General features: G+C 42.3%; 2 protein-coding genes across 3 annotated transcripts; both read right to left on the minus strand.

Annotated features, from left to right (window-relative positions):
* Positions 1-19,866: 19,866 nt before the first annotated feature.
* TCAIM (T cell activation inhibitor, mitochondrial) lies at positions 19,867-46,932 on the minus strand. 2 transcript variants are annotated; one of them, XM_066631264.1, is made up of 11 exons: positions 46,754-46,932; positions 40,522-40,589; positions 38,322-38,457; positions 37,461-37,614; positions 35,643-35,700; positions 34,614-34,736; positions 33,023-33,120; positions 29,890-29,981; positions 23,966-24,198; positions 22,844-22,975; positions 19,867-22,030 (listed from the first exon to the last, which is right to left on the minus strand). In XM_066631264.1, exons 2-11 carry the CDS (start codon positions 40,548-40,550, stop codon positions 21,805-21,807), a joined length of 1,281 nt encoding a protein of 426 aa, XP_066487361.1. In that variant the 5' UTR covers positions 40,551-40,589; positions 46,754-46,932; the 3' UTR covers positions 19,867-21,804. The 2 variants fall into 2 exon arrangements, with proteins under 2 accessions (XP_066487361.1, XP_066487360.1); XM_066631263.1 differs by having other exon boundaries at positions 35,643-35,895.
* An 8,236-nt stretch (positions 46,933-55,168) lies between these two features.
* On the minus strand, positions 55,169-96,210 carry TOPAZ1 (testis and ovary specific TOPAZ 1). The gene is made up of 20 exons (XM_066629157.1): positions 95,061-96,210; positions 91,727-94,133; positions 89,325-89,392; positions 87,904-88,031; positions 86,486-86,553; positions 81,363-81,472; positions 79,439-79,524; positions 76,454-76,573; positions 73,803-73,866; positions 71,663-71,814; positions 70,854-70,946; positions 69,564-69,670; positions 66,324-66,390; positions 64,393-64,567; positions 61,503-61,603; positions 59,398-59,563; positions 58,056-58,220; positions 57,291-57,494; positions 56,296-56,479; positions 55,169-55,382 (listed from the first exon to the last, which is right to left on the minus strand). Exons 1-20 carry the CDS (start codon positions 96,208-96,210, stop codon positions 55,169-55,171), a joined length of 5,829 nt encoding a protein of 1,942 aa, XP_066485254.1.
* Between the last annotated feature and the right edge of the window lie 47,969 nt (positions 96,211-144,179).

Consider the following 144,179-nt stretch of genomic DNA (forward strand, 5'->3'; position numbering starts at 1 on the left):
TTCCTAGAAAATACAACTCTTTGCCCAGCTAGTATTCACATTGCAATTTAAAGTGCTATATAGTATGTGGTTGTGCAAATGACAGAATTGCCCATGACGTCACCAATGACACATTTTTGTCATCCCACATCTCCAGGCTGTTGTTAACCTAATTATTTTTAGAGGGGAAAGCTTTTTAAATGCTTAAGAAAATTATTTCATCTAATGTTAATGGAGCTGGACAGCACAGGTATTATAATGTTATCACTATGATTATCATTACATTAATAGCCTGCTTGGCCATGCTGTAGAAAATGGCCTTTGATTGGCCGATCATGGAACAGGGTGTGTGTGTGTGTGCAATTTTACTACATGTCAAATCAATTTGCAAAAGGCAAAATGGAATTAGATAGTAGACTTGCAGAAGAGTTTGCTTTGGGGAAAAAAGTGAGGAATTAAAGAACAGTATTTTACCGCATGACTGACAAATTGCCTTATAATAACTGATTTTGGCATGATCCATGATCAATAATGTGGAAGCATTACTACAGAGTGGTGAGAATGCATCATGAAACACAGACTGAACCTGTATATATTTTTTAATCCTTCCATGAAGCTAATAGCAGCTTGGGGGGGGGGGGGATTCAGATAAGGGAAACAGCATTAAAGGAGTTAACCCCTTTCCACCTGCACCTATTCTCTCAGTTTAGCAGCCCCACATGGCTGCTTTGAAGGGAAAAGTTCCCACATTAACTCCTGATCAAGGATTTCCTTTATTAGGTCATGCTGACTGAACTAAGGAATGGCCCAAATATGATAAGGGTTATAAGCCATTGGAAGAGGTGTTTGCTTCCAGTGAGAAAGACACCAGTGTTTCCGGTGTCTTACTGAAAACAATGGGCTTATTTCTGACTAAGGTAAATAACAGTTTTCAAACATCAATAGCTATTGGTAGCTAGAAAATTTGAGACTTGAGAAGCTTGCATTCAAAGATGTCCTCAGCCACGAACTCACTGGGTGTACAGTATTTTGAAAAGTCACCATCTTTCAGAATCAGTTTCCCTATCAAGAAAATGGAGCAATATACCTCAGGGAGTTCTGAGGATAAAAGTCATTAGGAATGTTGCCTACCTTAAGGGTGAGTTTGGAGTTTACTGTAAAGTAAAGATATCTGCATTAAACAAACTTGTTCATTCAGCTTCTAGAATGATAAGCCTTAAAGTTGATCTTCGATTCCTCTACCTCTATTTGGGAATATCACATGATACAACCCTTCCTGAATTGCACTACTTCAAAGAGCTTGGGGTGTGTGTGTAAGTAAGAAAGTTAATGCTCCCTTACCACAATAAGCCTGTGCCCTGTGGAAAGCTAATGCAGCAGGAGAAGGATTGTAATCTTGCCTTGTTTTTGATGTGCTAGTAGTTTATACACAGATGAGTTTTTAATGAAGTGAGAGACCTTTAAAACCTGCAATCACTCACCTGATGTGGTATGGTCCAGGAAGTGTTGCACCACATGATAGTTCTGAAGTTCTGATTTTTCCCTTTGTTCACTGCCTATAACAGTGAACCAGGATATTCTGTGTTGTTCCAGATTATTTTAGGGCAAAATAAGATGATTCTATGCCCCTCTTAGCTAATTGACATTATAATGGCTTTTTCAGATTTACTATAGTCCTATAAAACATATATACTCTATTTTCCCCCTTCTTATTTTGTTTCCCTATCCCGTTACTATCCTATAGTCACACAGTTCAGGGAATATAGCCAGAAACGGGTTCTAAATTTATAGCCTGTGAATTAGATGTTGTAATATTGATGTGACATGAGATCTGCTTCAGGAACCACACTATCTGCGTTGGATGTCAGGGCTAAGAGCCTTTACTGCCTTCTGTCAACACTCTAGCAGTGAGCAAGGAAGTAATATTGGCTGCCAGTGATGTGATCTTTTCGCTGACATTTTAAATCAAAGCTGCTGTCGGCAGTGGGGGAAAGATCTCCTGACACCATTTTGATTTTTTTTTTAAAGAATAAAGGCATTCATATCTCCAGCATTAGTTTGACTTCTTCTGCTATCCTTCTGCTATCCTGCTATCCAGTAAAGTTCCTTCATGTTAAATAGCCCTCTGACATTGTGCCTATTGCAATCATGAGTACAGGCTTAATATGCCTAAATTAGTGGGCATATCTAACCCCATTTGTTGTTCTGATTTTATATTGTGGAATAACTGGCAGTTTGGCTGGGTGCTTTTCTCTCCCTCCATGCCCCCCTCCCAGTTTTACCTTGGAAGGAAGAAATTAGCAGCCTAATCCTATCCTTCCACCACCCCTTGCTGGTGTAGCCACACCGAAAAGATGCACACTATATCCAGCAAAAGGGGGGGGGCAGAGTGGGAGGTTTCATAAGCCTCCCACCTTGCAATGGGTCTCCTTGAACCTGCGCCAGCGAGGAGTAATAATGGGATGGAGGAATGAGATATTTCAACCTCAATTTTATTCCCATGCCCTTATCAAATAGTGCATCTAAATCTTTTCCCACAAACATAATTTTTGCCTACTATTGCCTTCTAAGCCAATAGTTCCCAAACTTTTAGAGGCCCTAGAACAGTGGCTTCCAAACTGGTCGGTCACAACTCACCAGGGGAACTGGAAGCAGGTCATTTCCCCTTACAGGGAGTGGCCCAGCAAGGATGGCAGTGATGGCACTGCAGTGATCACAGTATTGCCGAACCCAAGGAGCTTCCTAAAGTACCTGGGAGGGGTAGCCACTCATAACCCACTTCTGGGTTTGTGATCACAAACCCAGAAGCAGGTCAAGGAGCCTTTCTGAGCAGTGGGGAGGCCTACAGAGGAGTCTGCAAGCCTCACAAATACTTACAGTGTTCCCAACTTCTGAGGCTGATGCCTGATTTATAAATGCTAAAGGGTGTGGTGATAATGGTGATTGGGAACTGCTGATCTAAGCCACGCTTGGAAGTCAGCCCTAGCCCGCTTTTCACTTGACATGTTCCCTAAGCACAAAGGTATTCACCAATCAGGAAATGTGCAGGACCACATTGATTGCACATATTGTAAAGAAGTGAGGGATTTTTGGCTTCTGTCACTGTGGTATGTTTTTAAGGCTGCCCAGACATATGTTGGATAGCAACATGCATTAGCAGGAGGACTGACACAAGCTGTGTTCACTACAGTTAGCTTTTTACTAGCCCTGACTTCACGCTGTGCCTTTAATGTCAGCTTCATCTGCAGCCATTAGTAGCACATGACTTTTCTCCATGGCAGGAGACTCTTCATTGTTGATTTCATTAAAGGTTCCAGAGCAAACAAAGCTTTACAGAAAATGTATGGAGAATACCTTTAAGATTTGCTCACAAAGAGGTAGATTTGGCCTTTATGGTACAATCCTATGCTGAAGTTGTGCCTGCATCATTGCTACATCAAAGCAACGCCAGCACACTATCTGTCATATCCTAATCCCATCTAGCACAAAGCGAGAGGGGGAAACAAGAACCTAGGCTATTCCATGCTGGCACAAACTTCCACCCACTAATGCTGCCAGCATCCGTGGCAATGTTGACACAGCCCACCAATCGGGGAGTGAAGGGTGATATCATTATAGTGTCAGTGTGATGTCAGCCTAATGCCGGCACAAAGTTGGCCTGATGTCAGCCTGACATTAGTGTACCAGCAGCCTGATGTGCAAGGAGCTAAACACTGCATCTACCCAGTCCCAGCTCCAGCAGCCAGAGAAGCATTGCCAGGGAGAACCAAGCAGAGGGTGGGGGCAGGTGCAAGTCCAATGTGCAGCCAACCATTGTCAATACTGGGCCCTCTGCCACCTGGGGCCAGGACTGCAGAATGCCACCCCCCTCACATCCAGGGGCCTCCTCCAGCCCTCTGAAGGTCTTCTGAGGCCTCTGGAAGGCCTTAAAACATCACTTCTGGTTTGAAAACTGGAAGTGAGGTTTAAAGGCCCTCCAGGGGAGGCGCACACAAAGCCTTGCCCTCCGAAGGCTTTCAAATAGGGTGAGGAAGGGGATGGCGTGTGAGGAAGGCACCACTGCAGGAATGGCATGCGGGGACATTTGCCCCCTTGATCTTCCTAGGTATGCCAGTGCCCTCTCAGGAATGAGTAACAAAGCAATAGTTGTTGCTGCCTTCCATGAGGAGATGCCCCAATGACACCCCCTGCACAAACACAAACAGATCCTGCCAGGGGAGGAATGGAGGTGAGCCACAAGAGGAATTTCAGCAGCATTCAGGCAAGCCAGGGTGCTGATATCCTACTGTGCAAAGATGCAGCCTGGGAGCCCAGGGTGATCAGATACAATGGAGGACAGAGTGCCTATTCCTTTAATCATTGTACAGAAGAGAGAATTTTGGCAGGTGCAGCTCAATAAGGAAGGGCTTTAAAAGCTGCACCTGCCCAAATTCCCTCTTCTATACAATGGTCAAAGGTACAGGCACTCTGTATCAGGTCACTCTGTGGGAGCCAGAAAAGGCAGGTGTTTGTCATAACCAAAAGCACACTCCCTTTCTGCATAACTGGCCAGAAATATTCATGGCAGGGACAGAAGAAGGGTTGGAGGTAGGTCTTGAATCCACACTTGTTGAATCCATCCAAGCTGTTTTCCAGCCATGCAACCACAGCAGGAGACAGGTAAAGAGCACCTCATGGGGCATTGAGCATCCTGCAGCACCAAGAATGGGCATACCTGGTGGAGTGATTGTAGCACAATGACCAATCAGAGGGAGAACTGCATAGGCTAATCATTGGCTTTCTTGTAACACAGGCTTCCTATTGCTGCAATCCTCCAATTTAGCCACACTTTTAACCACCCATGCCCTTTGCTAACAATAGCCCTGATTAGTAGCCCGGATGTAGCTGTCATTTTGCTCCCCCCCCCCCACATCTGTGTGCCTTATGCATAATAGCAGCAGAGGACAAACAACTCATGATCAACAAGGAGCTCCCTTCACCACTCATAGGATTCCAGGAGTCAGAGGGTGGGAATGCAGCAGACCCTGAAACCTGGGACCAGAGATGCCTCCCTCCCTTGCAGAGTTCCACTCTGAGGCCAGCTGTGGTAAGAACCACCTATGGTAGGAAGAAGGGGACCCAAAACAACAACAAGCATGATCAGGTCAAAATTAGTATTTAGTTCACTGTATTTTCTTAAGTTTGCAAAGCCACAGGGGCCTGCCTGGAACAAATAGGTCAGCAACCTCACAGAGGAACACTTTGGATCACACTTCAGACAGCCTGTATACTTTTGATAACAATGTGCCCATGTGGTCTGCATGACTGGCCACCTGTGTCTTCTTTGCCTGTTGGACAGCTGCCTGTGGAGAGCAAAGAGACACAGAACAAAGAGGGTGTAGCAAGAATTTGACAGCAACATCAGAAATACCTAATCTCTGGATTGGACTTCATACTTAGTGTTTGTGAAAGAGACTGGTGCCACCTGGACAGGCATGTAGCACAGGGGCTTGGAGAGTTACTGTTCCTTCTCCTGTTCTGCCTCATGGGCAGGAGGTCTGGTCTAGAGGGTAGAGCCTCCATTTGCCTGAAGATAATATCCACAGGTCGCCAGTTTGAGGACACCAGCAGCTCCCTGAATGGATGAGAATGGCGAGACCTTGAAGCAGCTGACAAGCTGAGTGATTCCACCTGCTCTTGGTGTGAGCAAGAAGCGTCTTGGCTGCCCTTCATGTGAGAGATGGAGCTGCTTGTCAGCCTGCCTGGGAGAACCTGAGGCCAGAAGTGAGACCAAACCAGGAAGATCCATTCTGAAATGTTGTTGGTTCTTGAAAGAGAGAACCTCTATGATTGTAAAAATCCCCTTGAGGGATTTAGAAACACCTGCCTATGTAAACCGCCTTGAATAAAGTCAGAGGAGTAAGCTGATGACCAGAAAGGCAGTATATAAATGCCTAGTTGTTGTTGTTATTATCTATGTGGGATGCATTGTTCTGGCTCCCCCTTTTGGGGTGATGGGATGGAGGTCCCACTTGACTGTTTGTGTGTGTGTGGTGTTGTCCTGGGATAGAGTTTCTATATTTGGAATGCTAACTAGACAAGTATTCACAAAGTATGTTGTCATATATGTTGTGAGAGGCAACAAATAGTTTGAGCACAGTGCTCTTTCTCTACAGTTCCAGTGTGTATGTGTCTGCCCTAAGCATGGATGACATGTGGCCAGAGAGGTCTAGCTCTGTGCTGCGCACTCTGTCATCTATTCTTCCTGGCAGGGGTTGGTGTGCTGTGATTGGCTGTGAAATGCAGTCTGTATCCTGTAGTAAATATAGAATGCACAAGCACTAGGTTTTGAATGCCTTGGCAAACGTGGCAATAGCAGAACACATTCTGCGCCTGCGCGGCAAGAGCAAACTCTTGGCCTTGGTGATGACTCTGAACCCAGTGCTGTGAACAACAGAATCATATCTCAGGAATGTGTATTGTGGTTAAGCTAGAACTAGCTAGTAGGCAGCCAGTATAATCTTATTAACCTTTAATAACCCTTAATGTTGTAATAGTATTGTGTCATGTTTTTAAGCTTCAATAAAGGCTGAGCGGGCTAGCCGGGAGGAGCGCATTCTCTCTCGTTCTCCCAGCGTTCTGCTTCGAGCTCTCCTGCCAGCATTATACCCTTTGAATCGATGACTGCCATCTCATCCTTGCTCTGATTCCTTGCTATTTCAGTTCCTACTAACCCTTCAGTGCATCTGCTTTCTGTACTCCCAGCAAGCCACCAGGCCCTAGGCCTTGTGGGCTTCCCAAGCAGCATCCAAACTGCGACATCTTTCAGTGCGCTGCACTCCCAACAAGCACAAAGCCATAACAAGCCTTGGGTGCTTCCCAATGCAGCATCTTGCACTGCTACAGTATTCTATGCCTGTTGGAAAGTGGATGGGATGGTGGGAGTGTTCATCAGAGATTTAGTAGATGTGCTAGTGTGGGAAGCATGTCAGAGTGGCATTGCACCAGTGTCCATGGCACATGCATTGGTGCAACTGGAGCTACAGTGGTGAAATGGTTATTGCACTGGCATTGCTGTCATTGTGCTGTTGTCCACGAACATATACCACATCCTTTGCTGCTTGGACTGGCATTTCAGTAGTATTGGACTGCACCCTTAGTTGCAGCAAGAAAATTGGAGAACGGGTCCTACTTGGTCTGCCCAAGCAGAAATGACTTATTTTTATTCTAAGATGGATAGTAAAGGCATAACATGACTCTTCTGAATGTCCTAGCCATTGTGGGTGGTGCTATTGTGATAAATTAATGCCTAGACTGACACTCTTCTTTTAGGGTATTACTGGTAAATATGGTGTTCTTTTTGATAGCCTCTAAGAAGAAGGCCCTTATACAAAATTGGTTGCACTGATAATAAAACAATGTACTTTCCCTCTATTAAAAGGAGAAATACAAACCTGGTTTGTGGCAACTGCATCCTGGCAGAGACAAATATAGGAGGTTTTATATGCAGCCCTGCAGCTGTTCCAACCAACCGAGAATTGAACCATCTCTGCCCACCCACTGAAAGTGATCGGATATCCTCAGGAAGGAGAGGCTGGTTTGGCATGCTAATTTTTGGAATAGGACAAGGATAAACTGGCTTTCCATCCTCCCTCCCTTCTATCCTTACGCCACCAGCTCAGAGAAAAATAATCAGGGCCATTGTACACTAAACAACATTTCTCTGCAAAGAGCGTGCTGAGAAAAGCTGAATTATTCAAATGAGCTTTTGGCCCACTTCTATCCCACCTCTGCACTGGCAGAGCAGCAGAGAGAGAGCAGGGGAAGGGCAGGTGTGGGCGGATCAGGCCCGGGAGGGGGGTGGGATTGGCAGCAGCAGCAGTGTACACCATATCCTAGCCCCCATTCTGGGTCAGATCCATCAACATGAGGCAATGTGGACTTGCACCAGAAATTTAGCAGGTAAAGGTCCAAATTGTCCAACTGAAGCAGCTGGGGCTTACCCCAGTGCAAGGGGCGAATGTCACCTTACCTCAAAGTGCTCACCAGCATCCCAACAACCCCCACAGGATGCAGTGGAGCCCACTCTGGTGCCACTGCATTGGTGTGGGGGAGGTTGGATAGGATTGGGCTGTTTAATTTGCCTAATGTATAGTTGATTTGCTTTGTTTTGCATTATGTATTCTAGTTTTTGGTCAAAGAAGAAGATAAACAAGACCTGCATACAGCATGAATCTCTGCACTCTGACCCTGATCTTTTCATGCCCCCCTCCCCCCAGTTTCTAAGATCTCATTAGGCATTGTCCACAGACTTTGAAACCTCCCCTTAAAGGCCAGAAAATTTACTTAAAATCAATGGTGATGGTGGTGGGCAGTCTTGGAGGCCTCCTCAAAGTAAGGGAACATTGGTTCTCTCAACTTGGGGCTGCATTGTGACTGCATTGTCATTGGAAAGTTGGATAGGTTTGGGCCCTGAATCTTGGATTTTCTGAGTGTAAAGGATGTACTCTTCCACTGAGCCATAGCCCCACCAATAAGAGAGACCGACCTGTTTCCCATATGATGTGGGGCTGCCATCTTGGGCAGGCATATTCACAGACTACCAATGCATGCCTGGTAATCTAGAAAATTAGTAAGTATTTCCTTCGCAAAGCAAATACATTCTGCACATGCTCTAGGACACTGTCATTTGGTCTTAACACACAAACTATGCCACCAACCTTTGCACGCCATGGTGGACATGGCATAATCAAAGATGCCAGATACTTGCAATTGAAAGTTTACAACCCTGGTCACACCCTTAGTTAAGCTCACTCCCCTTGGCAGAGGCTGTCCAGCTTATCTCAAGAAATGGGGACACTTATATTATGGACTGACACTCCTTCCAAGTCATGTCTGCTTTGCTTCTATCCTTCCTGCTTGAGAAATCATCTGTGGCACCTTCTGGCCACACATTACGAGTGGTCATTCATTCCAGCCTCAAAAAGAATCAGTAGCTCAAATACATTAGCTGCATTAGGGCTGACAGCTTCTCTCTCACATTTAATCCACAAATGCTAAAAAGCAGAAATTTAAGGTTCACAATGGTCGATCTTCTTGACGTCTAGTTGCCATAGCAACTGCTGTGTCCCATATCTCAGAACTCCATTTGTAAATCCATAGTTCTCTCCTGGTTAATCTCTCTCCACACAGTGAAGTTTGTGGAAGGTAGACAGAGAAATAATTGGATGAGAACATGATGTGAAATTCTGGTGACGACTCAGTTCACATTTTGAGATGGGTTAACATCGAAATTCAAACGTATCTGCCAGGATTGGAATATGTAATGAAGGCATTGCTGGGAAGAATTTCAAGAGCCAAAGGATGTAGGGTGGGTGTATAGAACATTAACTGAAATACCTCATCATGTTGAGCAAATAGTTCATTGGTAAGCACAGCAGTATGCGCGGGGGGGGGGGGGAAGGTGTATTCCAGGATATGTAGGTTTTAATGCTAGAAGGACAATTGCCATTATACAGGCCTTCTGTAGAGAATAACATTGGCAACTGACCTAGGACCACATGAATGAATGCAACCATGTGTCTGTTTAGCGATTTTACCATTTTCTTTTATAATCAAATCATTCCCACCTGCCCTAAAATGAAACTTAGCAGAGTGATCCTATGCATGATTACTCAGAAGTAAGTCCCTCTGAGTTCAGTGGGGCTTACTCCCTAGTAACTGTGTTTAGAATTGCAGTTTGAAGTAGGTTTAATTGCATTTGCTTCCATTCATCCCTTCTGGTTGGGGGGCTGGTTGTGTTCAGGGCCTCTGAGAGGAATTTTATCAGGGGGTACAAAGTTTCTTTTGGGCCCCTTTGCGAAGGGGGAGGGGTGAAACGGAGTGGCGGAGGGTGGTGTCGGGTGAGCGGAATAGGGGCAAGGAGGGGCAAAGCAGGGTGAGGGGAGGGTAGAGACAGCTGGAAAAGTCTTTGGAGGCCAGGTCTACCCACCCATGTGGCATCAGTAGTGCCCCCAGCATCCCCAGTCATGGTAGTGCTCCCAGCATCCCATACGGGCAACAAGTCTGAATAGATAGGAAAATTTCAGATCCCAGGAAATTGCTGGGTCCCCTCCTTTGGCTCTTGGGCCCCCCTTTTGACCCTGGGCCTGGGTACAAATTACCCCCTTTACCCCCCCCCCCCAGGCCCTGGTTGTGTTAATCTGGTGCAGCAAAAACAACAGAGAATCTTCAAGATCAACGACTTGATATCAGCGTGAGCTTTTGTGGACTATGGTCCACTTCATCAGCTGCATGGTGTAATTCTCTGTTCCATACACACTCACTCTCACCAGTAAAGAGACAAAGGAATAAGCAGTGATATCAAATGACCTTGAAATGCAAAAGGTATCGATGATAACTCTATGTAACATCTTGTAATAATAAAATTGTGAGTTTCTTGAAGTAGGGATCTGTCACTGTTGCTTAGTGATGTGTCATGCACAGTGATATCACCACAAACAAATGCACAGGTCTCAACATTTGTCTCTTTTCACCAAAATATCACAGCTCTTCACCAGATCTGAGAAGAGGAGGGATAGGAAGGGATCATGTGGTCCTGGGAAGGTTCAGACCACATTCCTGACACAGCAAGCCACAGTTTGTCATCTGAACTGGCCCACTGTTTCAACCTAGCCTGCCTCACAGGGTTTTTGTGAGAATAAAAGGGACATCCAGCCATCAATGTCTTTTGAGCTTTTTGGAGAAAGGATGGGATATAAATATGAATGATAATGGTCATTTTAATATAGTTCATTATTGGAATACATTATCCAAATTTTTTTTCGTTTGCATGCTATGTTTTAGCTTGCACAATTTATTCATGATCAAGGGAAGTGATAAACTTCCTCCTCCAACCAACAGAAACCTTGGTGAGTACTTCACGGCTCCTGAGGTTTCAGCAGGCTCTGTCCCTGCACTTTGTAGCCAGAAGGGCTAGAATCATGGTGCACACACAACCCTGACTTTTACATTCCCTCCTGCATAGCTTTATTCCCATGTTCCAATATCTTGTTGATGTACACACCTTAGTACCATGTTGAGAAATGGGAGGATGCCAATTTTCAAAAGTCATATACTGAAATGAGTTCTAATCATTCTCACTGAATTTTAGGAGTCTAGAGTTAAGCTGGTCTTGTTTACCACCCTTTAGATGACACTTAAATAACTGCGGCAATAAACATTGGACATTTTTACTCATTTTGATATGGTCTTCTTGCATGAAATACAGGGACTATGTCCTTGAGGACAGCCTTCCACCCATGTCTGCCTCCTGAAATCATCCAGGGAGCCCTCCTGCAAGTCCTACTGCTACCTGAGGTGGTGACATCTGGGATGGCCTTCCTTGTGGTAATGGCCACTCGGTGGACTGGTAGCATAGGTAGAGAGGTGGCAAAATGGCAGGTGTGGCAATGTGCTGTGTAAGTAGCCCCTCCCACTCACCATCGGAGGCATTCTGGGCAGCGATGGCAATGTGCAGCTGCTCACTGAACCAAGTTGTGTCTCTTGTGTGTTGCCGTTGCTGCCTGGAATGGCTCAGACGGTGAATGGGACGGCTTACACAGCGCATTGCAAAGCCTTTGCTGTTTGCTATGTTGCCCCTCCTCTAGCTATGCTACTGCTGTGGACCCCGCCATGTAAATGCAGGCAGTGTCCTCTCTACTAACTTTTGATAGGACCTTAAAACATGGTTTCAGGAGGCTTTTGCTGAGTTCTGTCTTGTTCTCTGTGTTACTCCCCCCCTTGTAACTGATAACAGGTTTCAAATTTATCACCAGTTTTTGTTTTCATATTATTGTTGTGCGCCATGTGGGGGTCCTTGTGGAGAAAAGCAGGGTATCGTGTTTAAAAATAGAAACGCGGAATAAGTATTATCTGCTTCCGATAATTTGGAAAGTGTGTGTTTCAAACATGGTGCTCCCAGTTTCCAACACTGTGTGACAAATGTTGCTACCAGCATCGGATGACAGAAGGAAATTCACAAGGGTTGCTGTTGGCTCTGAGGAACACTGTGGGGAGAGAGCTGTTGCTTCCTGTGTGCCCTCTGGGATCAAGGAGGCCAGTTATCTGAGAAATGTGTTATTTTGTTTCTGTGTTCTCATTCACGATTATTGTTTGTCATCACTGTGTTTTATTTGCCTGTACAAGGGTTGGGAGTGGTGGTGGTTCCCAAATCTAGAGATAAACTACGCGTCTATTACAGTCAGGGGACAGGCCTTGCAGGGGTGGTGTTACCTTTGACCTCTACAATATCTGATGTCCCTTTGTTACTGGGAAAGGAATGTAACCCTGTAACCCCTGCAACATTCATGGGTGACAAAAGAGTTACTCAGGGAACCAGTGAAATGGTGCCGGCATCTAGGTTAATGTTGCCTAGCAACTGCCAAAAAATGCAAAGTTTACTCCATGTCAGGTTTGACATTGGCAGAACCGTCATCCCTGGTCTCATGTCTTTACAAAGGTTAGTACAGAAAAAATGTATGGTATAGCCTAGTATTGTGGTTCCACCATATACCTGAAATAACAAGTGATAACCTTTGTAGCTGAACACCCATGAACGCAAAAACAGAATTGTAAGCAGAAACTGGAGGAGTGACTTCAGCAGTTGGGTTGCATTTTTCTTGGGGTGGAGGCAGGCCCAGACCTGCTGTAATAATTCTCCCTTGTAACAACATCACCAGACTGTTGTTGGGATTCTCTTGGCGGCCCAGTAAGTTTTGGGGACATGCAGATAGAATGCACAAAAGTGGTCGTAACTACTTTGAGCAATCACTTCACTGGAAAACTCCTATTGCGATCATTACTTTAGTTACAGTTGGTTGCCTTCTTGTTGATTCTCTTCACTCCCAGGAGCATTCAACTGTTTTGTCTGGGAAGTGAAAAAGGAGCATCATACAAATTATGGGATTTCAGAAGCATCTATTGCTAAACAGTAAGTCCCATTGACTTCTGTGGTAGTTAATCTCACATAATGTGGTTCAGAGTGTCAGAGGAATGACAAGATGGGGGAACTCATTACACAGGCCTACAAAATTGAGGGTCAGAAAAGTTTTACCCAAACTTTATGGTGGTTTGATATGAATTTGGAGTGCCGATTCAAAAAACGACTAGTTTTGGAGATATAGTATAGCCTCATTAGTGAATGGTTCAAGCAGCTTCCTCATGAGGAAGCTATGGTGTAGCTGCTTGAACCATTCACTAAAGAGGCTATGCCGTGTCTCCAAAACTAGATGTGATAGCGCAAAACAGATGCCATTTTTGGAATCAGCACCCCAAATATACCCAGGAATTGGTGTAATGTTTAAGAAAGCAAAATGTGTGGTGGCCTGTGTTATCAGTTGGGAAGTGAATATGCTCTGAAACTAGGCTGTGAAGTACATGCTACTTTCATGATCTGTCAGGAGTTTTGTTATTCCATAATTTGGGTGGGGAACAGCTTGGATCTTGGTCTCAGTGTATTGCAGTGATTTTTATCTGGTATGCTGTAGCTTTGGTGTGCCACAAAAGGTCCACAGGTATGCTGAGGGAGTTTGGAGCACAGTGTTGAAAAATGTTGAAAAACTCTTCCAGGTTCTGTGGCTCTGATTCTAGGGCAACTGTCTGTAGGAATTGTCTGTCCCTCTTCCAGTTTTGTTAGACCATTTGCTACTATAGACAGTTGCCCTAGAAACAGAACCACAGAATCCAGAAGAGTCTCCCAGACGCTGGAAGTGACATCACAAGAAGTGCAAAGATCATAGAGGTCAGTGTACCATGAGAAAATGTTGTAAATTGCTCATGTATTGCAGAGAAAGATACTTTATTCAACTGGACTATTCCACTCCTTTACTTGCCTCCTCTATTTGCCTGTGTTGTATCTACCTAGTGATATTATTATGGTCATTTAAACTTTGGAGAATCTTGAAAAAGTAGAAACTTTGGCAAAGGGCTGCTCCCAACCCCCTGCTTTCATGCATGTACTAATGAAGAGCTTTTTGTAATGTGAAGTCAGCTGTCAGTCATTCTGCTTGTATTTAGAATGTCTGATTCCTGGCATCTTAAATTTAAGGTTTTGCAATCAAACCTTGTAGATGAAGCCTAGTTTACAAACTTAAGACACAAATTTACCATTAGCATGGTAATATAAAGCATTGTACAGGTCCAGTCTATTTATACACAGATTTTTTTATACATGGATTTGACTCAACAGGAATGGCCACTGCAAATGAGACGGAATGTGCTGATCCCAGGAGAAGGGGGAAAATGCCTCCCTTTAAAATCAGTTTAAAAAACTGAACAGTCCTTTAACAATAGCCTCCTTAATGAGAGAGAGAGGGCAGCTGGCTGACCATCAATCCTTCTCTCTCCAGTGGAGAGCATGTGAAAGCTCCCCCCTGAGCATGTGAAAGAAAGGTGATCACTTTGCATTGGTGAAGGGAGGGGCTGAGTGAAGCGTTTGAAGGAGACAATGGATGGATTGTCTTCTTAATGACTCTTATATTACATCACAAAGGTCAGCAAGGCTGTTTTTAAATCACTGGAGCAAAGAAACTTTGTTTTTTAAATTGATTTGCTTTTTGAGCAAATTAATTGATTTTTGCCATCCATGTGAGTGCTTTGGAACGGAACCCATGCAAATAATGAGGCTCAACCTGTAGTGGTTTTTATTTGATCATATTGTTAGGCTATAATACAAATGGAAATACCTGCACACTATCATTTTATTGAATTTATTTTCCTATTAGATTGGCTGGTGGAGACAGAGAGGCAGGGTCTACTACCACTCCATGATCTGTTCAGAAAGCACTGGGCTGGATTCAGTCTCCACCCTGCATAGTTGCATTTATATATCACCATTGCTCTAAGGAGCTTGGGACAGCATACATGATACTCCCATTTTATCCTCACAACAAGCTTGTGAGGTAGGTTTAGCTAACAGATTAGCCCAAGGTCACCCACAGAGCTTCTCAGCTGAGTAGAGATTTGAACTTGTATCCTATTTTGACACTTGAATGCTCCATCACATTGGCTGTACAGGGCAAATGACAGATGATGCTTGGTTTATTGAACTACACTGGGAAGTCCAACCCAGGAATTGCCCAATCAGGAAAATGGTCATGCAGTCCCACTTTTATACATATATTGCCTTTGATTGGATTAAATGTTTATAAAGTTGTTCCAGGAAAGAAATAAGCCTATGCTGCTAATGGCTCAAGCCGGAGTTTTATGTAATTAATCCCTCCCTCCCAGCTGGTTATGTGTGAAAATGATGATTATCAAAGGTTTCAAATTAAGCACGGAAGTACAACTGCAGGCTTACAATCCGACAGTCCGTGAAACTGTCTCCCACATCCGGCTCTTGTGGTTTGGGCTGCAGCAATTATGGCTTTGTTGATTGATGCAACAGCCTGAGCCATTTATAAAGGACACTTTATAATTAGGGGTTTTGTGTCCCCACCCCCCGTTTATTATTTTTAAATGAGGAGCCAAGAGCAGCAGGCAGGAAGTAAAGATGGGGCAAGGGGGATAGAAAGCCAGTCCAAGACAGACAATCAATGATAATGATCAGCTCCGGAGCACTCCAGGGCCATGGATTTGCTCTCTCTCTCCAAAGGGCAGCTGCTGGAGGCCCAGGGAAGGAAAACCAAGTTGGTAGAGAAAAGCAGTGCTGGAATATAGCTGAGGTCGTGACACTTGACCTTTCCATTCCTTTTCCTCTTTGAAACCTGACTCTCTCTATTTTTAGGCACATGGCTGGGGGAGGAGCAAGGAAGCCAGGGCAGCTGACCCTGGCACGCTAGGATCTCTCAAATTTTCTAGCCCACTGTAACCCCATTGTTAATGAGGAACTATGAGTAGCAGCACTCCTTGAAACAAGCTCCAGCTGCATCAGAAATCACAGTGTAGAGGCGTAGGTTGGCTTGCAAGAGCTGCTTTTTGTCTCTCAAATACTCTCTAGCTTAAAAAAATTTTTTATCAGTCATCAATATATAGGCCTTTTAATTATTAACAGTATTTATTAATAATACTGTTATTATTATATTATAATTATATTATAATTATATTATATATATAATAAATTATTATATTATATTATTATATTACTATTATATTATTTTATTATATTAATAATTATTATTTATATTATTATATGATTAGTTATTATATTATTATACTATTATACTGTTATTATTATACTGTTAATTATATTAATTATTTATTAATAATAATATGTGTTCTGATCCTGAGCTTGCCCATCCTCACACCCCTTCAAGGTAGGCCACTTCAATTCTCAGTTCACAGCATCTTAGGTTTTCAACTAGGTAGATATAACTTTAGTGCCATGGATTAATAACCCAGTTCTATATGCAACTACGTTGAATTGTTCAATTGATATTGATAGCACATACATCCAAGTAAGTTTGTTTTAACAGACCACCAAGTATACCACCTCAAAACCATAGACACGAGTGCTTAAGTGTATAGAATACAAAATATGCATGTTTTAACTTTGTTTATACATCTGACAGCTTTCAGAACATATAGGAATCTGCACATGCACCAGACAATTTAAAATTTAAGTAGGCTACCTCAAAATGCCTGGTGCAGGTCTCTTGTGGGCTCCCTGAGGCATCTGATGGGCCACAATGAGATACAGGAAACTGGACTAGATGGGCCTTTAAGCCTGATCCAGTGGGGCTCTTCCTGTCTTCTAAAAACTGACCCCTAGAACCCAAAAGATTTTACACCTGTATTAAACTTTTTGCATTCAAATAGGAAGATAATTTATCTGCACCCACTCTCTCCCCGATAAGATAAAGTAGATAGGACAAATTTATGGAAGACAGGTCTATTAATGGCCACCAGTCCTGACAACTATGCACCACCTCTGAATGGCAGTTGCACAGGAGCAATAGCAGGAGGGAAGGTGGCCTTTCTCCCCTGCTTGTGGGCTTCCCAGAGGTAGCTTATGGGCCACTGTTAGAAACAGCTTGTTGGTCTAGATGGGCCTTTAGCCTCATCCAGCAGGGCTTTTCTTACATTCTTATGCATGGGCAAACTTTATTGAAAGCAAACTAGAGTTATGGACAACCACTTCTACTGGCTGCCTAGCAACAAGCTGCTGGGAATGCCTATCAATTCTCCGTTTATAATAATCTGAGACAGACCCAGTTTTTGTTTTCCCTGGGGAGTGTCTCCCGTCTCAGCTCTATAATACATGCTGTATAGCTACAAATTCAGCATGCATTTGGAAAATGTTGCCTAGAAATACTTTTCATTCTGTTTGCTTACTGTCTATGAACTGCACTCTCACTTTTTAAATCATGTAATACAGGTGGCCCTTTAAGAACATAAGAACAGCCCCACTGGATCAGGCCATAGGCCCATGTAGTCCAGCTTCCTGTATCTCACAGCGGCCCACCAAATGCCCCAGGGAGCGCACCAGATAACAAGAGACCTCATCCTGGTGCCCTCCCCTGCATCTGGCATTCTGACATAACCCATTTCTAAAATCAGGAGGTTGCGCATACACATCATGGCTTGTACCCCATAATGGATTTTTCCTCCAGAAACTTGTCCAATCCCCTTTTAAAGGTGTCTAGGCTAGACGCCATCACCACATCCTGTGGCAAGGAGTTCCACAGACTGACCACACGCTGAGTAAAGAAATATTTTCTTTTGTCTGTCCTAACCCGCCCAACACTCAATTTTAGTGGATGTCCCCTGGTTCTGGTATGTGAGAGTGTAAAGAGCATCTCCCTATCCACTCTGTCCATCCCCTGCATAATTTTGTATGTCTCAATCATGTCCCCCCTCAGGTGTCTCTTTTCTAGGCTGAAGAGGCCCAAACGCCGTAGCCTTTCCTCATAAGGAAGGTGCCCCAGCCCAGAAATCATCTTAGTCGCTCTCTTTTGCACCTTTTCCATTTCCACTATGTCTTTTTTGAGATGCGGCGACCAGAACTGGACACAATACTCCAGGTGTGGCCTTACCATCGATTTGTACAACGGCATTATAATACTAGCCGTTTTGTTCTCAATACCCTTCCTAATGATCCCAAGCATAGAATTGGCCTTCTTCACTGCCGCCGCACATTGGGTCGACACTTTCATCGACCTGTCACTTTAACCTGCACTGGACGGCCCTATCTGACCTCCCAGCCATATCTGAAAGATTTTCTGAGGCCCAGAAAGGCCACATGCACAAAAACCAAGTGTCTTTCTGACACCTCTGCGCCTTAGAACGCCTCCTGGAGGTGTTGGAAAGGCACTTCCAGTTGTGTTCACCTGCAGTTTCTATTTGTGGGTTTTGGTACCCATGGGGGTGGTGGTCAGGGAAGGATCCCCATGGATACCAAGGGCCAATTGTACATCTTAAATCCCAACCTCAAGAGATGTTTATTCACTTAAAAATACAAGAAACCTTAACAGCCAAGATGGTGTAGGGGTTGAGGAATTAGACCTAGAAGACCCTGGTTCAAATCTCCACTCAGCCGTAAAGATTCTTAGTGACTTGGCCAAGGTCGCCTATCTCTCAGCCTCTCCTACCTCACAGGGTTGTTGCAAGTACAAAAGGGGAGAAGGAACCATGTACAACATCCCTGAGTGCTTTAGAGGAAGGGTGGTTTATAAATGCAAAAAATAAAACCACCACCAAGAACCTTGACAGCTTTTGGCTCAAGTAAATATGGCACAGACTAACAAGCGTAAGGAAAAATAATGCTGGTTTGTATCCTCTCTGCTGCCCTCTAGTGTGTTATCAGTATGCACGTCAAAAACAATTCAATGATGATAATCCTGAGGAGTTGAATAATTCCTAAAGCAGTTTTCAGTGTACAAAAACTTCTTCCCAGAAGATGGAACTGTAACTGGAGCCAAGGAAGTCAGATACTGGTTGTCTTCAGTATTCAGACATTGTTCTCTTCTTGAAATGGAAGTGTAGAATGAAAGTGGAGTCTTTACTTGTGAATCTTTTTTCTCCAGCTGAACACTACTCCAGCCTTGGCCCCAGCTCAGGTTTTCAGAATTCTTTTGGAAAGCCTGTTCCCTACTGGCAAGGCCAAAGGCAATGCAGGGCAGTGCTTAAGCTCAACAGCAAGAGCAGGTTGGGAATCTAGTTGGGTTTCCTTTAACCTGTGAATTTATATGATCCTTCTTTATGTTCTAGGGCATGAACAAAATAATGGTTAAGTTATAACATGCACTTTACAAAGACAGGTAGAATGACAGACATATATTGTAGTCTGTCAGATGCCCATCACATGTAGCACATGCCCATCACACACAGAGCAAACGGGATTTAATAACATTTGTGTAGCACTATTAGCGTACAAAGCATTTGACATGCAGTCATGACAACAACCTTGTTAAGTATCCTTATACCCATGGTACAGCTGGGGCTGAGGAGTGGCTTGCCTAAGGTCACCTTGTGAGTTCAGGGCAGAGGTGAGATCTGAACCAAGAAAGTTTCAATTTACAGCTCAGTGTCCTAGCAACTGCACCACATCAGCGTTCCCTGATGTACTTCAGCATACTGTCAATGGTTGGTAGGTGACACAGTACAGACCTTTAACAAACTGCATTTATTAAGACAGCTCTCTAATAAAGACACATAGCATTAGATTAAAATACCTATCGGTCTTTATAGAGCTCTATTTTTTGCTCAGTCACCAAAAGTATTACTTTTCCACCAGCTGTTTTGAGGCTCATGTTCTTTGAAGTATACAGAAGATGACACTGGAAATTGTGGGACTCCCAAAGCTCACCCATTCCTGTCCATTTGGATCCATCAGCTGACATTTATGCATAGCTTTAAGTGACACAAAATAGGTCAGCTTATGAAAATAAGACCTGAAAATTCATCAAGCCATAAAGAATGCAAGTGGTCACACAATCTTAGGACTTGGGTTTTATTTTTGAAAAACACCGACATCTCCTCATGAGCAATTTAAAAATATTGAACAAGGACCATAGAACTTTCACACTATTCATATCTAGCAGCCAGAAAAAATATACCTAAGGGTTTGGGGAATTATCCTACGAGGATTTGAGTGCACCATCAATTTCCAATGAATTCACTGGGACCTGAGGTGCTCTACCATTTGCAGAGTTCTAATGCCCCTTTCATTTACAGATTTTATCCCATTTTTACATTTTAATATGCACATGAGCACACACCCCTTTTCTAAAAAATCCAGTTAAGTTCAAATTTAAAAGAAAAGTTTCAGACCTAGAGTTTGCCCCAGAGATGTTCAGTGCAATACAGCTTGACCGTATTTTTACAGCAAATAGATCTGCACCAATGAATTTCCACTTCAGTTCTTTTATTTCAACGTACTGATAAAGCGAAACATATCATGATCTTTCCAAAACAGTTCTCTCCATCTTCCCTTCATGCTAATGAAATCATTAGCGCTGTTTCTGTGAGCGGATGACCTATATCTGTCTCTCTGAAGACAAGGGCATATCCTCATGGTGTTTCATTCAGGGACTCAATCCCTGTAGTTCACAGGCATCACAGATTTCAGGTGAACTGGTCCCCCCACCCGTCTAGAAAACTGCAGCCTGCACAAATGGCTTCTTGCTGATAGAACAAAGGTGGCCAACCAGAAAAGGGAGTAGGAGGACTGCCTATTCCAGAAAGACACCCTACACTTCTGGCTAGGTTTCTACAGCACCCAGTCATATGCAGAGGCACCTCCAAGGTGGTCATAATCTACACTTCTGCTGAAATAAGCTGCAAGTTTCCACCAATGCACCTGCAAAAAACCACAAATTGGCTCCTTAGTTTAAATAATAACCGCTTACAAATCATGTGCAGAATAAAGATTCCAGCACTTTTGTAAATCTACCAAAAATATATATATTGAAGTGCAAGTTCTAATGGATACCATTTTTCAATAGACATTTATAAAAGCTTAAACAAGCTGTAGAACTTCTGCAAAATAAATACTCTTACCATAATATTTTATGTACAGATACACAACATTGGCAACACCACATGGCCTCAAATATTTGTTCTCCAGTGCGCACAGTCCAACTTTTTCAGGGCCAAGACCGCCAGTGCCCGAGACAGTGCATCAAACTCTGCAGTCTTCACCCTCCATGGTGCCTTTTTGTGTCAAATGCTGCTGCTGCCTTTTTACCCAGTGGCAGATAAGCTGCTGCTTCTGCAACTCCTCCAAACACCTGGGTATGAAAAAGAGGGGAACTGAACACAAGAGAAAGCGTGAAGGAAAGGACAGTGGCAGGCTAAAACATCTACACTGTCTCCTCACCTTCACATTGTTCCCCTCTTCAGACCCAGGGAGTGGGAGGAGGGAAACAGTGCGCATCTGTCCGATCTATGACCTGAGGCAACTGCCTCAGCAGTTCTCACAGTGGTCTGGTTCTGAACTTTATTAAGCAAATATGCACCCCAGATTACCTTCAATCGCCAGTTTCGGTTTGGAGAATGCTTCTCTCAGCAGAGTTTTTACTATATTAAAATCTATACCAGTAAGTTTATGAAAATTGTGGAGTATATCAATCACAATTTTGTATATATGACACTTGCATGCTTTTGTGCAGTTTCATACATTTTGTATAGCTCATTCCCCAACAGATCCTTTCATCAATATCTTCATTTTGTATGGAACCCATTTAGTCTTTTGTAAGACTAAACAAATTGTCTCAGAAATAGTTTGCAGCTTTTGAACAGCAGTTAAAAACAAAGGAACTTCTTGGGTTGCATGCAAGATTGCCACAAAAATGTACCATTCAATAATTTACTCTCAGCAGTGTTAATGTTTCCTTATACAAAATATAAAATTTGTCATGAGACATGCTCTCAGCTTTTCCAGTTCCAGGGGATACAGAGGTCTCCATCCTGCAGCACAGAATAGAAGTGGGAAATGCAGAGATGCATGCCTTGCAGGGATGGCAGAGACTCCTCCAACAGTTTATTGCACGAATGTATCATCTGCACGCTGGAAACACTGGGCTCCTTGTAGAGCCGCTGAAGAGAAAGTTTCTCAGCAGAAGTCTTGATCAGCTCCTTTTCTAGCACCTTTGACCTGAAATAGAAAACACATCCCCACCCCCCAAAGTCAAACAAATAGGTTTCCAGAGTAGGTTTTTGCATTTTCCCATCTTCTAGCTTCCTTTCTCCCCAATTACAAACCTTCTGTTCAGTGGGTTAATATATAGTCATCTGAATATATTTTTATTATGTGTAAACTGCCTTCTGACTTTCCTTTGGTTGAACAGTCACATACAGTAAACAATTACTACTGGCACACAAGGTGACAGCACCAGATTGACAGGGCGGGGGGGGCAACTTTCAGGGCAAAACCCTGCACCGGGCCTGCCTCCAGTACCAAGGATTCAAGATTCAACCTGGCTGGATGGACTCAACCCCAAATCATTCCCCCTCACTTTCTGTCTGTCCCACCCAGCACCTTCTTTTGAGGTAAGCACCATTAAGCTTTGTTCAGTTAGAAAACAGGGTACACATTTTTTTCAAACACCTACCACTTCCAATTTAATTAGTAAGGCAACAAAGGTTTGTTAGGGTTGACCAGTACAGAAGCTGGGTCAGAAACTAGCCCTCTCATTCTCTTTGGGGAGGTGGCATTTTACCCCAAAGAATCTGGATTTTAACTTATGAAGCCAAGCATGGTGCAAGCAGGCCACAAGGGAATTTTACACTTCCGTGAAGTAAAATGCTTTTGAAGCATGTTAGTAATTTTAATTTTTTTTAGCTGAAGTTTACGTCTATAAATTCTTTGAAGAGAGCCATCTCCTTCACAATAATCTCCTTGAGAACCTCACGTGATGTCTGGCACAGAATGGAACACAAGCAGCTGCGTGTTTTAAAAAGCACTTACTCTTCCTTCCTTTTCAATTTTTCTCTTGCTTGTTGTGCTTTGGCAATGATAAACCACTGGAGGGTTGCTGGATCACACACTGTTGGGATGATAAAGTGTCCGAGTTCATGCAGGTTTGGCGCATACCTGTCACTGCAATAAAAGGAGATGATGCACTGAAGGTCAGTGCAAGCCAGCTGATCTCACTTCTTGCACTAAAAGACATGGCATAATGTAATATTCATAAATATAGGACAAATTCAACCCACAAAACAGGAGAAGTTTTGTATGTTCCAGGAATGGAAGAATATCCAGATTACAGACCATTTGAATAATACTGTGATGCAGGGAAGAAGAATTTTCAAAAGCAGGGTTACAATGCATTAGGATCAGGAGTTGCTTTGAAACAACAATGAGGCTTCCATGAAGCACAACATGAACTAGGATCCATGAAGTTCTTAAGTTAGAACTGCAGCTTAGCTATGAATGCAATAAGTGCTGTGGGCACCATGTGTCTGTCCTCAGCTTCCACCTGTAAAAATGGAAATAATGTTGGTGTTTCTTCTTCTTCTTCTTCTTCTTCTTCTTCTTCTTCTTCTTCTTCTTCACAGTATTTATATACCGCTTTTCAACAGAAAGTTCACAAAGCGGTTTACAGAGAAAAATCAAATGACTAATGGCTCCCTGTCCCAAAAGGGCTCACAATCTAAAAGGATGCAAAAGAACACCAGCAAACAGCCACTAGAAAAGACAGTGCTGGGGTGAGGAGGGCCAGTTACTTGCATGAGAGTTGTAAGGATTACTGAAATGATGCATATGAAGTACTCCAAGTACTTAGCAAAAGCACTATAGCTGAAATCTACCCTCCCACCTCGAACATTTGAGCAGAAAGCACATGTATGTATGCATGCATAAAGCTGCCTTCCCATGGCTGCCTCTCCAAGGGAGGCCTGGAGGCCTCCTGACTCAGAAAGGGCATTTTTCAGGAGGAGGTGGCTGATGCTGAAAGGAGAGGAAGATAAAAAACCCCTTTGAGCGAAACGTTGCTCATTTGATTGTAGCAAAAATTACTTATAAATGCAATCAACTGTAGTAAAAAGAAGATCTATCCAAGGAACAGAGCTTATTTTTACAGACACTCACCTCTCCAGAATCATTTGCAATCCTCGCAGACTATGAGGGTGAAACGAAAGCCTGCTGTTACGTACTCTGTTATAAAAACCATCGAGAACAGAATAATACTCTTCAAGCATCAGCATTGGCTGCAGATCTTCCATGTAAGTTATCTGTATGCCTCCTAAGAGATGGCTTATGCGGTCCTCCAAAAGCAGCCCTTTTCTTTGAAGTGTGGCATAACTTGGCAATCTCTCAAAAACCTGCACAAATTAAAATACTTGACATAATAAAGAACAAATTCCTCCAAAACACTTTTTTTGAAACAATATCAACATTGAGACATTTTTGCATTCTTTGCTATTGAGATCTTAATGAAAAAAAGTTTTACAGTACTTAAGTACAGGTTGAGTCTTCAGTACAGTTATTCTTTTCATTTTCACTTCCCTGAAGTAAAATGCTTCATTTTACTGGAGGGTTTCATTCCCAGAACTCACATGGATGGCAAAAATTGCATAAAAGCAAATCCATTTAAAAAACAATGTCCCTTTGTAGGTTATTTAAAAACAGTTGACGTTGCTGACCTTTGTGATGTAAGACAGTCATTAGGCAGACAATCCATCAGTCAGTCTCTTTCCAGGCACTTAGAAAGGCTTCACTCTGAGCCAGCGACCCCTCCCTTCACCCAGAGCAGTGATTATCTTCTTTCATGTGCTCAGGTTACTTGCCTTGGAGTGAATCTGTTCTAAGTGCCTGGAGAGAGAATGATTTTTTTAAATTTATTTTTTATTATTTTCCAAAATAAAAGCAAACAAATATAAACAAACACAAACTCAATACACAACACACAAACAAAAACAAACAAACAAAAACACACTGTTGGAGGGTGCAGGCAATCATATATCAATATATCTAATTAATCAATACATATCTTCTAATCTTGTTCTTCTTCTAGCTTAGCCTCTTAATATCATTTATCATATATCTTGTATAATATATCATGTATACAATATATTCATCTAAATGCCCTCTCTTATACATCTACAACTTCATTTTCAACCAAGCATAAAATGATCTCCATTGCTCTATCTGTGTCGGTTTACGCTGTTGAGCCAAAGTCTCTGTAAGCCTATCCATTTCCGCCACATTCATTATTTTCTCTATTAATTCATCTTTCGTTGGAATTTTAATAACTTTCCAGTATCTAGCATATAAAATCCTTATAGCAGTTAATATCATAAAAACTAAATACAAACCATTTTCTTTATCTATAACTTTATTAAATAATATTTCTTTATCCATAATATCTAAGATAATATTAAGCAAATAACTTTTGCAATTAAAGGAAGTCTTTCGTTTTTGAGGTGAATTTAAGGCATTTATGTTGACAGAGTAAATACTCCATCCTGCCTTAACCATCATGTTTCTTTTTACTATTCACCTTCTCTTTTTGTCTTCTTCTTGTTGCTATCAGTGAGTGCCTCCTTGCCCCTCTAGTTTCTTCCTTCTCTGATTCCTCAATTGTCTCTGAATCATCTGATTTCTTCCAGCTCCATTTCTACACTTTCTAGTTCTTTTCTTCTCAATTCCTCTTCCTCATTTTCTTCATTTCTTGTCTCACCTTTCATCACTGTACTAAAAAAACTTTCTGCTTTCATTGTTGAATTTATATCTCTGTGACTGGAATTGAAAAAAACATACCTTCCGGGAGAAGCCATCTATACAGTATTTGCTTTCCTCCTAAAAATTTTACTAGCTCATCATATTCTTTTCTCTTCTTTCTCACTCTCCATGGGACATGTCTCAGAATTTTCACTTTGCTACCCTCCACCATCCATTCCTTTTCCTGTGAGATCTTCAGTATTTTATCTCTGTAAAAAGTTCTGATGAATTTCACATGGATTTATCTTGGTAGTTCATGTTTTCTTAGATAGAAAGTGCTCACTCTTCTCGCTGAATCCAGATCCATGGGTATCTCCTCTGTTGGCGTGTCGATCCACTCTGATATTAAATCACCAATCAGACGTCCTGTATCTTTCCCTTTCTGTTCTGGTACATTTTGTATTCTTACCACTCGAGCTGCACTCTCCATCTGAATTTCCATTAAAGTTGCCTCTCCATCATATTGGTTTTGTTTTATCTCCAATATTCTAGATTGATCTTTTGTTGTCTTTTTTTTCTAATCTTTTGTGTATTCTCATCTGCTTGGTCTTTAACGGCTTTCAGCTGCACACTAAGATCTAGTTGTGTAGTTAAAACATCCAGACTAGCTTGAACCTGCAAAAATGGATTTGTGTGCTGCTGTCCCATCATCACTAATTTTTCTATATTGTCTTGTAATGTCTGCTTCCAATCTTTCCCTTTCGGTTCCTTTTGTGTTAGTTTTCCCAAGCTTGACTCCAGGGCGGGGGAGCCCCTAACTTTCGCTCCTTTTCCTGTCATCCTTTTTCTTCCTTCTTATATCTTCTTTTCTGTAAAACTCAAGTATCTGTTATCACATATATCACTATCAGTTACCCATACATCACATCATCAAAAAAAATTCAACACCCATAAAAACCAACACAGGGAAATTTTAAATCAAATAAACCTTTGCCTTGCAATGTTTTTTTTTAACACCACTAGATGTCCTCAGGGTATGGATGATCCTTACTTCACTTGTCAAGTCCTGTTCTTATCCTTGCAATGTCTCCACTAGATGTCCCGGATGTTCTATTCTTCTTATTCTGTTATCTTGGTTCTATTGCTTATGTTTGTTGCTATATCAACCACATTCTGTTCCAAGAGATAGTTGGAGGAATTCAAAACAATGAAACCGCTTTTGCAAAACAAAGAAATGCAGATCTCCAGCTCTCTCCCCAGGCACTCCAAGATCTCCACAGGAAAACAAACTGAACATTTCAAAGCAAAGTTTATATTCCAAAATGATTAATTTGTAATCCAATGAGTTTTAGATTTGTAAAGTAATTATGCTCTCATATTTCCATAACAAGCTCTGCAGGTCTCCTCCAAAGCTTCTTCTCACACAAGCAAACAAATGAGTGGAGAAAGCCTCCCCCCTCTTCCCAGAGGGGGAAAACCTGCCCCTCCTTCTTCTTCTCAGAGAGAGAATGATTGATGGATTGTCAGATAGCTACCCTCTCTCGATTAATGAGGCTATTGTTAACAACTCTGTTCCTTTAACTGAAAGGGCCCTTCTTGAGATAAAAACACATGTACAAATCTGTGGATAGTTAGGCATACCTGTATACGGGCATATGTTTCAGTTACTCAAATGTTCTTATCGTATTATCATAAATGTTCTTATCGTATCGTCGTATTTGCCATGCAACTTTCGATATCTGCTTTCATTTTTATATCTATATCTTTTTCTATTTATATCTATTTATATCTATTTCTAATTTTTGGAGTTTGTATGTGTTAATTTTTTGCGTTATTAAATAAAAATTTAAAAGAGAGAGAGATGGGTGTATGGATATCATCATAATTTCTACTGTATATTGCAACTGCTCACATCTACAACATAGTAATCATGCATTAAATAGTATTAATGAGTGGAAAAAAAACGAGTGGAAAAAAGTCAAAATGTGGCTGATAAAGATTCTGGTTCACTCTTAACTACAGGCAAGAGACAGAGAGCCAGCAATTGGATCATGTAGTTTCTTTCATATAAGTGTGCAAATCTATCTTCACCAGAGTAAAGGGCTACATCAACTTTAACTACAGTTGCATTTAACAGAATTTTAAACTACTATATTATTTAATGCTGTATGTAAACTCTGGTTCAACAGGAATCATGACAAAGGTGATGCCAACATATCCCTTATGGCATGTTGGGATGGGATTATGTGAATCACTGGTCTACTCTTGATTGATAACTACTGTAGATACTCACCTATAAGAGGAGAAATTTCTGCCAATAAATCAACTGTAAATCACCTCCTCACATTATATGCAAGTCACTCAGGGTTGAGAGCAAGAAGATAATGCAGAGATAGAGGGCTATGAGTCTCCAAGACAACGAGGCTGCAAAGCTACAGCCAAAGTTAACCTCTTCACTCCTCCTGAGAAAAACGAAAGCCAGGGCTCAAGGCTTCCATTTAAATCAAGCAAGTCTCATACTCTTGGCAGGATTACATCCAACCTTTCTGCACCCTTGTTCCATTTTGCAAATGTTTGGCAAAGGTCTGGTTTTTAAGACACCAGGATGTAGTTCTCATTTCCATCTGAAACAAAAGTCCCAAGCTACAATTCAATTCACCATTACTTAAGAATAACACCCATGGAAAGCAATGGGTTTACTTCTGAGTAAATCAGTTTTGCAATTTTGTTGCTGCACTTGCTTATGCTCATTCCTTGTTGCTTGTCTCTTGTTATGGAAGATCAGAAAATCATTCCATGTTTTGACAGCTGTTTGACAGCTCTGGGAAGGGCAGGGCTGGCTCCACAGCTGTAATCAATCAAGACCAATGGAGACCTGGTTGGACACCTGAGCTTCATTTGACCTTGATGGGACTTTGAATGGACATGGACTGAAGGGATGGCTCACCTGAGCCTAATTTGGATTTAACAAGGGACATACAAGGATAAAAGGCAGCTTCAAAAGGAGCAAGGCTACCTGACCAGACAGAGCTACCTGACCCAGACCTACAGGAGAAGGGGACTGCCAGGACACAGAAGACACTGCTGGAGGACACAGAAGAGAGGATTGCCAGGACCCTGCTGGAGGAGACACTCTGCTGGAGAGGAGGGACTCTGCTGCAGAAGACTGGATTGGGAAGACTGGACTGTGCTTTGGAGATTAGACCATGGACTTGTACTGGACTTTGGACCGTGGACTTTGGACGTTTATCCACTGAGTTAAGTGGAGTTTTGGGGAGGGAAAGCCTCTGGACAAGAGGACTTGCAGGGAGTGTATGTGTTTGTAGTAATAAATTCTTGTTAATTGCTCAACTGATAAGGAGTTCTGTTCATTTCTTTGCACACCACAGCTGTTGTTCTTGGAAAAGGAGGGTGTTAATTAGCCAAAAAGTGGGCATTAGAAGGGAGGTGGAATATTTGGACGGGACAAATTGGCATTGTCGGCAGGATAGGGAGAATTTGGGCAAGACATCTCTCTTCTGTGAATTGAATTGCACATTCCCATGAATGTGTTGTATGTTAAATGTAGAGCCTCTGGCTTAACACACCAGGCACCTTAAAGAAGAATTTGATTAATGGTTCTACCCAGTATATTGTTTACAGTGCACTTACTCTGATAGTGTTTACAAAAAGGCTGTGAAGACCAGAATTAAAAAAGTTAATGAATAAAAATGTATTGTATGGTCTCTTACTATATTTTTAATTAATTAGGGATTGTACAGTTCTTAGGTAACAATTACTGGTAGGTTATTTTTGGGAGCTGGCCTTGGGTAAAGTTAGACAAAATTAGAGTCAGGCACCCCCTAAGTTTAACCCACGAGTTATTCAAGTGTCATACAAAATTCCATGATTTTTGGCTCAAAACATGCCTTCATCTGTGAGATTGATTTATAGGCGAGTATTTATGGTAGTATTCAGCTGAAGCCAGAGTTCTGTTCTGGCCCAATGTATTAGGACTCGTATTAAGGCTTTCATACTTCCATTCATATTTTTAATTTCTCATTATTGCTTAATTCACTATATTCTACGTTTGGAACAAATAGCTTTATAGACGCTCTAGCCCAGGACTGTGTTCGTAATCACATACATATATAATGCTGCGAATTCCACCTTCTAGCAGCAAGGTGAATTGCGTTTAAGAAATCATTGTAAGGTTTTGACAATGTTTACATAACACATGCAAATTAAGTTCACAGCAAACTATCAATGCTAACTTTTGCATGCTTAGTTTGAGGATTTGTTTTTGCTTCACAAATACGGAAACATATATTGCAACAACATATTAAAAAATCCTCCTAGGCACTAGTTCTTACTTTGGTCCAGTGGTGGTGGACATCCATCGTTCCTAGCATAATGTAGCCTGTTGCACTCATACCTGAACGGTCTGTAAATATCACTGTGTGTCCTGTTGGAAAAGAGGGGGAGGTTTAAACCACTATTCAGAGTTATTTTGTTAAGTCATTTCCCAACACTGGGAGTTTACAGATTCCCAAATGCATATTAAATATGCTCTGCTGGTGGTTGAGGCCCTCTTGATGCCTTATTTTCACATATGAAAGTGAGCCAAATTGTCTAAACCAAAGTAATGTCAAATGGTACTTCCGATCATCATAACGGGATGTGTGGAGAAAGGCAGTCTTGTAGGTATAGATGACTTGAGCCATTTAGGGTTTTATAGATCAAGCCCTGCACCCCAAATTGTGCCCAGAAGGAAAACAGGAAACTACCTTAGATACTCGCCTATAGTATGTAAAATTTTTGCCAAGTAATTTTGCCAATTATCACTTCGCCTTATCTCCAGGTCAATCAGAGGGCAGAGCCTTACGACTCTGGACAGTTTCCTTTCTTGCTCAAGAGGATCATTAGAAGCAATGCAGAGACTAGTTTCTATAGTAACTTTGCTGGGAAATTCCAGCCAAAGTTAACCTTTGATTCTCCTCTATTCCATTTTGCGAATGCTGTTGCAGCCTGGTTCTGTTTTAGCAGAGATCTGTTGTTTTTTTTCCAACACCAGGATGGGATCCTCCTTTCCATTTGGAGCATAGTCCCAGGCTACAATTCAATGCACCATTACTTAAGAATAACACCCATGGAAAGCAGTGGGTCTGCTTTGAGTAAAAAGGGTTGCAAATATATGCAGCTGCATCTCTCTGCTGTGAATTGAATTGCATACTCCCAGTTATGGGTTGTATGTTGTCTGTAGAGCTTCTGGCTTAACACACCAAACACCTTAAAAGTGGATTTGATTCATGGATCTCCTGCACTGGTTCCCAACCTTTTTCACTTGCGTATCCCTTGGCAGCCCATTTCCATAAATTGTACCCTTCATACTGTATTAGCAAAATGTTTGTAAATAATACAAGCCCTCATCTCCTCTATATGAAAGCCCAGACTTCATGTATTTATCACAATGTTCTCTTTTTATCTGTTTGAGGAACAGAAGACTCTGCCTTTGCACTGTTTTCCAGCAGAAGTGTGCTGAGAAATTCTGGGTGATTGATCACTTGTATGTTTCAGCTTTTTTACTGTGCTGGTTTTCAATCATTGGTTCATAGATGAATTGATTACCAAAAACTAGCTATTGGTGGGGCTTTCACAGCCAACTAGCTACCTTCCTTGCTGGCCCTACAAAGCATTCTGGAGCATGACCTGCCTTTCCCTGCCAGTATGCCATTCTTTTTCAAGTACCCCTAAAGGTCCTGTTGAGTGCCCCTGGGGGTACATGAACTCCAGGTTGGGAACCAGTGTTTTACTGGTATGTAGTTTACAGTGCACTGTGGTATTTATGTGCATAGGTGCTGGGCTTTGAGATACCTTGGCATATTTGACGACAACAACACAGCAGAGCACACTCTGCTTCTGCGCAGAGCCCACTCTGCCATCAGCCTTGAAACATGCTGAGTGTCTAAAGCCCAGTGCAATGGTATTTTGGAGAAGCGCCTCTTATCAATGTTGTGGTTAGCTAGAAAGCCGGCTAGTCACAGCCGGTTCCCTAGCAGTGTAATCTTTGTAACCTTCAGTAACCCTCGTTGTATTGCAGGGTATTGCGACACATGTTTAAGAATGAATAAAGCTTGCAGAAAGCGGGTGAGGAACTCAGATCTGTTCCAGCTTCAAGCCTCCCTGCATCAACCCTCTGAATGTCTGCCGTTTCTCATTCATTTGCTCTGATTCCATGCTCTATCAGCTCCTGCTTATAGTCTCAACTTTCTCAGTGCACTCTGCACTCCCACCAGGCAACAAGGTCCAAGCCTTGTGTGCTTCCCAAGCAGCATTGCGCTGCTACAGTGCACTTACTCTGAGAGTGTTTACAAAAAGGAGGTGAAGACCAGAATTTTAAAAAGAATAAAAATGTATCTTATGATCTTTTACTATTTTTTTTTTAATAAATTAGAGACTGTACAGTTCTTAAGTAACAATTAGTGGTAGGCTATTTTTCAGCCGATGCCTGCGTTGGCTCGGTCATGTCGTGAGAATGGATGATGGCCGGATCCCAAAGGATCTCCTCTATGGAGAACTCGTGCAAGGAAAGCGCCCTACAGGTAGACCACAGCTGCGATACAAGGACATCTGCAAGAGGGATCTGAAGGCCTTAGGGATGGACCTCAACAAGTGGGAAACCCTGGCCTCTGAGCGGCCAGCTTGGAGGCAGGCTGTGCAGCATGGCCTTTCCCAGTTTGAAGAGACACTTTGCCAACAGTCTGAGGCTAAGAGGCAAAGAAGGAAGGCCCATAGCCAGGGAGACAGACCAGGGACAGACTGCACTTGCTCCTGGTGTGGAAGGGATTGTCACTCCCGGATTGGCCTTTTCAGCCACACTAGACGCTGTGCCAGAACCACCTTTCAGAGCGCGATACCATAGTCTTTCGAGACTGAAGGTTGCCAATACAAAAAATTATTCAGGATCTGGCCTCCAGTAAAATCAGTCAAAACTATAGTCAGACACCCCCCTAAGTTTAACCCCCAACTTATCTGAGGGTCATAGAAAATTCCACAATTTTTTGTTCGAAACCTGTACTCGACTTATCTGTGAGATCGGCTTATAGGCGAGTGTCTGCGGTGCGTGAGAATGCCAGATCAGTGCCAGTATATTTTGCTCCAACTTCAAGTTTTTAACTATAGCAGATAAATTCTGATAGCAATCTTCTACAAAGAACATTCCTGGTATAGTATACTAGTGACTGAGCTGCAAATCAGGACTGCTGTGGTTTTATCTTGCTTCTGCCATGAGCTCAACAGATGACCTTAAGTAAAGAAGTCCCTCTCAGCCTCAGCTTCCCAGTAAAATATGGGAATAATCATACTTTACAAGAATGCAGTAAAGATTACAAAATACACGAGAAGTGCTATGAACAACCAAAAAGCGATACACAAATGCCATGTATTATTAATACGAAAATAATCTGCTGCCAAACTGGATAAATGAAGAGCAATAGAAGAATGTACCTTTTGCATTCCTTAGTGCTTCTGGGCTCTGTTGAGCTAACCGACTTAGACTATGTAGCTGGCTACACCGATGAGCAATACCCCAGCTCCTCTGCCATCTATGACAAGACATGAGGATTTTCATTCCTTTACAACTGCATAGCATCGTAGGCACACAAAACAGCAGAGATGGTAATGAAGAGCACTTCAACAGATAAGTAGTGTGAAATGACATCATATATGTTATACTGTATAGGAATTATACAATTCCTATAAAAACTGGCTGCTGTGCACAACAGTCGCATATGAGAAGTTTCTGTACATTTGACAGTTAAAAATGTGTTCTTACAAGCAGCTACAGCATCTGATGTACCAAGCAAAATGTGTAGTAATTGCACAAGATGTTTACAAGTATGCAAGTGCAAGTAATCCACTGAAGTATAGTTACACTTTAACTGCATTCATGATATGAAAAGTTGTAACTGCCTACCGAAAGGGTCCACCAGATATAATGGGAAGGAATGGCAAATTCTAGTTCTTTCATGAAACCTACTCTCCATGTCCAGCATAAAAGTCACTGCCAAGGTCCTGCCTTTGTTCCCAAACACCACTTTCCAAACCATAATCTATCTGGAATTAAGTGTAGAGAAGCATCCTTTCCTGCCACTCAGAGGGTGAAACAATGGAAATCTATTGCTCTCTCACCCAGGTGTCATACATGCAAGGATCCTATTTTATCCTCTCAGACTTTCTGTTAAATAGAGAGTGACCAACCTCAAGTAACCAAGTAAAGTTCATGGCTGCAGAGATCTGAACCCAGTTCTCCCCAGTCTGTGTTTAACACTAGTATACCATACTAGCTCCTTTTAAACCAATTGGAAAATGGACTCTCATTTAAACAGAACATTCATAAACTACCATTATTAATGCATATTGTGGTTCCTTACTTTCCACACACTGACCACCATAACCTTTTAAATACAGTGGTTCTCAAACGGTGGGTCTGGTACCCACAAATGAGTCATGACCCAATTTTTGGTGGTTCGTGAAACTGACAGGGCAAATTAAGCAATGTGCATGAAGCGTTAAACAAGCTGCTACTTGGTAGGGAACACTGCTGCCTAATCACCAATATAGCCACACTGCTTGGTATTTATAAATCAAGCAGCAGCCTCTAAAACCTCTAAAATGTTTGAGAACCACTGTATAAAGATATCGCTTGCCTGAAACAACTTCCCTCAGAAGAAAATACTGAACCACTGAAATGTGTAGCTTCATATTTGTTGCCTAAAATTTTGGCATTGTAATCATCATATGCAACACAAAGAACACATATGTGTAAAATGCCACACAGTAGCCTACTAAACAAACTGCAACTAAGCCAGAAACCCTTTCAGCAAGAGATCTGAAAGCCTGTCACCAAATAGTGGCAATTTTTACTCAATAGAACCAATTTTGTCACCATTTTTATGACAGTCTCAATGGAACACAAGTTCTTTGGTCTGCTAAAAATACACTTGCAAGGGTTCATCTTAGCCTAGCTGTATCACTCTCTGCACCTTGCATCCCATCTAGAAATGTGCTTTTTCACCCAGTAAAGTTAATTTGTTACCTAATATCAGAGAGGTGTAGCTGACGAGAGAGTTCACCTTTCAAACGGTCTAGTTCCTTCCTGAGTGGCAAGCTATTCTTCAGCTTCTTCACTGCACTCTCTGCATTATTATCTAACCAGGAACTGGAAAAAACACACCACAGATCACAAAGACATTTTAAAAACAGCAACACCACATCATTAGGCTAGATTAGATCAAGTAGTTATTTAAAAGTGGTCACTGACATGCTCCAATAAATACAAAACTCTGTAGGTAGAAGTGTTTCTCTGAAGGGATTAAATCCTATTTAGCCAGTCTACCAGTATTTCTATGGCTTTACTTATGGAATGTTTTGGCTCACACGTTTCAAAACTGTGTGCATCACATGTTCCCTTCCCCATTGGGTTTATCAAGATTGGTAACTTCCACAGCAGTAAGGAGTTTGTTAAGGAAAGCTGAACTGTCAATCTGTGTGCATGTATAGAGTCTGAGGGACATATGTCAGCACTATGCAAATGTATTAGAGTGGTTGTCAGGCTAAGGTTCCCCACACCTACATCTGTACATACTCTCAGATCTTGGAAAAGGATGTCAGCATTTATGGATAATTCATTAAAATAGGTTGTCTTGACTAGATAATTACTAATTTATTTTAAGAACAGCACTTTCTTCAAATACGTGTGTTTCTTTAATTACTTTTTATACTTTGTGTTTGGTTTTTCCTTTCACGTACTTGACTGCTGGGATAAATACAAGTGTCCTGATGCACTGCAAAGCTCACATATATTCACCCTATTGTCATGACTGGTTTAATAGATTTTTCTATCAACGCAGTATTGTGCAAGGTCCTTGGCCATTGCTCAATAGTAGGGTACATGTTTCAAGCAAGAAGTCCTTGCTTCTTCAAGCAAGAAGTTCTAACTTCTTAGGAGGAAAAAGTTAAGCTGAGAAAACCCCTTCCTGGAACAAATGAGAGTCACTGCTAGTCAGCACTGGGAAAGATGGACCAAGGGCCTGGCTGGGTAGAAGGCAGCTCCATATGTAGATACCTCAAAGTTGTTTCCATCCTCTGGGCTTGCTCAAGTTCTTCCTCAGGATCCTTGAATCCTGTAAAAGAGTAATAAGTCTTGTCCCATTTGATAGGCCTGTGGAATGTTCTTTGTGTTCCTTGGTTAGACCGAATATCTGTATTGTCATTCAAGCTTTGGACATGTTTGGTAGATAAGCTACAGGCATTCAGGATGTCCAGTACCGTGCTTAGTAGGTCCCTGGTGCGCAAAGTGAAACGGACTGCTCGAAAACCTGTAAAATGCAACACCAGGATAAGAATAAAGTAGTGTTCAACACAATGTAGTTACATTGGATTTTTGGCTTGTCTCATACAACTCACGGTGGATGATTAATCTGCTAGTGAACTTTGGTCAAATCATTAGTGCCAAGCCCTTTAGTGTTACTAACGATTTGTTTTTACTGTCAGTGCTCCTGGATTTAAGATCTAAACCTCTATATACTAAGTGATAGACAAAAACCCCACTTTAAAAAGCATTTTGTAACATTTGGGATGAAATGAACTAGAGCAATGGTTCTCAACCTGGGGTCGCAACCGCTCAGGGCAGTGGGAACCACTATTTTCCCCCTTAAGGGGAGTGGCAAGTCAACACTTCTGGGTTTCTACCAAATAAAAAAGGGGTTTGGGGACTTCTGTCAGCCCCCCCTTTTTGCTTAGTTGATGCAGACCTGGAAGTGCCATTGCTGCCAACTCGCCACTCCCCTTACTAGCCCCCCCACACACTCAGTGGTTCCCTCACCTGCAGGTAAAGGTTGAGAATCACTGCAATAGAGATTAAGACTTAAAAGTTGCACTGCAATATAATGTGCAAGAGACATGAATACACATGCATATAATGTAAAAGTGGCAATATCTGACATCTCCAGCAGCACTGAAGCATTGGTTAATATTGTAATTTTCAGATATTAGAACATCTCCATTGCTGCAGTTGTCAGTTTCACTACAGAACCCCTTAGAATGCTCCTGAGCAGCTTCTATAGTAGTTAGTGGGTTACAAACTGGATATTGGGTCTGTTTAGCTCACTGAGGGCCCAATCCTATCTAATTTCCCAGTGCCAGTGCAGCTGTGCCAATGGGGCATGTGTTGAATCCTGTTGTGGGCAGGCAGTCACAGAGGCCTCCTCAAGGTAAGGGAACATTTGTTCCCTTACCTCGGAGCCGCATTGTGGCTGCACTGGTGCTGGAAAATCAGATAAGACTGGGTCCTGAGTTTGTTAACAGAGTTTTTTGCATAATCGAATAGCAGATATCACAACTTTTACTGCACTATTTAAAGGAGTAAGTTATGAATGAATTGTATGTTATGCTTATTAACACAGTGCACACGCTACTAATCATTTGATGGAAGATAAGAGATCCTAAAAGAAAATTTGCTCTTTTCATAATTAAAAGATTTTCTACAATACCACTTCATTAAAGCAAACACATTTCTCCTTAGAGAAAAATTCAGAAGCAGCACGTATATCCAAATCACCATTCATTTTCACATTAAGCCCTACTGGTCCACACTGGTCATTGCTGATTAGCAATGACGTTTTTATATACTGTATTGTGACAGAATGAAAATATTTGTTAAGGACATACAAACATATTAATCTGGTCATCATATTCAGCTTGAACTATAATGCCTTTTAAAAGGATTCTTGAACATGATCCAGTTTTTAATGACTAGTGACTTTAACAGCAAACTGAAAAAGCTCTAGAAATTCATTAAGAGTTACAATGCTTAAAAGGTATGAAATGGTCTTCCAGCATTTAATTTTGTAAGAGGAAAACAAATCTAAAGTGACAAAAATACCTGAAGCACCAAATGATTCCTGGACATCGGAAGGATTGTGTTCTTTTTCTCGTACATAAAAAGTGAGCGTGGTTGGTTTAAAAGACCTGAAGCCTGGTTTCTGGAGATTCTCCAAATATCCATTTAATCTTTTCAAAGAATTTTCATTGATTTCCTGAAAACAATCACCCCAGAAAGGACCTCAGATCTGAACACTGCCTATGTTAAAACAAATATACACAGATGAACAGTATTTGGTCATGACAACCTTGCTTCCTCTGTTTTTCACTTTTAACTGCATATCCTTACTTTTCTCTGGCTTGTACCAACTTGTGAAAATGAAAATAGGACAAAGGCAACTGTATTTTAGTATTATGACTTGCTCACATCTCTGACCAATATGACAATACGATTGTTACGTTTCTGTCTTCCACATTGACACACCCTTTCCATATCGATTTGTCTTTCACCGAAACCAGTGCATTGTAGTGAATCCTGGGTCACATTCTAGACTGGGCTGTCACCCAGTTCAAGATATCTTAACTGTATGACCTTCAATTGCTCAATCAAATTGGCAAACTAGAACACACACACAGCACACTGATTTTAGCCGAGTGCATATGCTGCAGCAAGCACTATTCCAGAAGAAGCATTCCTCTTCCTCTCTCACACAGAAAAAAAATAGTGCCTTCCATTTAAGTATTTGAATTTTAAAAATAATGTAAAATCTGATTAATTAATCCGTCCCCTCCCGATAAATCAGTTTTTAAAGAAAAATTTACTTATCTAAACCAGTCAGTTATCTAAACCAGTTCTAAACCAGATTTATCCAAACCAGTTCATGCAGGGCAATGTCAATTCATTGAATAAAAATGTTTTTACCCTCTCCCTGGGATGCTGGCCAAAGAAATCTGGATGTACTGCAAAATAGAATGGTCGCAGGGCATTCACAGCATCAGCCCCTGAGAAAGCTCTTGCCCTTATTACATGCTTCAGTGGTAGTTTTTTGACAGACAACCTAAAAAATAAAATTATAATTAAGCATCCCAACTGACTACAAAATTCTTCTTAGATAACTGAAACACAGCAGTGAAAAGACCAAGGTGTTATTGTGTGAACTGAAAGCACTTCTGATCATATCTGCATATAATATCTACATATTCATATGCAAGTTTTACTGATCTCCCCTTCTCACTGCAGCTGCCTCTGCACCTCAACTATCCTATTTTGTACTAGAGATTCTCTGAAGCCTCAGGAACAGATGGAGGGCACACAGGAAGCTGCCGTGGGATGGGGAGGTCAGAAGTATTAACACCCCTGTGAAGGCATCAGAGAAGCTAATGTATTATTGGATAATCACGCAGGACTTTGGACAACAATAAAAATGACCTAATAAAAGTCAGACTAAAGAATACATCAAAATGTATCTATAATAAGCAGAACATATCTAAAGTATTTACAAAATGGATTAAATTGGTGCTTCTAAAAACTGCTCAGTTATTTTAAGAGTAGGTAAGTATGTTTGATTCAAGGGAGACGCCTCTGCTTGAACAAGCATGCTCTAATTCATTGACTGCTTGTGGACTCAAGGCACATGGAAAACTCTGTCATCCACAAGAGTTTTCCCATTAATTTCAATAGAGGGTCCCAATCTGTGTACACACACACACACAAAAAAAAAAGTCACCACTTTGAAATGAGTAGGAACGTTTGCACACATCTGATAATATCAAGTTTCTGGATTGGACAGTGTTACTGCTATGGTTGGCTGTCATCTCTCCAATCTTGCTTAACTGCCTAACTTGAAGGCTATGCTGCAGTTCTTAAGCATGTTTCAAATCTTTTGAATTTTTTTCTTTAAGGATAAACCATGAACTTCAAGATGCTCTTAGGCTTGTTAAAAGTTACATCTACATTTTTAAAAGGGTTTTAGAATAACCTATAAAAAGCAATAAAATCAAGTAGCAGGAAGACTCAGCTATTCAACAAGTGAAAGTACTGCTAATACCCTTTTCCCCATTCTGACTGCAGCCAAGAAAAGAAAACGTACAACAGTGGGATGAAAAGATCCTTGCAGTTTAAGATGTGAGATTTTGAAGGAAGAAGACCAAGAAACAACTGCATAAAGTTGGGGGGGGGGGTCATTAGAACAGGGGTGTCCAAAGTTTTTAGCAGGAGGGCCACATCGTCTCTCTGACACTGTGTTGGGGGCCGGGCAAAAAAAAAAGAATTTACATTTCAAATTTGAATAAATTTACATAAGTTTACATAAATGAATATATTAAAGATGAACTTATATGAATGAATGAAGGTCTTGCAATAACTCAAGGCCTATAAAAGGCCTTGCACAAAGCAAGGCTGGCCTTTCCTTTGCTGCCATTGCGGCCTCAGACATGAAACAGCAAGCAGTGGAGGGAGCCCTCACACCACAGTTCACGTGAGAGGTCAAACAGTCACCCTCATGCTGAGAGCAGTTGCATCGGGCCAGCGTGGGCTCCAACAAATCTCCGGAGGGCCAGTGGCTCATTGGAGCCTGGGGGCTCCCTGAGGGCCGCATTGAGAGGCCTCAAGGGCCACAAGTGGCCCCAGGGCTGGGGTTTGGGCACCCCTGCTCTAGAAGAAGGAAAAATATGGGAGACAAAGAATGCATCCAGATACAATAAAAGAAATAGCAGGCCCTGGTGCTAGAAATATTGTTGCTCTATTGGTGGGGATGAGACTTCTATAAATGCAAGATTGATGATCATATGATATAAAAAAAGGTAATCCAAAGCCATACAGTTCCATATACATTCATTTCAATAATGAAATAGTAGCAACTGTCCACTCTTAAGAGCAACATAGAACCATATAAATGGTTTTCCATGAGGAAAGAGATGCGTACAAATGTCATGGTTATCTTTAAAGATATTAATATTTTCTGAAAACAAGTGTAAACTTGTATAACAAAGGATGAGGGATTATAAAACATTTATGTCCAGGATTTATAGATAAAATTACAAAATTTCAAAGTGGTCACGTTTGTTAAAATTAAATACATTAAGCACTCCGATTATACTGAGTAGGAACAGAGCCATCTTACCTCCTCACTGTACCCCAATGGCAAAACATCTTAGTGCTTAATCTCGCTTCCAAAATGCCACCAAATTTCTTTGAAAAAAAGGAAAATATATTGTATTAATGCCTTTTTTGTGCTTTTTAAAATAATGCTTATACTTTAAGCAGCTAAATTCGTATGAGTATGAAAAAGGTTATAGTTCTGTACAAATATAATGGAGTTATATGAGATCGTAAAAACTGAGGGAAAGGGAGAGAGAGAGGCCTGTTAATTGCAACTTGGCCCTTAGTAGCAGCCTTGGCACCAAACAAGGGTCAGGTAAAATTGGCTAAGACTGCAATCCTATACACACTTCAAGAGAGTAAGCCCCTTGAACAACATGGGGCTTACTTCTGAGTAAACATGCATTAGATTTTATGCCACTGACCAGATTGCAAGCAGCTTTTAACCTAGTTAATTTTGTTGTGTTGCAAAATTTAAGGAGATGTCTTTGACTGCCAGGTGCATTAATAAATGAGAGAGGTATTTATTTATTTATTTAGCTTGTACTCTACTTTTCTATAAGAAATTATACTCAAAACAGCTTCTGAAAACAAGGAGAACAGTGGTTCCCAAACTTTTTTGCACCAGGACCCATCTAGCTACACTAAAAAAAGTAGCTTCACCTTACCATTTGCTCAAGTCCCCATTTTTAAGCCTTTTTACCATGGTGAGGAGGCTGCCTTCTAGAGCATTTGTTGAGCTCCACGTTCATCGGAGTGGGACCATTCTGGTGACATTGCATTCCCCTTTGCTTGGCTTTCGATAAGAGCTGAGGCATGTTTGCTGCTCATGAGTAAATGCGCAGTGTGGCTCAATTAAGCTTTCCATAGAGCTCAATACATTTTCCTTGTCAGCTGGGGGGTACTTGTTTCTTGAGTGTTTTGGGGGGCCTTCATTCATAGGATAGGACTATTCTGGTGATATTGCATTCCTCTCAGCTTGCCCTGTGAAGTGGGCTGAGGCACATTCACCTATTCATAAGTAAGCACATGTGCAGCTCAGTTTCACTTTCCATAGGGCTCAATACATTTTCCTTGTAAGCTGTCAGATTCTGTTTCATGAACCACCTCAATCAGGTCAGACCCACTGGTGGGTTGAGTCTCACAGTTTGGGAATCACTGAAGTAGAATGATAATCAAGCTGAGCAGCTAAAGGACACCAAATACACCATTACAAAGTTTACAATTAAAGCAAAAAAGGTAGCAATATTAGACTAATACAATATTAAAAATAAAACATTAACACACTAGAAGTCTGTTAGAAGAATTTTCAAAACCTATATGAACACATGACAGGGAGCCTGACAGATATCATTGAATGGTTGGCAACCTTCAGTCTTGAAAGACTATGGTATAAGCCTACAGCACCCTGTATTCTCAAGTGGTCTCCCATCCAAGTACTAACCAGGCCTGACCCTGCTTAGCTTCTGAGATCAGACGAGATTGGGCACATGCAGGGTAACAGTTGCTGCTAGAGAAAATTCCAAAGCTTCAGAACCATCACCAAGAAGGCCCAGCCTCTTGTTTCTGTCCATAGTGTCTGCTTTTGTGTTTCTTTTTCACCGGGATGCAAATGTGGATAAGCATTCATGTCTTCAGTACTTTACTTTTTTTAAAACTCCAAACATCAATTCCAACATCACTCCACTTGCTATTAAGTAGATGCCTACACAACAGTCATACTAAAGTTTAGTATGTAGCACTGTTACAGCAGGGCTAGTTGGGGTGTTTGCTGAAAAATAGTTTAACCTTTTCCAGGGTACACTCTGAAACATTTTAGGAACATGCAGTACTGTTTGATCACTGAAGGACAGAAAAAATGAACTGTGAATATTCACAACTTTAGAGTACCAAGGATCATTTTTGTGCATTTCATTAATGAAGAACTGAAACCCCTACTTTCAAAAAATCAAGAATGCTAATGAAAAATCTTAACAACCTTATAAACGAGATTCTAACATGCTACCACACAAACCCAATCTCCCAGAGCTTTTGTGAGGCTAAAAACAGAACTTGGTCTAGGGAAAAAAAATCAGACCATGTTTGTAAATGGAAAATTTAAAATGCAATCCTTCTACAATCAATAGATTCACAATATAAATAAATGACTAGGTATGTTCTGGAGTCTGAATTGTGTATGAGTGAGACAGTAAGCAACTACCTCCTGCAGCCTTCGAACAAAGCCAACCTCTTGTAGAAGAGAGGTGGAGCAGGAACCTTTGAGGTAGTGTAACCTCCTTGAATTGGCAAGGTGCTATATAGGACAAGCTGATTGGATGGCCAAAGTTATGTTTTAACAGCAACAGCTTACAAGCACACAGCACAAGGCCTGTATGCTGAATGATCAGCTGATGGATTCAGAACTTTTCATGCTGATCATCATTACACAATTACATCCAGTAGCCTGCACAGCCAGGTAGTTTCTTGCAGGGAGTGTCTGTTTACACAACAAAGGTACTAGATTGGGCTGAATGTTCACTTAACAACCTAATCGTATAACAGGGATCGGACAATGTATCCCGTCAAGTAGCGCACACCTGTAGTTGTAAAAGATAACAGTTATATCCCCTCAACGTCTACTTCAGATAGGATTTTCCCATTTCGCCACACATCTACTTCTCAGATATTTGTAGGCATGGCTACATTTGTAGGCATGGACTACATTTGCAGGCATGGTTGCATTTATGACTACATTCAATTATCAGTTTGAACTTAACATTGATTCAATTTCTATTTTCCTTTCCATTTACACCTTAAACTTTTTGTATTTGTCTACTTTCCACTACAGAGACTCATAGAGCCTGCCCAATTTCATTTATCTTCTCTGGAGAAAGGGGGGAGAGCAAGACCTACACATATAACTTATTATTTTAGCGTCATCGTAACTGGGCAAGAATAGTGTCTCCCCCACCAAAACCCTCACAAAAGTTTCAGTTCTGAGTTACAGTATTCTAGCATTTTCTACATCCATGCCCTTAAGATTCCATAACATCCTGGAAGCTCGCAGGGCTGTTTTGAAGAGTGAATTAAAGTATTTGTTATCTTTCATAGTGAGCGCAAGTACATCGAAATGTTTACCGCAGTGTTTCCCAAATTGTGAGTCAGGACCCACCCATGGGTTTTAAGCCAATTTTTGGTGGGTTATGAAAAGTTTTTGAAACATTGAAAAAAAAAAAACTTTACAAGCATCCTTGCCCAGTTTGCAAAAGCAGACTGTTAGCTGGGATGTAGATCTGTGGTATGATGTAATCTTTATATCTCGAAATTAAAATGTCACATTTTCTGATTTTCTCTAGTAATTGGTGTTCTGTAAATCATGTGTGAAGCTACTTTCAGCCTTTTGTCTGACCTAGAAATCCCTAACTGCACATCTTGCTCTCCAGACTTCTGGGTACTCTGAAATATCTGTAAAGATTTAGAACAGTCCTTAAACTCATTTTCCAGTGGAAAGTCTAGCAAACATTTACAAACACATACAATACGCAAGGCCTCCATCAGCCTTGGGAGAACAGGACACCATTAATTAATTAATAATGTACTATTATTAATAAAAATATTTCTTTCTAGATTTCTTTGGGGGGGGTCAAAATAGTCATTTTAAAAAGTGGGTGCTAAAAAGTTTGGGAAACACTGCTCTATTGTTTGCTTGGGAAGTCCTTTCCAATTCCAAATGGACAGGCACTCAGCCAATTATCTGAGATGAATACATAGCATGAGGTATACCAGGCGTGTCAAACATAAGACCCGGGGGCCAGATGCGGCTCCCGGAGCTGCTGAGGTGTTACAGCTGAAATGGCAGCCTATATGAAAATTGGGCTTTGCCAAATCCTGAAATATGATCAAGATTTGCATACTTTCTCTTCTGACATTTGCAGTTAATGAGTTTCTATATGAGAACAGGGTCTGATTTCTGGCCATTAGCTGCTTAATGATGTCACTTTCTGCTTAATGACATCACTTCCGGCCCTCAGCTGGAGCCCTGAATGCTAACTTTGGCCCTCTGTATGAAAGGAGTTTGACACCCCTGAGGTATACGGTGCATGGCTATAGCTTCAATTTTAAAAGCAATAGAAACTACGAGGGTCGCCCAGAAAGTAATGCACATTTTTTTTCTCAGCCTACAGTAATGGTACGAATGCGAAACTTTAGATATACGTTATTTGAATTTTCAGGAGTGCGCACACAAATTTTTGGTTTCTTCAGACAGATAGCGTAGCTGCAGCAGTGTTTCGAAATGGCATCTGTAAGTGATGTACGTTACAAGCAGCGTGTCGTCACTGAATTTCTCACTGCGGAGAAAGAAACTGTTGGGAACATTCACAAACGTTTGTGTACAGTTTATGGAGAATCTGCAGTCGACAGAAGTACGGTTAGTCGCTGGGCACAGAGGGTGAGGCCATTAGAAGGCGGTTCAGCAGAGCTCCAAGATTTGCAGCATTCGGGGCGGCCATCCACGGCTGTCACACCTGACAAGACACAGCTTGCTGATGTGCTCATTCGCGAGGACCGACGCATAACGACTAGGCAATTGGCGCTGAAGCTGTCAATCAGCAAAGGAAGTGTGGATGCAATCATCCGTGCTCTTGATTACTCAAAAGTGTGTGCATGATGGGTTCCGCGCTGTCTTACGGTGGACCACAAATCTCTCAGAAAAAACATTTCTTCTGAGTTGCTGAAACGTTGCTGAAACGTTTTGAAGATGAGGGGGAAGCGTTCTTGTCCAGGATTGTGACAGGTGATGAAACCTGGGTTCACCATTTTAGAATGGCGTCATCCTCAATCTCCACAGAAGAAAAAATTCAAAGCAACTGCTTCCGCCGGTAAGGTCATGATCACTGTGTTTTGGGGCTGTGAGGGCGTCATACTCATTGATGTGATGCTAAGAGGCAGCACCATTAATTCTGAAGCTTATATGAAGACATTAACCAAACTTAAGAAGCGCTTCCAGCGACTTCGGCGCCATAACAACCCAGGTGAATGTTTGATTCAACATGATAACGCTCTGCCTCACACAAGTTTGAGGACTTCGGAACACATCACTAAACAGGGTTGGACTGTGTTACCCCATCCACCCTACAGCCCTGACCTAGCTCCCTCAGACTTCCACTTGTTTGGGCCATTAAAGGATGCCATTCGCGGAAGACATTTTGAGGATGACAAAGAGGTGATTCGCACAGTGCAGAAATGGCTTCGTGACCAGAACAAGGAGTGGTACCGACAGGGCATACATGCCCTTGTGTCTCGCTGGAGGAAGGCCATAGAACTGGATGGAGATTACGTGGAAAAATAGGGAGTGTAGAAGAAACATCATTCTTTCTTGTGTGTAAGTTTCATTGTGTTCAATAAATAATTGTTGAAGAAAAAATATGTGGTGCATTACTTTCTGGGCGACCCTCGTATTAAAGAGTCATTCCTTGTAAGGCTGCTACCAATGCAAAGAAGACCCCTTCTTAAGCAGCATGGCATTGAAAGATACCATTAGTTCCTATTCTTCTTGGGGAGGGGGGCCATTACTGCCCAGCTCACAGGTGAACACATTTGATCCCTGTTGCATTTATGTAACCTTGGGAATTAGTCCCTATTCTTCTTCTTGGGGGAGGGGGAGGGTGTGCCTTTTTAAATGACTTGTAGTCCTGGTTCATGCATGCAAGGCATGACCTTCTGCATGTTTACTTGGAATTAAACATTACTTCCAATGTGCCACTGTATCAATGGCATTTACCCACAGTCCTGGGTGCAGGACTGCAGCCTGAATAGGACTTCTTGGTTTTAGGAAGTCCTCCATGACAGTACCTGGCTGCAGCTTTTATGGTCAGAAGGATAAAGGCAGCAGGGCTTGGCAAATGGTTTAGCTATTTCCTCCAAAGGCTAGTAGTGTTCTGCATAGTTATGAAAGCACTCTCATGCCAAGCCACTGAGAATGCAATCCTATCCAGACTTACCTGAGAGTAAGCTGCATTGACTATAATGGGACTTGCTTCTGAGTAGACCAGCATATAAGAGCGGGTCTGTGGCTGCAATCCTGTCCACACTTTCCTGGAAGTAAGCCCCATTGACTATAATGGGACTTGCTTCTGAGCAAGCTTCTGCATAGGACAGAGCTCCGACCTCCCTCCTGCCTGCTGTCAGGCAACTCCATCAGGCTGCCACTGCCCAAGCCTGCCCCAAATCTCAGCTCTCCCCTCCCCACTGGGCGCCCTCAGAGGACGACTCACCTTCGTAGTGGCCCGGCGGCGGCAGCAGCAGCGGCTTCCCGAGGTGCCTCACCCCCCATGGCCCCAGACACTGACTGAAGCACTGAGGGACGCACTCGGACAGCGGGTGACCTCGCGGGCCAAGGCAGGCACCTGACTCCTCCGAGGAGAGCCACCATGGGCGGGGTCCATGTCGTGAGGACCCCGCCCCCTGACGTCACCGCTCGGTCCCGCTACTCCCTGGACGCCAAAGGGTAGGAGGTGCCTAGAAGGCTCCTTTCAGGGCGGAGGGCCTGTTCGCGCGTGCGCAGATGGCGCTGGTGTGGGGAAGCGGGAGCCTTGTGTGCGACACGGGGTTTCATTGTGGCACTCGCGTGCCCGCTATGCGTGCAGCTCCGCCTCTGCAAACTCGCTGCTGCTTTGCATGCACGTCTCTGTCGTTAGAACTCACGCGCTGGACATTTCCCAGCACTGTGCTTAGGGAGCCCTAATTAGGACCTCTTGAGCCACTGAGAGCCCAGTCCCAGGCAGGTCTACTCAGAAGCAAGTCCCATTATAGTAAATGGGGCTTACTCCTGGGAAAATGTGGATAAGATTGCAGCCACAGAGCTGAAGCCTAGGCAGGTCTACTCAGAAGTAGGGCCCATTATAGTCAATGGGGCTTACTCCCAGGCAGGGCCGCAGCTAGGAGGGGGCAGGGGGGACTTTGCCCCCCTGAGCCAGCAGTTTGCCCCCCCCCCAGCATTTTTTACAAACCTGTCCTCTTTATCTAATCTGGCGTCAATTGGGGGTGATTTGAAGCCCTTTTTGCCACACTTTTTGTGCACAGGAAGGTGCTTCTGGCAGGGATTGGGAAGGAGAGAGAGTGCATGTGTGTGGAGTGAGTAGAACAGGGTCCTGGGGGGGGTGCTCCTTTGAAGTTATGACCTCTGGTCACCCTGCCCCCATCCAGTGTGGGGCTGGTCAAGAGCAGTTCCAAGAAGGTTGGGTGAGATTTCTCCTTGTACTGGCTGGGGAAAGGGAAAGTACTATTTCTTCTACTGTGGAACATACTAATTACTATAATGGTACTGCTGGGGGGGGGGCAGGGAGAAATGCTTCTGTCTAGAGAAATCCTGGGGGCAGGTTCTTGGCTTTCAGATATACTTTTAAAATTAATGGCTGCTGCTTGGGGGCTGGGGAGACCCTTTTTCTGGTGGGAGAAAACATGGAAAGCATTTGAGCTAAAGAGAGCCAAGTGTGGGGAAAGGTTCTAAGCAGGGGCGGATCCGGGGGAGGACATGGGTGCATACCCCCCCCCCAACTGTCCTGCCAGCAGGGAAGGGTGCCCATCAGGATGGAGAGCAAAATCAGGTGTCAGGGGAACACCCACTGGACTGGTGTCAAGGAGATTGGCTGGAATGGGAGCCCAGGTCTACCCACCCAGCAAACAGCCACAGAGGCTTTCAGCTCAATGAGGAGCCCAGGTCTACCCAAATACGTAGACCTGGGCTCCCAAGTCCAGGCGCGAGCCCAGGTCTACCCACCCAGCAAATAGCCACAGAGGCCTGAGGGGTGACATGATTGAGACAAATAAAATTATGCAAGGGATGACTAGAGGGATGTTATTTTCCCTCTCACATAACACCAGAACCAGACGACAGCCACTAAAATTGAGTGTTGGGAGAGTTAGGACGGACAAAAGGAAATATTTCTTTACCCAGTGTGTAATTAGTCTGTGGAACTCCTTGCCACAGGATGTTGTGATGGCTACTTGCTTAGATGCCTTTAAGAGGGGATTGGACACATTTCTGGAGGAAAGTCCTTCACAGGTTACAAGTCATATGATAGGTATGTGCAAGCTGATTTTAGAAGTAGGCTACCTCAATGCCAGATGCAGGAGAGGACACCAAGATGCAGGTTGTCTTGCTGTCCTTTGTGCTCCCTGAAGCATTTGGTGGGCCACTGAGATACAGGAAGCTGGACTAGATGGGCCTTTGGCCTGATTCAGCAGGGGTCTTCTTACGTAGGCTATAAGTTCAATCAAGAGCCCAGGTCTACCCAAGCAGGTAAACCTGGGCTCCAAGTCCAGGTGGGAGCCCAGGTCTACAAACCCAGCAAATGGCCACAGAAGCAATAAGCTCAAGCAGGAGCCCAGGTCTACCCAGTTGGTAGACCTGGACTCCAAGTCGAGAGCCCAGGTCTACCTGCCATAGGCATTATATAGGTGCTAGATAGGCATTATATAGGTGTTAGATAGCCACTATAAAGGTGCTGGATAGGTGTTGCATAGGCACTAGGTAGACACTATATAGGTGTTAGGTGCTAGATAGGCGCTATATAGGTGTTAGATAGGTGCTAGATAGGCGCTAGACAGGCACTAGATAAGCGCTAGATAGGTGTTTGATAGGCACTACATAGATGTTTTATAGGCACTAGGTAAACCGCTTTGTGAACTTTTAGTTGAAAAGCGGTATATAAATACTGTTAATAATAATAATAATAATAATAATAATAACAACAACAGGTAGGCATTATATAGGCACTAGATAGGCGCTATATAGGTGCTAGGTTGGTGTTAGGCACTAGATAGGTGTTAGAGGTGCTATATAGGTATTAGATAGGTGCTAGGTGTTGCATAAGCACTAGGTAGGCATTATATAGGTGTTATATAGCCTAACACCTATATAGCCTATCTAGGTGTTAGATAAGCGCTATATAGGCATTAGATAGGTGTTAGATGCGTGCTAGATGGGCGCTAGATAGGCATTATATAGGCGCTATATAGGTGTTAAATAGATGTTAAATAGTATTTACTTGATTGAAAGTGCCTATCTGCATCCCAGGGATAAGTTTTACTTTTGCAGGGTTGCAGGCCTGTGCATTGCACTGGTGTGTAAATGAAAGGATATGTTGCATGTTATTTCTATGTAGGCAATACATTCTACATGGCATGCAGAGATGCACTTATTCTTTGACAATTATTGTTTCATTGATTTACAGATAATGAATGCATCTTTCGAAAAAAACAAAACACAACCCAAATTATTTTCTCTTCATGAAATTTGGGGGAGTTTCGGGTATTTGATGTTTCTACAGACTTACCCTTTCATTTTGCCCACCAGTATATCACTGACATCATTGCCCCCCTTGAAAAAATAGTAACCCCCACCTCTAGAATCCTGGCTATGGGTCTGCTCCCAGGAAAGTGTGGATAAGATTGCAGCCACAGAGCCCAAGCCTAGGCAGGTCTACTCAGAGGTATGGCCCATTATAGTCAATGGGGCTTACTTCCAAGTAAGTGTGGATAGGATTTCCAGCCTTAGAGCCCAAGCCTATGTGTGTCTACTCAGATCAGTATAGTCAGTTGGGCTTACTCCCAGGTAAGCGGGGATAGGATTGCATCCTGAGTGAGGCTGCAATCTTATGCACACTTACCTAGGAGTAAGTTCCATCAACTCAATGAGACTTCCTTTAGAGTAGACATGCCCAGGGTTGGGTCAGGAGCCTGCTTGAGATCTTAGAAGGCACAAAATGCAGTCCTCCTCCACAGTTGGTCCAGAGGGCCCTGCTTAGTGCAAGAAAAGAATTATGTACAGTAGTAAATTAAAAACCAAACTATTTATTTCAGCAGAAACCTATTTATTTCAGCAGAAACTTCCATGGACTCCACTCCACTATTCATCTGATGCATCTGGTCGATGTCTTGGGCTGCATGCCTATCCACAATGGGACTTGCTTCTGAGTAGGCATGCATAGGATTGGGCTGTGAGGCTGCAAGCCTATCCACATTTTCTTGAGAATAAGCCTCAGCAAACACAATAGGACTTACTTCTGAGTAGACATGCATAGGATTGTGCCCTGAGATAATGGGCTCTGATTCTGCTCATTAAGTTCATTAGAAGTTCTTCAGGTGCTAAAATACCTTTTGTTACTTCTGTTTGCATCTTGATTTTCCCATACGCATGAATGCAAACCCCATAATAGAGTGCACAGAGTTCCCCAGGTCCATAAATGCCCCATTTTTACCTAACTGTAATTTAGCAAATGCAATCAGATTACACAGTACCATGAAATCCAGTTGTAACTTACTGGGGTCATCTATGCAGTTGTGATAACACATGTTGATACCGTGCCCCACAAAAATGCATTACAACTTTAGAAAAATTAAGGTTGGCGTGTAAGCATTGCTATTTTTCTAGTCCACAAGAGCTTCTATTACTACAAGATAGACAGTACTCCAGGGCCATCCCTAGAAAGGTCCTGGAGCAACTAAACCATTGGGGTGGGGCACCTCTGTGTGTGTGTGCGCGTAAAATAAAGCATGATATAAACAAGTGCGTATATTAAGATATGCCCCCAAATTCAAACTAACAATAAATTTGAGCTCATTAAGGTTCCAATCCTATCCAGTTTTCCAGCACCAGTGCGGCCACAATGCAGCCCCAAGGTAAGGCAACAAATGTTTCCATACCTTAAGGAGGCCTCTGTGATTACCTCCCCACCACAGGATATAGTGCATGCCCCATTGGTATGGTTGCACTGGCACTGGAAAACTGGATAGGATTGGACCCTCAGGCTACAAAATCCTATCCACTTTCCTGGGAGTAAGCTCCATTGACTATAATGGAACTGACTTCTGAGTAGACATGCATGGGATTGGGCTCTAACTCCCTAACAGAAACTTTTAAAAATTTTAAATATACAGGTATATATATTCAAATAAGCCAGCTAATAAGACAAAATAAATACTAAAAATTGAATAAAAAAATGCCAATTAAAGCACTTTAAACTCAACTCAGGCTACAATCTGATCCACACTTTCCTGGTAGTAAGCCCCAGTGACTACAATGGGATGTAGTGAGTAGACATGATTAAGATTGGGTTCTCAGTCCCCCCCTAAAAGGGGGATCCTTCCCTCTTTTTTTGGCATATCAAATATGTACTGCCTTTTTGAAGAGGCTAATAGCAAGCACCTTAAGGAGAGAAAGAAGAAAAAAGTGGGAAGAAAACACCAACTAGGAAGCAAGGTAGAAAAAATGGCGGGGGGGGGGGAGGAAGGCAGCTTTTAAAATGGGGAAGTTCCTGAGGCATCCATATCTTATGATGTATACAAAATCTTATTTCAAAGCAGCAATTTTCACAAATCGCTGCAGCTTCCAGGACATGAAAATACTCTGCATCCCCTCCTCCCATGCACAACCTTGTGTTTAGTCTCTTAGGAGAGATTTCTCTCTCATTTGGTAAATATAAGATCTGAGGATGCTGCATGCAATAATAGGACTTCAGTCTGTGGGAACCCTTGATGCGTACTGATTTGTAAAGGGCATAAGCGGTAGCTACTTATGAGATCATTATTTTTAACATAGGGCAAAACTCTGTCTACTGTCTTCCTTCTCTAAAAGCTAAATCTTATACATACCTTGGAGTAAGTGCCATTGAAATAGCTGGGATTTACTTTTGAGTAGATATGTCTAGGATTGTCTTTCATTCTCTGACTCCACCCAGTCCCCAGCACTTTGCTATAGAAGTGGGTGCAGACTAGCCCTAGGCCTCTGCCTCTAACTACGGTATTGCTACTTCTGAAGTAGTTTCTTGCCACAGCAACAAGGGGAGACATGAAATTAGGTGCACCACACTGCAGGCTCACTCCAAAGTGTAGGGAATCGTCCCTGCCCCCCTCCCCCCCATAGGCCATACCACATATTCAATGATTTTCTTTACATTTGGTATGTTGTACACCCCATAAAATTTTAACTTTCCTTGCCCAAATCAGTATCAATAGTGTTTTTCTCGTCACCAATTACATTCTCCAGCTACACCAGCTCAATGCCAACTGCCCACCCTTGCAGCTCTGGCTGCTGTTGCACACAGAAACCTGGCAAGTACAGCTGGGACACACCTACTCCTTGCCAGGTTGGCACCCTCCTCCAAAATCAAATCCTGGATCAGGCTAGTCTTATTAACTGACTTGGCATTCTGCAGCAGGAGTTTCAGACCAGAGTAGTTGCCACAAGGGGTCCCAAGACTGGAGAAAGAACCAGAAAGAACAGAGGATTGATCACAGACTCTCCTGCAGTGGCTGGCCCAATAACATACCAGGGAGGAGATCAAGGGGGGTCACTTGATCCCAGGTGGCACATCTGGGGGGAGTGCCCCAGCCATGCCCCCTGCCTCCTTTCTGGAGGTCGTTAAGGGCTGGAGAGACCACACCCTACCTCCTTGACTCTCTGAAAGCCTTGTAAAGCCCTCAAAGGACCGAAAAACAAGTTTCCCTGAGAAACCAGACACGACATTTTTGTGCCCTTAGAAGGTCTTCTAATGGCTGGAACGGCCTTTCCAGCCTTCTGAAAGTCTCCAGGAGGCAGTGGGTGGGACCAGTGGGAGGGGAGGCAGCTTACAGTTGTGGCTCCAGGCCAGGATCACCACTGAGCTGGCCCAGCCCCCCCTACCTTCCATGGCCCTTCACCCTTCTAATGGTGGCACTGCACTCTCCCTCACCACCTGGGAAGAGCTTACCCCAAAATAACAGAACCACTTCCCTTCATTTCCACCTACCCTCCTCCACTTAAACCCATCCCTATCATCTTCCACCTCCTACCCCCCCTTTCTGCCAATACATTGAGGGAATGATGAAAACCCTTGTTTTATAAGGGGGTCAGCCTAGCTCTTACCTAATCCACCACGCACTAACAGATCACTTCCCAAGGCAACCCCTCACTCTGCCAAACACATCAATGTCTTGATCTCACTAAAACCGGTTCAAGAAGAGGAAGGGCCTTGCAGCTCATCCAAGGGGCAACTCCCTTTTGTACCGCCCTCTTCAGTAGCAACCCACCTCCACAGGCATGCCTGGGGAAGATACCTACTCCCTGGAAACTTTGTCTTCCAGTCACTGCACTGCTGCCAAATACTGTGCTCTCTGCTCTTTACCCCAGCTGAGATGGAAGATGAGGGAGTTGTGCTGTGCTAGATACAAGGTGACAGGGGAGAAGGCAGGAAGACAGGGCAGTATATTCTTGCTTTATTTTCCTTCCCTCACCACATGTAGAGGGGTTCTCCCCCGCTCTTCATGAGCCAAGTGCAAAGAGCTCTTTGGCTTTAAGCCTTCAGCTTGTGGCTCTGGCCCCAAAAGAGGAAGACAGGGCAGCCAATTACTCTCTTCCCCTTCCACAATCAAGCTGTGCCCCACCTATTCCACAGTGGGAATCCAATGGTCCCACATCTTATAACAGGGTTGATTTAAAGCAGGGCTGGCTGAATTCTGGCCCGACAGCTGGATCTGGAGTTTGGCAGAATCCATTCACGCCATGAGCAGATCTTTCAGTTCTGCTTCAACGCTGCACGATGCCCCCCTCACTGGAGAACAGGGACACTCTGGGCAGTTGTGTCTGTCTAGACATCCTATTGTATGGCGTTCTGGGATGCAGGGCAGACAACCCAACTGCCCAGAGCATCCCTGTCCCCTGAATGAAGGGGACATCGTGCAATGCTGGAGCAGAATGGAAAGTTGTCCAAATTGGGACCGCTTTGCTGTTGCACAGCAGTCACTACTTTGAGCGCTGCTGATTTAAAGAAGTGGTTTCCAATCTGTGGTTCTTGGACTACAAGTGGTCCACAAGGTCTCAGCAGAAAAAAAGATTGCCTTCTATCACTTACAATGTTTTGCTCAGTAAATCATCCCTCACAGACGACCAAAGTGGTGGCAGTGGGCAATCCATTCTCTGCCCTCTCTTGGGGTCAGTGGAGGGAGCACTTGCTTGGTGAGATGCTTCCCCATGGACTGCCAGAGAGGGTGGAGAATGGACCATCCACAAACACAGGCAGCACTTGCAGTGTCTCAACAAGTGCTTTCCCAAGGACTACCAAATTTTTTGTGCGCAGGGAGTGGGGGGGGAGGTTGCATGTGGTCCAAGCCAATTCCAATTTTTGCCTCAGCCGTCTCCTAAAGGTTGGGAACCACTGATTTAAAGAAAGCACATTAGTCAGAAATCATTGTCAGATTTCAACATGTCCTCTGTGCTGTTATTAGCATTTTTCAAATGATAAACAGGCTCCACCTGTATAGCAACGGATTTTATATCCCCATATAGCTGTGAGTTCCGGAATGGCCCTTACAGGCAAAAAAACACTATTTCTAGTTTCTGTTGGGAAACAGGAAGGGAAGTTTTAATGCCTTTTAAGGCATTCTGAGATCCAGGCAAAGCCCCTGGAGGCTTGTGCATGGCCTCTGTGGGCTTCAACAAGCTCTCTGGAGGCAACTGGAGTGCAGCTACAATAGCTTTCGAAGTGTTTAAGGAGCCAAAACAGAGGATTTAGTTATCCACTAATGAATGTTAGCTAAATGGCTGAATTTTATATACCAACAATACGAAAAGACTGAACACAACAAAAACTATCTTTATTGATTCATTAGTTTGAACAATGATTATTTTAAACGGAAGCCTTTATCAGTGACTACTGAAAAAGCCAGGCTTTTCCTGCCCATTTCATATTCTCTTTCAACCATCTAAGTGCAGCAGCATATTCCAAACTATAAACTTGCTCCCCGTTAACATTTACTGTCAAATGCTTTATGAAAAGCTTTGGAGTGGATATACGAGCAGCTTGAATTAGCCGGTCCGTTGCAGTACGATAGTCATCCTCATTTCTTACATTGTCACCATCACACCTGCAAGGTTTCCAGAATTAAAAAAAAATGATCAGCATTCAAGTACTCTGACAAATTTACAATGTCAATATGATACGAGAAACAGTCTTGCCTTTTTTCTTAAAATGTAATTCCAATTATGTGATGTCACTGTTTAAAGATCAAACAACTTATGTAATACAGGGCACAATCCTAACCCCTTATGTCAGTACATTCCAGCACTGGCATAGCAGTGCCAATGGGACGTGTGCTGCATCCTTCAGTTGGGTATCACTTACAGAGGCCTCCTCAAAGTAAGGGAATGTTTGTTCCCTTGCCTCAGAGCTGCATTGCCCTTATGTCAGTGCTGGAAAGCACTGACATAAGGGGTTAGGATTGCACCCACAGTGTATTACAGTCAGCAGAACCTAAACTATGACTTGGAAGAATTTCTCTAAGCTTTCTACAAATTTTTGCAAATGATAACACTAATACAGTATCAAAAGTTTCTAGTTTTACAGTGTAAAATCCAAGGCAGTTGACACAGAGACACCAATACTGAGAGACACTGATTTTTTCAAAGCACAAAAAGGCAAGCTACCAATTTAGTACAGCAGGTTGAAACAGACACTAAAATACCTTCACATAAGATGGTCAGTGAAATGTTCAAGATATTTCTCAAAAGAACTGCTAAGAGATTTGATGATTTCAAAATACTGAAAAATACAAGTGCCTGATATGCCTGTGGCTTGTCACCTTGCTGACTGTCATGCAAGACACTAGGTTCTCTCATCTGATTCTCAATTACTGTTCCTATATCAACTAATTAGTTTCTTAAAATCTCATTATAAGCTGCTGCTGCTGTAAATTACAAAATTCTTTTCCATGATATGTCAATTGACTGACAAAAGTTCTTAAGAGACTACACAGGTACACATTTAAAAGATATACTAACCTTTTTAGAACTATTTGAAGTATGTGACAGGAAGCACCAGGACTCTGAATGCTACTAGCATTTGAAACCAAGAAAATTTCAATTGCTAACAGCATCTCAATCTCAGTCAGGTAAGATGGAATCAGTACAATTTTACGGTAAAGGTTTCCTTCCAGGGGTGGGTAGCAACCCAGTGCTAAAGCACCTAAACAGTTACAATAAAAGATAAGGAGAGGGGTTAAATTGTCCTAAACAACAAACATGTGTAGGTTTATGTATAGACAACTTAGCTCATTTATTACTTTAAACATTGCAAAAGTTTCCCATCTCAGACTGGTTGAGCTTCTAGGCAACTTGCAGCTATTTCATTCTTTATCTTAAGGTAACTGCTGTTTTGGACACTTTCAACAAGTTGGTTGGCAGCACAGAGGAAACTCCCCTGCTTGTTTAGTACATCTCTCTCTGTTCTCTTATAAAATTAGAAAAAAAACTCAAGTTTCATTTTCAAAGGCTTGCCAAGAATTTTGCTGTAACCTGACAGATTGTTTTCTATCCCCCTTCTCCAAATGACACCAGCCAATTATTACTTCTTTCTTTACCTATTAAAAAAATTAGTATTTAATACTAACAAATGCATTTATATTTCACTGGAAACTATTTTAAAGAGCAAACTTAATAAAGGAGGGTCTATCTGGGCATGTCTGCACATATTGGAAAAGGTACTATACTTTTCCAAACAATATCTTAAAAAAGCAAGCCATAAAAAAAATAAATCAAAAAACAGCCATGGAAATGCCTCTCTAACATTTGGTTTCCAGACTGCCTCACTAGATACTTTGCTCTATTTAATCTATCACATATTCAAAATAATATCCAAACAAATCTTCAAAAATAATTTTGGGCAGTACAAGACCAACAGATATCTGCATAACTGTGAGTAAGGCTGCAGGTGAAGTGTTTCTAACTTGAGTTTTTAACCATCTAATGGAGTCACTATTACACTGAAAAGAGCTTACGTTTATAACATGTCCTAGCTTTAACCCACAAACAACTTCTTCCCAGTGTTGTGATTAATGCTCTAAGCAAATGAAATTCAATAGGGATGTTCTTTGCCAGCATGAACTCTGTTATAGCTGAAGATATGCTGAGGTTCTTGCCTTCTGAACAAGCAGCTAGAAGTTTATTAAACAAAAGGCTGTACTGGGATACATCTAGAGTATCTGTAAGAGAAAGCACAAATTTTGGATCATCTCACAAGAAATAGAAATTTTCTTCAAAGATTAAATGGACATCTGATTTCAGCAACATAATAGTGAAAACTCTACAAAGATGGTTTTTCCTTTGTTTAAAGGGCTTTTCCCCGAACAACACAAGAGAAAAACCTCATGAACTAATCATTATTATTATTAACAGTATTTATATACCGCTTTTCAACAATTATATACCGCTAATCATAACATACACATATATATATAGTGATGCAGCACAGTATTTGCACCCATACTGTTAAGTATGCCCTGCTTCATAGATTGCTTATTTAAGAAATGCAAGAATAGTATTTCCTAATTCAGTAGGACTCTAGAGATAGGTTTAAAACAAAGAAATTGAACAGTTGCTTCTCTTTTCTGGAAGAAGGAAAACTATTGCCAAGCTTCTAATGAAATCAGCCATCAAGAACAAACTTTAACAACCTAATGAGATTACCATTTGATTTTAGTCAAAATAACTAGAAACCACATAAAAACTTACTATTTATTGAAAATGGAAATATTTATACTTACCACAAGAATTCTGAAAGCCTGGCAGATTTTTCAAGACTTCAAATGCTTCTTTATAACAGCTTTTAGTAATATATTCAGATGCTACTGTACATAGCAGGTTATGTCGATTGAGGACATCCATTCTATCACATGGCCATGTGTGTGTGTTTATTACCCATTCTGACTCTGGAGAGATGAATACCAATTTTTTAAAAACAGTTTAAACAAAGTAATGACTGACAACTGAAAAAAGTATAGGGCTCTAATCTTCTATACCAGGGGTGCCCAAACCCTGGCCCTGGGGCCACTTGCAGCCCTCGAGGACTCCCAATCCAGGCCGCAGAGAGCCCCCAGTCTCCAATGAGCTCTGGCCCTCCAGAGAGTTGCTGGAGCCTGCTGACCTGACGCAACTGCTCTCAGCGTGACAGCCAACTGTTTGACCTTTCCTGTGAGCTGTGGGACAAGGGCTCCCTCCACTGCCTGTTGTTTCACATCCGTGAGGCAGCAGTGGCAGCAAAGAAAAGGCCTTTGTGGAAGGCTTTTTATAGGCCACAAGCTATTGCAAGACCCTCATTCATTCATATGTTCCATCTTTAATGTATTTATTTATGTAAATTTATTTGCATTTGAAATGTAAATTAACTCTTCTTTTCCAGACACAGTGTCAGAGAGATGATGTGGCCCTCCTGCCAAAAAGTTTGGACACGTCTGCTCTATACCACTGTCATGCAGCACTGCAGACCCCTTTTCCCCACACAACTCCTCAGCCATATCTGGGAATAGAAACCATCTTGCTCTGCTTTTATGCTGCTTCTACAAATGCTGCTTTAGCAAGGAGAAGCTGCCTCATGCTAGAAGCTACAAATGTATGCATTCTGTTCCCAGGATGAGTGCTGCTGAAATTGGTCCTCTGGAAGATTTATAGCAACAAGGTGAGGTAGCAGATGAAGCTCACCAGAGTCACGTTTGCCAGGGGAACAACTGTATAGCACCTTGCAGTGTTGTGCAGCAGACTTCCAAATCTCTCAGAAAAAGGCATAATTAGGGAAAGTTGCAGTGTTAAAACTTTAAGGGACTCATAGATCTAACATTTCCCCATCCAACAAAATGTGACACTTATAGAACACCAAATTATTTTCCCCTTTGTTCTTTGTGTTTTACATTATCTTAATGTATTTTAATTACTTTTCAAGACCAGGTCAGCAAGTGCTCAAAAATGTAATTGCAACTTGTAAGTTTGAGACTTATTTTTTGCTTTCTCAGTATTAACATGTACTTTTGCTACAGTATTAAACTTTGACAGGCAAACCTACACAGATAAAATATCGTTTCAAGTCTTCATGTTTATTAAACAGAAATTTACCTCTCAATACCCATAATGCTCCATCTAAGTTCCCACTTTTAAGAAATATTTCCACAGCAATATTAACAATTTGGCATCTCGGTGCAGACCGCTCCTGACCAATAAGCCCCTTCAAAAACGTGAAAGGTATCCGTAAAGCATAAAGTGTATCCAGAATTTTCTTGGCCTACGATAAAAAAGGGGAAAAGCAATATTGAGCCCTACCACTTAGTATCTTGCCTTAACAATTGATAATGCAGAGCACCATGCATTTTTAGGTGCAGGCTTTTTGTCTTGGTAACTACGTAACCTCAGAAAGAGTGAAACTGCTTAAGTTAAAAAACAGGCTTGAAATACAAATACCCAGTTTTCAATAAACAACTGCAATCTGACCCATGCTCCCTAAAATAATCTTCTGCTTTCAATTTATGTCAAGAATATTATGAGCTTGTGCACCAATTTTGTATTCATGTTCCTCAGACCAGACAATCAAAGTAGCAGCTGCTGTGTTGGTGCACATGTTCAGGGATTGCTGAAATTGAACTGAACTTTAAAAAATGGATATTAAATGTACAGAACATCCTGGTTCCAAAGTCCTGACCTGAGTAGTTTGTTTGGCTGGAAATTTTCCAAGTTTGAAAAAAAAACACATAAACTTATGTATGCCCCAAGAGCAGCACATGCATCATGTAAAGGTGATCCCCAAATCAGGTTTCCCCAAACCAGTTCTCAAGAGACATTAACACATATACATACCCTGGAAAGAAACTGTGCACTTACAATTATGAACCAATTTAGAACGCTTAATAAAAAATGTATTTTTCCTGAGCATTCTCCGATGCTGTTTGTAATTGTTAACCAATTTCTGAGTACAGTATCTCTACTCAGAACACACTGTTTCAAAAGGTACTGTCTCCATCAAGGTTGGCTTTTATTTATATATCTGGGATATGATGTAGCTAACAAACACCACTAATTTAACACATTTCTGCCCAGCCCACAGGTGTACACATTGGATCCTATTGTGTATATGCAATGGTGCACAGAAATGGCTTAAATAGGAGTGCACATAATTTTAGGAACCAAAGTAGTGATTAAAGTGTTAAACTAGAACCAAGTAGACTTGGATTCAAAACTCCCACACAGTTATGAGGCTAAATGTCACTTACTCTTAGGCTACCCTACTGCCCAACGTGGCTGCTAGGTTAAATGAGGTGGGTTGGGATGAGGGAAAGAAGCATGCATTCCCTGAGCTCCTTGGAAGAAAAACAGGATTTTTTTATTTGTTAAAGTGCATCTAAATTTAGCTGGATCATGCTCTTAAATAGTTATCTTAAATTGTATTTTAACAGTTTAGGACAGTGGTTCCCAAACCTTTTCGACTGGAGACTCCTTTGACCTACTGGGCCACTTGCTGTTGTACCCCATTAGGGCTACAATCCTATACATTGCATAGGGCAGTGAGTTTTTTGTGAGGATTCCACAGCTCCCTGGGGAGCCAAGGTTCACAGTACGGAAACCACTGGCTTAGGACTTCTGACATGTTCTGTTGTTTTCAATCAAAGATTCAAAAACAGTTACAACATATATTCTACTATCTTTCTTTCAAGGTTTAAATTAGCAATCAAGGTGAGAGTTGCTCAGTTAAGCCTTTATTTTTTAGTTTTCTTTTGGAGATTCAAAGTTTGGCAAAGCCATGCTGCAATAAACCCAAGGCTGATTGGGTCAGGAGACAAGCAACCCAAAAGGTTCACAACTGAAAAAGGATTTCAACATGGATCTCTCCAGTCCTAACCCAATATAATAACCACCACACCATATATACATATGGAAGCAAGGAAACGGGGGAAACCTATGCTGTCAATCTTTCATCTTACCACCACTTTTAAAACACGGTATCTTAGGAGTTATGTTAGGAGAACAGTCTGAACCTTATCTCACAACTAGATATTGCAATGAGGCCAGAACATTTATTTGAGGCTTATTATTTATGTTCCTGTGTGTAAAATCTACTATACAACAGGGCCATGTGTGAACTGGACTCAGTGTCTTCACTTTTCCAAATTAAAAATTTCAGCCAGAGAACAAGCAATGTTCAACAGAGAACAGGTAACTCAGTAAAATACCTTTGACCATTGTTGGGTTCTGTAATATGAGAACAGAACACTGATACCAATCCTTCCCAATAACGTTGTGTCTGCTTCATTATGACGTGAATCAGTATAAACTAGAAAAGAAAACAGCAACACTACCTGTGGCTTTAGATTTATTGAAATTGTTTTTTAAAACAGAAATAAGCTGGTAGAAATTATATTTAGAGAACACAAGCTATTTGCAACTAAGATATTGCTTGCATCATACTCCTGTATCAGCAAACTTGTAAATTTTGTACAGAATATTCAGACCACCACCTTAAGGGTAAATTGCATATTTGTCAGCAGTTGTATGTGCTACATACAAGATGTGGTGAATAGGAACCCTTTATCCTTTTGAAGAAACCTTTAACATGAAGCTGGTTTAGCCTGTGTCTACTACTCTGACCTCTATAAACCTCACATCCTGGAACTTATGAGTCAACTTGAAATCTATACTGGGCCACACCCATGTGGCTGTAACCTGTCCCCTGTGGAACAATAGACATTGAAAGACCCACTGGAATCCCATTGAGTTTTGCTTGCACTTAGCCAAAGGATAGTCTACTGCTGACCAGACAGGCAGATTTGGAAGGAAAGGTGGGATAGAAATAATTTAAAATTAAATCAATAGAGGTTCAAGGAATTGGGTTTTGTTTTCCCACTTCAGGACTGACTAATGAGGAATACTGAAATCCTAAGTCCTGGTAACCAATAAAATGGGGCAGCTGGGGTGAGAGGTGATGTGTATTATTCCAGCAAATTCAATGCTACTACTCAGGCTATCTCACCCCTCTTGTCTACAAAGTGAATATGGATCTTCAGTCTGTAACGTGCCTTAGGCAGAAAGTGTTTAAAATGAACCCAAAAATCAAGATAGCTGAGCTTAGAAGCAAAGCAGACTGTGTGTTCTATGTCTGTCCCTTCTTTTAATAAATTTTTTTTCCAAGAAACTACTTCACTGTCCCATTACAACAAAAGCTCTGACAGTGCCTTCCACTGTCAGCTCAATGCTACAGTGCTAGATGTGCATGCACAGAAAAACAAGGACCACCCCATCCCCTCCTCCAGTGACCAGCTTTGGTGCACTGCCATACCTAGGTTATTGGGCTAACCCCTTGTTGAGCCTTAATCCTGTCTCGGGTGGCAGTGAATCTATCCCCAAGGGATCGGACTAGGACATAACAGCAATAGCCAGGACAGGATACCATGGTGTGCATCAGCATTTCTTTAAGGAAACCAAAAGTGCATGGGAAGCAGATTTGTCTAGTTCCTCATGATCACATGAGATTATATAGTATCTTTACTTTTCAAGCCAAACAATACTCTGGACAGTTAGAGGTAGTATGTATACCTGTCCTCTGGTTAGGAGGATATAACCCAAGAACCTCTGTGAACAGACTGTCCAAGTGCATTTCATTTTAAAAAGCCCAATTCATGGCTCAAGTGTGAGGCATAGCCTGTATCTTTGGGCTACTTAGAGTGGCGGTAGCTCTTAAGAATAAAGGTCAACCCCAATAACCTGGAAGTTTAGAAAGAGGTAAGCAGATCTTTACATAGCCAATAAAGGCAAGGTCATATACAGACTGCTTTTTGAAGAGATACATGTTTAGAAGTACAGTGGTGCCCAGTATCTGCAGGGGGTTTTGTTGATTTAAACCAGGGGTGCCCAAACCCCGGCCCGGGAGCCACTTGCAGCCCTCAGGGACTCCCAATCTGGCCCGCGGGGAGCCCCCAGTCTCCAATGAGCCTCTGGCCCTCTGGAGACTTGCTAGAGCCCACACTGGCCTGACTCAACTGCTCTCAGCATGAGAGCGACTGTTCGAGTTCTTGTGTGAGCTGTGGGATGAGAGCTCCCTCCACTGCTTGTTGTTTCACGTCTGTGACGCTGCAGCAGCAGTGAAGGAAAGGCCAGCCTTACTTTGTGCAAGACCTTTTATAGGCCTTGAGCTATTGCAAGACCCTCATTCACTCATATAAGTTCCATATCTAATATATTCGTTTATGCAAATTTATGTACATTTATTCAAATTTGAAATCTAAATAAATTCTTTTTTACCAGCCCCCAAAAGTGTCAGAGAGATGGTGTGCCCCTCCTGCCTAAAAGTTTGGACACCCCTGATTTAAACTGTTGACTTAAAAGTTCCAAAGTACTAAGAAAGGACACAACCACTGCACCTCCTAACTCCTGCCGGTCCTTTTGTCTATCCTTCTCCCTCAACTGCTTATAACAAGACAACTCCAGTTTTATTTCACAGCATGCAGAGGAGTGCTAAAGAGTTCAGTGGAAGTATGGGTTTGAAAATGCATGTTCTCACAGCTTTACAGAATCTTTCATAGTTCAGAATACCTGAGAAACTTGATCAAATAGCCTGGGCCACAGAACAGAAGTAGTAACTGTTGTACTCGAAAGACGCATTTGTATGGAAGCCAGAGAAATTTAAACACAGCGGTGCAAATAAGAGAAGATGGAGCATGACCAGCTCTTCCTTTCCCTTTTTTGTACTATGGTGGCTGAAAAGCTTTTTACCCTATTCTAGCTCAACTGAAGTATTACAGAATCATAAAAATAAGTAACATAGCCTTATATAGTAATAATATAATTACTCCTCAAAGAGCCATCTTAGTGCAGGCATAATATTAGAGCTTAATGCCTACATAGTGCAGGCAAACTGACAAACATGGAAAATCTTACTAATAGGCCAGAGACCAGGGTAACACAAGCACTTTCATTAGAAGACTGTTGCTTTTCTTTTGCATATGACTCCAGTAAAATTCACTATATTTTTTGAATTACTCATATTTCAATATACAGGTATATGCTTCTATTCACTAAAATAAGCTATATGAGCCATACAAGATATCACTATTCTACAAGTTTTACCTGAAGATGCAAATTTACAAAAAGGAACTTCTGGTATCTCTTCCTTCACAGAAGTAGCTAAGATGTTAGCAATGTACAATGAGTACTTTTCAAAGTCATCAAAATTTTCACAAGATCTCCTTACATTAATGTATAAAGCTCCCAATGTAGCCCAATCACCTTTTTCTTTACAGTGCTGAAAGAGAAAAGTAAATAAAATTACTCAAAACACTTAACTACATCATGGCTCAAAGACAAACTAAACAGACATATTTTTGCTTTATTATTATAATCTCAACTAAATTCAGAATCTTGGACTTGTTATTTGGCCACTGTGCAGCTATTACATCATGAGGTTTTGTCCATTTTTATGCAACCCAAGCTTTCCAAATAGTTATTGTGCAAAAAGAGTTGGAATTGCTTGATTAAGCTGTTCACAATTACTGGACAAACAATGAATTTTGATCAGACATCATTCTTGTAAAATACTGTTCAGATTTAACCTGTTGGGAAATATGAAACACTGTCTCAAATAAAATAAGTTAAGAATGTTTTCAATGGTTTCTCTGATACCCAACTGTAGCTTTTGAATTTTCACTTACAGTAGTTTCTCTTAAGAGTCAAACTACAATGTTGCCAGAAATACAAGTCTTTCACATCAGGAATACATGCAATATACCATAGATAAAACACATGTTTGTTTTTCAGCCATGACTTCCAACTGAATTCCTGTTCAACTATTAAGAACAGGATGAAAAGCCAGTGGCACAAAAGTCACCAAGGCACAAGGGGCACGCTCATGCATGTCACACAAAAACGTGAGTCAAGCTAATAGAAATAGTTTTGATTGTCAGAATCGATGCTGAACATCCAGAGTTATGGCAGATGATGATGCAAAGCAGGGCTTTTCAAACTGGGGTGTTGCGACGCCCTAGTCTGTGGGCCTTGACCTCTGCCCCCTTAAGGGGCGGAAGCTGCCTGGAGGTAGGGAAGAGGCAGTGGTGCGATCCCCAGGATCCCCCTCCTGCAGCCTCCCGGGGGTGCGGGAAGCCCTGCGCGACCTTCTGCAGAGCTCCCCGCAGCAGTGAAAGTAAAAGCAGACCAATTGCACTAAAGCAGAAGTGGGGCGCGATTGCTCCGCTTTCACTTTCACAGCTGCAGGGAGCCCTGCAGAAGGTTGCGCAGGGCTCCCCGCACCCCTGGGAGACTGCAGAAGGCTTGGGTAAGTGCACCCAAGCCCCTGCAGCCCCCCTGAGTGGCATGATCCTAGGGATCGCGCTGCTGCCTTTCCCTGCCCCCGCCCCCTCCTGCCCCCGCCAGCACTTAGTGGCTCTCAAACTCTCCCAGAATAATTTGATAAATCATCATAATTTATATTATTAAATACATAATTATAATAATTTAAATTATTAAAAATTATCCCAGAATAATGAAAAAACTCTCCCAGAGTTTGAGAACCGCTGGTGCAGAGGTAAGGTAAACAGTGATATTAGCCATGATTTATGAGACAATGAATCTGCAAGCTATTCAAATCAGTAGAAAAATGTAGATTGCCATGGGCAGGTTGACACAGTGATCCGATTCCTATCCTTCAAATGAATTACTTTTTCTAGCCCTGTTTGTGAATGTTGGCAAATGCTCCGAGCAGAAAAGTTGTCAGTATGAATTATAAATAAAATGGGACCAAGGAACACCTTATCAACATTTTAGCCTTTCACGTCTCTAAAATTTTTATATCAATATTTTTACATTTCTTTATGAAAGTTATTATTGCCTTCAAGTTTACAAGTAACAGAGTTACCAAGAACTGGTATATTATTTAGCACTTTAATTCTAATTATACAGAAGTAACAGTATTTATTCTTGTAGATATCATTCTGCATATCTTGATTTGCCTAAGGGTGTAAGTACTCTCTCAAGTCTGATTTCAAGACAAAAATATGGTTCCGTACCTGAAATTCTGCTATTGCTGAATCAAAATCACCAAGGTTGGTTTTGTAGAAATGTCTTGCCTGAAATCTTAAATATCATACAGTTATTTGTTTTTGAGAAAGCTTCAATTTGAATTTCACATAAAAAGCAACAATTCAAGCCCTAAGTCATTATTTTGTCCTCCTTCTATACTGTACCCTACATACAACATACACTTGGCAGTCAAAATATCCCACTTTTGTTATGCTCTAAAAAGCATGCTCCACATGAGATGCCCAATATAGTCCAGTCTCTGAAGTCAAATGGGTCTTTGGTAATTCATCATTCAGATGGCCTATGTAAGCTACTAAGGGCCCAATCCTATGTAGTGTGTGCTGGCTTAGTAAGAACATAAGAACATGCCCCACTGGATCAGGCCATAGGCCCATCTAGTCCAGCTTCCTGTATCTCACAGCGGCCCACCAAATGCCCCAGGGAGCACACCAGATAATAAGAGACCTCATCCTGGTGCCCTCCCCTACACCTGGCATTCTGACTTAACCCATTTCTAAATAGTGCCAGCACGCACTATTGCAAATGTGCTATAAGGAACGTTTGTGGGGCTTAGCGCTGGCCAAGCACCAGGGAAAGCCTGAATTGCCAGGCGGCAGAGAGGTAGGTGGAGTGTGTTGGAAGGCAGCGTTCTGGGGTGGGGGGAGGCATGGAGAAGGAGTGGTGGGAATGGGGCAGGTGGAGAGTGGGACTGTTGGAGCTCAGCTCCACTGGATCCTGAGCTGCCAGCTGCTGCCCAGTTGAGTGGTAGGATGCTGCAGCAGCCATTTTTGGTGCTGCGGCCCCATACTCTGGGCAGCTCAGGACTGGGTTGCCGTTTCTTGTAGGTAGGGTGGGATAACTCATAAAATAAACTTCACCCATATTAAAACCAAACAACTAACAATGCAGTAGAGTCTAGTAAAGTGGTTAAACTGAACCACTCAATCCTAAAATCCACAAAAGATGAAGACATGGTTGCATAACAAAAAAGCTTCTCACATGATTATATGATCTAAGGATCACACTAATAGATTATTTTAAACATCTAACTAGCACACACGATTGCCTATGCAGCCTTAGATGGTATGGCAACTTCCTGATCCCTTGGTGTAATACACTTGAATCACAGAATGTTGAAAAGCACCCTTGAAATCATCTGGTCCAACTAGCAAGCTCAATTCATGATGCTACAGCAGTGCATAAATATACCATCCATATCACAATGGAAAGCACAGGCTGCTGGAAGAAAAAGCACATTATTGAGGATGTTTTGTTACTGAAAGTTTCCTTGCTATTGGTTATGTCAAATGTTGTTGAATCCATCCACAATATAGGGGAGTTATTTAAAAATCTAGAAAAGTGTACTCTCAGATACCGTATGTAATGGAAGATCATCAGGTGGATGATGTGGTGTTGACAATGATTCCCATGTTTTGACAGCTGGCTGACAGCTCTGGGAAGGGCAGGGCTGGCTCCACAGCTGTAATCAATCAAGGCCAATGGAGACTGATGGACACCTGAGCTTCATTTGACCTTGATGGGACTCTGAATGGACATGGACTGAAGAGATGGCTCCCCTGAACCTAATTTGGATTTAACAAGGGGCTCCAGAGGGACAGTAGACCTACAGGACAGACCCACACACTGGGAGAAGGGGACTGCCAGGACTCTGCTGGAGGACTGACACAGAGAAGGAGACTCTCTGCTGGAGAGGACACAGAGGAGGGACTCTGCTGCATTGGACTGGCCTAGGAAGACTGGAGGCTTCAGACCTTTACCCACTAAGTTAAGTGGAGTTTTGGGGAGGAGAAAGCCTCTGGACAAGAGGAACTGCAGGAAGTGTCTGTGTTTGTAGCAATAAATTTTGTTAATTGCTCAAAATGATAAGGAGTTCCGTAGTCATTCCTTTGCACACAGCAGCTGCTGTTCTTGGAAAAAGAGGTGTTACTTAGCCAAAAAGCGGGCACTGGGAGATGGAGTATTTTTTGGACAGGACATCATATATCAAAAATTTAAAGGAGATGCTTCGATAAAAGCCCATAGGTTCCCAAACAGGGGTGTCACAATACCACTGCTAGAGACACCTCATCTCTGCATCCTTAAGGGGAGGGGCAAAGGTAAAGGCAGTGACATGATCACTACAATTGTGCTGCTGCCAGGGAGGGGGGGAGAGGGTTGTTTTTTTTAAACTTACCTGAGTCTGCGTCTGTCTCCTGGGGGCTCTGGGAAGCCTGCAGGGTTCCCCAAGCCTCCAAATTGCTGCAATAAAAACTGGAAGAGGTCATTTTTTACTATTTTCAGCAATTTGGAAGCTTGGGGAGCCCTTGCAGGGGGTCCACAGAATCTCAGACTCCCCCCCCCAGGCTGGTGCTGCCTCAGCATTAGGTAATAACTGCACAACGGTGCTTGAGGTCCATCTGTTGCTAATTTTGAGGGCAGAGGTAGATGTTCATTATTCTAATGCATATCCTAAGCTGTAAGTACATGACTCGGCATCTTTTTCCCCAGTAAGACAAAGTACTGTAATTAAAAATACAGATGTATTTCCAGAACTGGAGTGGGCTGGCAAGAGTCACATTTTAGGGATGGAAGAAAGTAAGATACCTGCACTGTCTACTTTCTGCACACCAATTTAAATACTGCTGATAATGCCCTAACAGCTAGGGTCTAGTTGGTCAGGTGTTTTATTTCCTTCTAATTGCTGCTTTCCCCAGGTCAGAGCTTCTAAAACAAATTGCTCTGATAAAGCTTTAGGTTCAGTTATAATATTTTCTGTTCTAAAACATTAATTTTATTACATTTTACATACTCATTTGAAAACTATACTGCCATTTACAAAATTTATTTTAGGAATTTGTATTCTAACATAGCTTACAAGAGCCCTGGGCAGCTTACATCATATAAATCATTACATCAAAAAATGCTACATAATAAACTATTACTAGGACAAATAAAAAATACCACAGAATCACAGCATACTGAGATAAGAACTAAACATTCCATACATGTTCTAAACTAGAAGATGCACAAAATGATACATTCAAATTTTTACTACATACGCAGTTGGGAAAAATTTATTTTAAGTTATATGTTCTACTAGAACACATTTATATATGAACTGTAGTACAACTACTATAAAGTATTTGTGCTTGGTAAGCTATTTTGTGAGCTTCCTTTCTGTTGCAAAGTTATATGAATATGTTTGTAGTTAATAATAAAGTACATACCTAGAAGTAAAGACAGTTATTTCCTGACTGGAAACTTGTAGCTGGTTTAGAAACTTGATGATATAGCTAAAATGCTCACATTCAAGAACCATTCCAACATCAACAAGCTATAGTAAGAAACAAAAATGTGAAAAGGAACATTATTGAAAGAAAACTTCCTAAATATTTAAATGGTTAACTGTGTCCTTTGAGAGAGACAGTAAATACATGACTTCAAAAATGAAGTCAACAATAACACCATAAGGCCAAGCTAAATGCAGAAGCTGGCCCTTTAAGAGTTGTGTTTTTTAAAAAATACTATGATGTGGTGGCAATCTGGAGTGAAACCATGGAAAAGGGATTAGGGGGCTTTCAGACTTTGCCCCCACTGTGGTTCCAATTTGGATCACACTTTCCCATGTGCTACTTAAGAGTCAAAAAAGCTTCTAAAGAAATTCATGAAAGCTTTCCTGCCATAAATAGCATAGGTTTGTATACAGGCATGTGTGCAAGGTCCCTGCCGGGCTCAGAATGACTTGTACAGCAAAAAAAATGCCACTTCCGGAAGTTGCTTTTTTGGCTGTACAAGTCATTCTGAGCCTGACTGAGGCTGTGGGTGGATGCGCACAGCCTGCTGGTTCAGAAGACCTTTCAGAGGTGAGGGGAGCATAGCGCCAATCACATCTGAAGGTGGGGGGGTGTTCCCTGGTATCCGCAATTTCACTTAACCACGGGGGGGGGGGGGAGGTCTGGAATAGAAACCCCACGGATACCAGGGCACACCTGTACATCCAAGCGCAATCTAGGTCATAACCACAGAACAGGCAAACTATTGTAGGGGCTATCTGGAGTCAGTAATGGATTGCAGGGAGTGAATAAACTGAAATCCAGATAAGACAGAGATGCTATTGGTAAGGAGACCTTTAAACCAGGAATTGGATTGTCAACCGGTTCTGGTTCGGATTTTAAAGGATCAATGGACAAGGGGTCGCGGCCCAGTTTGGGAAACACTAGTCTACAGTAATGGAGCAAAAGGGCATCCTTCATGGAAAACTGTTGCTTTTTTTAAAACAGCTAACTTTCTTATATGAACTGCTTTGGGATCAGATATTGTTTGTTCCTCAAGTAGCATTCCCTTGTCCCTGCCTTCAGTATAAGGAGTAAAAATCAACATAAAATATGACAGTGTCATTTGGGAAATCAGTAAGATGATATGTAGCAGGAGCAGAGAGAAACTAGCATAGAAAGCAGACACACTAGAACAGAAAACATTTTTAATATTTAGGAAGGAATCAAATCATCCAGCAATACCTTGCAAGAGATGTCAATTAATTCAGGCACTGCCTCTCTTATTTTCATTATAGTCACATGCTCAAACACTTTGAGGAGAAAGTCTACCGATGGCTAAAGAAAAAGAATGTCTTAAAATCAGGATTAAATACATTGGGCATAATTAACGCAATAAATATAAGGATGCATTTTAATTTGAAACATACCAGCTGTCTCATTTACAAGGTTTCAAAGGATTTGTATCTACTTCTGAGATGTGGCTGCCACTACATGGTTGCTTGGAATTCCATAGCAGCTTTGTATCATTTGCACTGCTAAAGTGCCAGGCAATGTAATGCTGGTGCAGTGAGTAAACATGATGTCCCAAACTATGTATTGGCTATTGTCAATACATCTTTGGTAAGGAATCCCACCCACATGGTAAAAACAACCACACTGCTACGGACTTATCTTCAAGTCAAACACAGCTATTCTTTGGAAATTCCACGTATGACCCCTGTACTAGAGTTGAGCACCTACAAACATGTTTGACAGATTGCTTGGGGTGAGTGCTCCTGGACTGACAAGATACCAAGCAGCCTCCCAAATGCTTTGCAGCTTGAGGACAGTAACAAAGAGAACATCTTTCCCACCATTTTTCTTTTCCATACCTCAGTGCAAATAAGAAATCTCTGCCTCTCCCTTCACGCCTACAACAAGTGCCAAAATTGTGTGTTCATTTGGAAACAGTAAGACAAATACTCAAGGAAATAAAACTGAAAGACTTTATGATAAACAGAATAAATCACAAGCCAAAAGGTTTTTTCAAAGTGTATCATAAGATTTCTTACCAATATTTTAATTGTTATGCTACTGTGAAAAACGCAAAATAATTCCTTCATCAAACAGCACTGAAGTAAAGATGTTAGCAATTCATTTAGTATGTGTGAATCCAAGTGCACCACAGTAGTAACCTCTTTGCAGAACTCTGTAAATATCTGGACTACAGAAAACAGGATATTTGTGATATTATTAAACCTTAGCTGTATGTTATTAAAAAGCAATAAAGTTGTAAGTGGAAGTTCTACTTTATTGTGCAAGGCAATTTGTAATATTTAGAGCAGTATTTTGTCCCATATGATAAAAATAGTTATCTCCTGTAAATCACTGAAAACAGAATATCAACTTGTTTTTCTTTACAGCAATTGATGCAATAAATTTGGGATCTGGGATCACTTATACTCCTAGATGAATGCTTTTACCCATAACACCTAGAAGAAGAGCTCACTTTTGCATGTCAATCTCCTGAGCTATTTTATGACTCAGTGGTTCATATCTTTACCCGCATCTGGGAAGGAATACTAGTTAATACATCACAAACTTAAAACAAGCCTGCCTTAATATAAACAAATTCTCTAAAGAATGCCTTGCCGAACATTTTTCCAAAATATTATGGTCAAGTGTTGGGAAAATGCACTTTTCTTGACCACAGAAGCTCCATCATATCTGGATCCCCATGCAATAACTGAACTTGTTACTATGTCACATTCCCCTGAATATTCAGAAAGCTCCCTAGTCTCAGATGTACAATAAGACTTCCCCTTTCAGGCATTAAGTTAAAATATACCAAATACCAAAATAACTTACAAGACAAAACTCATTCAATCAGACCAATTCTAATTCTAATTATAAAATTCTCTATATTAGAAAACACAGTCCTCAGACTACATACCAGTGGAGCCCCTTTATTTGTGATATTTTTAACAGCAAATCTGACTCAACTTGCATCCCTAGAACTGCGTGGAGCCAGTCTTGGCCCCACCTGAACCTTCTGGAGCTGTGCTCCAGTCACCTCCGGAGGCGCTTCTGACACGCAGCCTCCACAAGCCTCACAACGGCCTCCGGAGGTCCTAGAGAGGCACTTCTGGTTTTCAGCTGAAAACTGGAAGTGCCACTCTAGGACCCCTGGAGGCCGCCTTACTGAGGCCTGTAGAGGCTGTGCATGACCTCCACGAGCCTCAGAAGAGCCTCCAGAGGCGACTGGAGAACAGCTTCAGTCGGCTCCGGAGAAATGGCCTCAGAGGCTTTCAGGGACCTTTCTGAGGCTTGTGGAAGCTGCGCATGGCCTCCATAGGCCTCAGAAGTGCCTCCGGAGGCAACTGGAATACAGCTCCAGTCACCTCCAGAAGGCTCAGGTGGGGTCAGGTCTTGGAAAGGCCTCCAGAGGTCCTAGAGAGGCACTTCCGGTTTTCGGACAAAAACTGGAAGTGCCTCTGTAGGACCTCCGGAGGCCTTTCTCCAACCTCCATGGTCCTCAGAATAGCCTCTGGAGGCAACTGGAGAACTGCTCGCTGAGGCTTTCAGAGGCCTTTCTGAGGTCCACGGAGGCTGTGCGCAGCCTCCACAGGCCTTGGAAAGGCCTCTGGAGGTCCTAGAGAGGCACTTCTGGTTTTCGGACAAATACCGGAAGTGTCTCTGTAGGACCTCCAGAGGCCTTTCTGAGGCTCGTGGAGGCTACGCGTGGCCTCAACATGCCTCAGAACAGCTCCGGACGTGATCCGAGGAAGGCTCTGTTCATGTTTGGAGCTGGGTGGAGCCCAAATTTCATGTGACTTGGTTTCACACGAAATTTGCTATTTGCATGGGTTCCAGGAACGGAACCCTCGTGAATAATGACCAATTCTGTATTTTTCCAATTATTTTACCAATTAATCCACCTGTATTTTTGCCTTTGCTTGAGACCTACATATTGAGAACTGCTGCAATACCAACATCCAAGCCTGACAACTCATCTATCAGACAGAATTCTCACTGTTTACTATTTGAAAACAGGAACTACTCTCCTACAACAGAAACACCATGATAAGTCTTGAGTTATTAATAGGATGTCTTATATAGCCATTTTATAGAATCACCTAGCAACTAGTACATGTCATTATTTAAGCTCAGTGAGTTGCTTGTGTGATAATGGTCAAATTCATTATATCATACCTGCCCGCTGCAGCAAAACTACTTCACCAATACTTATATATTTCTTGAGCATTTCATTGCAAAGCTAGAAAAAACCACACACAATATGAATGTCTAAAATATGAGAAGCTACAATCATTATAAATAAAAAAATTTAATACACAATGATTCTGGTTTAGTATGACTAAAAATGAAAATGCACAACAAATTAGTAATCAAAGGGAATGCTGTTAGTCAAACAAAAAACTGATCTACATACATTCCCCCAATGAAGCGACTATTGCATTTATTATTATATACAGAACACTTTTACAATTCAGGAGTTTCCACAAAAATCAGTCAGATTTTTTCGAAGCAGATGGCAGAATCCCCAGCAATGACAGTAGCTGAAGGAGGAGTGCAATGTCAAAATCCAAGGAAAATGCTAGTCTCAATTTTGGCAAGTACCAGACATCTACTGTTAAGTATGAAGACTTGTGCCACAAATTTCTACAATAGGATTACATTAAGAGCTCCATCATCACCTGTGATGCAAATTAAGTTGCAAGGTACTCACATTCCTTCTCAATTATAAAGCTGACAATGAAGAGACAGGACAAACCTTGGTTAAGAAAGCTTAACTACAGTTTGGTGCGATATCTGAATTGACAAATCATACCTGACTGTTCCGTTTCTAAAAGCTATTTCATTTAGGTGCAATAGCATGCACTTAGCGTGCCTGTACTGAATTTTATTACAGACAGAACACAGATACCTTTCTAAGCATTCACTCTCCAGGTGCTTAGAAAGGCTTCACTATGAGGCAAGCAACCCCTCCCTTCACTTCACTGGGAGTTTAGGACAGAATGAAAGAGGAGGTGATAATCACTTCTGCTTTGCACTTTCATGTGCTGGGGGGAAGAGAGGGGTTGCTTGCTTAGGAGTGAAGCCTTTCTAAGTGCTTGGAGAGAGACAGATTGATTTACTGCTGCCATCTCTCCCCCATTACAATGATATGTAAGGCTGGTTTTTTTCATAGCATTGAGATAAAAACCGAGGATGAAAAATCTGTGGATAATTAGGTTATACCTGTATAAATCCCACAATGGCCTAGCAGCTGTACGGCCAAGTATCTCCTTTGACTAGATGTAGTCTCCATGTGTACAGAAGTGCACTGCATAGGATACCATTTGTAACCTACTGCAGATACTCGAGAATAAGTGTATCTCACAGATAAGTTGGGCAGGTCAAATTCCAAAAATCATGGAATTTTTTATGATCCTCGGATAAATGGGGTGAATTAAACTGGGGGGGGGGAATTATAGTTTTGTCTGGTTTTACCCGAGGCAAGATCATGGAAAAATAACCACCAGTAATTGTTACCTAAGTATTGTATCGTTCCTAATTTATTAAAAATACTGTATAGTAAAGATCATAAGATACATTTTTATTCATTAACTTTTAAATTTTGGGTCTTCACAACCTTTTTATAAACACTAAGTGCACTGCAAACAACATACTGGCAGAACCATTAATTAAACCCTTCTTTAAGATGCCTGGTGTGTTCAGCCGGAGGCTCTACATATACACTTATAACACACAGTGTGCAATTCAACTCACAGTGGAGAGACAAGCAACAAGGAATGAGTGTAAGCAAGTGCAGACACACATAGTTGCAAACCGATTTACTCAGAAATGGACCCGACTACTTTCCATGGGTTTCTTAAGTAATGGCGCACTGAATTGTAGCCTGGAACTTGATTTCAAAAGGAAATGAGGATTATATCCTGCTGTTTAAAAAACCAGACCTCTGCCAAACATTTGCAAAATAGAACAGGTGCAGAAGGGTTGGGTGTGATCTTGCCAAAGAGAATGAGGTTTGTTTGATTTAAATGGAAGTTTTGAGCCCAGGCTTACTTTTTTCCTCAGGAGGAGTGAAAAGGTTAACTTTAGCTGCAGCTTGCCCTGAAGCAGCTATTTTCAACCTTTTTCATCTCAGGGCACTGACAAGGGGCTAAAATTGTCAAGGCACACCATGAGCTTTTTTATAATTGACAAGGCACACCATGCTGCAGGTGGGGGGCTAACATCCCCCAATGGCCCTAATTATAAATGACCCTCCCCCAAATTCTCATGGCACACCTGCAGATCATTCATGGTACACTAGTTGAAAATTGCTGCCCTGGAGACTAACTGCCCTAATTCTCTCTGCATTGTCCTGTTGCTCTCCTGTGGGCTTCTCCTGACTGCCATGACCCCTGAGTGTCCTTGCAGATAAGGCAAGGAGATGATCTACACTTGATTGGTGGAAATTTCTCGCCTTATAGGTGAGTATCTACAGTAAATGCATACTATGAAGGTGCACAGTATTACTTCATACATAAATGCACATCAATCAATTTCACTACCTTTATCTGCACTTATGTGATTCAACTGAAAAGCATGGTTTGAGGAAATAAGAAAACTTTATTTGTGATGGCTGCATCTGCACATGCAAGTCAACAACTATTGAACATATACATGTGAAAGGCCACAGAGAAGAGTATCTTATGCTTCACAGTTCCACTCTTATCCAGAAAACCTGATAAAGCCCTCAAACCTTGTATCCTTTTTATGCCAGTGCAAGCATTTTACGCAAAGAAGGAGAACATACTGACTTTTTACTATACCTTCTCTATCAAAAATGCTTTTACCTTTTCATTTCCTGATGTAGGAACATGCAAATACCAGCATTTTTTCCTCTGGCAGCCATTCAATGTATTGAAGTATTGTCTGCAATATCCGTATGGTAATCCATTCAACCCTAAATTAGTCTGAAATGTAACATTAGAGAGAGAGAGAGAGAGAAATAGAGAGAGATCATTTCATACCAGAGATCTCATGTGAAAACCAACAGTCTTTCTCTGTACTTCAAATCTTTCAAGTATGTCTACACTGGAGTTTAGACACGTTAAACAGAGTAAGTACAAACACTGGTAATTATGCACGCAAAATGGTGTCAATTTGTTTGCATTCTCTATGCTTTTGTATGAGCATGCAGAATCCTTTCACCATCATTTGGAGACCAAGCACTACACACAATTGTCTCTTAATGTAGTGAACATCCTAAGTGAATGTGTGTATTAGCCACTTAGTGCTAGTTTTTAACTGAAAAAGGGGCTAAAACCTCTAAAAGAAATAACAGAGGCAATTTTGTATACCCAATACAGTTAAAAACCCAACATAACATGCTATATTCCTTTTAGCCTGCATATGATTAAGGAAGCTAGTATAGTTGTGAGCTTACTATTTCTTCTAACATGAAGACTGTACGGGAGACAAACATTTTGAATATTTATAAACAAGTTCTTTTTTGTTTCTTTGCAATATTTTTCTTCTAAAGTTTTAGCCTCATTATCTCCATTTAATGGAGAGGAGTGTTATCCTTATATTTAGCATGGGGAGAGCAACTCATCACCATTATCACCACAGCATGTCATCTTCTCCAGTAGCTGTGGCTGGTCTCTTCTGCAGTAACGTTTTAGACTGCAAGTCCTCTGGGGACAAGGAGCCACGTACATACGAGGGTCGCCCAGAAAGTAATGCACCACATTTTTTTTCTCAGCTTGCAGTAATGGTACGAATGCGAAACTTTAGATATACATTATTTGAATTTTCAGGAGCGCACACACAAATTTTTGGTTTCTTCAGACAGATAGCGTAGCTGCAGCAGTGTTTCGAAATGGCGTCTGTAAGTGATGTATGTTACAAGCCGCGTGTCGTCATTGAATTTCTCACTGCGGAGAAAGAAACTGTTGGGAACATTCACAAACGTTTGTGTACAGTTTATGGAGAATCTGCAGTCTACAGAAGTACGTTTAGTCGCTGGGCACAGAGGGTGAGGCCATTAGAAGGCGGTTCAGCAGAGCTCCAAGATTTGCAGCGTTCGGGGCGGCCATCCACGGCTGTCACACCTGACAAGACGCAGCTTGCTGATGTGCTCATTCGCGAGGACCGACGCATAACTAGGCAGTTGGCGCTGAAGCTGTCAATCAGCAAAAGAAGTGTGGATGCAATCATCCGTGCTCTTGATTACTCAAAAGTGTGTGCACGATGGGTTCCACGCTGTCTTACAGTGGACCACAAATCTCTCAGAAAAAAACATTTCTTCTGAGTTGCTGAAACGTTTTGAAGATGAGGGGGAAGCATTCTTGTCCAGGATTGTGACAGGTGATGAAACCTGGGTTCACCATTTTGAGCCCGAAACAAAACGACAGTCGATGGAATGGCGTCATCCTCAATCTCCACAGAAGAAAAAATTCAAAGCAACTGCTTCCGCCGGTAAGGTCATGTTCACTGTGTTTTGGGACTGTGAGGGCGTCATACTCATTGATGTGATGCCAAGAGGCAGCACCATTAATTCTGAAGCTTATGTGAAGACATTAACCAAATTCAAGAAGCGCTTCCAGCGACTTCGGCACCATAACAACCCAGGTGAATGTTTGATTCAACATGATAACGCTCTGCCTCACACAAGTTTGAGGACTTCGGAACACATCACTAAACAGGGTTGGACTGTGTTACCCCATCCACCCTACAGCCCTGACCTAGCTCCCTCAGACTTCCACTTGTTTGGGCCATTAAAGGATACCATTCGCGGAAGACATTTTGAGGATGACGAAGAGATGATTCGCACAGTGCAGAAATGGCTTCGTGACCAGAACAAGGAGTGATACCAACAGGGCATACATGCCCTTGTGTCTCGCTGGAGGAAGGCCATAGAACTGGACGGAGATTACGTGGAAAAATAGGGAGTGTAGAAGAAACATCATTCTTTCTTGTGTGTAAGTTTCATTGTGTTCAATAAATAATTGTTGAAGAAAAAAAATGTGGTGCATTACTTTCTGGGCGACCCTCGTAATTATTTAGCTATGCAAGCCACTTTGTGAACTACTTTTTGTTGAAAAGTAGTATATAATTATTCTTAATAATAAGGGCAATATCCCGATAACTCCACTTCTTTAAGTCATCATATACAATTTATTCAATTCCATTATCAATTTAGCGGCTTATATGTGGTTCCTAAGAGGTCACCCATCCAGGCACTGATGAGGCCTAGACCTGCTTAGCTTCAACAAAATGGCTATACCAGCGGTTCCCAATCTTTGCCACACCACAACCCCCCCTCATCCAAAGCGACGCTCCTGGTGGTGCTGGGGGAGGCCTCTTCCAGTTTGTGCGGGATCAGTGACCCACTCTATTTGGCCTATGTGGGCCTTAGAATGGCCCTCAGAAGGCTCTGGAAGTGACTACCGGTTTTGGGAAGCATATCAGAAATTGCCTCTCAAAGCCAGAAGTTCCTTCTGGAAGCAATTCTGATACCTGCAGAGGCCAATACAGTGAGTCTCCTGTTCAGTACAACCTGGAAGTGGCTTCCCTGAGAGGAAGAGGTGTTCCGGGGGTGGGGAGAAGAGTAGGACAGGAGGAGGGATTAGCCCGAGAGGGGTTGGGACCAGTGCAGGCTTCCTCTGCTGGATCCTGTGCCCTGTGTTGAGCTCAGAAGTCTGACAAGTCTGCGCCAGCGACCTCTAGTGGCTTCCTCAATCCCACAGGATACAGTGATGGCCATTTTGGTGCTGCTGTAGCCTGAAGCACTGGGAATTACAGGATTGGGCTGCCCATATACTCTAAAGACTTACCATTTCATTTTTGTTGAGTTTCCAAGATTCATAACTATTAGGATATGCTAAAGGCAAAGGAGGACCTTTCCTTGGGAATCTGAAATCTAAGATTGAAGAGGAAAATGTGGTTAATCTAAATACAACAGTCATGTGGCACAACTTTAAACTCAGAACATTGTTATAACATTTCACTGACTTTTCACTTGTTTTATTTCAGACAGGCTTTGAAAACTGAAATTGTCAATGTCCTCATACTGACAGTTTTAGAAACCTTTTAAAAATAAAGGTCTTAAATTCTCAGGATTCCAAAGAGTGCAACACACTATACAAGAACACAAATTCTGCTATTCTCAAAATGGCTGTACATCATAAAGGCTAATTTCTTACAGAAATATCACATTTATACATTAGTAATCTGGAATAAATTTCTTTGCTTAGAGGAAAGTTGGATGACCATATGAAAACCACATTTCACCAAACATGATGTTGAAAATGCAACAAAGTTCTTAATCACTGTCTATAAATGCAGGATAGCAATCAGGAATTTCCTTCTGTAAACCAGAACTCTTGATAAGATTTCTGAAACTTTGTCTTTAGCTCAAGGTCGTTTTGTAGCTCAATTATTTCTTCCTCCACTACCCCAGCTTCCTCAGTATCTGAAAATGGATTTATAAATCAATCTGGAATTTCCATGTTGAGAACCACAGCTATAATAAATGGAAATTGTGCCATGTATTGAAACAAGATCTTGATCAAAGTGTCACCTGATCAGGAAATAAAAACTTTCTGAAAACAAAAGAGTGACCAGGAACTAAAAACTGCTTGAGTGTGCATGCTCAGTGGGATTTTTTTTTAAATCTTCCTCTTTGAGCAGCAGACCTCTACGCTGTTGCGTAGTTTAACTTGCAACATGGCAAAGAGTACTTCAAGATATAGAACACTAAAATCCCCTTGCGTGCCTAGAACTTGCTGCAGTTATTTGTATCCTCACCAATAATGAGGTATCAAATGGGTGGCCTTAGATCACTGAACATATACATCATTCGGTATAATAAGATTTGGCAACTATATTTAACCATCTTTAACTGTCATCTAGTTTTTGTTGTATTTTGAGCAGACTGACATTTCTTCTGAATAAGGAGTTATTTATTCTAATTCCCTACTAGTTATTGAGCTGAATTCAGACTGGTTAGGGCAGATAAAGGTCCCAATCCTAACCCCTTATGTCAGTGCTTTCCAGCACTGACATAAGGTAAGTGCAGCTCTGAGGTAAGGGAACAAACATTCCCTTACTCTGAGTAGGCCTCCGTGAGTAACATCCAACTGCAGGATGCAGCACACGTCTCACTGACACCGCTAGGCCAGTGCTGGAATGCACTGACATAAGGGGTTAGGATTGTGCCCAAAGTATCATAATTAAACCCTCACATGTGGATACAAAACCAAATGCAAGCAAGTAATTGGGATTAAAAATTGAAGTTTTCATTCTGACATATTACACTGCTTTTTGTACAGGTTGCACGTATTTTGGCGAGCCTCAGATATCACCCCCAACCATGATTTCACCATCTGAGATGTGCTGTAGGTTCATATGCTTCCCTTCTTCCAAATCACACATCCTGGTCTGACATTACCATAACTTGCCACACCCAAATCAGGCAAATTATGGTTGCCACTAATCATAGTTTGTATCTAAACCAAAACCAGCTTCAAATCATGGTTTCTAATTCTGGTTTGGAGACAAGCTATGTTTGACTGATTCACATAGAAAGTGAAGGTAGAAACTGGTCCAGGCAAGCAGAGGGAGGGACTGTACAAGCTCACAGCATGCTCCTGATTACTCCCAATGACTAAACCACAGTGATGTCCCTTTACAGGGACAAAGAAAAATACTGTTAAAGCAAACAAGAAAACACTCATGCATTATGAACTAATAAAATACCGTTCATCCATGGTTTCAATACTGCGCTTTGCCATTTGAGAGCAGCTGCTTTCACAGCAGGCGGCGGCTTAGGATCATGGCTTGCAGGGTCAACATATTGAGCACTCTCACTAAATGCAAGTGAAGAAAAATACATTTGTGCAACTATTGATGCCAAGATCTCATATTCTATGTTTTACACAAACTGTATTATATTTAACCAATAATCCCTTTTTCAATGAAAAGTACAGGACAGCTTCAGCACCTAGATGGTCTTATACTACTTGCTGATTACCAAGTGATGCAAAGAAATGTTACTAGAATTCAGTGGAGATCACTCTAGTTTTATTACAATTTTACTGAAGTTAGTTGTATTTTCTAGTTTTTTTAAAGACAGAAGGGATATAAATGTTTATCAATCTCACATCTGAGTTTGCTTTAACTTGTGTGGAAAATGCAAATTGCATCCAGCTGATCAGAGGGAAAAGCGGTAATACACACAAAGATTTAAACTTGTGTTTTCTAATTCACCACTGCTGACCACCAGTTTATTGCATCAAGTCAAAAGTTGTTTTGACTTGCCCTTTGCTTCAGTGAGTAGGTCTCCTTATCTTCATGCTCACAGGCCTCTCCATTGCAAAAAAATTAAAATATCAATAACCATAAATGTGTGCTGTGGATTGTACTGAAAATACTGGCAGTGGACAGGAATTACAGTTGACAGAACATGTTATTTACAAAGATCATCTTCCAGCTTCTCACGCAATAAACCTTAGCTACTTGTTATAGAAGTTGATGATGAGGGACTCTGCTCTGTGGCACCTGTGCTGTTCAAAAGGGCTCTATTGTATCTTCTACACCTACAAGAAGCCACTGAATGATGTCATTCAGGGACTGGACCAAGGTGTTATCAGCTCTATTTTACCTTTTTACCATACCCAAGTGAGATAGTAGACAAGCTAAATGGGTATCTTGAGATCAGACATGGACAGGAGGAGAGCCAAAGCTCAAGTCTAATAAAATATTATGGGCAGTATTATGGGCAGGCACTTCCCTGGTGGTGAAGTGGTGTTCAATCTGTTCTGGTACCACAGCTACAGCTTCTTAGATGGTGATAGCCTGTCAAATACCCATGCCCTGATATATCCAGATTAGACTACTACAATGAGTTGTATGCATGGTTGCCTCTGAATACTAAGATACTTCATTTGGTTCAAAATATGCCTACTAGATTGCTGACTAGGTCTGGTCAATTAGACCTCCTTGACAATTATAATATTAGGGTTTTTAAGTAAGGGGATCATCATCAACTGTCCCTTCACAGATGACAACGGCAACAACTGCCGCCAAGGGTAGGTGAACTTCTGAGATCCTAGAGCAAGCTTTGGCAGTTTCCTATGTGTGTAACCACCACTGGTCACTGTGCAGAAAAGGGACAAAGATGAGGCACAGGCAGTTATGATACTACAGGAGATCCCCTGTGTGTTCCTCCCAATATTCAATGTCCATTTGTTTGGGACCAGAGGTTAGCCTGTTCTGCAATCACACTCAATATCCCTTTCAAAAAGGTTCATACAGCCCTATTACTACTTGTCCTCTGCCAGGTGGCCAAGACATTTCTGTTCCAGCAGGCTTTTAATTTATTGGGGATTTTGTCTGATGTTGTCACGTTCCTTTTTAACTGTTGCACTTTTATTGCTTTGGCTGATTTTTTTGTTTTATGTGTTTTTGAATTGTTGTAAGCTGCCTTATGCATTCTGCATAAATATGTAAAATATAGATCCAGAATCACAGTGCGGATTACGAGCCAACAGGTACGCCACTGATATGATATTCTCCCTTAGACAACTGCAGGAGAAATGCAGGGAACAACGACAGCCACTCTTTATAGCCTTCACAGATCTCACGAAAGCCTTCGACCTGGTCAGCAGGGATGGCCTCTTCAAGATTCTCCCCAAGACTGGATGTCCACCCAGGCTCCTCAGCATCATCAGATCCTTCCACAAGGACATGAAGGGCACTGTTGTCTTCGATGGCTCCACATCAGACCCCTTTGACATCCAAAGCGGCGTGAAGCAGAGCTGTGTTCTTGCACCAACCTTGTTTGAGATTTTCTTCACTGTCCTGCTGAAGCATGCCTTTGGAACTGCAACAGAAGGCATCTATCTCCGGACCAGATCAGATGGAAAGCGCTTCAACCTCTCCAGACTGAGAGCAAAGTCCAAAGTCCAGCTGAAATGTCTGCGTGACTTCCTCTTTGCTGACGATGCAGCTGTCACTACCCACTCTGCCAAAGATCTCCAGCAGCTCATGGATCGTTTTAGCAAGGCCTGCCAAGATTTTGGACTGACGATCAGCCTTAAGAAAACACAGGTCATGGTTCAGGATGAGGACTCACCTCCCTGCATTACAATCTCTGCACATGAACTGGAGGTTGTCCATGACTTTCTGTACCTTGGCTCAACGATCTCTGACACTCTTTCTCTCGATACTGAGCTAAACAAACACATCAGTAAAGCAGCTACCACGTTTTACAGACTCACAAAGAGAGTCTGGTCCAACAAGAAGCTGACGGAACATACCAAGATCCAGGTCCACAGAGCTTGTGTCCTGAGTACACTTCTGTACTGCAGCGAGTCATGGACTCTTTGCTCACAACAGGAGAGGAAAATGAACGCTTTCCACATGCGCTGCCTCTGACGCATTCTCAGCATCACCTGGCAGGACAAAGTTCCAAACAACACAGTCCTGGAACGTGCTGGAATCCCTAGCATGAATGCACTGCTGAAACAGAGACGCCTGCGTTGGCTCGGTCATGTCGTGAGAATGGATGATGGCCAGATCCCAAAGGATCTCCTCTATGGAGAACTCGTAAAAGGAAAGCGCCCTACAGGTAGACCACAGCTGCAATACAAGGACATCTGCAAGAGGGATCTGAAGGCCTTAGGAGTGGACCTCAACAAGTGGGAAACCCTGGCCTCTGAGCGGCCCGCTTGGAGGCAGGCTGTGCAGCATGGCCTTTCCCAGTTTGAAGAGACACTTGGCCAGCAGTCTGAGGCTAAGAGGCAAAGACGGAAGGCCCGTAGCCAGGGAGACAGACCAGGGACAGACTGCACTTGCTCCCAGTGTGGAAGGGATTGTCACTCCCTAATTGGCCTTTTCAGCCACACTAGACGCTGTTCCAGAATCACCATTCAGAGCGCAATACCATAGTCTTTCGAAACTGAAGGTTGCCAACATGCAGATGGGGTCTCGGTATATATGAGGGATCCTTTCTCAGACTCCTGCAGACACTGAATTTCGCGCCCTACATGAGGCAGGACGGCCTTTTCCGCAAAAAAATGCTACTTCCTGTTTCCCAAGAGAAACTGGAAGTGACATTTTTATGTCTTATAAGGCATTTTGAGACCTGGAGAAGCCCCTGGAGAGCTTCAGAAAGCCCCCTGGAGGCAACCAGAGCACAGCTCAGGTGGGGCCAAGTCCATTAAGGTCCGCAGGAACCCTGTGTTGAGCCAGATCTGCTGATGAATACTCTGCAGATATGGAGGCCCCACCTGTACTACATGATAATCTAGTTAGGAAATGAGTGTAGATCATCTTTCTGCTCTGAACAGGGTTGCATTCCCTTTGAAGGAACAGGTACACAGCTTGGGGGTTCTCCCGGATTCGCAGCTGCTCCTGAACCTAAGTGGAAGCTGTGGCCACAGTAAGAAATGGAGGCTTATCAACAGAGGCACCCACTTTACAGAATTTCCTCCCTTTAGGTTTACAGACTGCTCCCTCTTTAACCATTTCTGCCCAAAGTTGCATATATGCAACAGAGACCAAATGCGTAAACCTGTGGGCCAGGCAAAAATGAGTTAAAAGCCTTCCATTAGGATGTTAAAAAGGGCTTGTTTTTAGATTAGCCTTCTGATTTTATTTTGGTCATTTTAGTAGTGGATGTTCTGCACGTTTTTATGGATGTGCTTTACTGCTGTTCTGTATTTTTATGCTTTGCTCTCTAATTCTTTTATTATGGGGTGACTGCTGCTGGTTGTGTTTTGTATTAGTTCTCATTTTTTATATTTCCAAACTTATGTATTTTCAACTGTTTCATGTATCTATATATTTTAGACTATGTTTTTAATTATAATTTTTTAAAATATTTTGTAAGTCATTTTGGGTGTCCATTTGAGAGAAAAGTGGAGTATAAATCAAATCAATCAATAAAACCAATAAATCCGCATTTTCTACATACTATTATTAGGGGAGTTGTTTACAGGCAACATGATGGTTGGTGGAAAGTACTGAGCTAATGAACTGGTTGCTGTTGCAGCAACAGCACTGATTTGTCTTTCAACACTGTTAAGCTATGCTGAGCTACTCCTAAATGGGGAAAAGGTACTGTCGTGGTGGTTAAAGGATGGATATTTGTTCTACCACATCTGTTTAATAATTTGCCATTTTAGAAAGATGGACCATACCAAATTGTAAAGCCAAAAAAAATGTAATCTACCGTCAAGCAAATTAAAGAAACCTGATATTGGCTTGCCAATTCTAAACACAACAGTAGTCATTTTGTCTAAGGCTTCTGGCAGGTAAACTTTTTTTCTCTCTGTAGGTTATTCTCAACATTAAGAGTGAAAAGCCAAACTAGATGCTACTTTAAGCATATGCTATGGTTGTTTCTTCTATGTAAAAATTGCAAAGAATCTTATCTAGACTGGGGCTCTGGTAGGGGAGGTGGAAGCTTAAATCCTTTGGGCCTTTTATGTCCCATTCTAGACAAAGGCTTCTAGTGAGTGATCTGACCTAGGAAAAAAGATTGTACACAAAAGATAGAGTAGCACACTGGTGCAAATCAATAGAAGCCATTTTTCCCAGATCAAATAGCATGGAGGCAGGGGAAAATCTGGGACAGCACAGATGCAGGGGAAAAAAAAAAAAATCACACCTAACTAAGGTGTGAAAAGTCAACAGCTCATATTCCCACCAACTAGATCAGTCCTGCATATATTTTACACAGAGTAAGCAAGTGCATAACATGCTTTTTAAAAAAGCTTTGTTTGACCCTCAGAGGAATATTTTGAGAAAGCTGTCTTTCACTTCTTCACACAGTAAAACGTTACTTAAACGTTACTACTTTAAAAGTCGATACATACATTTTTGAAATCTCCTGAAAATTTGTCTTTTCTTCTTTTACAGCAACCATTTTGCCTAAAGAGTTGTACTGTAAAATTAAAGTTGTAATTCAGTGAAACTAGAACTTATTTTTACTCTATAATACAGTCTTAAGTGTACCAGTTCTGCTCACTAACTTCAGCAAATTACCTTCATTGTGAAGATGAACAATCCCAAAAATATTTTTAGCATCAAAAAGCTAATTATGTCATTTGTACTGTTTTTTGCAGCCGGTAGGTCAACTTTGTTGCAATTACAGAGTCTTGCAAATGCACCCAAAGATTCAGAGGGAAAACAAAGAAAACTTGACATATTTGTTTTTAAAAGAACATCTGCTGGTGTGCCTCAAAAGAATTATCTACTCCTAAACTCAGGACGGTACAACTTTGAGCAGCTAGGGGGCCGCATGACCCTTGACTGACTGCTGGCTATGCCGACCTGGAAGTAATTGGTGGCGACGCAACAACTTCACTGCCAATTACTTCCTTGTTCTTAGCCTGCCAGGAGGGGAGGTGGGTGCAAGCAGGGTTTTTCATGGAACAGCATGGCAGGGAGATTAAAAAAGCTACTGATGCAGGAGGAGGCAGTGGGAGACAGACTGCAGCTGGGCTTTCAGGGGCTGCCAAAAAGGGTCATGTGGGGCTGCACGCTGGACCACCATGTCCTAGCTGAACCCGCCAATGCAGGACATACTATATAACAAAAGCCTGCCAATCTCTTCTTCAAACTTAAGTTATCTACAGCTTCTTTAGTTGCTCACAGCATTACTGAACTAATGTTACAGTCGGGAATTTAGGTATGTGCTTTTATTAGTTGTAACAGTCTAAATTCTTTGCTTTATTAAATTTGATTAACACTAGCCTAGTTCAGGTGATCCAACCAAAGATTTTTGGATGTGAATGAATACACCTCCACTCTCCTCGATCCTCCTTCCAGGAAAGAAAAATATCCTGTACTAGTTTCTGAGATCAGTTTGGTGTGACTGTGGTTTATAATACACATAGATGAACTGTGCTTGAAGAAACTAGTATGTGTTTGATGCAGCCAATGCAAGGAGGAAAACGTGCAGGCTTGTTGACTCACTTGTTCGGTCTCTCAGCAGAGTGATTGGCAGCAAAGCTTTGCATGTATAAAGAAGAAATTAAGAAATAACACTACATAATCTCCCAACAAAGCTTTTCAGATGGCCATCCAATGAATCTTGTAGTGTTAAAGGCCACAATCTTATGCATAGTTATTTGTACTATTGAATTCAATGGGTATTACTTTTCAATAAATATGCAAAAGATTGGGCTGTAAAAGTAACTTACTACATAGAAAAATTAAATCTTTTCAAATACGTTACCCACTGCATACTGTAACATTACTATTTATACAAAGGGAAAAAGTATCAAAATACCTTTTCATCAGAGTCAGAATTCTTTATTAGATTATCCAATTCAATCAGCTGCCCATCCTCGAAAGAGGCCTCTGATAAATCACCTGTTGAACCAGTTCCACTTGAGGAATCTGATGTAGTTTTATTAACTGGAAAAACACAAGCACAATTGTTTTGTTTGAATTACTTTGGAATTAGGAAGAGTGCCTAACTAAGAAATTGGTTATGTTACTGGTACTGAGAGAGGGATAATTTCATACAAAGTCAATCAAATATTGAATATGAACTTTCCATGTTGGACACCTGCATGGAGAAAGACAATACTCATGATTGCTCATGTCACTGACAATTGTTTTACATGTCCCAAGTCATGAAATAATCGAAGTTAACACATGAACATGCCACTGTGGCCTTCATTTTAGGAGCCAAAAAAAAAGTATAAAGAATAAGTATTCTCTATTATATACGCCTAAAACCATTAAACATTGTGGTAATTTAAGGCTATGGCTATAGGGGACAGCAGCTATTTTCTGTTTATTCAAGGACTCAGAGTTAACAGAGTATACAACAGACGAGAGGTGACCAACCCACAGCATGCGTGGCACTAATTGCACGTGGACACTTTTTAAGTGGCACGGCCATGGCAAAGTCACCTGTCATGGCTGTAGCAGCTGACGCAGGGCTCCAGAGCTGCGAGAAGCTGGCGCTCCAGAAAGGCAGCAACAAAGCCTGCGGTAGAATGAAGATAACCGAGAGAAGGCTCGGCAGATCACATGGGCTGGCAAAACACCCAAATAGGTCTGGAGAGGGCTGAAATAAGGTGGAATGGCACATTCAAGATTCTGTAAACAAAAAGTGGCATATAGTGTGCTGCAGGTTACCCATCCCTGCAACAGACCTACAGGTTTCATTGGTTTCTAATGAATAAGCTCAGTGCTGTTAAGGGTATGGGAGGGGCGCTATATTCGCAGATTCACTTATCTACAGATCAGGTCCACGGCCCACCTGTGTGGGGCCTCCCTGCGAGTGAGGGGGGGGCTCTACTCCCTTCACCTGTGAAGGGTCCTCTCAGTCCAGCAGAGGCCACAGTTGACTGTCCATGGCCTCTGCTGAGCTCAGAAAAAGCCTGAGAAACAATGTTAATGTTAACTTGAGCCAAGGTTGCTCCTATACCTGTTTTCAGCATAGGAGGTTGCCAATTTATTTTTTATACCACCCTCCCTCCAAGGAGCTCAGGGTGGTATACATAGTTCCACCCCTCCTTTTGTCCTCACAACAACCCTGTGAGGTAGGTGAGGCCAAGTGTGACTGGCCCAAGGTCACCCAGGAAGCTTCATGGCTGAGCAGGGATTTGAACCTGGATTTTCCAGGTCTAATTCCCCAAATCATCATACCACGGCTCTAACCTCTCCAAATCTGCACTTTAAAACTCCCATTCTTACCTTCTATCACTGAAACATAGCCATCTGCAACAGACTTCAGAGTTCCATAATCCTTGATGGGATGTTCTCTGTAAACAGATTTTTACAAAAATCTAACTGAAGGAAAAAAAATGTGAGTTGCTAAACCAAAGGCATATTCATCTAGCTAAGACATGAAGAGCGGAATACAAGATTTCTCTTTGCTACAGACACCCTCAACAATTCATCTTCTCACATCTCTTTGCCTTAGTATTTCTTCTTCTGTTGCATGCTTATGCTGCAGCAGACAGGCAAGAGCTGATGGCAGTTTCTCCACCTTTAGCTGTTCATTATAGTCAAAGCTCACAAGTTGCATAGTATTAGAATTTACAAGTCCAGCCAAGGGGTGTCAGTGGTGTCAGAATCAGATGCAAATGGCTGCACTGGCAGGACAATAACTGGGCTACATTGCATTTGCCAGTTCACACAGAAAATGTTGACCAGGTGAAAAGTAGATCGTAGGTAGAAAAGGGAGCATGTAGCCAAAAATAAGTGAGGCCTGGAAACGTAAAACATTTGGGAAGGTAAGAGATTAGAGATGTGGCATCTTAGATAAATAACTGGGGGCCTACAATTCTACAGGTGTTTGGCCAATGTAATCAGGAGCTCCAAAGACTGGTCTAAAACAGAAGATGGTATAATTCCTCAAGGAAAGAGTGAACTCTTCCACACCAGTAGTCACAACCACTAAGCTTGTATCCTATCTCTTTTCTATAATTAGTGATATAGCCAACACCACTGCTGTAAGCCTCTTCCTTCTAGACAACTGGTCAATATTTACAGGACAAGACTTAGCTAACAAATTTTCTGCAGGCATATATCCTGTTTTCTCTGGCAACTTGAACATTTCAAGAGAAACATTAGATTTTCAGTGATTCATAGAAGATATTTTCATGGAAACAGTCACCTCCTGCTCATCTCCTGCATCAACAAATATTCCCTTTCCACATAAAGCTTCTTTTTTTTAACCAGACTTTCATCTATAGTCCTGTGTTTCTCAAACCATGGGTCGAGACCCACTATGTGGATCGGGAGCCAGTTTCAGGTGGATCTCCATTCATTTCAATGTGCATTTTATTTTTAATATATTAGACTTGATACTACCATGGTATGTGACTGCATTTGGGGACATGTTAGAGATCTGAACTTTTATTTATTTAAAAGATTTCTACCCCACCTTTCCTCTGCTGAAAGCAGATGCCCAAGACGACTTACAATTTATAGATTAAAAAAATACAATATACTATTTAACAGGCTATATATGCTTTTATCAATGATGGTCAGTCAATGGGGCTTATTCTTGGGTAAGTGTGGGTAGGATGTTTGGGGATTTTTTTAAAACAGATCAGCAACTGCTTGGGAGGGTTCTTTATTTTAAATAAATTGTTAAACATACGTATTGTAAACTTTTAATTTACTTGATTTTATTTTATTGAATGGGGATGCTAAAAATTTTCCTGCTTTATGATGTCACTTTCAGCCATGACATCACTTCCAGGTTAATGACATCACTTCTAGTGGGTTCCAACAGACTGTCATTCTAAAAAGTGGGTCCTGGTGCTAAAATGTTTTAAGAACCACTGATCTATACTACTTTAGTTCTAGAATTTTTTGCAAGAGACTCTGTTCCAACTCTCTAAGCTGGAAGTATGGTTGCTTACACAACATAATCTACATACTGTACCATTTTCTACATATTATCAAGTACTTTCTACTTTTTTCCTCTTTGGTTGTAGTTTACAAATGCTTGCATGAAAAACTGATAGGTTATCTGCATCCATTCATAATACAGTCTTTAACATTAGATATCAATGCCTGGTTAACCAAATATGTGACTGATGTATAAAAAACAGAATTCAGTAAAGCTTTAGAATGGAAAGGTAAGAATTTAGCACTTTACTACAGTTGCATTGAGCACCATTTCTAAATGTCACACTTTTACCAAGAACTCTTTAAAAACTATAATGGCCTATATGAACTATTACTTCCACATCCAATTTTAAGAACTTTTTCTAAATGTCCCTTTACCCTTCCAGTCTTAAGCTCACTTCACCCTGATCTGCGTTTCTATTAAAGTTCTGAATTTCTACTTATATCATTGGATTAATACTTACTTAGTGCTCAAGGGAAATAAAACTATAATAATCCATTTCCACTGATCCCCAGCTGCCACTGACTCCACCACTGTGAATAAGCTTAGTATATTTACAGTTAAGAATAAAATCTTATTGCTTAGAACTGTGCATCCTTCAAGCACTCCCCCACTATGCAAGCACACAAAGGTAAACCAACCATGCTTTCAGAATCACCAGAGCTTAAGCTTGATGACGACTCAAATATACCCATTAAACAAAATTTTATACAGAAACATGAAATATGCCTACCTAGAACTACATTCCAAATGTTTGCTCCTTGGAAGCTGAGATGATTCGAATCCTTTTAATTCCAGCTTTACTTTTGGGATATTGCTGGCATCAAAGTAGCTTTTAGTATACTCCTTTGTTTTTGTGACTTCCTGTTCATTAGTATCTCCAAACAGATCAGGGTCATCCTGAATTACATCAAGTACAAGAACATCATTTTCATAAGCCTTAAGAACGTCTGCATACAAGTTATCTTTGTGCTGTGCAAAATTATTGCAGTCATCTTTTCCTTTAATTTCTGATATAGCAGAGTCCAGCATTTGTTTCTCTATATGTCCAGTATTCAAAGAGTTGGAATCTTCTTGCCAAGTTGATGGTTCTAGCATGTTCCCATGGGAAACTGCAACACCTTCATTATAAATACATGTCTCCTTAAACTGGCTTTCAGGAAAACCACTATCGAGTTTGTCTACAGGTTCCTCCGATACAGTTGCAGAAATAGCATTAATCTGCTTTGAGAAGTGCCTGAAATTTGCCTCAGATGACATCTCTGTAGCTCTGGCTTTCTGGATAGAAGAAACAGCAGTATCTTCCAGAACATCTAAAGGATTGCAAGTTCCATTTACTAGTGTTCTAGCATATTCTATTTTTGGGGATACAATTCCTTTATTCTTAAGTAAAGGAATTTTGAAGTTTGCGAGGTTCCTTGTTTTTAAGGTTCTAAATACCTGCTCTTTGGCATGAGAAGGCTTCTGATAACATGTCTCTCTCTTACTTCTGTCTGCAAATACACCATTCGGCATATCTACAGGAATATTTTTCTTTGCTATACTTCCTTTATTTTTACTTGGTGAGATTAAAGTCTTTTTAGATTTCTTTACCTTTTTGGTACTTGTCGATGTGCATTGTTTAGGCCCTTCTGTATCTGTACAGAAAAGTCTAGTGTCATTACCGACAACTGTGATAGCCTTATATGTACCAAGCACAGATTCTGAAGCTGAGCTTTTGTCAGGAAGGTCTGTTTTACATTCCAGCACCTTATTCATAGAAGCTGTGCTAGTATCTGTCAATAGTTCATGTAGCTCTACTTGACCAGAGTTGGCAACTGAATCAGTACTTCTTAAAAATTCTCTCTCCAAGTTCCGTGCATGATTCTTATACACAAAGCCAGAGGTCCTAGCACATGATTCACGGGGCCATTCATTTTTACCAGAAATTGGTACTACTCTTTGACAGCTGAACAGCTGCAATTTCCTCCAAACTTTACTTGCTGTTTTTCCTTTTGGTATTCTTTTTTCTCTTTTCAGATGGTCACCAGCATTAGTGCTACAGTGGGTGGTTTTTTCACTAGCTAACATTTTCGCCATGGTGGGATCCTCCACCTCCACTTGATTGGTCAGGTCAATTTGTGGTTCCATGCTTTTGGACTCAAGAACATTATTGTCTTTTTTAAGAAGTTCAGATTTCTCAAGGTCACTGCCATTGCAAGGGACAAACTGTGCTTCATTCACCTTCTTATCAGATAAGCTGACTGTCTCATCTGGGCATTTTTGAGTGTCCTGGTCCAGAAGAAAACCAGATATATCAAGTGAAGATAAAGTAGCTCCATTAGACTTCAGTTTTTCTGAAGCCACTGAAAAATCAGCTATAGATGTTCTGTCCGCCATTTGCTGTGAGCACACCTTGTAGATAGTCATGTTTGTGAGAACTTTCTCTTCTGCTTTTTCCAAGTTCTCAGACATTTTTATCATTTTGCTTGGCTTTTCAAAATCTATGCACCACTTACTTTCCCCAAATTGTTTCTTTCCATTTCGACATCTTGAGAAGTTCTTCTTACTTTGGCACATACCTTTTTCAACCAATATGTTTTTGTGTGTGAATGATCTTCCAGCTTGCACTATGATAGGGCTACTATTCAAATCATTCTGTCCCATAACATTGCTAGAAGACAGAACCTTTGTCTGACCAGATGCAACATGCAGGAATCCACAATGAACTTTATCAACAGGGATGCTCTCATTAGCTATTGGTTTTAACAGTGCCTTAATGTAATGGCAGTCCAGCAGACTTACTACTGGATTCTGTTCTACTTTACATGGCAAGCGACTGTTAACAAGACATCTGGATTTGTCATCCTGGTCCACTGTCAGTGAGTTCTTCTCAGCTCTCTTTTCAGTTTCCTTTATATCTAAAACCTGCAGTTCTTTGGAGCTTATAACAGAAAAAGAGGTTTCACCACAATAAACCAGAGCCTCCCTTCCAAAACAAGAGCTAGGAGATTCTTTGTTTTCAGTCTCATCTGGTTCAGATATTGGAAGATTTGTAGACTGCTCTACCAGATTCTGTAGACTGCAATCCTGAGAGGTACTCACATCAATCTCTGCTAATTTTCCTTGCTGTATTCTTGAAACTCCTGGGTTTTGCTCTCCTGATTAAAAAAAAATCATTTAAATATGTAAGGTAGCATTTAGAAAATGATTACATTCATTTTCTAAAAATGTCATAAACTGCTTTATAAACTAATAGAACCTAGCAAATCAAACAGTTTTATATATCAAAAATGCTAATTCTATTTCACCATGGTTGGTGTATAAATAAGTTTTAAAGAAATGCTTTTAAGATCAAAGCAATTTGATATTCTAATAGTTTTTCTAGTATATCAGAATAACCCAGCTACAGCATCTTAAATGAAAACCCGTACAAAACAGTAAATTTAGTTACAAGCAGAATGACTTAATGAGCTTTCATGAGAATTCATGAAGATAGTCAACAGTACCCAACAAGGAGAGAAAAATCTTGGAAGTTTTTGTTCAAACTATTTCTAGTTTCAAACATGTATGGCTCTCTTAACAGAAAATACTTACACTGCACTTTGCTGAACATTCCCTTGTAAAAATAACAATGTGAAATTGAAACATATTAAACAGTTTCAATTGTTTGCTTTTCAAAATTAAAAATGGCGGTATTCAATATTTTTCGTAGTCAAAACAAATGCAAAGATGAACAAAACTACAGTTTAATGGATTCAAGCAAAATCTTCAACAAGCAGCACTCTTTAGTAGTGACTCATGATGTTTTCATTCAGTATCATGAGTACTTTTATGCATTAAGTTTTAGTTTTGACTCCCTGCCCCAATTGCTTTATAGAATGTTTCCACAAAAATTAGTGACTACTTTTAAAACTCTAGTTATAGTCTGAAATTTTAAACTACAGACATTGTTTCATTTTTATATTAATTTTACTACCTTTACCAATTTGACTAACATGCACACACAATCAGAAAATGGAAGAACACAGAAGCCCAAGTACAAGACCTACAAATATACAGAGAAAATAGGAAATAAGTGTTCTTACTATATGTTTTGATCTTTATTTTTAGTTCAGCTGAAGGCACAACTTCATCATTTCCATCTGTGTGTTTCTTGCTACTACCCCCCACTCTAGTAATTACTGGAGCCACTGTGGTTACACTGTCCACTGTTTGCCCTATACCAATTTGCTTTGCCAGGGTCCCATGCCTGCACCCTGGAGGGTCTGTAGCAACACATTTCCCTGGCTTCCAGTTCAGTTTCCCACCATCATGTTCACATATCTTTGTTTTCAAAAAAGCTCGGGTAATGATCCTTTGCTTCCCCTCTTCTGCAGTACTTCTACACTCCTTATTCTTTTCTAGATTTGCTACACATTCCAATAATTGTCTGCTATTTAGTTTTTTAGTCCCTAAATCCACATAACAATTTTTCAAAGACTGTGCTGTGAAAATGTTCCTATTCATTTTTCCAGAGGCTTCTTCTGTCTCCTGAGGCTCTACCATCTTCAACGTGGGGTATTTCACTAGATTTTCTGTTCCTTCTATAAGGTTACCACTTGACAGGTGCGATACAGAAAATGACTTCACCTTCGCTGAACACTTTTCAGGGGCCAAGCTCTCTGGCTGTGATATACAGTAACCAATGCCCCTTTTCGTTTGCCCCTCTTTGCATTTCTGAAGACTTAAACTCTGCTCTAACTCAAAGAATAAGTTTGTCTCTGGTTTTTCATATTGGTTCCCAGAAGCCTTCTGCCATGGCTGCAATGATTTAGTCTTCTCTCTTAAGCACCACGTTTTCTGTAGGGGTGCTAAGGTAGAGCATTTCTTATGTTTTTGTAGGCCCCCTCCAACTTTTTGAGATTCTAGTTCAACCACTGATTTCCCTCTCTTTTCTGTTTCATTTTGCACTCCCTTGCAAAGTCTAGATTTTACCAAGGAACAGCTGTACTTTTCTTTTAAGCTCCTTATTTTCTCCATGTAGCTCTGGACTTTTGGCTCAGGTTCTACCAAGAGATGAACACATCTTCTCTTTGGAGCTGTGTCTTTTCCATGGAATTCCACTTCTAGCGAGGAGCTACCTTTCTTCTTTCTGACTCGTGATATTAATTTATTTTGCAAATATCCACTAGAAGTAGCATCACACTGCTTCCCCCCCACAGGCCGGATAGACCTCTTTGAATTATTTCCTTCCATCAATTCTTTTTTCTACAATTTTAAATCTGAAGCACTATCTACCTTTGTTTTACAGCTCTCTGACGCCAAACTGCCTTTTTTTAACAACTTCCCCACCTTCCACCTTTCAGATACAAGTTCCTTGTTCTGTTACTGCTTCTCTTTTTCACTATCAAGGACTTTCTTCCTTAAGTTACGAGTTTGCACCAAAACTGACAAAGAAAACAAGGATGGTTCTGTGTGTGTGTGTTATTTTAAGAAACTTCTACGGCAGGAGATGGCTGTCCAATTTAGGTTTCCATCCCTATTTTTGGAAGCTCACAGTTTAGGCCTGCTTATTCTTCAGACAATTTTGCACCATGGTGCAGAACACTTATGAGTAAAAGCCCAAACAAAACTATTCACTTATAAAAACCAATTATAAGCTTCCCTAGAAGCTTGCCCCTCATCTACAATTTGCAAAATAATGCAGGTACACAAGTGACCCTTCCTAATTTGTTTAAAAAAAAAGAAAAAAAGAGGAATAGCAATCCAAAAATAACCTTAGCCTTCCTAGTCTAATACTCCAAAGAGGTTCAAACTGGGCAAGCTTTTAAAACTTGTATTAGGTAACACTTCTTAAGCTCCCCAAGTCATTTTCAGGGAGAAGTGGGAGGCTATCACACCCCTGAAACTATTGCAACCCCACAACATTAATCTTCACCCTTCAATGTACTATAACAGAGACACAAAACCAAGCTGCTGCCCCCCAACTTGAGAATTTGGAGCACCTTAAAGAGACTTGGACAACCTGCAAAGTGACTTAAGTGACCACTTTGAGTGACTTTAAAGTGACTTAAGCAACTGCTTTAAGTGACTTTAAAGTGACTTGGGCCACCCTGCAAAGCAAGGAGCAAACCCACCAGCCGCCTATTTGAGCTCCCTCTTTAGCACGCTGACTAGACCACAACCCACACACCACTGAACCCCCCCCCCAAAGCCCCCCAGTCACTGCCCCCCCAGTCGACTGCAGGCAAACACAACCACCCCTTCCCCCCAGCACAGCGCCCCTTCCCAGCCCTGCTCAGGCTTCCCCAACGGCCCCCAGCCCTGGTCGCAACCCTCCCTGCTAAACCGTCCGCCGCCGCCTCTCCTCCCCTCGCACACTCACAGGCTGAGGAGAGGCGGGCCCGCCTTCCCGGGTGGAATGAGCAGCGGCGGGGCGCTGCCTGAGGGGCTGTGGCCGCACGCAGGCGCCTGGGGAGCGGAGCTGTGAAGGAGGCGCCCTCAACGCCTGCGGGGCGGCTGCTCTGCTCGCGCGAGGGGCGGCGGAGCCCCTTCTGGGGCCCCCCCCGGCGCTTCCCTGAAGGGGGAACGTCGGTGGGAGCTATTCCCCTGCCTGCCCCCCCCCCAGTGTTCCTTTAAAGCGCTTTTCTCCTCACGAGTCGCACCCGCAGCCGTTCAGAAAGGGGTTGGGGTGGAGGAGTCACAAAATGGCGCCTGGGCCCCTTGCTGCAGGCACAGCCACTCCCAGGCTCACCTCCTTCTCCCTCAGGCTGTGGGGAGCTGGGCGCTGGCCCTGCGAGTCAAAAAGGGGGTGCTTGTGTGTCAGGGGAGGGCTTGCGAGCACTCACTGGTTGCACAGCCCTCTCTTTCTTTGCCCCCCCACTTGGTCCTTAACCACTGCTGTGGCACACTGGTGTGCCACGAGTGGTCCCCAGGTGTGCCACAGGACTTTGGGGGAGAGTCATTTATTAGTAGGGCTATTGGGGGATGTGAGCCCCCCAAACTCTGGTTTCTCTTTAGATCCTATAAATCTTCACTAAAGATTTACAGCCCAATCCTATGTGTGTCTACTTGGAAGTAAGTCACATTATAGTCAATGAGACTTACTCCCTGGTAAGTGCGCAGGAATTGCAGCCCTATTTGCTTGAAAAAATTTAGATCTTGCTTTTCCCATGCTGGAGCAAATGCCCAATCCTAAGTGTGTCTACTCAGAAGTAAGTCCCATTACTGTCAATGGAACTTACTCCCATGTAAGTGTGGATAGGATTGTAGCCTGAGAGCCCACTCCTATGTAGGAGTCAATGGGGCTTACTCCCAGGAAAGGGTGGATAGGATTGGGCTGCAAGGCAGCTATGAAGACTGTGCCGGTTGTGTGTCTGCTCCAGCCATTTGTGACTACTGCTGTGGCACATTAGTGTGCCACGAGTGGTCCACGGGTATGCCACAGGAATTGGGGGGGGTGTCATTTATTAGTAGGGCTGTTGGGGGATGTGAGCCCCACATACTCTGGTTTCTCTTCAGATTGTATAAATCTTTCACCTTTTACTAAAGATGTATATATTTGTTGAAAAAATTTGTATCCTGCTTTTCCCATGCTGAAACGAATGCCCAAGGCAGCTATGAGAACTGTGCTGGTTGTGTGTCTGCAACAGCCGTTTTCAACCACTGTGCCGTGGCATATTGGTGTGCAGCAAGTGGTCCCCAGGTGTGCCACAGGAATTGGGGGGGTGTCATTTATTAGTGGGGCCATTGGGGGATGTGAGCCCCCCACCAACAGCATGCTGTGCCTTGTCAATTGTCAAAAACCTGATGGGGTGCCTTCACAATTTTAATGCCTTGTCAGTTTGCTGTGAGATGAAAAAGTTTTAAAATTGCTGGTCTGTTCCATAAAAGGCACTCTGCAGATGCTCCAGTGCCTAGGACATGGGATGCTCTTTTTGTGCACCATCACACACACTGGTTGCTCTGGGAGAGGAAAGAGCTCTGCTTTCCAACAAATGCAAACAAAATATGGGAGGACTGGAGACATGCCAATTCTTTGCAATATAGATATATAACATCTCCTGAAAAGGCATGCAAGAGCAGCATCACTTGGTTCTGTTTGCTGGAAAAGATACCTTTTTGATGAACTCAAGTTTAGTAGTATTTACTCAAGCTAGTGTGGTTACGGAGACCTGGGTTTATCCTTAGGCCCAAATCCTAACCCACGTTCTAGCAGTGGCATAGCTGTGCCAATGGGACGCATCCTGCAGTTGGGGGGCACTCACAGAGGCCTCCTCAAGGTAAGGGAGTGTTTGTTTCCTTACCTAGGAGCTGCATTGTCTTTATGTTGGTGCTGGAAAGTGGGTTAGGATTACACCCTTAGTCTTAGAACTTGCTTGATAGTCTTGGGCCTGTTGCCAACTCTCAGTACTACTGTGCAAGGTTGCCATGAAGATGAAGGGGTGGGGGTGTGTGGGTGTATATGATCCTGAGCTCCTTGGAGGAAAAATTGAATAAAAATTTAATTGTACTGTAATTCATTGGTAAAAGGACTGGAGCCTAACCGGAAGCTCTGCTTTAATCTAGGACAGTGCTTCCCAAACTTTTAGCACTGGGATCCACTTTATAAAACGACAATCTGTCGTGACCCACCAAACAAAAAAAGAGAGCACTAGAAATAAATAATATTTTTATTTATTATTAATAATAATTGGGATCCTGTATTCCTGAGGCTGTTATAGTATGTGTGTAGACATTTGCTAGACTCTCCTTAGAAAATGGAGTTCAAGGACTCTTCCACCAAACCTTTAGTCATTTCAGGGGACCCAGAAGGCTGAACTGGAGAGCAAGATGTGCAGCTAGGGACTTCCAGGCCAGACAAAAGGCTGAAAGTGGGTGCATATGTGATCTGTGGCACACTAATTACTAGAGAAAATCAGAAAATGTGACATTTTAATTTGGGGGTATGAAGATTATCTCATTTCATAGGTTAGCATTTTAGCTAACAATTTTCTTCTGCAAACCAGGCAAGGGTGTTTTAATGTTTCAAAAACTTTTTGCAACCTACCAAATTTTAGTTCCCAACCCACAGTTTAAGAAACACTGATCTAGAAGCATAGATTTTAAACTATCTTCAAGAACAATGAGATAGTGCTTTATGGGAACCTGAAAATGTTTCTAAATCAATAATAGCGTGTGTTGACCTCATACTTGTGTAATATTTCTTGGACCAATTATTGGTGAAAATGCAGGAAAAAGGTCCTTACATACCTTTCTTCAATTTGATTTCAATTTCTGCTGTAGCAGAAAATGGGGAAAATGTTGACAGTTAAGATAAATGACAATTGCCTACCTAGTTATGTCATGTGTCTACCTACCATGCGTTTTCCATTCTTCATTTGCATCCCTCCTTGGCCTAACTACAGCACAGACTTGTTTTAAGGATAAAAGGGAGTAAACCTGAGCATCTTGGCAGAAGGGAATAGTACAAATATGATTAAAAATTCCCACTTCGCACCTAAATAAAACTGTGTACATCTTAGCCCATAGAACGGTGACTGTCTCAGCAGTTTTTCTTTAATAAATTTTAAGAAGTGTGTATGTTGCTTCTCAGCACAAGGTTCCCAGGATGGCAACAGTAAACAGTACTGTTTTATTAAAACAGTAAAAAAAATTCAAATAAATTCAATATGTGTTGCTTTGCAGTAGAGTATCCAATTATTCTTAATTCCCATTTACCATGTGTGTTATGTTTACTTCATTTGCATCCCATGTCACTTCATTTTGTGTGACCTGTCTTTCATCGGGTTCTTTTCTGTGCTTGCAGCGTTCTGAATATTTATATTTGGAAGGACACCCTTGTGGTATTTGGCAAACTCATTTAACAGGGGTGGCCAAACTTGTTTAACATAAGAACCACATACAATAAACTTCAAATGTTTAAAAGGTGCAATATCTAAGAAGCATTTAAATTCTTAAGGGCACAATCCTAAGTGCGCCTTGGGATGTCACAAGTCCCTTGCGCCAGCCCAGGAGGGTCACAAACATGCTGTAAAGCACATTTGTGACTCCTTTAGAGTCGGCTGGTCCGGTGCAGGGATGTGTGCTGAATCCAGCATCCACATCGACTTTGGAGAGAGGCTTGAATCAGCTGAACTCAGCCGATGGTTCTGATGGATGGTTGGACGGTTCTGGGGGTGGGCAAGCAGGGACCGGGAGGCGGGGCTTGAACCCGACAGATATGTTGAATCCTAGCCCCCGTCAGTGGCATCACTAGAGTTTGTGTCACCCAGTGTGGAAGGCCAGCACATCACCCCCATGATGGACCTCCTCCCATGCAGTGGGTGGGTGGGGCAACACCCTGGGTGGTGGGACTGGTGATATACCATTGCCCTGCCCTTCTGGTTTTTTGGCTGTATCTTTGATAGAATACAGATATTTCAGAGTGGTTTGTTCCATTGCATTCTGCATGAAATTACACCTCAATTGATTTATTATTATTATTATTATTATTATTATTATTAACAACAACAACAACAACAACAACAACAACAATAATAATAATGTTTATATTGGTCACCCCCCCCAGAGTGTCAACTTACTAACACCTTATTGCAGTGGTTCTAAAACCAGGACCCACTTTTTAGAATGACAATCTGTGCAGGACCCACCAGAAGTGACGTCATGGCCAAATGTAACATCATCAAGCAAATTTAAATAAATAATTATAAATAATTAAAGTAAAACAAATAAATAAGGGGAAGCCAGCCCTGTTCCTCCAAAGGAATTTTCTCTGTAGCCTGCCTGCGATACCCCCCCACCAAATCAGTGAAATTTTCAGCCCTACTCAGTGCCCAGTTCAATTTAGTTCTTGTGATATGTTTAAACCATATCACTGTCAGGATCCACCTGGCTTTGCAAGCCTAAAAAAGGAAAAAGTTCACCTTACCAGCTGAAGCCTTTGTTTTCATTCTTTTTAGTGGGGAGGGCTGCCTTCTGGAGCATTTCTTGGGCTCCAGCTCCATCAGATCAGGACCATTTTGGTGGCCTCACATTCCCCTTTGCCTGGCCTGACCAGAGCCAAGGCATGTTTGCTTACTCACAAGTAAACACCTACTTGCAAGTAAATGCTTAGTTTTGCTTTCCATAGGACTCCATGCATTCATCAGGTTGGAGGGAGAGACTTCCTTCTCTGGTGTTTTTTGGGGGCTGTGTTCAATGGATTGGAACCATTCTGGTATTGTTGGATTCTTCTCAGCCTACTCTTTCTGATGGACTCAGGCACGTTTGTCTACTCATGAGTAAACATGAGATAGAGCTTGGTTTCACTTGCCATAGAGCTCCAGACATTTTTGTTTTCCAGTTTTCTGGCCATAACTTTTGATAGAAAGGAAATATTATGCTCTGTTTTTTTTTCATTGCATTCAGCTAGAAATTCCACATCCAACAGTGTATGACATGATGGTATTATTCCGAAAAACTGCAAGTTTACCATTTGACCTCACCAGTGCACGTCACCTCCCCCCGTGCGCGTCATCCAGTGCAGCCTGCACCCCCGCACCCTCCTAGAACACCACTGGCTCCCGTTCCCGGAGATGGTGCAAGTCTGAGGAGACCCACTGGGATTGTGGTGGGTTACCCAGGTGTAAAGGGAAGAGTTTCCCCTTACCTCTGGCTGAGCCACTTTGGGTCCCTATCTTACACTGGATACAGCGCAGGCCTCTTGGCTAACCTGTTCCAGCACAAGATAGGATTGCACTGTAAATTTATTTACTCATCATGAACATTAAACTTATATTTTAATCAGTGGGCTCTTAGTTTATACCTGTGAATAATTATAAATCTTGAAAATTTCTTAAATATTTTTTATATTAATTACTATGATTCCATACTATTTTTGAGTGCTATATGTCAAAGAGCTGCATGTGGCTTGTGAGCCATGATTTGGCCACCCCTGGCATGTAACTACTACGCAGGCTTGTTTTAAGGATAAAATGAAGTTGATCTTGATCTTGGAGGAAGGGAACTGTACAAATGTGATTAGAATTATCTTATTCTCCTTCGAATTAAAACTCTTAGCCATTATTATTATTATCATCAACAACAACAACAACAGTATGTACATATTGCTTTTCAATGAAAAGTTCACAAAGCGGTTTACTGAGAAAATCAAATAACTAATGGCTCCCTATTCCAAAAGGGTTCACAATCTAAAAAGATGCAAAAGAACACCAGCAAACAGCCACTAGAAAAGACACTGCTGGGGTGAGAAGGGCATAAGAACATAAGAACAGCCCCACTGGATCAGGCCATAGGCCCATCTAGTCCAGCTTCCTGTATCTCACAGCGGCCCACCAAATGTCCCAGGGAGCACACCAGGTAACAAGAGACCTCATCCTAGTGCCCTCCCTTGCATCTGGCATTCTGACATAGACCATTTCTAAAATCGGGAGGTTGCACATACACATCATGGCTTGTACCCCATAATGGATTTTTCCTCCAGAAACTCGTCCAATCCCCTTTTAAAGGCGTCTAGGCTAGACGCCAGCACCACATCCTGTGGCAAGGAGTTCCACAGACCGACCACACGCCAGTTACTCTTTCCCTGCTAAATAAAAGAGGAGCACCCACTTGTAAAAGTGCCTCTTACCCAGTTAGCAGGGGTTAGAGCAGTTAGAATAGTGACTGTCTCTGCAGTATTTTTCTTTATTTAAATGTTAAGAGGTGTGTATGTTGCCTTTCAGCACAAGGCTCTCAGGCAGCACGTTAAGGCTGCAATCCTAACCACACTTTCCTGAGTGTAAGCCCCATTGAACAAAATAGGACTTACTTCTGAGCTGACCTGGTTAGGATCAACCTGGACCAACTTTCCAGCTCCAGTGTAGCCACAATGGCAGCTCTGCGGTAAGGGACCACCATACCTTAAGAAGGCCCCAGTGACTGCCCTTCCACCACAGGATGCAGTGAATACCCCACTGGCACAACTGCACCAGCACTGGAAAATTGAATAGAATTGGGCCCTAAGATAGCAAGTTTCTAACAGGACATGGAAGCCAAGAATACCAAACCTGATGTCTTCTCTCACTCTGCTCTGCTAACTGAGCAAAAAGGTACCCTTTAAAGTGATGCTCCCCTTAAATTTATTGGGAAAGGAGCAACCATTTCATATTCACCCCACATAGCTTCTCTTCCAGGGGCTGTGTGTTGGTTTTTCTTCTACTTTTTTTAAAGATTGCTAGCCCTTTTAGACCATTTATTTTGCCATGTAATCCATTTTGTGAACATTTTAGTTGAAAAGTGGTATGTAAATAGTCTTAACCATAATAAAGCTTAACCTGCTTCTAGAAAGGCTGGAATGACAGATGGACTGTCTGATCAACCCAGTGGCTCAAATCCACTGACTGTTGTTATACACGATATCCTGCAAAGGCTTTTATGTTTGTTGCTATGAAATGTATTAAGTATGTGAGAAAACCATCAGTTTTAAAGACTACCCATGTTAAGTTGACTTATTTGAATTTGAAGTGACCTATTTGGTCTCTAAGATATGGATGAAACAGCTGTGACCAACCCTCTTCACAATTCAACACCTAAAGAAGATAAATACACCCCTTTCATATTTTTTTTGTGTCCCAGTCACAAACAGGGGACTGAATTATGCCAATATTTGATGAATATAGTAATGTACTTTAGTCCTAAAACAGGGGTGTCCAAACCTTTTGGCAGGAGGGCCACATCATCTCTCTGACACTGTGTCAGGGGCTGGGAAAAATAGAATTAATTAACATTTCAAATTTGAATACATTTACATAAATGAATATATTAGAGATGGAACTTGTATGAATGAATGAAGGTCTTGCAGTAGCTCAAGGCCTATAAAAGGCCTTGCATGAAGCAAGGCCAGCCTTTCCTTCACTACTGCTGCTGTATTACAGATGTGAAACAGCAAGCAGTGAAGGAAGCCCTCCTCCCACAGCCCAGGTGAGAGGCTGAACGGTCACCCTCACAGAGAGTAGTTGCGTCAGGCCAGCATGGACTCCAGCATGTCTCCAGAGGGCCAGAAGCTCATTGGAGACTGGGGGCTCCCCATGGGCTGGATTGGGAGTCCTCAAGGGTCACAAGTGGTCCCAGACTGGGGTTTGGACACCCTTGTCCTAAAACATTAGACTTATGTTCACATTACTGTACTGTACATTTTTATCAAAAGTATTCCTCCTGTAGTACTGGAGCCTGCCACTAGATGGTGCTGCACTGGTGTGCCTTGTAGAAGTTGACTACATGAACCACATAGATTGTAATTATTCAAAATTCTAAGGAAATGAGAATGAGCTTTTAGAAATAATGTACCCTAATAAAACGCATAGGCAATCTTACAATTATGTATGCATGTGTACACATAATACCACATAGCTTAGTCTTTTTAAAAAGTGCTTTGCATTAATTTGGATATAGCTGTCTTGTCTTTGTATTATATAAGACTCCATGATGTTAAAATTGTGGCTTATGCCTACTTTAATGCACTGTCAGGCATGGGAGAATTTTCTGCCTTATGAGCCCACCCCACTCTTTGTTCAGGTCAGATAGAAAGCTGTATTCTGAATTCCATCAATATGAGAAGTGAAAGTCTGTAAGGGAACAGAACAAGAATTTCTCAGTGACTGAATTCTATTCTGATTGAGACCATGTAAAGTCTGATTTTACAATATCACAACATTTTTTATTTCAACAGAGTTTTATATAATTGCTGATAGTTCTGCTCACACAATGATGCTTGCATTTGTAATTGTGACAATGCTTAGGAATGTTGCATAATTTTGAGGTAGATGCCAGGGGATTGAGCAGGATGTAAAAATCAGTGAAGCATCACATGATTTATGGACAATTCCTTCATGGATACCAAGTTCAAATGGAAATATGGGGTAGTGCTTGAGGGGGGAGAATGGAAGGGACTTGTTTTTGCCCTTTACCTTATTACCTCCTTCGTCATTAGAGCAATCAGTTTCTAATGATGGAGCAACAGACTAGCAGAAAGAACTGCATACAACATATGGTTCTGCTGAAATTGTCCAGTCTTATTTTGCCAATTCTAGCTTTTGTCAATCTAAAATAAAATCACTTTGGGAAAAAGCTATGACATACTGTTAAAAGACTTTATTATTTCTATAACATCCTATGTGGTTTGCCATATGCCGTATTAAAAATGGGGAGGCTGATGTTGAGTTATAGTAGCTTGCATAAGACCATCCAGTGAGTTCATAGCAGAAATGTGAGCAGGAGACCTTCTGGGTTCTAGACCATGCTCTTATTACAATATTACAATAAACTAGCTTTAAAGGAATTAGCATGTTCTGATATTATTACTTACTCATCTTCCTATTTAGTATTTCCCTAATGCGTCCATAAAACTTGACTTTTGAAGTGACTGACAAAACTTCTAACGTTTCACCATGAGTTGAGTGTTAGCTTTCACCCATCAAGGCAACTTTATGCAATTGTTCACTTTAATTTTATTTCCTTCTTTGCCACTCTGGCGTAGACACTGGACCTTTGTAGGGATGCTCATGTTCATAGCTGCAGAACATCCCTCCCAGCAGCTCAGCAAGCAACCATTTATTTTTAATTGCTCCCCACAGTGGAGGCCAATTAAGGATGAAGACAGAAGGGTAAGGATCACTCTCAAACCCTTTGAAGGGCACAGACTAAGCATTTGCTTTGCCGGAAGGCTGCCAATAACACTTTTCATTTGTGTGAGAATGGAAACCCTTGGATGGATGGACACATTCTGTAGAATCAAGTGCAATACAATTCTACTACAAGTAAGTTTTAGTGCAGATGGCAACAGAAGTGGCAGAATATTGCCCCTAAGGTTATAAACTTTGAAAATTAGATTTATATTCTTTACCCCTCCCTGTTTCAGCAGGAAACACCTGCTCTGGCAGCTCCGAGACATCTCATTATTTTTACTATCAAATATCAGGTTTTACTAATATACTAAGATTATGCTTTTGTATCTTTGGATAAAAATGTAGCTGGAGAATAACATATATACCTGTACATTGCATTGCTTAATTTTATGAAAAAAGTGATTATTTGGCTCTAATGTTTCTGCTCAGCTCTTGAACCTTGAGAATATCATTGGCATGACATTCTCTTTAAAATGGCACAATAATTTTTAAAAAGCATTTGCCCAATCTAATGGAATTACATTCTGTTTAAATCCAGGTTTATGTTTTAATTGGCTTGTGAATTGAAACCACTTGAAATTGAAAGGCATGCAATATATTGTAAATTGAAATGTTAGATTTATTCAGGTTATGATTAATTTTCCTTTACAATCCATTTACACATACAGCATTTGAATATATTAAACCATTGCTGATTACTCGATGAATAGATTAAACCGTTGTTGATTACTCTGCAATGAGTTTCAAAGAGCTTGTGACTTTAAAACTTCTTATCGCAGCAGGGATCCTGCAAACTTTTCTTGCAGAAAGCTAAATGAGTCTCAGTTTGTTCACCTCCCACTAGAAGTTCCCCATAACTGTTCATGATGGGGCTACACGGAACACTGTAAATATACAGTAGTTTAAAACATCCTCCTGCATCTTGTTTGCATCTCAAGAATATCCCATGCTGTTCAAGATGGTTGTCTTTAAAAGAAACCATATTTAACATTTTAAAACAAGTTTTCTCTCTCTCTCTCTCTCTCTCTCTCTCTGGTAATTTTTGTTCTGATGTTATAGCTATTCACTCTGAGGCAGAACTTAAGACTCAGTCAAAACGATACAATTGCCACACTATAAAAATATTAAACTGTTGATTAAAGATGAATTGAGGTGGAGTCCTAAGATAGAAAGGGAAGGAATCTGAAATGATTCAGAGTATCATGGGAATAATCACTTAACCATGAAGACAACCAACTTTAGACTGAGCCTCATTTGAATTTAGATCAGGTATATTTTATGCGTTGTCTGCTTGTTTGCCAAATTGCATCTGTTTGGGGACTTATAGCTTGGTCATGTAATAAGTCACTAAGGGTGCAATCCTAACCGAAAGTTATGCCGGCATAGGAGCCCCTGGAGGGTCACAAACGTGCTGTAAAGCACGTTTGCGTTTCCGTGGGAGGAAGCTGCATCGGCGCATCCAGATGTGCTGACGCACGGAGGCTGGCAGAAGCAATCTGGAAATTCAGCAATGACGTGATGATGTAATCTCTGAATGTCTGGCAGCAGCATTGTTATGTTGTACAACTGCCAAAGAGAGATCCACTCACAAGCATGGACACTTTAGAGGAAACTCTGGTCACCAGGGCCTGGCAGTTTGACTCTGCCATGCCATTGCTCTGGTGGCTGCACTCAATTCCTTTCAATTCCATTCAATTCCAAGCCCAAGTGATTGGTGATTAACTTTAAAGCCATATACATAGGCCCGTAGCCAGGATTCTAGAGGTAGGGGGGTGTAATGGAAGATCAGAAGATCATCAGGTGGATGATGTGGTGTTGACAGCGATTCCCTGTTTTGACAGCTGTTTGACAGCTCTGGGAAGGGCAGGGCTGGCTCCACAGCTGTAATCAATCAAGGCCAATGGGACTCTGATGGACACCTGAGCTTCATTTGACCTTGATGGGACTTTGAATGGACATGGACTGAAGGGATGGCTCACCTGAGCCTAATTTGGAGCTAATGAGGTAGCTCACAGCTGAGCTGCATTTGGATCATGAGACATCCAAGGATAAAAGGCAGCTTTGGGAGGAGACAGAGCTACCCTGACCCAGGACCAAGAGTGGGACCCTGACCCAGAGTGAGGAGCAGGATGCTGACCAGAAGGAGGACGCTGACCCAGAGGGAAACCCGGACGGACCCACACTGGGAGAAGGGGACTGCCAGAACACTGCTGGAGGACACAGAAGAGAGGACTGCCAGGATCCTGCTGGAGGAGACACTGCTGGAGAGAACACTGCTGGAGAGGAGGAACTCTACTGCAGAAGATTGGTCTGGGAATACTGGACGGGGAAGACTGGACTGTGCTTTGGAGACTGGATTGGACTTTGACTGGAGGCTTCAGACCTCTATCCACTAAGTTAAGTGGATTTTTGGGGAGGGAAAGCCTCTGGACAAGAGGACTTGCAGGGAGTGTATGTGTTTGTAGCAATAAATTCTTGTTAATTGCTATAGATAAGTTCTGTGTTTATTCCTTTGCACACCACAGCTGTTGTTCTTGGGAAAGGGGGTTGTTAATTAGCCAAAAAGCGGGCATTAGAAGGGAGTTGAGATATTTAGCAGAACAGGGGGTGACTATTTTTTCAGGGGGGGCAATTATGTTGGGTATCTATAATGGTGTGCAAAATGAAGGGATAAGTACAGAGACACATCAAAGACCTGTAACTGCCCCAAATTTCATGAAGAGAAAATATGGGGGGGGGGGGGTTATTAAAACACGCATTCATTATTTGTAAAGCAATGTAACAATAATTTGCATAGAATAAATGCATCTCTGTATGCAATGTAAAATATATTTGTCTACATAGAAATAACATGCAACATATCATTTCATTTTACACACCAGCATAATACACAGGATTGCATCCCTGCAAAAGTAAAACATATCGCTGTGATGCAGGTAGTATTTGCTTGTATTGAAAGCCTTTCATTAGCCGATGACACATTGCTGATGCTTTGATACATACTAAAATAAAATGTATTTACTTTACATAAAAGCAAGAGGAAAGATATGCAAGTCAAATACAGGAAAGCCATTGGAACACTAGTTTTTTTTACAATATTCGTTACTTTTAAAAAGCACAGAAGATTTGAATTATTGAATCTACCTAGTAGAGCTGAATTCTCCTCACTTTCTGAGAGTTGAATCTCCTTAGAATTGGGTGAATCCAGTGTCTGTGGGGGGGGGGAGGTGTCCGTGAGCACTACCTTCAGAGCCCTGGTCAACCAGGCAGGTAGATCTGGGCTCCTGTCTGGACTTGGAGTCCAAGGGCGCAATCCTAACCCCTTATGCCAGTGCTTTCCAGCACTGGCATAGCTGTGCCATTGGGACTTGTGCTACATCCTACAGTTGGGTGTCACTCAAGGAGGCCTCCTCAAAGTTAGGTAATGTTTATTCTCTTACCTCAGAGCTGCATTGCCCTGATGTCAGTGCTGGAAAGCACTGACATAAGGGGTTAGGATTGTGCCCCAAGTCTACCAGCCAGGTAGACCTGAAATCTTGATTGAGCTTATAGCCTCTGTGGCGATTTGCTGGGTGGGTAAACATGGGCTCCTGTCTGGACTTTGAACCACTTGTGCTTATTGCCTCTGTGGACATTTGCTGGGTGGGTAGACCTGGGCTCCCACCTGGACTTGGAGCCCATGTCTACTTGCTAGGTATACCTGGTTTCCCAATTGAGCTTACAGCCTCTGTGGCTATTTGCTGAGCAGGTAGAACTGGGCTCCCACTTGGACTTGGAGTCCAGCTCTACCTGCCAGTCACAATTTTGTTGCCCCCCCCCATGCATGACACAGTCATTTTTATGGCACTTCCTAGAGGAATAAAATAGCTTCTCGGAATGCTACCAGCAGTTCAGACACTGTTGCCCACACAAGAGGCATGGCAAAAAAGTATGTTAGCAAAAATCCCTAAAGCAAATGTTTTTAATTTTTTTTTTAAATTTAGATTTAATTTAAAATAATTGCATGTTATTCTTTGTGAAGAATGCAAGGAGTTTGGATATGGGATTTTCTTGCACTAAGTCTTATAATGTTTTGGCACACAAAAGGGCATCTTTGGATTCAGCCCTGTATGTTGGTAATTTTTAAAATCAGTCCATTACCTTGAGTTAAATGGTGATTTGTCTTGCTGTTAATTTAAGGGTTGACAGGTAGCATATTTCAATTCTGAAATGCTGGCATTGGTTTTTAATGACTTTTTAAATGAAGATCTGGACATGGTTTCTAGAATCACGGCAAATGCTGCCTGAAATAGAATATGGGATATTTCTGAAGACATTAGGATGGTGAACCTAAAATGCATTTGAAACCTTGCTGTGACTGGAAGCGCTCCCTGCAGAGTTCTTCAGAACTCTTTGCATATGTAATCCATCTTTCTGTCTCCCACTAGCTTCCTGAATTTGACTGACAACTCACTAACTGGCTGACGTCCAGTAAATGGGAAAGAATCTTCATGATGTACATGACATTGTTTGGTAAGATACAACCCACACTCTTCGAGACAGGTTGATTTTTAGGTAATATCCTTTTCTTGTATAGACAATGACGAGGATACTTATATTTAGAGCAAAGGTACTGAGAGTGTTTTGAAACATGTTTAAGTGGCTTAATTCTCAAGAAATATAATCATTACCACCTTGCATAATAAAAAAATTAATCCTTTTCATTGCTGAATAATGGAGATTTCATTTCTAAATAGTAAATAGTGAAAGAGCCTAGCAGAAATCTTGTCTTAACCACAGATGGAGGCATGAGACTTAGAGCCCAATCCTATGCGTGTCTACTCAGAAGTGAGCCCCATTGCAGTCAATGGGGCTTACTCAGTGGGGCTTACTCCCAGGTAAATGTGGATAGGATTGGGCTATTAGCTCATGAAGATTTTTTCTTTCTTGGAAGCAGATAATTTGAACCTAGTGTAAATCAGGCTCAAATCAGGTTCAGAGGTCTCCGTATTGAGACCATTAGACCAAAGAGGCCTCTGCAAGAGAAGAATGGTGTGATAATGCCCAACTCATCAGGAATTGATGCAAAAATTAGGATTTGGGAAAGAGAGGAACCAAAGAGGCAGAAGCACAGGCAAAGTACATTGCACAGTAGTCAGAGATTAATGCATGTGGTTTGAGAATGATTACAGAAATTTATATAAGGGATATGGTATAATCAGATGAGGGTGGTGTAGCCATTCAGTAAGTTCACAGTCCTTCCAGCCCGAAACTGTACGAACAATCTATTCATGATGTCAGAATAATGTCTTGAGATCATGACCTGTCCACCCATGATGCCCACTGAAGCTGTCACTTCAGGTGGTAGATTTGCATGGGGCACCCACTTCTACCCACCTGTTTGCCTCAGATGCTTCTCCTCCTATTTCTTGGATTGGAAAAGGAAGCGGGGGACAAAATGGAAGTACGGAGTTGAGGAGAGTGGCGGAGTCGAATATCAGCAGAGGCTGACACATCACCAGGTAACGGGGGCAGCATTTGGCATGTGACCTCAGGTGCTAGGAGGTTTTGGGTCAGTCCCATTTGAGATGCTAGCAAAAAGTCAGGGTTTGTGATGTATGGCTATGCCTGCATTATATTGAACCTATTATATTGGACATTTATCTTCAATTACAGCAAATCCTCAGCTGTTAGAGGGTGGCTGCCTTCGCGAACAAAAGCCTACAGCTCTCTTGTTTGGCCAGAATAGCTCTATAGTGTTCTGTCTACATTGCTTAATTATGAACCTGCAGAGCAGACAAAGTGTTGAATCTTCCTTCCTGGCAGGTGCAGTGGGTTTTTACCCTATAACAATCTACAGGTTTCTAACAAAGGCTTCCTCTCTCCCACCCACCCATCCTTTTCCTACTTTTATTCCAGCTGGCGGGTTCTCATTTCTTTTAGGAATTGTTGTTAGTTCTCAGCAAAGCTCCATATGCACCCGATTGGTTGGTGACTTGTTTAAAAGGTTCATAATCTTCTGTAATATAAAATGAAGACATTTAAATGACTCTTCCCACAGAATAATATTTATGTTATGAAAATGCTTCTCATAAAAGTACTACGCAACTGGAATACAAAGGAGTCTGTAAAAATCTCTTTACAGTTGGGTTTTATTGCGAATAGCTTTACTGTGGTAAACAGCTTAACGTATGGTGTCTTGACATGTCATTCAGTGTCATATTTGAAATTTAGATGATGATTTAGGGAAAGATGCAAAATCCTTTTTAGTGTGGAAAAAATTTAGAAATATAAGAGGGACCAAAAGATCAATTTATGGGGCTAAATGTTGACCCTTTTAGTTCTGATTGGTCTTCTGTTGCTTGGAACAGTCCATAACACTGTTTGCAAACATATTTTAAGGTAATATGTAGAAGTTAAGTAGTATTTCATTTATTAACGTTGCATTTATGTCATGAGTCTCGAAAATATTGTCAATTGGGACAGCGTTTTAGTAATCATCCCTGTAGCACTTTTCAGAATTCAAGTGCTTATTGTCTAACTAACACAACCTCCAAACAACCTTGTGAGATTGTCTCTGCCTAACCTATCATGTGACACATGGGTGAGTGGGGATTTCAACATGGGCCTTGAATATGGAAACCCAATGCTCTTATTTCTGGCATTACATTGCTTGTATAATTAGCATGATTATTTAATCTTGTCTTCAGGGCTATTAATCACTTTATGCTATCTGAATACATCAGGAATGAAATCTACCCATTAAAATAGGTACATAATATGGCAGGAGAAATGCAGGGAACAACGACAGCCACACTTTATAGCATTCATAGATCTCACGAAGGCCTTCGACCTGGTCAGCAGGGATGGCCTCTTCAAGATTCTCCCCAAGATTGGATGTCCACCCAGGCTCCTCAGCATCATCAGATCCTTCCACAAGGACATGAAGGGCACTGTTTTTGATGGCTCCACATCAGACCCCTTTGACATCCGAAGCGGCGTGAAGCAGGGCTGTGTTCTTGCACCAACCTTGTTTGGGATCTTCTTTGCTATCCTGCTGAAACAGGCCTTTGGAACTACAACAGAAGGCATCTGTCTCCGGACCAGATCAGATGGAAAGCGCTTCAACCTCTCCAGACTGAGAGCAAAGTCCAAAGTCCAGCTGAAATGTCTGCATGACTTCCTAAGAACATAAGAACATAAGAACAGCCCCACTGGATCAGGCCATAGGCCCATCTAGTCCAGCTTCCTGTATCTCACAGCGGCCCACCAAATGCCCCAGGGAGCACACCAGATAACAAGAGACCTCGTCCTGGTGCTCTCCCCTACATCTGGCATTCTGACTTAACCCATTCCTAAAATCAGGAGGTTGCGCATACACATCATGGCTTGTACCCCATAATGGATTTTTCCTCCAGAAACTCGTCCAATCCCCTTTTAAAGGCGTCTAGGCTAGACGCCAGCACCACATCCTGTGGCAAGGAGTTCCACAGACTGACCACGCGCTGAGTAAAGAAATATTTTCTTTTGTCTGTCCTAACCCGCCCAACACTCAATTTGAGTGGATGTCCCCTGGTTCTGGTATTATGTGAGAGTGTAAAGAGCATCTCCCTATCCACTCTGTCCATCCCCTGCATAATTTTGTATGTCTCAATCATGTCCCCCCTCAAGCGTCTCTTTTCTAGGCTGAAGAGGCCCAAACGCCGTAGCCTTTCCTCATAAGGAAGGTGCCCCAGCCCCGTAATCATCTTAGTCGCTCTCTTTTGCACCTTTTCCATTTCCACTATGTCTTTTTTGAGATGCGGCGACCAGAACTGGACACAATACTCCAGGTGTGGCCTTACCATCGATTTGTACAACGGCATTATAATATTAGCCGTTTTGTTCTCAATACCCTTCCTAATGATCCCAAGCATAGAATTGGCCTTCTTCACTGCTGCCGCACATTGGGTCGACACTTTCATCGACCTGTCCACCACCACCCCAAGATCTCTCTCCTGATCTGTCACAGACAGCTCAGAACCCATCAGCCTATATCTAAAGTTTTGATTTTTTGCCCCAATGTGCATGACTTTACACTTACTGACATTGAAGCGCATCTGCCATTTTGCTGCCCATTCTGCCAGTCTGGAGAGATCCTTCTGGATCTCCTCACAATCACTTCTGGTCTTTACCACTCGGAAAAGTTTGGTGTCGTCTGCAAACTTAGCCACTTCACTGCTCAACCCTGTCTCCAGGTCATTTATGAAGAGGTTGAAAAGCACCGGTCCCAGGACAGATCCTTGGGGCACACCGCTTTTCACCTCTCTCCATTGTGAAAATTGCCCATTGACACCCACTCTCTGCTTCCTGGCCTCCAACCAGTTCTCAATCCAGGAGAGGACCTGTCCTCTAATTCCCTGACTGTGGAGTTTTTTCAGTAGCCTTTGGTGAGGGACCGTGTCAAATGCCTTCTGAAAGTCCAGATATATAATGTCCACGGGTTCTCCCGCATCCACATGCCTGTTGACCTTTTCAAAGAATTCTATAAGGTTTGTGAGGCAAGACTTACCCTTACAGAAGCCATGCTGACTCTCCCTCAGCAAGGCCTGTTCGTCTATGTGTTTTGAGATCCTATCTTTGATGAGGCATTCCACCATCTTACCCGGTATGGATGTTAGGCTGACCGGCCTATAGTTTCCCGGGTCCCCCCTCTTTCCCTTTTTAAAAATAGGCGTGACATTTGCTATCCTCCAATCTTCTGGTACTGTGGCTGTTTTGAGGGACAAGTTGCATACCTTAGTCAAGAGATCTGCAACTTCATTCTTCAATTCCTTAATAACCCTTGGGTGTATGCCATCAGGGCCCGGTGACTTATTGATCTTTAATTTATCAATGAGGTCTGAAACATCTTCTCTTTTAACCTCTATCTGAAACAATTCCATAATTCCTCTTTGCCGACGATGCAGCTGTCACTACCCACTCTGCCAAAGATCTCCAGCAGCTCATGGATCGTTTTAGCAAGGCCTGCCAAGATTTTGGACTGACAATCAGCCTGAAGAAAACACAGGTCATGGTTCAGGATGTGGACTCACCTCCCTGCATTACAATCTCTGCACATGAACTGGAGGTTGTCCATGACTTTGTGTACCTTGGCTCAACGATCTCCGACACTTTCTCTCGATACCGAGCTAAACAAATGCATCGGCAAAGCAGCTACCACGTTTTCCAGACTCACAAAGAGAGTCTGGTCCAACAAGAAGCTGACGGAACATACCAAGATCCAGGTCTACAGACTTGCGTCCTGAGTACACTTCTGTACTGCAGCGAGTCATGGACTCTTCGCTCACAACAGGAGAGGAAACTCAATGCTTTCCACATGCGCTGCCTCCGACGTATTCTCGGCATCACCTGGCAGGACAAAGTTCCAAACAACACAGTCCTGGAACGTGCTGGAATCCCTAGCATGTATGCACTACTGAAACAGGGACGCCTGCGTTGGCTCGGTCATGTCGTGAGAATGGATGATGGCCGGATCCCAAAGGATCTCCTCTATGGAGAACTCGTGCAAGGAAAGCGCCCTACAGGTAGACCACAGCTGCGATACAAGGACATCTGCAAGAGGGATCTGAAGGCCTTAGGAGTGGACCTCAACAAGTGGGAAACCCTGGCCTCTGAGCGGCCCGCTTGGAGGCAGGCTGTGCAACATGGCCTTTCCCAGTTTGAAGAGACACTTGGCCAACAGTCTGAGGCTAAGAGGCAAAGAAGGAAGGCCCATAGCCAGGGAGACAGGCCAGGGACAGACTGCACTTGCTCCCAGTGTGGAAGGGATTGTCACTCCCTAATTGGCCTTTTCAGCCACACTAGACACTGTTCCAGAACCACCTTTCAGAGCGCGATACCATAGTCTTTCGAGACTGAAGGTTGCCAACTATGGCAATAATACAATAAAAGGCAGAGGAATAGCATCTTTATTACACATGCCAAATCTTTTTTTTGGGGGGGGGGGTCTCTGCCTCCACTATTTGCAGCCAGCCCTGTGTGCTATGAAGGATGAACTTCACCCAGCAAGGTTAGAGTCTAGGCTAGTGGTTGAGACCTCTACCCTTGTCAAAATCCTACCCTAGGGGGGATCCCTAGGGATCCTACCCTAGGGGGGATCCCTTCTCCAGGGGATGGGCCCGTATCCGAGCGCACTCGGGATACTCCTCGGCGGGAGGGGGGTCGGGGGCTTCTTGTAGTGGGGGATTCGATTATTAGAAACATAGAGAGGGGGGTTTGCGACGGATGTGAGGACCACATGGTGACTTGCCTGCCTGGTGCGAAGGTTGCGGACATCACTTCTCGTCTAGACAGGCTAGTAGACAGTGCTGGGGGAGAGGTAGCGGCTGTGGTGCATGTCGGCACCAACGACGTGGGCAAGTGTAGCTGGGAGGTCCTGGAGGCCAAATTTAGGCTTTTAGGCAGGAAGCTGAAAGCCAGGACCTCAAAGGTAGCGTTCTCTGAAGTGCTACCTGTTCCACGCGCAGGGCCAGCTAGGCAGGCGGAGATCAGGGGTCTCAATGCGTGGATGAGACGGTGGTGTAGGGAGGAGGGGTTTAGATTCGTTAGGCACTGGGGAACGTTTTGGGACAAGTGGGGCCTGTACAAGAGGGACGGGCTCCATTTGAACCAGAATGGAACCAGACTGCTGGCGCATAACATTAAAAAGGTGGCAGAGCAGCTTTTAAACTGATCCCTGGGGGAAGGCCGACAGGAGCCGAGGGGCATCCGGTTCGGGACTCCTCATCCCTATGGGATGAGGATGGGGAGGTTAGAGAACAACAAGACAAAGGCAGGGTAGGAGAAGAAATTGGGAAAGGTAGGGAGATGGGATGTGATAGACGGTTTGGCACAATGAGAGGATGCAGGGACAAAGGAGCGAATAAGCAGCCCATCCTGGGGCATTCCGTGTATAAATGCTTTTATGCGAATGCCCGAAGTCTACGAGCAAAGGTGGGAGAACTGGAATGTCTGGTGACAAGGGAAAATATTGACATAGTGGGCATAACGGAAACCTGGTGGAATGCGGAGAATCAGTGGGATACCGCAATCCCGGGCTATAAACTCTACAGGAGGGACAGGCAGGGGCGTGTTGGAGGTGGGGTGGCCCTTTATGTTAAGGAAGGGATAGAATCCAGCAAAGTAGAGATTGAAGGTGGGTCCGACTCCACCGTAGAATCTCTGTGGGTTAAATTACCAGGCTTGAGCAGCGATGTAATACTGGGGGTGTGCTATCGTCCTCCAGACCAGAAATCTGATGGGGACCTTGAAATGAGGAAACAGATCAGGGAGGTGACAAGGAAGGACAGGGTTGTAATCATGGGGGACTTCAATTATCCTCATATTGACTGGGTCAATTTGTGTTCTGGTCACGATAAGGAAACCGGATTTCTTGACGTGCTAAATGACTGTGGCTTAGATCAGCTAGTCACGGAGCCCACCAGAGGACAGGTGGCTCTGGATTTAATTTTGTGCGGTACGCAGGACCTGGTTAGAGATGTAAACGTTACTGAGCCATTGGGGAACAGTGATCATGCTGCGATCCGTTTTGACGTGCATGTTGGGGGAAGAATACCAGGCAAATCTCTAACAAAAACCCTTGACTTCCGACGGGCGGACTTCCCTCAAATGAGGAGGCTGGTTAGAAGGAGGTTGAAAGGGAGGGTAAAAAGAGTCCAGTCTCTCCAGAGTGCATGGAGGCTGCTTAAAACAACAGTAATAGAGGCCCAGCAGAGGTGTATACCGCAAAGAAAGAAGGGTTCCACTAAATCCAGGAGAGTGCCCGCATGGCTAACCAGCCAAGTTAGAGAGGCTGTGAAGGGCAAGGAAGCTTCCTTCCGTAAATGGAAGTCTTGCCCTAATGAAGAGAATAAAAAGGAACATAAACTGTGGCAAAAGAAATGTAAGAAGGTGATAGGGGAGGCCAAGAGAGACTATGAGGAACGCATGGCCAGCAACATTAAGGGGAATAATAAAAGCTTCTTCAAATATGTTAGAAGCAGGAAACCCGCCAGAGAAGCGGTTGGCCCTCTGGATGGTGAGGGAGGGAAAGGGGAGATAAAAGGAGACCTAGAGATGGCAGAGAAATTAAATGAGTTCTTTGCATCTGTCTTCACGGCAGAAGACCTCGGGCAGATACCGCTGCCCGAACGGCCCCTCCTAACCGAGGAGTTAAGTCAGATAGAGGTTAAAAGAGAAGATGTTTCAGACCTCATTGATAAATTAAAGATCAATAAGTCACCGGGCCCTGATGGCATCCACCCAAGGGTTATTAAGGAATTGAAGAATGAAGTTGCAGATCTCTTGACTAAGGTATGCAACTTGTCCCTCAAAACGGCCACGGTACCAGAAGATTGGAGGATAGCAAATGTCACGCCTATTTTTAAAAAGGGAAAGAGGGGGGACCCGGGAAACTATAGGCCGGTCAGCCTAACATCTATACCGGGTAAGATGGTGGAATGCCTCATCAAAGATAGGATCTCAAAACACATAGACGAACAGGCCTTGCTGAGGGAGAGTCAGCATGGCTTCTGTAAGGGTAAGTCTTGCCTCACAAACCTTATAGAATTCTTTGAAAAGGTCAACAGGCATGTGGATGCGGGAGAACCCGTGGACATTATATATCTGGACTTTCAGAAGGCTTTTGACACGGTCCCTCACCAAAGGCTACTGAAAAAACTCCACAGTCAGGGAATTAGAGGACAGGTCCTCTCCTGGATTGAGAACTGGTTGGAGGCCAGGAAGCAGAGAGTGGGTGTCAATGGGCAATTTTCACAATGGAGACAGGTGAAAAGCGGTGTGCCCCAAGGATCTGTCCTGGGACCGGTGCTTTTCAACCTCTTCATAAATGACCTGGAGACAGGGTTGAGCAGTGAAGTGGCTAAGTTTGCAGATGACACCAAACTTTTCTGAGTGGTAAAGACCAGAAGTGATTGTGAGGAGCTCCAGAAGGATCTCTCCAGACTGGCAGAATGGGCAGCAAAATGGCAGATGCGCTTCAATGTCAGTAAGTGTAAAGTCATGCACATTGGGGCAAAAAATCAAAACTTTAGATATAGGCTGATGGGTTCTGAGCTGTCTGTGACAGATCAGGAGAGAGATCTTGGGGTGGTGGTGGACAGGTCGATGAAAGTGTCGACCCAATGTGCGGCGGCAGTGAAGAAGGCCAATTCTATGCTTGGGATCATTAGGAAGGGTATTGAGAACAAAACGGTTAGTATTATAATGCCGTTGTACAAATCTATGGTAAGGCCACACCTGGAGTATTGTGTCCAGTTCTGGTCGCCGCATCTCAAAAAAGACATAGTGGAAATGGAAAAGGTGCAAAAGAGAGCGACTAAGATGATTACGGGGCTGGGGCACCTTCCTTATGAGGAAAGGCTACGGCGTTTGGGCCTCTTCAGCCTAAAAAAGAGACGCTTGAGGGGGGACATGATTGAGACATACAAAATTATGCAGGGGATGGACAGAGTGGATAGGGAGATGCTCTTTACACTCTCACATAATACCAGAACCAGGGGACATCCACTCAAATTGAGTGTTGGGCGGGTTAGGACAGACAAAAGAAAATATTTCTTTACTCAGCGCGTGGTCGGTCTGTGGAACTCCTTGCCACAGGATGTGGTGCTGGCGTCTAGCCTAGACGCCTTTAAAAGGGGATTGGACGAGTTTCTGGAGGAAAAATCCATTATGGGGTACAAGCCATGATGTGTATGCGCAACCTCCTGATTTTAGGAATGGGTTAAGTCAGAATGCCAGATGTAGGGGAGAACACCAGGATGAGGTCTCTTGTTATCTGGTGTGCTCCCTGGGGCATTTGGTGGGCCGCTGTGAGATACAGGAAGCTGGACTAGATGGGCCTATGGCCTGATCCAGTGGGGCTGTTCTTATGTTCTTATGTAAAATACAGAGTGTCAGCCAATTACTCTCTCCTCTTGTTCTGTAGATGATGCAAACTAGCTTTATGTATTTTACTTATTTGTAGACTGTAAACCTTTACAGCCCAAGTAATACAATATTTTAAAAAAAGACCGACCTTAACTAGCATAGCCTCAGTGCAATAATGTTGTCCAGAATCTATCTCTGACTTAGCTGATAACCACTTCTTTGGATGGGGTGGTTAGGCTTTTGCTTGGGCAGTGTGACCAATCCACCCAGGGCCACAGGGGAAAGCATGGACCAATCCTGCTCACCTGAAGAAGTGAGGCAAAGGGACTGGGGAAGAGGTGAAGCAGTGTGCCATTTAGAACTATTTCTGTTCTGAGGCATTTGGGATGGGAAAGGGCAGTGAGTGGCAATAGGTGAAACCCCAACCCCAGAGCAACATGAAGATTATTCAAATACTGTACGTAGCTCTTGTATCCTTCTGTTGAACATACCAATTGTTATGACAAACATTATGTGCAGGGCTGGCATTGGAGGTTGGCAGGTACGGCACTGGCTGAGGTTATGAGAGTATAGCACACCCATCAGAAGAGCCATCCAGTCAGTCTGACCCCTGAATTCTTAGCACTGGTGACAGTGAACCAATGCACCATCAAAGATAGGCAAGTGGACACAGTTTTTTTTTGGGGGGGGGGGGTCTGGTGTGGTGTTGTGCAGGGTATTGCCCCAGGAACCCCAGCACTCTGATGCCAGCACTGATCAAATGCCAAGTAATTGCTGGTGTGAGTGTGTGTCCCAGACAATATCTAGAAGAAAGAAAAATAGCCTGGAGCATGTCCTGCTTTATGTGTCCAAAAAGAAGCATCTGTTAATAAACAAGGAAAGAATTTCTGGACTGTTTGTTCCTATAAAAATGCCAGGCAGCAAGTCACAGAACTAAATCACATTCCCCGTGCTACAGTGAATAATTTTGTATGTATACAGTATGCACATAAACCAGCCCAGCGCTGAAAATGAAAAAATATTTGCTACTGGTGCTAAAATATTTGGAAATTTCCCTAAAAATTTAAAGCAAATGGTTGAGAGGTCTTTAATAGCACTGAGTCTGAAGATAATGTGAGCTATTCATTTTCTTTACCCTAAATACCCAGTTACAGTTTTAATTCCTAGATCTACTACGTGTCTTTTCTGATATAATCAGCCTAATTTGTCTTCAGCTGCAAGCAAGTGAACCAGGCTTCATCTGGTTAAGCAAACTAAGCAAAAATTTATTTTGGCTCACAGATGGATAAATCACGCAGCATCCTTAGTAAAAATGAATGCCTGCAATACAGTTTTGGAATGCTATAATAGAGTGCAAACCAGTTAATCCTAATACTGGATTTATCATAGAGTGAGGCTATTTAAGTAGGGGAAACCCCTGTTTATAAAACCTTTTGACTTTATTAACATTTAGAAGCTATAACTTTTGACAAATCACTTATTTTCTAATGATCCCCAATTAGTCCTACGATCATAGCTGCCTTAACACACTGGTGGGGCCATACACAATGACATACGCTTAGGGCACAATCCTAAACAGGTCTACTCAGAAGTAAGTCCTAGTTTGTTCAATGGGGCTTATTCTCAGGAAAGTGTGGTTAGGATTGCAGCATTAGAGGGTAATGCTAACCTGTGTCGGTATAGTCAGACTGCAGTGGCCTGCGCTGTATCCTACGCAGGTTAGGAGGGTTCTGGAGATCACTTCAGGTGCTAAACTTTACTCCATGTAACACCCCAGCCTGCCCTATGGGGCTATTTAGCTGGCACAAACCTGAGCAGCCCTTGCTGGGCTCCAAGACCCAGAAGTGGGGGTTAAGATATGGCATGTACTGAACACAATGGCAGTTACTTCTTAGTCAACATGTCTAGAATTGCACTGTTAACGAGTTTTCAATGAACTTACATAGTTACACAAACGAGTTTCCCTTTGTGGGAGTAGAGGTCTTTACTCTCCCACCCCTTGCTTGGGAGGGGAAAACCTTTCTTTGGAATGTATGCCATAAAAATATTTATTTATATTACAGTATTTATATAACAGTTGAAGATCTATCAGACGGTCATCTGGCTGGTCGCACTCTACGGAGCTGAATGTTGGTCAGCAACGAGAGAAGCCGAACATCGCCTTGGGATCATGGAGATAAAGATGCTGCATTGGATCAGTGGTATCACTCGCTTTGACTATGTCTGCAATGGCGACATTTGACAGTGGTCCAATCGTGACAAGTTGAGAGAAGCCCAGATTCAATGGTACAGCCATATTCTGTGCCCCGATGGTGATACACTGGCGCAGAAGGGCCTTCAGTCAACAGCAAACGACCAAAGGGCCAACTGAAGCAAGCGTTGGCTTGACAGGCTGCACAGTGACTGAGGGAAATGTGGACCCCGCCACAACATGGGACAAATGCTAAAGAGGAAGAAGAAGATTACAGTATTTATATACCGCCATTCTTGTTGACTCATAGACTCAAGGTGGTTTACATAGGCAGGCTGACCATAAACCCCATTTTTTCTAAATGTTTTTCTATTCTATTTTTCAAGTATTATACTATGAGAGTATTCATCATAGAACCCTCCATTTCTCCAGATGTTTCCCTTCATAGTACAGTCACCATGGCTGCACAGCTCTTGCACTCTCCAAGCTTCTGCAGGCAGCTGCAAAACATGCCTCAAGCTGGTTCTCAGGAATTTATTCATTTCTTGCCTGTTGACTCATCCACTTTCCTTCTTTGTTAACCAGCGGCTTCCGATCATCCATCCAAGACAGGACCCGAACTGATCATGCTTAGCTTTTATATAGCATCATGCTGCCTGGATTTTGTTTTTTAAATTTTCCAGCCATCCACTGCCACAAATGGTGGGCAAGAGAAATATAAGGGTAAAGATATATGTGTTCAGATGGAAATGCACAGTGTGGCTGGGGGGATCAGTAACCACAATGTCAATTATTACATCAAAACCCCTCCTGTCAAAAAGTTAGGCAAACCAGTTTAAGCATCTGCACTTTATGGTGAACATGAGGGTGCACTGCGTCAAAACTTAGTACAGTAATGCCTCTCATAATACTTGGGATCCATTTCTGGAAAATCAAGAAATGAAACAGCATTTCTGCATGAAACAGCACTATACAATGCGTACTTTATCCAAATAGGCAAGAAACAGGAGCTGATTGGCCCAGAATGTGTTGGCTAGAATAGCTGTAAATCTCACCAGAACGAAGTACTCTAATGAGTCAGCAGGAAAGGAGCCAGTGTTGTGGGAAGTATTACTGTAATGAATTAATAAAGGTGATGACTTAAATATGAACAACAGGATGAAGACGATGATTGAACAACCTGTAAAAGTGATGTGAACAAATACTGTGCCTCCTGCACTAAACACCCTGTCTAGAAGGAGCCTGGCTTTTTGTTTCTCTCAAAATCAGCGACTGAAGCCATTTTATTGTTGTTTGCTTTACTGACAAATATAGAAGTCCTGTATAAGTGGAGGCAAGCAGGCAGATCCCTGGAGAGCAATTTGGGCAATGCCCCAAGGCTGTGCATCCAGTTCCAGCTCACTTCGGTTAGAAATGTTCAGCTCTCTGCCTTTTTGTCTCTTCCACAACTGCCTCTTGCTGTGTCACATGCAACTGTCCCCTCCTAGGTGTCTCAGTCAAAAGCATAAGGAAGTTTCCAACTATCAACTATTGCCCTCCCCTTGGACTCCCGCTAATGGAACATCAACCATTCTAGACCAGCAGCAGTCTGCCTGACAAAGGTTGGGATCAGCTAGTCACACAGCCTCTTCCTAAAGAGCCTGGTTTCCAGACAAGATCTGTACGTTGTTCTTCCTGGAAGAGTTACTGCTTTTCAGGATGGACAGGTTTAAGAAGAAAGATTATAAACAAACACAATGGTGTTTCCTCTGCAGCATATAAATAGCCATTTCAGGATCACAAATATACATATGTATATACCCCTCTAGAACAGGGGTGTCAAATTCATTTCATGCAGCGGGCCGAATAGCATTCATCATGCTTGCTAAGGGCTGGAAGTCATTTAGCAGGAATTGATGTCATTGCCCTGAAATAAGCATGTTTTTCTTATTTAGGAACTCATTAGCTGCAAATGACAGATGAGAAAATATGTAAACCTTGATAATATTTTCATGATATAGTAAAACACATCACATGGGCTACCCTTTCAGCAGTCCCACTGCTCACCAGCTGAGAGCAGCTGATGGTGGTGCTTGGAGAGCCCAATTATCACGGGGAGCAGATAAAGAGCTTCCAGAGACATATCTGGCCCACGGGCCTTATGTTGGACATCCTTGTTCTAGATTAAAAGCTATTCATGTGTAGTTTTTTGCAATATTCATTCATGCATGTCACAAATTAGATAAGGGAGTATTTGGCCATTTTGATAGACTCATGGTGAGTTTACCTTTTGAGCCTAAAGCATGAGTTGAAGTACTTGATCCACAGTCAAGGACTGTATCACTACCACCAGACTCTGTGGAACAGAAGGGCTGCTTCTGCGGTTAGTGTCGGCTTTAAAGCAGTGGATAAGTAGAATAATTTTTACTGCTGTGGAATAAAGGTTTAACTACTAATAAACATGCCTACTAAAAACATCCATAGGTGCACTATTACTAAAAAAAATAGTTTTGGGCTAGTAACTTTTAGTCTTATTTATTACTGTTTGAGAGAGAGGGTGGTGTAGTGATTGGAGTATTAGACTTGGACTCGCAATAGATCAAATCCCTGCTTGTTTGCTAGCTTACTCTCAGTTTAAGCTGCTTGAGAGGACTGTTGTGAGAATAAGAGGCAGGGAGTAGTAGTGTGCACAGATTTCCTCAGAGAAAGGGTAGTATATAATATATCTAATATAATTCATATATAATATGAGTAGCTTGCATTGATTTTAGTAGAAGTTGTTAGGCAATTGTTAACATGTTTAATTGTTAACATGTAAGATTACATATTAATGTAATAAAACAGAAAATAGACATGGGTATAGAAACTTCTTTTGTACCGAGTTCTCTTCCTCATCTATAAAACCTTGCAGGGAACTGTTTGAAGTTCCAAACTGTTTGTTTATCCCAGAACTACAACTTCAAACTTCAACTTCCCTGGTGCATTTGGTGGGCCGCTGTGAGATACAGGAAGCTGGACTAGATGGGCCTATGGCCTGATCCAGTGGGGTTGTTCTTATGTTCTTAAACCTGAATTTCCAGTCTTAAAATGGTATGTAAGAAGGAACGAGGGAAGCAGTTAAGTATTAAGCATGATGTTATAATTTGTACACCCAAGCCTGCAGAAATGTGCAACATTTCAGGACTACCAAACATTTTTGGACAACCCTGGATTAACTTGGAGATGCACCTGTTTAATCTTCCTGCAGCTATTTTATAAGGAGCTCTTAACAGAGTTATGTGTGGACTGACATGTGGGTAAGAAAAGGGGTGTGTTACATTCAGTCCCATTGTCTGTGGGGCTGAAACAGCAAATGTTAATATTAGAAACTTGGGGCTTGCCCTTTATTTAATTCAGGCAAAAAGAACCCAAGCAAGGGTCGCTTTGGTCCTTCCCCAAGATACCTTTAAAACACTGGACAGATGCTGTTTGAAGTATGAGTAAGTACATATTGTAATGGCACCTTGCCCAGATGCCTTTAAAAGGGAACTGGACAGAGTTATGTAGGAAAGGTCCATCACAGGTTACAGGTCAGCCCCCGGGGGCTGGTGCGCAGGGAGCCGGGGGCGGGGCTGGGACCTGCCAGTTATGCTGGATCCCAACCCCTTTCCCCCGTGGAGAACGGAGTAGGTTCAAGCTGCTCCGCTCTCCTCTGACTTGCGCCACCTCCAGAGGTGGTGCAGGTTCAAGGAGACCTATTGGGGTGAGCAGCCCTTACCCAGGGGTAAGGGGAAGAGCTTCCCCTTGCCCCTGGCTGAGCTGCTGCAGCCAACGAATCTGCATTGAATGAAGCGCAAGCCTCCTGGCTTACCGGCTCCAGTGCAGGTTTGGATTGCGCCCAAAGGCACTAGATTGGGCTGAATGTTTGCTTAACAACCTAATCGCATAACAACAGGGATTGGAGAACGCATCCCCATCATTAAATGGCACACATCTGTATTTTGTTCAAGTTTAAATGAAGAGCACCAAGTAGGAATGTGATGTCTGTTTTCTTTTTTTCTTTTTGCATATTTAGAGGGCAAAAACCGGCAGAAAATGTTCTTTATCAAGTGTGCATCTTATTAAATGGCAACAATGGATAAAAATTCCAAACCTGAAAGCACAACTAAGAGAACTTTAAGACCTCAGCCATGTGAAAATTTCAGGTTTCTCCCTTCATCTCCCAAACCATCTCATGATTCTTCTACCAGAGCAAATAAATGGAGAAGACGGGTGCAGTGGCTGCAAAGGAAGACAGTCAAATAGGACTGCCTCAAAGCGAAGAGCCAACTCTTACAAGAAAAATATGGCTTACATTTTTGTTGTTAAAGCGAAAGGCAGACACCTTAATCTCAGCCCTTCTCTGGGGAAATAAACAGTCTGCCCCATTTATTTATTAAATTTTCACTTGTGCCTCCTGGTTTTATCGCTGCCATGCTATTGAAAGCGCCATTGTGCATTTGGATGGCATTATCTCCACCATTTGAAGGCCCGTATAGGGAAGCAGCAATCATGTGCTGCCTCTGTCTTGCAGTGACCTCAATTACACATTCCCTCCTGTTCTTTGCCTGTCAGATATGGTGCAGTCGCTATCATGTAACACACCTGCCTTCAGATATCAAAGAAAGGGGGGAAGGGAGAATTCAGTATTTTTTGCTTCCTTTGTTTTCAGATATCGAGCTGGCTGGCAGAGGCTGCAGCAGTTGAAAACGTCTGTAAGAATTTTGTTCTTTGCTCTTATAGTTCCATGCCACTTTTAGCTTTCCCCCCAACACAGACTGTGTCCAACCAAACAAGACCAGTATATGGGCCAATAAAAAAGTCCCTTTAAGCCAGTTAACTGATAACCTTTTGTTGTTTTCAGCCAAATATTTGAGCATTTCCTCCGACTTTAAACATATGACACTGCTGCAATATATTAAACCAGAACATGGCTCTAGCTTCTATTATTTATATAGCACAATCAATGCATATATATCAATGCATATATGGATAGTGAGAAATACTGCGATCTTATCCCCACCCCACCCCTTCTTCCTTGTGAGGAAGAAGCAGTGGCAACCAGTGACCATCCTGACACCTTCAGCCCCAGTAGAAGAGAAAACTAGATTATTTTGTTGTTTATTGCACAGAAATCACAAGCAGCCTTGACTTGAAAGATGTTAATCAAATAAATAAAATGGCACTTTACTTGGAGAGAAAAAAATAAGTCACTGCCCAAGAGCTGATGGTTTAAATATTGATACAAGGGAGAAAACAAAGGGAGGGAAGACGATGGAGGCAGGAGAAGGATATACTCTTGTTTTGGTTATGTTTCTAAGTGTTCATATGCTTTGTTACAATCAGGAAAGAGGACTATGGGGTGACATCAAAGGCTTCATGACAAATGGGGGTTTTAAGAAGGGATTTGAAGGAAGCAATCGAGAAAGCATCCTGCAGGTGCTTGGGAGACCCTGTATGGTCTACAGTGCCTCTCCAGGCAGCCAAGCTACCTGACGTCTTTACTTGGAGAGGCCAGGGACTTAAAACATGTGCTTGAAGATGGAGTTATGGTCTGTACTCAAATGGAGCAGCAAGGGAACGTGCCATGTGTGAATGAGGCTGCTATTCTCAAATTGAGGTCACTAAGAATTTCTTTCCGTCTTTGCATTGACATTTTAAAGCTTGCATACCATCTTGGGGTCTCTACCTAGCTGAGCTAATAATTTGTTGTTTTATATTGATTTGGTATTTAGTGATCAGCAGATAACAGGGGAATCTACAGAGGAAAGTCATTGAAAGTGAAACCAGAAAACTGTTGTACTGGATTCCATTGGGCTTGTTTGTTCTTGCACTGTGTCATAATGGAAAACATCTATTGAGTTTTATCTTATAATAAATCAAAATAACACCCCCCATAGCAATTTCACCTATCCCTGGTTGAGCATTTTCGATGTGGAACACAACATGCTGCCTTAAAAAAAATTAAATTAAAAAACTTGTTTGTTTATTTAAGATTTGTAGCTTCTCTATACTTCATACTAAGGTAGACCTTGGAAATAAAATAAACCATTTTTGTTTATGCAAAGCGTGTGTTTTCCAATACACACAACTCTTGCAAATGAAGGACCATCTGTGGTCCAAAATGTGTTGTGTTTTTTTGAGTTGATGTTTTTGTTTTGAACAAATCTGTTTCTGCACTACTTACAAACTGTTCTTATGTTAAGCATATTAATACTAAAGCAGAAGTGTGTGCGTATGGGGGGTAGGGATTGCCTCAAAATTAAACACATTGTGGTACAGGTGAATGGTCATGACGATGCACAGATGAGCAACTCAGACTGGAAGCATCTTCTGGGGATTGGTGGTGTTGAGTGAGGCTATGAGTCTTCCTCCCTGTCCCTAGTAGCTTCCTACAGAGGTGTACTCAGAGATTAAAGATACTGAGTATGAGGACTGTTCATTAAGAGAATTGCTGTTCTTTCATTGTCTTCTGTACACTATACCCAACTGTTATATGTACCACAGACTCAGGAAACAGTGGGTAGTATCCCACATGGAGTTAGCCAGAACTATATTCCATTGATTTAAATGGAACTCATGACCCAATCCTATGGGCTCTTTACAAGAGCGGAGCTTGTGTTCCACTGTAACAAATAGTGCACTGCTGCTGAGTATTTCAGAGCTGCCAGCGCAAACAGCCAGCAGCTCTGTAGCCCTCCATGGACAGACCCATCTCTTACCAGAAAAGATAAGGTGGCAGCAGAGCTGGGGCATGAGCAATTTGGGGGATGTATAGGATGGGGAAGACACAGGAAGGGAGGGGGAGGATCACTGCAGTAGTAGTTTCCTGGTCTGGACCCATTCTCTTCCTCTCTTTGAACTTAGCAAAACAGCTGGTGTGGGATTCAAGGAGACCCACTGGTGATCAAGTGGCCTATCAGAAGTAAAAGCAATTTTTACATATCTCTTGCTGGTTGTCTGATTGCTGCCGCCACCACCACCACAGCATGCAGTGTGTACTACATTGGCACAGCTGAATGCTATTGACTAGCTGAGCCTGTTGTTCATGCTTAAATGTGGAATATAAGGCAGTAGTTTTGACACTGTGTTTATGCGAATCAGTGTTACACCCATCTTAAGGGTCAGAGAACAAATTACACTTAATGCACAAAGTGGCCCACTACTATTTTTTTCTTTTCTAAATATTGCAAGGGAGAGGAGATGCCAGGGTGGCGGGGAGGTTTCCAATCCTGACCATGGCTGCCACCACTACCCCTTGTGATATTTTTATTGGGAAAAGAACTTCAGCTGGCTTTTAGTAGAATATTTTCCAGTAAAAAAGATGTGGCTAGGATCAGAACCATACTACTAAAACTCACCTACAGTTTCATGTTTGCCTTCTTCCCAGTGTACTATTTATAAAGGGGGGAAAAAACAATCATGTAGCCACAATATGCATTTAACACAATGCACAATTTGTCCCTTAGGGACCAATCTTGCATAGCTTATGTGAATTGGACTCCGTGCCATTAAGAGAAAAAAAAAGGCAGCATGGTACCTATTGTGCCACGTGGAAACCTCTTCATATAAGAACTGAAATTGGTCCTTGGGTGCATCTCACAAACTTAATGATCAGTCAACAGCTGACAGAGGCATGGGACCACCCAAGTCAGAGATCTGGAGCAAATAAGTGGAAGGTTTGCCACGCGTTTAAATGTATAGTTAAATGTAACCTCTTGATGGTTCACCAAAGTTCTAGTCTAGACATCTTAAACTAAAGAAGAAACATTTTTGATCCATTGTATACTACAACTTTTTGATGTAGTCTGGTTTGGAAGATAGGATGTCTGGTGTTGTAGCACTTTTGTGTGTTACTTGTGGTGCAGAATACTTCACACATTTTTGTGTGTTAAACCTGGTCTTAGTGGAAGCTTCCATAGGCCCATAGCAAGTTTTATATGCTGAACTATGTGTGTTAGAATCAACTAAGCCCCACATTATCCACAAATAATCAGTTTATTTCCTTTTTTTAAGCTATTGCATCAACATCCATAAAATTTGAGCAAAAGTTATACAAAATCAGCAATATGAAAGCTAGTTCAGACCAAGACACAAATGTCAAATACAATGTAAATCACAGAAATTCAGAATAAATTAGTATTTCTAAATACAGTTGGTCCACAACATATGTGAGGGCTATGTTCTGAGGTTGGAGCCAAGATTGCATACAGGTCCATGCTGTTTATCTGCAGGTTTGGAACCCGCAGTGAAGGGCCTGACCTGTGCTCCAGGATGCAACCTGAGGTGTTCCCTAGTCACTTCTGGGAGGCTTTCTGAGGGTTGGACAAGCCACAAGTAGCAGGCACTTCCAGTCACGTTCCAAGGTCAGGTAAGCCCCAACCTGCGGGGAACGGAACCCCTACAGATGCTGAGGTCAGGCTGTGTACGCAAAATTGCCTAGAAAATCCCTGACATCTAGAAAGTGCGTACTGTCTTTTTAAAAATGAAGGGGCAAAAGTAGGAACAGCAGCTTCATTTTCTGATGTCAAGGCTCCTTCCAGAGCATGTATTTAATAAGTAGAATGGTGGATGGAATAACTTGCACTATTTAAACGGCTGGTTTGTTTTTTCTTTGGTTTGCTGACACATGAAGTTGAATTCACACAAGCCTATCACACACAAGATGCAGGCAGACTGAATACACAAGGGAGAAGAATGTGATTTTCATGTGCCGTGTAGCTAGGTTTACTTGAGTCTAGAAAATCATTGCTAAGATGTAAGTTTTTCAGATTTCTGGCCCTTTCTACCTATAAAGGCAGATATTGTTTTTTATATATATTGTTTTATGTTGGTATTGTTAGCTGCCTTGAGTTCCCTTTGGTGTGGGAGAAAGGCTGTATAAAAATCTGATGAATGAATGAATGAATGAATGAAGCTCAATTTTACTTCAGCCTGCACCTCTCTGCTTTACCTCTCCAGCCTCCTTCACTTCTGGTATCTGAACTAAACTAGGAGAAGAGAGCTTGCAGCAATCAAGTGCAGGAAAGTAAGACTACAGAGCAGAATCCTTTTCCTCTTCATACTTGTTTAAAAAATTAAGAGTCCCTGCACTCATCTTGCTTCATATGTGAGACGAATCTGGTTCTTTGTTTTGCCTCTGCTAAAGTCCAGATAAAGGTGCAAATTTGAAACATTCATAAAAATAAATATTGGTCACCAAAACCAGCTGTTGTCTGTGATACACTGCTTCAGTATGATTCCGCGATTGTTTTTACTTCTAACCTGCTTTTTGGAATCAAGCTCCCACAAGACTGCTGACACAACAGAATAAATAAAACTGACAGAAGAAGCCACAATAAAATACAGGTCCAGCCTATTTATACCCAGATTTTTTATACACGGATTTGACTCAACACGAATGGCCCCTGCAAATGAGAAGGAATGTGCTGATCCCTGGAGAAGGGGAAAAATGCATCCCTTTAAAATCAGTTTTAAAAACTGAACAGTCCTTTAACAATAGCCTCCTTAATGAGAGAGAGAGAGAGAGAGAGGGAAGCTGGCTGACAATCCATCAATCCTTCTCTGCAGATCCCCCAGCACCTGAAAGAAAGGTGATCGTTTTGCATTGGTGAAGGGAGGGGCTGACTGAAGTGCTGATGGATTGCCTTCTTAATGACTCTTACCTTAGAGTCAAAAGGTCAGCAAGGCTGTTTTTCAATCACTGGAGCAAAGAAACTTAGTTTTTTAAATTGATTTGCTATAGTGTGTTTTTTGTTATCCAAAAACAAAAGTGCTTGGAACGGAACCCACAGGAATAATTAGTCTCAACCTGTAATAGCAGAAAACTGTAAAATACAGAAGGACCTGGTCAAGTAGTAGAGTAGTTCGTTTTCAAAGTGTGTTTGAAAACAGGGGCCATGGAGTGGGAACATGATGGCACTTTTGAGGAAAGGAATGCTGTAAGTGCTGGTGCCACCACAGAGAAATTCATGTTGCCTGATATCCACAAACAGTAGTGTAGTGGGCTCTTTGTATGCCCAGGGTGGTGAATCATTACATCAAACTAAACCCCCCCCCCCCCCCGCACACAGACCCAGAAGTAATTGGTGGTGACATGATGATGGTGATGATGGTGGTGACATGAAGCCACCATCAGGAAGCCATTTGGCTCGGAGTCCAGCTTTGGGTTCTTATGTGTGTGCTCATGAGAACCTGAACATGCTGAAACTGAGCTCCAAGTGGCCGTTTTTAAAGCTGGAAAAGGGTGGAAGGGCTGCTGGAAGGAGGCGATGGCCACCATCTTGACTGGCTTCACATTACACCCCCTCATGTGACACTGTGGGTTGGAACCTTGGGCAGCTGCCCCCCCCCCGCTAGCTACATCAGTGTCCACAAACTCTGAGATAAAGGCAGACCAGAAAGCAGGGCCTGAGATGTTGATTTTAAAACTTTAAGGGTGGACACCTTTCAACATCAGCACAATCTAAAGAGCATATTTGAATAAAAATGATTCATTTAACACAGATTTTCACCTTTGACAGCTGAATACCCCATCAACACTTTTAACATTAGGTTTTAGAAGCTACAGAATTATATTGGGTACAATCAGCTTTCTTGTCTCGGGTAGGGAGCCTTCTTCTTGTAGCAGGTCTTTGGGCAGCTGATTGCGGCAAGGGACAACCCTGGTGTTGTGAAGTAGCCGTTCTCTGTTTGGTGACGGCCTGATTCACAACACCAGCTGCTACACCAAGCCATACATTTTGGACCTCTGCACTTCGTTCTCTCTTGTGTACGGTTGGTTGGTTTTCCCTTTTAGCGCCCAAATCTACAAAAGAGAAAACAAAGAAGTGATGTTAGGTTTGAATAAGAACCGATTTCATGGTTTTTTTTGCTCTTTTAAGCATAATCAAAACATAGAAAGACATTTTCCCAAATAAAAATCACCCACTTGATGTAGTGTTAATAATCTTTCCTTAAGCATAAATCAAATGTAGTGAAGCCAAAGTAATAACATCAGGCTGACTTCACACTGTTTTATTTTGTGTTTGATTTTTCAGTGTCCTGGATAAAACCTGCTATAGAAGATACAGAATGGAAAAACCCTTGCTTTTCAGAGGGGTAGCTGTGTTACAGCACAAGCCTATCCACATTTTCCTGGGAGTAAGACCCACTGAATCTAACAGGACTTACTTCTGAGTAGATACGTATAGAATTGGGCTGTTAGTCCTTTGTATAAACAAGAGTCCTATGTCACCTGAAAATGTAACAATTTTATTGTAGCATATGCTTTAGTTGGGTTGAGTCCATTGCCAGATTGATTTATCCTCAGTTGTTGGACACAGGATGCACACAGGAGTGCAAGGGGCAAGGGAGTTTGTAAACAGCAGGGTAAGGACCAAGAGGTGGCAGAAGTCTGTAACAATTATTTGCAAAGCTCAAATGTACAGACGTGCCCTGGTATCCGTGGAGCAGTGGTTCTCAAACATTGAGGGAGCTTTACTCCCACAGTAAGTTCTTGTGGGGGAGAGGTTAGGGCAGCAACGCAATCTCCAGGATCGCATAGCTATGGGGGGCAAGGCGGGTGCTTTGCACTTGCTTTCAGAAGGCAGGGCTGCAGCAGGCTACAGGAGGTGCAGGGAGCCCTGTGCAGCCCTGCACAGCGCTCCCCGAGGCTTGGAGCTTTCACTAAAAGTGGGCGCAAAGCACTTCCGTTTTGCAGGAGGTGCTTTGCGCCCACTTTTAGCTAACATTTCAAGCCTCGGGGAGCACTGTGCAGGGCTCCCCACACCCCCTGTAGCCTGCTGCAGCCCTGCCTTCTGAAAGTAAGTGCAAAGCACCCCCCCTCGCCCCCCTTAGTGATGCAATCCTGGGGATCGCATTGCTGCCTCCTCCCCTTTCCCCGCCCCTTAAAGGGACAGGGGAAGCATTACACGAACTGGTGGGCCACAACCCACCAGTTTGAGAAACACTGCCATGGAGATTCAGTTCTGGAAATCCCTCCCCTGTGGTTAAGTGAAACCGTGGATACCAGAGGACACCCTAGGCCCTATTATTGATAAGGCTGACTAGGCTGAAGCCTAGGAGCCCCGCAGGGACTAGGGGCCCATCTTTTTTTCCTGAGGCACCATTATCTACGCACACATATATGCGAATTTTATTGCTGGCTGCTTTGTATTTTATATTGTCTGTTTTTATTGTTTTAATGTTTTTATCTGTATTTTGTTATTATTGCATTATGTTTCTACTTATTGTTAGCTGGCTTGGATGCCCTTCGGGGAGAAAGATGGATTACAAATCCAATAAATAAATAAAATGCCCTTTTAAGGCATAAAATGCCACTTCCGATTTTCGGAAAGCGGAAGTAGTGTTTCTTGACCTCTAATGGTCATTCTGAGCCTGGCAGAGGCCGCGGGTGGATGTGCACTGCCTCTGCTGGGCTCAGAAGACCCTCTGAAGGTGAAGGGAGCAGAGCTCCCCTTGCCCATGGAGGGTGCAGGGGGGCCCTGGTTAATTGAAACCGTGCATATGGATTCATGGACACGGGGGCCCTGTTTTCAAAATAAAAGAATGACCATTCAAAACAGAAACACTGACAATAATACACTTAGAAGACAACCACTTTCTGAGAGGTACCCCCAATTTTGATTCAGTCTGAATTGATTAGGGAATGGGCAGCCTTGTTGAGGTGAGTGTTCATCTCCCTGCCGATTCATTTTTCCACACTCTGTTCTTCAAGACAATGCTCTCAATCTTTTTACTTCCTTATAATAGTACTTTACCCTTAACCTACAGGAGTTAGCAGGGCATTGTAATTTACATCATATGATTTTACAGCATATATTGCAATACTTTATCATACTAAACTGCAGTAAGCAAATGTACAATCGTACGACATGCATCGTCATGCACATTAGGATGCCTGAATTTTAAGTAATATTGATTTCTGCATGTTAAATGCACTTTATTCACATAAATTCACATATTAGCAAAGCACAATATTGTACAAAGAAATCATTCAGAATGAAATGCTGAGAAACAGAACAATGGGACAAAGGCAGCTGTGCCATTGCTGGCCAGATTGCAGAATCTTTGTGTGGAAGCAGTGCAGCAGCAGCATCTTAGATATTTGGATGGGGGGAGGGCTTTATTCAATTCTTACTGTCCTTGTCTTTCCACAGCTTGGGGGCTTGGAGGGCTTGGAGGGCTTGGAGGGGGCAAGCTGGAGGGGGAAAATGCAGTCCAAATCAGCCACTGGCAGCCCAAGAAACTGGGCACCTTGGAATCAGTTGGACACTGGTGACGTATGCATAGCTTTGAGTAACAGTATAAACCCAAGAATTTCATAGCTGGTTGGAATTTTACAACCATCACATTAATTCTAAGTAATCTTCTCCATGTATTACATATTCAATTGTATTTTTTGTGTGCAGGAGTGGTGGGTTGCATGTGTGCCTTGGCGTCTCCAAATTTTGCCTTAGTGATCCCTGAGGTCCTAAAGGTTGTGCTAGCAGAAGAAGATAACGGCTGTGTGTGTGTGTGTGTGTGTGTGTGTGTGTGTGAGAGAGAGAGAGAGAGAGAGAGAGAGAGAGAGATGATTTTTGTTCTGTGTACTACTTATGCCATTTTTTTTTAATCTGAAGAAAGTAAAAGTGTTGCACAGAACCTTTATCTCTTGAGGTCTGGATTTAAACAGTCAACGCTATAGAGCAGAGATGACCAACTTGCTTAGTACAAGAGCTGTGACAATAAACTTCTGATGTTTGAAAGCCACAATATTTAAGAAACATTTAAATCTTAAATATATCTAATCACCATGAACATTAAACTTATGTATTAAACCAGTATACTCTCAGTTTATACTTGGAAATTAATTATAAAAGTTGCAAATCTCTTATTTACCTTTTTTTATTAAAAAAGGAGCTCAGCGGACATATTCCTGAGAGCTGCATATTATACATCAGAACCACATGTGGCTTGTAAGCCATGGTTTGACCACCCCCACTATAGACTGAACAGGGATGGGGGGAGGCTCTACGACCTTGTCCCTACTGTGGTTCAGATCTGATCACACCCAAGCCTTCCAAGCCTCCCCTGCTGCAGTTCTACTCTATGCCCCCACCCCCAGCAGATATAGGAAAAGAAACAAACCAAACCAGTGGGTCACATCATACATTTCTAAGAAAACTTAGTTTGGCCTCAAACTTCACACTTTAGATTGCACAGATAGCTTAAGGTTAACCTTAAGACAGCAAACAATCACAGCAGGATGTTCAATGACTGAAAAATCATATAGGAAGAGTTTCCGCTGCCTTTGTTACTCCTAGTAAAAGAGGACGCACCTGTTGGAAATCATCCAAGCTAAGTATGCTAATTGAGTATGCCAAATCGGCATATTTATAATTTTATGGTATGCAAATTGGGTTGGCTGGATTTGCAGAGCTGAGACATGACTGCCCTTGAGGGATTCTCCACCTGTTGCCTAGATGCTCCTGAATTATAAAACTGAACCCTGTTTATGCATGAGCCACCAGTATAAAAATATCCTTCCTGAAATGCATGTTAATACTTATATAGAAAACGAGTCCAATATAACTCTGATATCTAACTTCTGAGTTTCCTCTCATTCCTGTTCAACAGTCAATAAAAAGAGTAAGAGTTGCACATCATCAAGCCACATGCTTGCTGGCATTATGCTGCTGGGGGAAAAGAGGCTCCCATGAGTGCTACTGTTGCCATTGGTGCTGAGGATTGCAGGCTTGGCATGACCAGATGTGCCCTCCGCCAGTGTCTGATCCGGCCAAGCTCTGAAACCACCCATGCACATGTTTAAATTAAGCTGTACAGAACTAGTTTGTCTCTGCTCCTTTGCTCATCTTCTGTTTGCATTTGCAAAAAAAAAAAAATAGTACAGTACTATCATTTCGGGAAGAACTTTGTGAAAAGGTGCACACATTTCTTAGGCCAATTTAATCATCATATTTGTGAAATAATAAAGGGCGGTAAAGAGTTAGCATAACTAGTGGACAGTTTTCTCAAATCTAATGATATTAATTTCTTCAGTGTACAATGCATGAAATATATAACATGACTGAAGCTGTGATCATCTGAAGTTCAATATACCTTGAAACCTCACAAAAAGCTCATCAAGATGAACTGCAAAAGATCTGATACAATATAGCTGTTAATCATACACTAAATGTTTGGTTCATCCTGGCCCTGGATAATGATGTGGACTTTTGCTGTACAGCAGAAAAGTCTTGTAAATTTGTCTCTGACAAAGTTGTAGAACAAATTTCTACTTGCAAATCTGTTCTGCGAGCTAAACTAAATTTATCTCTGTGTGTTCTGAGTGTAAAAGTCATATTTGTTCACCTTGTTCTTAACAGAAAGCATATCTGCATAAATGTTTCCTGGGAAAAAGAGAGATGACCGGGAAAAATAGCATATCTTTTATTAATCTCAGCACTTAGCTTTCACTCAGATAAAGACACACTTTGGAAAAAGAATTCAGAATTGCCTGTTATCTGTTGCCTGGTGAAATGACAATATTGCAAATGGCTGCTTGTAAACTGATTATACATGGAGGGGCCTGTATCTGCAGTTTCACCTGGAGCTTTCCCAGCCCTCTGAAAGCCTTTTGAAGGCATAAAAACGTCACTTCCAGTTTTCAGCTGAAAACTGGCAGTTGCATTTTTCAGCCTCTGGGAGGCATTCTGAGCCCAGAAGAAGCCACAAGCGGATGCACATGACTCTGGTGAGCTCAGAAGACCCTCTGGAGTCGAGGCTCTCCTTGCCTCCAGAGGGCGAGGGTCCCCTTGTATCCACAGTTTCACTTAACTGCTGGGGTTCCGGAACAGAACCTCCGCCGGATGTGGGGGCACCAGTGGTGTTGCTAGGGAAGTGCAGGGGGTGCGGGCTGCACTGGGTGACATGCAAGAGGGGGTGACGCGCCCGGGGGGGTGACACGCTACAACCGTGGCAGGAGCTATCATGTCATGCCATACACTGTTGGATGCAGAATGACCAGTAGACTGCAATGCAAAAAACAGAATTGAAATCGCTCCTTTTGTTCAAAAGTTATGGCCAAAAAACAGAAGGAAAAAATGCATGGAGACCTATGGAAAGTGAAAGTGAGCCATATCATGCGTTTACTTGTGAGTAGGCATACTTGCCATAGTCCATCGGAAAGGGCAGACTGAGAGGAATCCAATGACACCAGAATGGTCCTGATCCAATGAATGCAGCCAAAAAAACACCTGAGGAGATTCCTCCCTGCCAGCTGCGAGTCTATTGAGCTCGAAACAAAGTCACGTGGCTGTGTTTACTCATGAGTAGGCAAACTTGCCTTAATCCATCGGAAAGGGAAGGCTGAGAGGAATCCAAGGATGTCAGAATGGTCCCGATCCAATGAATGCAGCCCCCCAAAACACCCAAGGAGGTTCCTCCCTCCCAGCTGCGAGTCTATGGAGCCCTATGGAAAGCAAACTCAGCCACATGGTCGCGTTTACTCAAGAGTAGGCAGACATGCCTTGGCTGGTGGTCAGGCCAGCCAAAGGGGAATGTGAGGCCACCAGAAGGGTCCCGATCCGATGGAGCTGAAGTGCAACAAATGCTCCAGAAGGCCCCCCCCCCTAAAAAGGACAAAAAAGTGGCTTGAACTGGTAAGGGGGATGTTTTCTATTTTGCACTTGAAAAGCCAGGTGAGTCTTTATCTTGATATGCCTGAAATAGAAGCACTTTAAACTGGGCACTGGGGAGGGCTGGAAATCTCACTGATCCTTTTTGGGGGTTGTTATTGCAGGCAGACTACAGAGTAAGCTCCATCGACCACTATGGGACTTACTTCTGAGTAGACACGCATAGGATTGGGCTCACAGGCTGCAATCCTACCCACACTTTCCTGAGAGTAAGCCCCATTGACCACAATAGGACTTACTTCAGAGTAGATTCACTTGGTGGAACAGGACTGGCTCCCCCTTATTTAATTATTTATTTTATGTTAATTTAATTATTTATATTTATTTTAATTTGCTTGATGATGTCGCTTCTCATTGCATGGGGTTACGCACAGGCCTCCCGCAGTGGGTGATGTGAATCCTAGTGATGCCACTGGGGGCACACTTGTATTGTCTGCTTATTTCATGCTATATAATGTCTACTGTATCAAAGGAGTTTGGGAGCATTAATCTGCTGGAGGACAGAGCTGTAGAAAGAAAAGGGGACTGAATTAATAGGCTATTACCAAAGAAGGAAAATCCATTTGCATGAAATATTAATAAACCTCTAGCAGGTGAATTCCATAGCATATGGATAGTGTTTGTAGCCATGTTCATCCTGGAAAATAAAAAGCTACAGAATAGGTAACAGGATAACTTCCCCAGACATTACAATTAATTTACCTGATAACTTGAAAGATGTGTACACTTTTCAATTGCATGGGCTTGTTTGGACACTCATTCCTCCCCCGAAAAGGATTCTTCATGGGTCGTAGGTGTTCCTCCTCCCCACAGTGAGGAAAGGTCAATGCCTGAATCCAGTGATCCATAGTTATTTGAAAGTGGGAACTCTTGCCATGGAAGACTAAATTCTCTCATTATCAAAAAACTACAGGATATTCTTACTTAGGTGTTCTTTTTTCCTCATAAGGAGATGTGTTTTGGGAACGGGGGGTGTGCACGTGCAAAATGTGCAGGGTGACAGATCCAATGGAGGACAGGGTGTCTACACCTTTAGCCACTGTATAGAAGAGGAAATTTTGGCAGATGCAGCTCAATATGAAAGGGTTTAAAAAGCTACACCTCAAAAGCTCTAACACAAAGCTTTAAAACATGAAACTGGGTCACGGAATGTAACAGGCAACTAGCAACAGGTCCGCTATTTCTATATCTGTGTTTGTATATGCATGTGTGTGTCACATTTATATTCTGAGTACAACAGCAGCAGCAGCAACACCAGTACCAGTTTGCACTAGCAGTTTTCCCTGGATTATGAGAGGCAGATTGGCTGGCTCAGGGAAGAAAATGTAGAAATTCAAATGTGTTTCTCCCTGACCCATTTAATACATAAACATAATTCCTGAGAAGTCACTAGTTTTGATAGTATGCTGTATCCAGGCAACCTATCTGTGGCCAGTCCTTGGAAACAGACAAGGCTTTTCACTGGAAATTCATTCCGACAGTCCATGTGCTTATTTGAGAGAGGTTTGCATCGGTCCTTCCCCATCATGCGTTCTTTCAAGCCCATTTAGGGAAGCTTACAGTGTCCTTTAACATTATGAAAGACAAACAAGACTTGGTAGAAACATGAAATTGAGATAATTAAGAAAGTATTAGCACAAAAATCTTGACTGTCAGAGGTAAGATGCACTTTGTACATTCTAAAGGCTAATGCCATACACTGATGCATCAAGTGTGACACAGCTTGGAGAAAGATTGTACATTATCCAAATGGGCAGGTTCCCTCTGGAATACTACTGACAGAGTTAATGCACAAATCTGTGCTCAGGGCCAGCCAGACCATGAGGCAGGGTGAAACACTGTGCTTCAGGCAGTAGACTGTGGGTCAGCTCTCAGGGACAGCATGACAGATCACATAGCACTGTGCCCCAAATGACCCGTAAAGGCAAGCAAATGGCATCACACTACTTTTGCTCTTCCCTTCCTAACAGAAATTGAAAGGAGGAGTTATTGGAGAGAAGGAAGGAATTGGGATGTGATTTTAACAGAAAACAGATAAAAGGCAGACAATCATTTGGTGCTCCTCTTCAAGCAGCAAAATATCATGGGACAGCACTATCTGTGCTAGACACATTTCAACTCCATGGTCTTCCTCAGCAGCTTGGAATACAGACTATTCCAAAAGGCAGTGATATGAGACAATAACTCTTCCTTCCATACACTTTTAAGATACACTTTTCCTCAGAATTTGAAGATGTAATATACATCAGTTTATTCAGAGGCTACAAGTATCTCTCTGCAATTAACAACAACAACAACAACAACAACAATAATAATACAGGTGTTTGTATGCACTAAAAGTCATCTAAATGAATCAACTGCTGACGCTAGTCAAACTGAACCTTCAAAAGAGTATTATCTACAAGGCATATATATAACAGTAGAGCAAAACTACAAAACCATACAGTGCAACCGTATACATATCAACTCAGAAGTAAACACCATTAAATTCAATGCAACTTGCTCCCTGGTAAGTGTATGTAAGAGCCCAATCCTGAGCTCTCTAGCACTGGCGGTACAAGCTCCATCAGATCCAATGCTCCTTGTTGGGCTTAAAAGCCTGATATGGAGCTCCTCCTGTCTGCGTTGGCAAAATAGCTGGTGCATACTGGAGGGGACCCATTGCAGAGCCTGCACCCTCAGCATCCCCTTCCCCCGAGGAGACTCTGACTGCTGCTGTGGGACCCATAAGATGCAGCAGTAGCCATTTTGGCGCCGTTGCTCATCTGGGAACCGGGCAGCTTCGGATTGGGCTACATGATGCTAGTTTTCTGCTTCCTCATCCAGAGGAAGGTTCCCTTCTAACAGATATTTATATTTCTCCACATGAAGATTTTGCTTAGTATATTACATAATCAACATGCTTGCCTCACCAGTAGGTGTTACTGTGACTCCTAACTTAAAGGACCATTCTCCCAAGGGATGGTACTGAGAACAGCCTAATGCAGCCTAATCATAAGTAGTTGTATACATGGTTAAAGTAAAGGAATCTATTAGATTTACTATTTGCAAATTTTGACACCTAAGGGGCTGAATGAGGATATGAACTGGATGGCTGTGCTGTAGAGAGAGGAGACACTGTCATCTCTATCTTTTGGCAAGGCTGAAATCAATTCTATTCAATTAAAGTTTTTTCCTTGCCATTGTTTCATTATTGTAACTTTTACCTATCTTGCATGTTTAAGCTTGAGAATTATGAGACGTGGCATGAATTAGAGTGGGGAGAGTATTTACAGGCACTTAAGGCTAACGTGTAGCATCTTCTAAGTGGATCTGCATGGAGCCATTCTATTGAAGAGGTTGTTCACTGCTATGTGCGAGTCACATCACAAAGTCAAGGAAATTTAAATTTACTCTGCAACATCACATTTTCTTAGCTACCCGACTGCTGTGAGTCATGCATCATACAAAGCTGGGGTAGATAGTCCCTGGTGGGACCCCTGAAAGTATGTGGGCCCCCAGTGTGGGCCTGAGTAGGCCCACATTCTGGTGTCACCCCTACCTCCTGGCCATTTTTGCTATTTGCAGGCAATCTTCATTAATGGGGGACTTGGTATTCACAACAAATACTTCTCTATCTCAAGTCCCCCCCCCCTATTTTTTTTCTTTTTGTATATACCTGTGCAGCTTTCTTGCAAGCACAGTCTGTGTTTCTTTTGTTAAGTTTATCCTGGTCCCAAGAGAGCCTGGAAGCCTGAGGAGGTACAGGAAGAGGATGACAAAGAGCTTATTCATGGGGAAATATTTGACCAGAAGGAGTCGGGCAATAGTGGCTAAGCTTAAAACAATATGCTTTTTATTGATTAATCAGTCAGTCAAAGGTTGCAGCCCCTTTCCATTTAAAGACACTCAGAAATACTCATTTCCTTTTTATCTGTTTGTAACATTGCGCATTTAGACTGTATTCGCCTTCCTGCTAATCTTATTATTCCAATACTTTGCAAACATTCCCCGTTTCACATAGAAAGATAAACAATCTTGTCTCCCAACATGCTTACGTATACACATGTACTAAGAATCACGCTTATGTCTTCCCGCACCTCAACCGTGAACAGAAACTGATTCTCCAGTGCTTTGTGCATAGAATCTTTGCTACTACCAACATACTGTATATGTTATCTCTCTAATCTCTTGTTTGTTAGCCCACGTCTTATGTGAGGGTTACATACAAAGGTTGGCACGTAAGACCAAAATAGCATATTGCCAAACTACTTTAAACAAACAAACAAAAAATACACACTATCTCTTTTTATTTTTTAGTACGAGTACTAAGAATCATAGTACAAGACACAGATGGGAACTGACAGCGCAATCCCAACTTGTGCTGGGACAGGACAGCAGGCCTGTACTGTATCCAGCACAAATTTTGGGCTGTCTGAGGCTCAGCCAGAAACTCTTTCCCTTATCCCGGGGAGAACCACAGCAGCTCCAGCAGGGCTACTCAGATCAGCTCCACCGAAATCTGTGGCGCAAATCAAAGCAACCCAGGACTGTCCTGGGCTGCCCAGTAATGGGGCTAGGATCCAGCACAAATGCCAGATCCTGGCCGTCCCTCTACCCCAAAACACCTCCCTCCCACCTCCTCCTAGCCCTTCTGACACCCCCCAGATCTCTGTGCTGGCTAAGCTAGGCCGATGTAAACGCATCCATCCCTGGGGCCTGCATTGGCGTGGGAAGGCTGGTGCATGTCTGTGTGCCAGCCGATCTCCCCAAAAAATGGCGCGAAAGTGCTTTATGGCACTTTTCGCAACACTCTTCGGCCGGTGC

Source organism: Tiliqua scincoides, chromosome 5, assembly GCF_035046505.1.
Source record: "Tiliqua scincoides isolate rTilSci1 chromosome 5, rTilSci1.hap2, whole genome shotgun sequence".
Classification (NCBI taxonomy): Eukaryota; Metazoa; Chordata; class Lepidosauria; order Squamata; family Scincidae; genus Tiliqua; species Tiliqua scincoides.

Bases quoted from the DNA above. Each gene is read 5' to 3' on its own strand.
- TCAIM (XM_066631263.1), bottom strand. From the start codon at position 40,550: ATGTTTTGCCATTGGGGTACAGTGAGGAG. The intron at 37,615-38,321 runs GTAAAAACATTT...GATTGTTTTCAG, and splicing joins GCCAGCATCCCAGGGAGAGG to GAAATCAATGAAAATTCTTT. The intron at 34,737-35,642 runs GTATCTACATAT...TGTTTTTTCCAG, and splicing joins AGGATGGAAACAACTTTGAG to TTCCTGGTTAGATAATAATG.
- TOPAZ1 (XM_066629157.1), bottom strand. From the start codon at position 96,210: ATGGAAGGAAATAATTCAAAGAGGTCTATCCGGCCTGTGGGGGGGAAG. The intron at 71,815-73,802 runs GTATGATATAAT...TGTTTTCTGTAG, and splicing joins AGTTTTGCTGCAGCGGGCAG to TCCAGATATTTACAGAGTTC. The intron at 70,947-71,662 runs GTAAGAAATCTT...CTTTTTCTTTAG, and splicing joins GCATAACAATTAAAATATTG to CCATCGGTAGACTTTCTCCT.